Genomic DNA, 121,896 nt, shown 5'->3' with positions numbered 1-121,896 from the left:
CCCACCCCATAAAGAATAAAACAATGTTGTGACTCCCAAAGAAGCGAACCTTTTATTTGACTTCTTTGAACGTTTTTTTTCTACATTAATCAACACAATTACTGTTCGATCAACAAGCTTGCGAAAAAGTATAAAATTCCACAGACTTCATGTCCAATAACAACCCCTTTCATCCATTAATATTACATGAAGATAAACAATACTGAGATGGATGAGTGAGTCAGCAAGCAAGTGGTCTGTACTAGAATCAATGAGGAAACACTTTTGATTAACATTTCTCTGTAGACCACAAATTAAGCACAATTAACTTTCATTTCTTACTCCTTCTGGTTTCATTTTTTCTCATGTGAATGCAATGACAACAAATTGCATCCTTTCTTTTCACATAAAACAAGCAGCCTCATATTCCTGTTTGTATGCATATAGGCCTATCTTTGTGTTATGCATGTGTGACTATAGGATACATAAACATCAAAGAAAATCTCTGGATGTATTTATTTAGAGTAGATTATATTCTGTTATCTGCATATTTCTGTTTGCAATGAGTCTTTGTTGACAAAGTATCTTTCTCATATCTATGGATGTGTGAATAAGATGTTTTAAAAAAGCTTGCTTGCCTTAGTATTCAAACGGTTGAGTAACATTCTTCTGTAATGAAACCCTTCTATCCCTGTTTTTCTATTCACCTCATTCTCTCGCTCTCTCATCACTTCCAAACTGCAGTATTATTAAAAAGTAAAGTTAGGCCCTTATTTATGTCCTCTGCATTTGCTTGGCTCTTCTTTCTGCTTTTCCTCATCCCAACAGTTTACACCTTTATCTAACATTCATCCTGAAACACTAAGTTTCCTAGGTCTTTTGTTGCTCTGTATTCACATTTTGCACCTTCAGCATTCTTGATATTTTTTAAAGAGAATAATCAGAGTAATCTGGCATTCAGTTGTTTAATCCTCTTAGAACCATACTTTCATCTGCAGCAACAGCTCAGTTTGTATGGGCTTTTTCTAGTCTTCTGACTCCTTAATATGCTTTTTCACTACATGTCCCATCAACTCATTCACAAACTGGCTAGTGTTTGTCTACAAAGGCTACAATTGTACAGCTCCAGTATTAATCTTTCATTCCAATCTTTGTCACAGGGCCCCTAAAATACAGAAAAATTGGTTCTCATCACACTTGTACCCTGGTTTATTCTCCTCAAATAGTCTTTAAACTTGAAAAATTAAGAAAAATCATGTGTTAACTACCTGGAAAAAGGAACCAGGAATAAAAAGTAATAAGATGGCTCGTGTCTTCTTATCTTCCTCGTCTTTGGGAAGAGAGGAGAGGCGGCAACCTCTACTTCTCTCATCTCTCCCCACTAATTATTAGAACTGGGTTAAAGTCGTATTGGGGTCCCAGGTCTGCTGGTATCACCGGGGGGGGGGCAGCAACCTCTACTTCTCTCTTCTCTCCCCACTAATTAAAGAGCAGTCTTGTTAGGGTCCCAGGTCTTCTGCCTGTTAAGTCATCTTTATCAAAGCTTTAAATGAACACCTTTATCTTGTGTGTGTTTTAATCTAAATGTATCTGGAAGGATTTATTAGGTCAACACATTTTATTAGACACGGTGGTATACAATGTGTCAACTCTGTGTGTGTGCACGTATACAACTAGTGGGGGCTCAAGCAGTGGGCCCTTTTGTCTAATCACTGCACACATTTCAAAGGAAAGATCGCCCAATTAAAATTGATTATGGCTGTATATGGGCTTTTGGACGGCTACAGCTTAGAGCAACACACCAGGCATGATCCCCAATCTCCTTGTTGGGTGAAAAGGTTTCTTGCCAGTGATCTGAGAGGAGAAAAATACATGGACTATACTAAGGACTATACCAGGAGAATGATCTGAGGTTTCATGGAGAGATGTTGTGTGTCTGCTGATATATGTTGGAGTTCTAAGGTCCTATAAACTCAACTTCTATTTGTACATTTAAAAGCTTCACTCCTTAGATACCTGTTATAGGGAATAAAAAGCTAGTGGAAAAAATATAGGATGAGTCAACTCAATATTTCAAGCAACTTTCAGCCAACTGTCATTAAGAATACATATCATACAACCATTTTACATACAAGTACGCACAACACATGGTCCGGACAAAAGATATGGTTTTGTATTTTCGGTCATCAGATTACTTGATTTATGTTCAGGACGTTTATTAAAAGATTGATTTTCCTGTCATGTGTTATACTTGCTTTAGTTGTAATGGTTGGTGAGGCATGAATAGTGAAAAAGGTCAGAATATCCAAGATAAGATTATCAGGGAAAGATTTGAGGGCTGTGCATTTGCCAAGAAAGTTTAAAAAAAAAAAAAAGTTGTTAGTTTGCTCTATATCTGATAATTCTCCACCACCACCTTGAATACTGTCCAAAAAGCTCTTATTTCGAAACCACAGAGAGAGGAGCAAGAAGGGATGTCTGAGGAGTGATTTTCAAAATACTGAAGAATACAATTACAGAAAAAAGCTGGAAATACATCTGTCCATCTTTATTAAATCAATATGGGACCACAATTTGAGAAGGAATTTCTTGTAGTTAATGGAATGATTGCAAAAATATCCAAAAGCATTGTTCTTCCTGCTGGTGACCTTATATAGAGGCATCACGGAGTGCATCTTGACACAGTGCATCTCGGGGGAGTGGGGGTGGGTCTGAAATAATCAGGCCTTGTCCTTCCACAGATCGGACTCTGGCTGGACCCAATCTTCTCCCATGATGTTTTGAAGGTGAAAATTTTGGAAATACTCCAAACGGTGGCTTTGAGAGACACAATATTATGAGAGATAGGCAAAATACAGACACGCAAAAAACATGGCTTTATAAAATACATAAATACACTTAATTAATCCCTGTGTACATGAATTAATGGAAGGATATGAGGGTGTGGAGGCGCCCCCTGAGCTGGTGGGGGTTTGGTGTTTTTACTTGAGGGCACCTCAGCAATGTTTGAGAGGTGGTCTGGAATCCCTCCAGCTACAATACCAACTTCCATTTTTTTGTCAGTATCAGGACTTGAACCTGCAACCCTCCAGTTCCCAACCCAAGTCCCTATGGACTGAGCAACTACCGCCCCAATATGTCACGAAAGATCAAGGTTGGATAGTACTCTGTCGTTCAAGTGTGATTTTCAACATTGAGATAAATGTTTGTTGTTCTGGTAGCAAAGAGGAAGGGGAAATCCATCAACCAGAACCTGTTTATTCAACACTGTAAGTCCAAATTAGTGAATAAATACATTCTCAGCTTTTCTCGTCATAGCATGTCTGGAGCATATAAAATAAATTCCAAGAAAATGCTCTTTATGAAATCATTAAAAGGATTATACATTTACTGGGACTTGATAATTGAAATCTGAGAGTGGAAAATTGGATTTGATGTGGAAATTTGGGGGGGGGGGGGGTCACACAAAGAACAAGGTTCTTGTTTTAACAGTCTGATCTTTTTCCATATCTGACAAAAAGGCAAACACGGGTTGTTTTTGAATTTTTGTATTTGGGTGAAAACACAAAACAAGGGCAACACAAAAACATATTTTTTTTACACCTTAGTAGAAATCAGATCCAGCCATTTTGATATTCTAAATCTAAAAATCCAGGCTTGGCCTTCAGTACCCTTTGCTTCTGTGCTATATTAATTGTGTCAATTCTTTTAAATAGTGGTTCTACTCTAGCTTTGCACTGTGACCTAACAGCACACGAGCAATAGATATCTGTCACATTGTGCAGCTTTGGATACTTTGGCCACACTTCATCCATTAAATATTTACTTCTTTGCTTTGTGACTTTCAGCTTCCCCTTGCAAACAGTGTGACATGGTGCTTTTGAACAAACGAAAGTGTGCTGCTTTGAATTGACAAGCTTTATCTCCAATCACCACCTTCAAAGGCTTCTCAATGATCCACTCACAGTGAGCTGAGTTTTTCTCCGGTGTTGACATATAAATGGATATTATAAATGCACCACTATCTCTACTTTGTAAAACAATCGAGCAAACTCTATTGAGTGAGAAAAGAAAATCAAATTCATGTTTTGTGTTCATGACCTCCATCAATTGTAGCCAAAGGAGTTTGAATACTCACAAGTTTGGTTTTTGTCCGTCCACTATTTCCTCTTCGGGGATAGGATAAAGAGCCTCATATGTACGCTTCTCTCCTGAGCCATGGATGGAGTAAGAGTTCATCTTATTCACATTAGGAGGAAAGTATGACCAGGGTACAAGAGCCTCACCCATCCACCTGTTGTCTGTTATTGTGGTTTTAAACACCATGGGCAGTTGTTGCTGTAAAAAAAAAAAAAAAAAAAAAAAAATCAAGACAATGAGTAACATCTTACTCAAGTACCACTTCCACCTTTTATTAAAGTGAAGTATGCCTACCATGAATACTTGGCGAACTCCAGACAGCAACAGAATCAGGTGCTGTCCATGACTAAGATGAAAACACATTTAACATGTGCAGTGTTATCAAGACATTAAACAAATGACCAGAGACTAGACATTACAAAAGCTTGGCACTAAACTCACGGACAAAGCTCCACTTCTAGGTAGTTTCCTGTTGAGCTATCAAGGAAAAAAGACTCCACAACTGAGGACATGTAGAAGAAAAACAATTACATCAAGAAAAGAACATTCATTTTATAAATTTGTTTTAAAAAATCCTATATTCCCCCTGCTACGTCAGCAGTGTGGTAATGTGTATGATTAGTGAACTGCTTCTGCCATCTAGGGTATAAAAGAGTAAGTGTGACTTACAATGTAAAAAAGCCTTCATGGTAGTCAGAAGACTAGAAAAGAGAATCAACCATAAAACTTAAACTACATATTTTAGATTCTTATCTGGACTATGAAGAGAAATATATAACTTAGTGCATGCCTTAAATAATCTTTGTATTTGAGATTGGTCAAACAATCTACTTAAACACACTTTTTGCAGACAATAATCACGGAGTCGCCAATAAACCTACAAGCTCTTGTTATACACATAAGGCATATACAGTAAGAAAATGTAGACTGCAGTGTTTAAAGAGCTAAAGCATTACCTGAGCTGCTATCTCGGTACCTACCTTCATAATCCCACAGTCCAGGGAAGGGTTGACCCGGGGGACCTGCCGGACCTGCTGGGTCATTGAAGAAGGGACCAAACGCTTCCATTTTCATTCCCTCCAGTCCAGGAGAGAAAACGATCCTGATAGGGTCATGACTCACAGGGCTGCTGTCCCAGGTGTGCTCGATCAAATACTGCATTTCCTTACGGGGACTGAGAGAATGAAATGATAAGAAAGAGTACGTGCTATGAGACCTTAATAAAACAATGCAGGAGAAAATGTATGCGTGGTAAACTGCTGTGTCCGAGCGGCATACAAAGCATACTCCCGTTAAAGCCAAAGTTTATGTCAAAGCACTTACAGTTCACCGCTTAGTGAGATAGTTAAATTGACTTCCTCATGAGGTATAGAACGCTATTGTGTGATTGCGAACTTACTTGGTTTCCATGTTTTTAAGTGTTGAATTTAATCGCACATTTTGGAAAACAACCCTTTTCTTAAGACATAAACATTCAGTACCACTTGCATGAAACTCCCTATTTTAATTGCGAATTAGGACCGACGGCTAAAACAAGTAAATTGTAATAACTGAGTCACAATCACGAATGAGACAGGTTCGTCTGGTAAATACTCTCTCTTTTCAGAAGAAAACGTCAAACAGTTTTATACTCAAAGAAAACTTCAATGTGATCAAGCTCTTCTTCACAATAAATCTGGCTGTAGACTCTCGACAAAGCGGAACTACTTCACGTCAACCTGATCTACCCGGACGGCTTTCACAGTGCACAGCTTCATTTCTATTGGTGATTTCAATTAGCTTCAATCTTCAAACCCAATATTTACAGCCTGTGTTCAAACCGGACGGCGGAACTGAAGTAGGCAAAAGCTTTACTTTGGTGTTTGTGTGCGTGTCAGGCAAAGCATTCATGTAATACTTACACTGTATCTTTGTGTGAGCGGGTTGAGTTCAGATGAGTCACCTTTTAACGAGCTCAGAGGATGCTGTGTAGCTAGCAATGCTCGAGTGAGACTGATTAGCTTCTTAGCTATCACAACACAGCTGCCGGCTAACTCAGGTCACCTGACTTTATGACAGTTTCTTACTTCGATGTTTACCGTGCGCTTTGAGACACCATTTATCTCCAGCAGTGAGCAACAAAAATTAAACCAACAAAAATATAAACGGAAGGCAAACCACTAAAGAGACCTTGATGTTGACAATAAGTTTGGATTTCCCCCCTTGATAACGCCAACTGTTTTGCTTTTATCTAGAAAGATCGCATCATGGAGGAAGAGGTGGAGTTCCTACGCGATCAAGGTAAGGAGGAGCATTTTGTAGGAGGCTGTTTATTTTAGTTTTTTCCTTAGGCAGATATATCTTAGAGTATTTCTGACAATATAATGTACAAAAACACACATCTGTTGTAACTGTTAGCGTCAGCTTTAAATCTTCTTTATATTGCAAATAGAGCTACTTTGATTTAATGCCAGATTAACAGTGATCGATAACAATACTGCTTCAACATGATAAACAGACTCTACCAGTCACATGAGAACTGGTCTGACATTGAAGTATGAAAAAAGCAGGGGCAACATTCATGACTTTAGAGTGAGTGTAGACATGAGTGCATAAAGTGCACAGTTTATTTCACTATTAGGACTGCACATTTACATGGAGTATGGTAATGCTTTATCAACATTGTCTTGCTTTCATATATTGTGATAGTGATTATTTTTCCTCGGACAACAATCCTCTTAGGTCTAACGTGTGCATCCACTCTTACTTCTGAACTGTTCATGCTTTCGAGAGCATATATTGTTGGCTATTATAATATATAAATAAACCACAAGTGTTCTGGCAATAAGGGGTGTCATGCAATACAAACATTCTACAGGGGCTTAGATGCCTTTTTGTGTATTTTGAAACTTGCATTATCAGAGGCATCAAGGGTATCTTAAAATGTGATCTCTCGATCAGTCTGAAACTTCATCTACATGATGCCAAATTCCTCAAATCCTACACAGCAAAAAGTCCAGTTCTTAAAAACTCCCACAGTTGATTTTAAAACTTTTTCAGGTTTTATATAGCTCGTCACTTTTTAGAGTCAAATTAACACTTTCAAAGTAGTTAAACATTTAATGCTGTGAGAGAGTTCCCTTTTCAACTCCCTAAACAGAAAACAACACTTCAGGATTAGACGAGTAACTCTGCTATGATGCTTTTTTAACTCCCTCGCTAGTGTTACTTTCACTCTCCTAAGTGTAAGGCTATCTACGCTACAAAGTGTTAAAACATAATTATATGAATGAATTATAATAAACAGCAGCATATTTTTCAAAGAACGACATTTATTTTTGTCGTTTCTCAGTAAATTAAAAAAATTGTAAATGAAGATACAATATATGTGTGGCGTTCAGATGTGGTGTTCAAATGTTTCTCTGACGAGGAACAGCAAGAGGAACAACCTGGCCCAAAGTAGATACATGCAGAAAATAAAACAACAAAATATCAGTGAAGCCATTTAGCTGATACAATGCTTTTAAACCTCAACATAGTTGTCTGTACAGATAAAATAACCTCATATTTAAGAAATGGTTACTTTGCTTGCTTCTATTTCGCTAAATATATAGATTTGATAACACCCCCCTGTAGTAACATTCATATGATTCACTGATACTCACTCTATCTTGTGTCCTGAAGACTGGGGATATGTTCAGCTCATTCATTAACTTTGTGACTTCAGGCCTAATCTAAAGAAGGAGGAAATGATAGACACAAAACAGGTTACAAGTCGGTTCACAACTGTAACAAGATAAAATCAGTGTTTCACATAAGGGATTTATTAAATAGCAGGCAATCACTATTTACTTATATGCAAACAATAAACTTGAAAAGCTCTTTAAGCACTTTAAATGCCTCTTAAAGCCTCAGAATGATGCACTTGCCTTGGATCACTGTCAGTTTAGAATGTATTCTCCCATGGTCTCACCACTTTATCTGTTGATAAACTTTAAACTGTGTTTCACTGGCTTTATGAAGGACAGAACCGGTCTCCAACAGTGACCTCAGTAGTTCCTGTTTCCGAGTCCAAGTATTTTCTGAGATACGAAAAAGACGCACAAAGCCAAATTACAACATAAATGAAGGTCGATAAATGCATCACACATGTTTGTAGCCAAAAGTGAGGGGACAAAGACAACAGCCATAATGCTTTGATCAGTGCATTAAAAAAACATAGCAACATTTGCTTCAACCTCAACATGTTAACATAACACATACTTTCTTTGCTAAAAGCTTTAAAAGTTGTAAAAGTTATTTGTAATCATTATATAGCTTCATGATTTTAATGGTTAGCTATCTGCAAGATACAGCTAGCTAACATTAGCTTATCAATGTGACATGCAACTGCAGCCATGACATTAATCAAGGCCTTTTAGAGTACAAATTCTCCACAAATATTTTATTTTACAGTAGTTCATAGAATTAATTCACTTAATTTCATTAAATTAGACTCTATTTTACTTACCATGTAGAACTTAACAGGAACAAAACTTCGGTCTCTCCAACCAACATATAAGTAAAAAGTGTGGGAGACCTGGGAGCTATAATTACTTGACTCTCTTCAGAGTGAGACTAACACCAACGGATCAACACTGAAATAACTCCCAACACTAAACACCATTTCACTCAACTAACTAAAATCAACTGAAATGTTTAAACCTGAGATTTCAACTCTCCAGTTTTTGCTGTGTAATTAAATATTACACAGTGATAACTGAATAAAAACAACTTCTATTATTAGTATTTATCACCTTTAACATAAACATCATCATGAGGCTCTCTTACCTGACTCCCAGATCAGTAGCATGAGTATATAAAGTGGATTTTTGATTTTGCTGTTCGGTGCAAGCCATTTTTTTTTTTTTACAAACCCACTATATTAAACTGTAGTTAAAGTGAGTTACAGTAACACTAATGCATCTGTCTTTAATTATCTCACGCAAAAAAGGAAACTTTAGCTGGAAAGGGAACACATTAGTCTGTGTTTCAATCCGAATATCTGGTTTTGTGTCAAATCAGAAAAGTCAGACGAGTTGATTTAGTTATATTTTTGCTTTCAGTTCACAGGTTAAATTCTGCCCTCAGCCGCTATCAGTTTGGAAGCCATTCTCAGTCCACGTCACCGCAGGTAAACTTTGTTTAACTGACAATTGTAGATCTTGTTATTTTGTGACTGCAGTTACTTCTTTTGTTTGTGTTCTACTTTCTTTATTCATCTGTACCAGGGTTCCAATATACTCAATATACCAGGGGTCCGCCTGTTTGTGGCCCCGAACTGTTATTCCTTCTCTATTTGTTTTGGTTGGGTGAAAACAATTGGCACGTGTATACCGGACTGGTCTCCATGACAACAACTATGACAACAACTATATGCAGATAGCCTGTTACTGGGTCACTCACTGCTGCAAGCGCAAATTGAACTTTCACTTTCGTTTTTGGAGCACTTCACATATTGATATTTTACTAACTGTAAGGGACTGATTTACTTAGATCCCAATTAAAGAGTAGCCTATTAAATTGTGTGTTCAGTCCAAAAGATTTCACATTTGGTTGCTGGACATTTTATGGGTGATCTACTAACAACATTTGCGTGAATAATGATGGCATGGACGCTCAGGTGAGCCATTCGGGCCATTGTTGTGCACCATCAGCTGGCCAGCGCTGTGAGTAGCAGTACGGGGCTGTGGATGGAGGAGACGAGCGTGATAGGTAGAGGAGCGCACTGGAAGAGGACGAGATGGGGGAGCATGGAGACATGCGACACGAGAAATAGGAAATGCCTCACCAGTTCATCTGAACACATCAGCCCTATTCTCATTGAACGTCATTGGCTCCCTGTACAATATTGCATGGACTTCAAAAACCCCACTTACCTCTGTGACCTCCTCCATCACTACAGCCCCTCACGCACGCTCCGCTCAACCTCTGCTGGATTGCTAACCATCCCTACACCACGCCTCAGTACTATGGCCTTCAGCCGCTCGACACCCAGTCTTTGGAACTCCCTCCAACCCCACATAAGACAGTCAGAGTCCATCTCAACCTTCAAATCTCAACTCAAAACCCACCTGTTTAAACTGGCATACTCACTGTAACTGCTCACTGAACACTACACCTGTCTTTCGTTTTTTTTTTTTTTTATGCCAATGTTTGGTTTTAACATTCTGTGTTGCTTTTATCCTCTGTAAGGTGACCTTGGGTGGCTTGAAAGGCGCCATCAACTAAAATGTATTACTATTATTATTGTGTCTCCTCCTAACTGCAGCCTGTTGTGCGTAACACTGGGCTCCTGGGTTAGCACGTTCCTTTCAAAGGTGTTCAATTCAGACACTGACAAAATCCCCGCCCATGGCACAACTTTCACAGCGAGAGCAAAATCCTGACACGAGAGCAAAAAACTGAATCGATAGCAAAGACTTTGGTTTTGAGAGCAATCAATCACCACAGTTTTTGCCAGGCTTGGTAAATCACAATGCATGTATTCACTTAACTTCTTTGGATTTTCTCCTCCAAGTATTTTTCGAGCTGTGGCAGAAATGCTCCATATTACATACTCGTTAAGACAAACGTACTAAAAGGACAATATGTGTGGTTTTGTTCATATGAAAGACGCTTTTCTCACTGGATGCTGTTTGTAGATCAGATGGAACAGATCAGGCCCATTTGACACAACAACACAAATGGAAATCACATTTTATTTCAGTTTGTGTTTTTGTTTTCGTTATAATTGAAAGGACATTTTGTTTAGAATATTAAAGTATTATTGGATGTGGTCTGACTGAATTCAATAAATGGCCCTTGGGGAGGGGGGGGTCTAGAGAGACCACTTTGATTAGGATAGAATTGTTTATCAGATTGAAGTAATCACCAAAAACAAATATTATATTGTGTAACCATCCTCACATCACGTTCAGGAAGTGAAGACAATAAATGATTATAAGACTTTCAGCAGTGTATTATTAGTGCACAGTATGTGTGATACTGACATGCAGTATAAAGCAGTTTAAGTTGCTAGAATACTAGAAAAGTGCTTTAAGAATGTGATCTATGAACCATTTTAACATGACTGCGATGCATTAAGTGATAAAGAACGTCCCCTTCTTCTAAGGAGAAAAAAAACCTAACTTTAACCAGAAACACAAGCTTAGAGCCAGTTTGTATCCCCACACTCCTATTAATGCACATTACGTTTTGTGATCAGTAAGTGTTATTTGAACACTTTGAATGTATTCTATTATGTTTATAAGAAAACAGGATTTAAAATGAACCACTACCCCGTATTGCTAAACCCTCGGTCCCTGGATCTTTTTCTGCTCAGCAGGTTGAGGAGGATAGATGGTCCGAGTCACCTGCACCCTGGATCTTAGACAGAAGGTGAGAAACATTTGCATCTTAAATTCAGCCTTGTAGATTGTTTAATAAAAACAAACTTATTTTAGCCGACTGGTCAGCATGTACTTAATTGAATGAGTGACATCATAACTGATATGTGTTTCAGTGTAACCGCTCCTCTAATCGCTGAGTATGATCGGCACATGGATGAGATGACTGAACAGCTGCAGAGATACCAGGTAAAAAACAATGACATTTTCAGTCAAGTAAGTGAAAGATTGTTGGAGCATAGGAATGACTTATTCACACAAAATTCCTACGAGATTGAAACATGTAGTAAAGTAATGGGATGACAAAATTCTAATTTAGCTAAACGTAGTCAAAGAAAGCTCTGATCTGGGATCCGTTAGTAACCTATAAAGGATACTTGGGCTGCAGCTAGCCACTATTTGGAAAACCGATTTATAGGTTGATAATTTTTTTTGATGAATGAGATGAAACATGCCATTTCAATCTCTTGATTTATTTTTGCGTTGTCACTAAAATGACCTTCATTAGTTTAACATAGCAAACCCAGACCATGTCTTTTCAATGGATAATATCAGATACAGCGACAACAAAAAATCCAGTCAGACTTTCATAAAAAACAATATTTACAAAAACACCAGAGGTTTTCTTTTTGTGGCTGAAAAGAGATGAAGAAATTATTAACTAATAAAGCCCACAGCCTCACACTCATACACATTTCAAGTAGGCCTAACCACAAGAAATCTGATGTAGAAGTTAAGTGTCTTTATAGTGTCACCTTTTTACTCTGCATCTGTCAAAGCAAGAATACGTGTTGGACACAGTCTTTATCAAATTATCTAAATTAACTCAAATTTGTTCCCAATGATAAATAAGTAAGAGTTATCTTCTGAATGTGTTTTTTTGTGTGATACAACATTGTTATTGAGTGCTGCAAAATACTGATCATTTGTAAGTCAGGTTTTAGTCAAATTAAATGTAAAAGCTTGACTAATTGATGTGCTTGTTGCACCTTATTTTAATCAACAGTCGCTGATGACGGATGTCAAAGCAAAGTTGGAGAGGGTCGTGAAGGAGAACGAAAGGTAGACACATTTACCCGGTATCAACAAATGGTAGTTTGACAAAAGCAGTCAGTTAACACAAACCAAGCTTCCCTGTAGTGAAGTAAGTAACGTTTATTCATGGAGCATCTTTCAACAATAGGCGTCACAAAGTGCTTCACAATAAAGAATTGAACAAAGGTAATACAATCAGATGATCAAACATACAGATCAAACAAAGGCAAATCTGAACACATACTTTTACCCAAAAAGTATCCAGTCTAAACTTTAGGTGCCACAACCTCAAAGGCACAGTCTCCTTTGTTTTTTAGCCTTGTGAGATGAACAACCAGTAGATCCTGGCCAGAGGACCTCAGGGACATGCTGGTGTTATAAGGTCTCAGCAACTCCATGAAGTTAAAATGTTTGAGAATATAAGATATTTATTGGTTTTCAACCAACGTGATTTCATAATGGAGTGTGACCACGATTCTATGTGTTCAGTAAAGGTGACGGATAATAGTTAAAAGAATGTTAATAGTAGTTTGTTGGCCAATCCACTTTTCAACAAATACATCATCTGGAGTGGATGATTTTAAAAGGTCCCATATTATGCCCTTTTAGAGCTGCCGCTCCATGCAGGCTCTCTCAATTGCCTGTGTTTCTAACTCTCAGAAGTACCCACGAGCAGGGTCCAAGTCTGATCTGATTGGTTGGCCGATCTGTTCTCTTCATAGTTGGTCAGTTATTCGACATTGCTCTCCAAAAAGTCTCTTTTTGCACATAGATGTGCCTAAACATGCAAAAGACACCTGGCAAATACACTAAAGAGCATATAAAACCAAAAAAAAGATAAAATGGGTTCTTTACTGACGAATACTTTTTTTTCATTTACAAATGAATACAAAACTAACCCATTTAATTCCTTTCCTTTGGCAGGCTGCATGCAGAGCTGAAGGACTCTGTTGAGAAGCAGCTTGATGCCCTGCCAGCTGCCTTGGGTGTGGAGGGAAGTACACTGGAGGATGAAGCAATTCTCAGAAACCTCCAAGATCAGGTCCAGCTCTCTGAACAGGTCTGCATAAGTGATGTCCACCCCTTTTATTGAATCAGTCAGCCTTTTATGTACAGACCGGGAAGGGAAACAGTGTAGTATTGTGAAGTGAAGTTTGATATAAACTGATAGATTTTCATGTTACATAATCAGCCATAACACTATGACCCTCTAAATAGCATTGAGTATGGCCCCCTTTCATCAGGTCAAGACTAAAACAGACCTGGCCTGACCAGACATGAACTCCACTGGACCTCACTAGAACTCTGTGTTGTGGTATCTGGCACCAAGACATTAACAGCAGATCCTTTTAGTTTTGAGGTGAGATCTGGGGAATCTTCAGCACCTTAATTAATCCCAGGTGGAAATTTTGCTCAAAAACTTTACACTGTGACATTAAATAAAATAGAATAGAGGTATTAAATTAGCAATAAGTACCTGGTAGGACTTGAATAATAATCTACAGTCATGGATAAAAGTAATTGGCCGCCCTGGAGTTTTTCCAGAAAATACACAATTTCTCCCAGAAATGGTGGCAATTACAAAATGTTTTTGGTATACGTGCTTATTTCCTTAATGTGCATTAGAAAAACCAACAAAAAAAACCCAGAAGAAATAAACCAAAATTGACACAATTTTACACAAAATGCAAAGAAATGGGCAGGACAAAATTGTTGGCACCCTCAACTCAATATTTGGTTGCACACCCTTTGGAAGAAATAACTAAAACCAATAACTTCCTATAACCATCAACAAGCTTCTTACACCTCTCCGATGGATTTTTGGACCACTCGTCTTTTACAAAACTGTTCCAGGTCTCTTAGATTCGAAGGGTGCCTTCTTGCAACAGCAATTTTGAGATCTCTCCATAGGTGTTCAATGGTATTTAGGAGACTCATTGATGGCAACTCAGAACTCTCCAGCGCTTTGTCTCCAACCATTTGTTGGTGCTATTTGAGGTATGTTTTGGGTCAGTGTCTTGCTGGAACACCCATGTCGGGTTCACCTCTCATGGTTTCCTGCCATAAAGCTTCTTCTCATTGAGACAACGACGTATGGTCCGAGCTTACACTTCTGCACCCAGAGTCTGCAGGACAGCTTGAACAATGAGGATGTTTATCCACCATTGAAACTATCCTGCGTTGCATTCTTCGATATTTACATCACTCAGTCAAAAAAAATGTCATTGTCAAGAAAAGTGTCAATGTCTATGAAGATCAAAAGGTCAGCATTGTGTTATGGCTCCTCTGCTTCCAGGAGAAGGCAAACCTTGGTAACAGGCCAGTCAAGGCAACTGGTCTTGGTCTTGGTCTTGATCCTCAATGGACGTACGATCGAGGAAGGCGTAAGTAATCAGTGCCTGATCCCCCTTTTTAGACTTGACACAAACTGGTACAATGGATAGTGTACAGTTCTCTCAGTGATTTAGGCAGAAATGGGAAAACGGGATGCAATTTTTTTGAGTGTCACTCACGGCGGCGCGGAGGTTATGTGCTCCCTAACACACTGGTTTTGAAGAAAACTGAATAAGTCTCTAAATGGTGCATTCTGTTCAATCATTTTAGTTTTCCCAAGCTTGATAATGTTGATTTACTGTACAGCCCCTGCCCGGACACACCCCTTCATCATTTGACTGCAACTCACTTGGTTCATGTTGTCTAACTACTTTGTAGCTGGCCCACTGCTTCTATCTGCACTTTCCTAAAAATACAAACAAACAAATAAACTTATATTACATGTATCATCCAGTAATCCCTCGACCTTGATAAGTCAATCAGCTGTCAGCATGTTCAAATGGTGCCTACTCCTCCGTACATATTAAGTACATATCACAGCCACCATGTTTTTGTAGATTCAAAAAACAAATTGCTTAATAGCAAACGAAGCATATATCTAATCTAATACATATACTGTAGGCTAGTGTACATTTTTTTCAACTTTTTTTCAGTTCCACCTGTGTGGTTGTTCCATATAAATGGCCAGTGCCTCCTCAAAGGGAAATTGCTCAAGTGGAATGCACCCATACGCAATGTGCATCAATTGATCCAACTGCTCAATTGAGAGGCGGCACCTTGAGCTGGACTTTACACGGTTCTGAACAGAGAAGCTCCGTTCTGCTTCACCGTTTGATGGCATTGTCAGCAGGGCCAGCATCAGTTTGTATGTTTGTAAGGATTTCAGAAATCAGAATATCACACAACTTTGTTGTGTAATTAATTATTTACTAATTAAGTTGTATAATGTATTAATTAATGTATTATGTGGGTTTTGATGGCTAGGCAGAGCCAGCTCGAGTGCGCCTCTTGTCAGCCCCGTTTCCACCGAGCGGTCCGGCTCGGTTCATCTCGGTACAGCGCGCATTTTGCGGCGTTTCCATAGACTAATCCCGGGAAAGATTCCCAAATAACCGATCCGTACCGTCCCACTTTTTGGGACCTTCCGTTGGGGTGCCAAGAATGTTGAGTCGACCCGAAAAGGGGGAGCTAAACACTGCAGTCCAATCGTCACTTCCCGTGTTACGTCGGCAAACAAAACTCTGCCGTGTTTAAACCATTGACTGTAACACAGTTGATTGTTTACGTGTGTATTTGTCCTCACAGCACACATCCTTCTCTGAAACAAAGCTTGATTGAGTTCTTGTAGTAAAGAGTCACATGCCAATGACAAAGTGGATGAACTGCTGGATGTCTTCCAGCGTTGGTTTTGTTTGTGTAGCGTTTTTCTCCTTTGTTGAATTCATTTGTTAGCGGTTTGCTGCTATCATATGACGCTATTTACATAGCGGCTATTGTCATCTGGCTTACACGCCGCCTACCAAATAGGGCACGGGTGGCTGTGGAGTTCGGGCTTAAGCGTGTTGGTACCGGTATTTGGCAAAAATATTCTTTGCTACAATTAGAATGTAGCCTTATCAGATATTTAGCGCACTGTTGAGAAACCCGTGTATATAGTAAGCACGTCTATTAAATGTAGATATTTGCACGGCCTAGGTCAAGCCGTGCAATCATTTCAAGGCCGTGTTTTTTTTTTAAATAGGCCGTGCAAAAATCGGTTTCGCGGCAGGCTACCTAGTTCTATGAGCTCTCTACACCGGCCCCAGTAAGATAACTAGACTGGACAGGGATCAGCTCCATGCCTTGTTTTGTCCCATTTTCTGTTGTTGCTTGCATTAAGTCACTGCTTTTTACCTTTTGGTGAATATGAAGTATACTTGGATGTTTCAGACTGCATACTTTGCATGTCAAACGCTTCCTGCAGTCTTTGCTCATGTGCCCAAAACACAAACAGCCAAAACACACTCCATGTTCCTTTTAAGAAATCAATTTTCTCACTGTGCACCTTTCTTTCCAATTGAGGCACAGATCCAATGTGTGTTCCCCCCCACAAAACAGACAACATTTTGCACTGTTTATGGTTTTTTGCTTCTTTTTGGGTACAGCATCAACCTTCCTCTCCAATGTTGTGGTTGTGGTTGCAAAGCTACTCCCCTTTGCCCTTGAACGAAGCTGAAGTTGTTTCCTATTATCTTTATAAAATACTGTTGTGAAGGTGTCCTGTATGTCTCCAAACGAAGGAATACTTGAAATATTCACCTGTCTCTCAATGAAGTTCACAACATCAATAAATGTAGCTCTTCGGCTATGCCTTTCTTGCAATTCACAGGCTAATATTCTCCATCTACCTCTGTGTTTGTAAGGTACGTTTTTGATAATAGCCAGCATATTGGCAGGGATGTTTAATTCATCCATGTATTCCACCTCCTCCATTGCTTGTGTTCCTGCAGAGCTTTCACATCCTCTAATTTAATTGAATTCCCTGAGAGTGCCTTTTCCATATAGGCATAGGTTATCTTCTGTGCATTACCAAAATATTCTTGGAGCAAAGCTTTAGCTTTGGCGTCACCTCTGTCATTAGACATATGCTGACAGCTTCTGACAAGTTCCCTAGACTGCCCCCTGGTATATTCCTCAAGGAAGTATAAACAATCTTTAGAGTTGTCGGTTTTCTCCTCATGCTGGCCTCAAAAGCTCTTCTGAAAGTGTGGTATTGCAATGGGTCACCATCAAAAATCTGAATGTCTCTTCTCGGTAAAAATGAAAGAGACTATTGCTTGACCAAGAGGGCAGTTATTTCATTCTGTTTCTCCAAAATACTTATTATTTCACTCTGATCATTACTGCTTGGTGCCTGTGCTGTTGGCTGACTCCTTTGGTCTTGAAACTGTGGTTGTCATTGACCCTCCGAGTGTCTTGACCGTGCGTATTGAGGTTCTGAATCCGGAACAACAATTTTGGTCTTGGACTATGTGCCCTTATTTTATTGATGTAAATCAAGATTTGTGGCAGGCCTAAAGGCTTCTGCATCAGCCTTGAGTTCTGGAATTTTACTTTGTTCTCTTTCAAGGTAAAAATTCATACCTTTGGAATCCTATGATGCTTGACTTGTGACTTTTGACCCTTCAGAGCCTCTTAACACATTTACTTTAGTCATTGATTCGGCTATTTCTACTTCCAGTTAGCTGCTCCTCTTGTTTTTCCAATTCATGCTATGTTTTTAATTACCTTTGTCTTGCAAAAAGAGCAGCCATATCTGCCTCAGCTTTGATCCAGCAGAGCTCTGTTTAGAACCTTTGGTTCCTGCATTTGACACACTGTCTCAGGGATTAATTTCATCATTTGTCGCCAAATGCTCGTTATTTGTCACTTTTCTTCCACTTTCAGAAATCCATTATTTTGTATCCTCGATAAAACCACTGTTGTATTTGAGTATACTTGAGAAACATTCCTTTTGTTTTTCCTGTTCCTCTGTTGAAAGTAATGGAATCACAGATTCGTGTAACAGGGGTGTGTTCTCCATCAGTTTCTCCGGATCCTGTAGCTGTGAGTGCAGTCCTTTGGCATTGTCATCCTTTTGCATGACTTCTTTGATCGTTTTTATTACACCTTTAAATTTCTGAATTTTTGTTTGACTTCTGTTTGGCTTTTCAACCTTATGTGCCAAAGCCTTTGCAGTGGGTTTGATTTCTCTTTTTTGTTCATCCATTTTGAGCCATTCACAAATGCACTTGACAATCCTTGTGCTGCGCAGCAGACGCAGTAAAGCATGAAATCCACACGGCACAGTTCCACAATTAATCCAGCCACTTCTGTCTCAGAAACGCCCAACAACAACCAGCAACACACGGAAGCAACAACAAGTCCCCAGTTGGGCCTGATGAACATTCCTCCAAAAACAGCTGATTTCTGCGTCCTCAAAGCGATCCAAAGGCTCAGCAGAGATCCACTGCCGAAAATCGGCTCCATTGCTTTAAAACAGCGATCTTTCTGTTGACTAATATTGTGGCTATATCGGCCTTTGCAGGTCGTCACAAAAAATAGTGCCGCGAGGGACTAAACACGGGAGAAAAGGCTGTGATGCGCTGTCATTATGAATGACTTTCCATAAATATGCTTTTTAGTAATTTATTCTCCTTTTCAAAACAGACAATTTGACTGCGTAAAACCAACTTGTGCAGTGTATGGCGGTTAACAGAAATTTCTCGCTCCCATACTCACCCCCTCTGTCCATCTAAGAAAAACAACCAGGTGAACAGGTGAGTGCAGCCCTTATATTCCCGGCAATCACCACAATGACACCCACCACCAGAAACAATAAGATTGCAAGCAATAAATAAGTAAACAAACCATGAAACCAACTTACAGTTATTGCTCTGAAGATCTCTGAAGATGGTCTTGTAACCTTCAGATTGTTCATATTTTCCACAATGTTGCTTCTTAAGTCCTCAGACAATTCAGCTCTTCTTTTTCTTCTCCGTCCGTACTGTGACGCTCATAGGCGCACAACACAAAGGTTGAGTCAACTTTTATACATTCTAACTCGCTTCATCTGAGATTTCTATATTGCCGGCACCTGTTATTTGCCACAGCCGAGTTTAAACAAGCATCACCTGCTTGTAATAAAATGTTTTACCCACACTTTGAAAAGGGTGCCAACAATTTTGTCCGGTCCATTTTTTGAGTTTTGTTTAAAATTAAAATTTGGCTTTTCCCTTCTGCTTTTTGTGTTCTTTCTTCAATGCACATCAAGGAACACATTTGTACCAAAAACATTTCTGATTGCATCAATGTCTGGGGTAAATTGTGTATTTTCTGGAAAGAGTCCAGGAGTGCCAATACTTTCGTCCATGACTGTATGTACAAGTGTAAAAAACTATTATATAAAGAGTTACCAGTATATACAATTAATTCAATAGTTCTCTATCTAAGTATCTGACACTCAAAGGGAGGAGTTATAGAGTTTGATGGAATTACCTTCTGTAGCGCTCTGTTGTGTCAGTCTAGCACTGAATGTGCTCTTGTGCCTGACCAGGACGTCATGAAGTGGGTGTGAGACATTGTCCAAGTTGCCTCACAACTTCAACAGCATCCTTTTCTCCAACACTGTTGTCAAGAGAGTCCAGTTCCACCCAAACCACGTCAGTGGCCTTGCAAATAAGTCTGTTTAGTCCGTTGGAGTCTGCTGCCCCGGCACACCACAGCAAACAGGATAGCACCAGCCACCACAGACTTAAAAAACAAAGTCCTGCAGATGTTAAAGGACCTCAGCCTCCTCAGGAGGTAAAGGCGGCTCTGGCTCTTCTTGTAGATGGCTGTGGTATTTTTGGGACCAGTCCATTTTATGGTCAAAATATACTCCCAGGTATTTGTAATCCTCAATCCTTGGATGGAAACGGGGGTCACTGGTGCCTTCCTTCTCCTTAGATCTACCACCTTTGTCTTTACCACATTGAGCTGGAGATGGTTCTGCTCACACCATGCGACAAAATCACCCACCACAGCCCTGTACTCGGCCTCCTCACCCTCACTGATCCATCCAATCACAGCAGAGTCGTCAGAAAACTTCTGAAGGTGGCAGGACTCGGTGTTTTAATTGAAGGCTGTGGTGTAGAGGGTGAAGAGAAACAGGGTCGTCCACTGTGGGACCCCAGTGATGCTGACTAATCTGTCTGACACAAAGTGTGTAAAACAGGCACATTCTGTCACCTTTCTATTAGAAACAGCCCATTTTGGTTCCTTTGGCCACTTCTAGAAGGAACTGACCATTGAAGAGCAGGAACACCCCACAAAAGCCGCCTAGTTTGGAGGTGCTCTGATCTAGTTGTCTAAAGGCTGGTTCACACGCAAGGATTTTAAAATTGTTGGCCGATTTCCCAAACCTTACCGACCACAGGCGATAAATAATCGAAAGTTTTACAGTTTTGGTTGTACGTGTGCGGCCACACAGCAGCATCAACACACCACACGAACCGATTTCACTCGCGAACATCTCCCGATCAGACGGGAAATCTCGCGATACCTCTCGATCAAGCGTGATTCCTGTCATTAATCGGACGAAGAGGATGTAATAGGGATTGTTTGTGCTGTTTTTATCTGAAAAAACACGTTTTAAAAAGAGGTGTTGATCAAAGGAGTGGAGACTACGGGAGCATGAACTATAATTGCTACATGATGATATGGAGGTGAGTAGTTGTTGGTTTGCTCCAGGTGTTTCCTTACGATTATGTCACCTCGCTTTCTGATTGGCTACGCGTCCCAGTCAACAGGCTCATGCAGGTTTTCCCCTCGGGGAACACCACGCGAAGAGAAAATCGGGCCAAAACAATCCAAAATGTTGAATATCCCCGATTTCAGATCGGAGCGGTCCTGACGTCCTTCCGATAAGATGAGAGCAGTCTGAACACACCACACATGGCAGGATTATTTTATGAGGATCAGGGCGTCTATAAGATTATCGGAAAGGGAGAATCGGGGCCAAAATCGGCCTGATAATCCTGCTGTGTGATCCAGCCTTAACCGTCACAATGTTCCCTTGTCAAAGTTGCTCATATCCTGACACCAGTCCATTTTCCTACTTCCAACACTTCAACTTCGAGGACAAAAGTTCACTTGCTGTCAAACCTGTGAAACCCACTGACAGGTGCCATAGTAACAGCATGATTATTGTTATTCGCTTCCCTTGTCAATGGTCATGATGTGATGGCTGACAGGTGGTTATTGTCTCTTATAACAGCAAAGCAGTGAATAATAGAGATAAGACGTAATGTAAGCTCTAAAGAAGAAATAAACTGGCCCCCACTTCCACACAGCTCAAAGGAAGAAGGTAGAATTTGTTGAAATCAGCCAAAGCAATGCTTCATCCTGACCCCACTGTGGCTTTCAGCTCTGCCCCCATCACAACTGCAGCGCTTATACAACAACAACACTCCAGACAGTTGTCTTCAACAAATCAACAAATAAATAAAGATTTTGTCAGACACTCTTTGCCTTTCCTCATAAAGATGCTTAAGTGTTATGTTTGTCAGTTCTAGACAGACAGAAAGCATTAGAGAAAGATGTCACCTTTTCAACGTATAAGTTCCCAAGCTTGATTAATAGCAAACATCCAAAACACAGTAAAATAATGCACACAAAAAAAGTTCAATAAACAAATGGAATAGACAAAGAGCAGGCTCTTGGAAAATATGTACACTACCAATTGATCTTACAGTATGTGACATTTGAGAGGAAATATTTTCACCCAAGTCTGCTTTTTTTTTTTTTCATAATTCCTGTTCATTTGATATTTTTCTGTGCCAGTTTTGAAATTAAATACAAGCCATGTGTTTTTAATTTGAGTTGCCCAGGAGTTTATTTTTATATAGCTGTCGTACTTAGAGTTGTTTATTTCTCACTGCTATGTTGAGGTCCATAATTGAAAGAAAACATGGTTTTAAGGCTCACTCACACCATGACCATCTTTCAAATTGTGCAGCTAAATGTGCCGTGCCTGTATACTGAATCCATGGTGATTTATATTGTTTGTGGTTATTTAGGTTAAGAAACAACATTGAGTATGAACCTTTTTTTGTGTATTTGTTTAGGAACGGTTAAAGGCCATGGAGCTATGGCAGGCAACAGCCCAGCAGCTGGACGGCCTTCAGCAGGTCTACCAGAAGGCCATCTCTGATGGACAGAGTCACAGTGCTCAGAGACAGCAGCTCAAGGTTCCAAAAGATCAACAAATTAACATTCAGAACACGTCTACTTTTTCTCCAATCAGTGTTTGCATTTCGCCACTAGATGGAGCCATTATAATAGAAATAAAATCAATTACAGCAGTTGGGCTTTTGTTTATGCTTGCTTGTCATGTAATTGCAAGCAGTTAACTTCTATGAATGGGTCATTTCTCTGTCTCAGGACCAGCTTGTTCAGTTCCAGCAGCACACACACAAACTTCATGTGGCCAATCAGAGACTGGAAACAGTAAGTGATGGTTCATTTTAATGGCGTTAAATTGTCCCAGGGATTGAAAGGCTATGTGCTAGTGTGAAATTTAATTATTTTAACTAATGAAAGTAAACTGCTTTGGGAGCTAGAACTGTCTTGGTTGTATTAAGAAATGTAAGCTTGTTTCGAAATTCTTTTTTGCACTAAGCTTCTCTCTCTCTCTCTCTCTCTCTCTCTCTCTCTCTCTCTCTCTCTCTCTCTCTCTCTCTCTCTCTCTCTCTCTCTCTCTCTCTCTCTCTCTCTCTCTCTCTCTCTCTCTCTCTCTCTCTCTCTCTCTCTCTCTCTCTCTCTCTCTCTCTCTCTCTGAAGTATCGAGTTATGCTTTTTTTCTTTCATTATATGTTACACATACAAACTCATGATCTCACAAGTAGACATTGTGTAACTATGGACACATTACAGTGTGTTTGTGACGGAGAGTAATACCATATCAGTTAAATGAATTTTTAATGATTGGGCCAGCCTCGTGCTCTCCGCTTACTGACATCAGTCACTAGAGAGGGACTTTGCAGCCATGAATATTTGAAAGAGTCTTTTCAAGGATTGTTACAATAGAACAACGGTTCTTCATTTTTGTTGGGACTTCAAAGTCACTATGCTACATTCGCTGCAGTTATGTCTATCTTGCCACACACAGACTAACCAGCAGTTCCTCAAGACAGTAACGGAGCAGAACAAGGAGATGGAGGACCTAAACCATCAGCTCAGGTAACTGAATATCAAGCTAATGACAATATCTGTTGTCTGTTGAGGGTGGCAGTAGCTCAGTCAGTAGGGACTTGGAATGGGAACCGGAGGGTTGCCGGTCCAAGTTCCGGTGCAGGCCAAATCGCAAGGCATCAAATCCCCATTCCCACTAAATTCAGCATTTCGGGCTTGTCACTCTGATGTCTCTCCATCACTGCATGTCCATTGCATGTAAACGCCTAATTTCAATACAGTTAAATTCATTTCAAGCAACTTGCTAACAAACAAATGATTGTATGAGTAATAATAATAATGTCAAAGCACTTTTTAAAACAAATGGTACAAAGTGTTTTAAAGAACAGACATCTCGACAGTAATATACACAACAAATAAAACCAGTGCAATAAGTGGGGCTAGATCAATTTCCCCCTCTAACACTGGTTAATGTTGGTTTTTAAATTGTTGTTTTCTGTTTACTACTGGTGTAGGCAATCCAAGTCTGAGTTGAGAATGGCTACAAACAAAGTGGATGAGATGACCAAATTACTACAGAATGTCCAGGAGCAGATGAAGAGATGGGTGAGGTGTTTATTGCTTTTGGATGTCACTTTGGGCTTTTCCTAAATCTTATAAACCCCTTTGATTGTGTTAATACACTCAGGAGGAAGATGTGGCAGAGGCTCAAGGTCGCGAGGGCACAGCAGAAAGAAGGCTCCAACAGCTTCAGTCTGCTTTGAACCAGATGGAGGCAAAGTAAGGTCATTTACAACATATTTCTTTACTTGCATTCCATTTTTCTTTATTTTCTGACCTTTTAAAACATTATTTCAAATGACTGTAAAATCATGCAACTAGAAGATGAAATTCTCTGAGTTGTCTAAAATGTTCAATATTTCTAAGTCTTTTTGGAAAAAAAAAGAACATTCAGTTTTAAAAATGGATTTGTAGAATACAGTCTTATATAAACAGTGGGTTCCTAAAGACTGACAACTCTTTACAGCGTTGTTAAATTTAAAAAAAGAGAAAATATTCTTTCTAATTTTGGCTAATTTTTTTTTAGGACAGCATTTAAGAAAATGTCAGCATTGATCTGCCTAATTGTGTATTTTTAGGTCTTTGCCTTTAATGGATAGAACAGCTAAAGAGAGACTGGAAACATGGGCAAGAGAGCGTGGGGATAACATGCAACTAACGGTCACAGGTTGTAATTAAACCAACAACTGTTGTGTTTCAAGAGTTTTGGTGCTGTACATAGTGTGCTTACTCAACCGACTAAACTAAACCAGAAGCCTTATTAAAGCCTACTTTTGATTTGGTGCATTTGAGGAGAGAAAATGATGTCATTTATTTTGCACAACTGCTTTTCAGATATCAAGAATAGTTTTAACTTAAAAAAAATCCATATAGAAAAGACTCTTCCTTGGCATATTCCACTCAACTTAATGAAAGCAATACCTGGGTAATATCATTCAAAACGTATTGTCTTCCAAATAGAATGAGAGGTTCAGTTAGCTTTGTATAGAAAGTCAGTAGAAATGTCCTCTAGAGGGTGTAATTACACTTTTATTAAAATGCTTGTTTAAGTGTCTGTAGCTCTACTGGATTAAACAATCTGCACTTTTCAAACCTCTGTTTGCTTCTGAATCACAATCATGAACTCCAAATCAGACCATGTCATCAAAAGCTATTTATAACCACTTTTATTGCTAAGACCACTGCACTCATACATGTTTCATGAGAACCCAAGACTCTGTTTGCAAAAGAAGATTTGATAGGGCTTTTGTGGTTTGTTCATCTTTGTGGAAGTGGTTTGGAAAGTACTCTTTACAAAACCACTTCTTGTGAAGGAGACACGAGGCTAAAAGATTGGGACAGTCACAGGATTACCAGTTTTAAAGATACAAATACTCAACCTTTCAGTGAAGTTTAAAGCAGGTATTATTCTTTAATTAGAAAAACAGAGTAGGACATTTAAAATAGGTGGATATTAGAAGTATCTTAAGAGATTGGCACAGCTTTTTGGACCTCTACTGAATTACAACACCTAGTAGTAGTTGCCCCAACAGTATAATTACCCCTTTTTCTACAATGAAAGGTTGAAAGCTGCATCTCAGGAGGCAGAGGCAGTCAGCAGAGAGCAAACTGTGTGGGAGAGAAAAGTAGGGGAACTCCAAGGACGCTGCACAACCCTTGAAGAGGAGAAGTATGAGGCGCTGGCAAAAGTCAGGGAGATTGTTCAGATTGCTGAGGAGGCTGCATTGCAGAAGGACCAGGTGACTCCGAACCTTTTTTCTCTTCCTTTTCCCTCCTTTCAATGTTTAACTTCTGTTTCACTAGGCAGAGAATTACTCTTATTAATTCTGAGGATATGCGTACAAAACTGGCACTGTGAATTGTGTATGTCTTGACCCTAAACCCTCCAGGCACTCTTAAGAGAGAAACAGAAGGCGGAGGAGCTGGAGAAGACAAAGGAGGGCATCAAACTGTTAATCCAGGATGTTGTAGTCCGCACTAGAAAAGAGGTAAAGTTGCCAAATGGCTTCCTAAATGTCTAATATCTCAATGAGACTCCATTATCGAATGACTAAATCAACACATTATTTCAGACTTTCATATAATTCTTTAACATTACTTATATCATTAAATTCCGCCTTTGAGGCCATCGAATGTAAAACACTACTGCATTGAAGAAGTGGGTGGTGTCAAGCTATTGGATTTATCTGTATATTGAAATCTTTACACTTAAATGAAAGGTTTGTCACTTTTCACTTGTATTGCTTATGTTTTGTTTGCCCATATCTATAACTAATAAAGAAGTTACTTCCCACTTTTGAACTATGTTTACGATCTCTAGGTAGAAATCGTGCGAAAGCAGTGCAACTCTCAAATCCACCGTATGGCTGAAGAGCTGTCTGCACTGCAGTTGGTAAGAATCCTCCATTTTTGGGCACAATTCCTTTCACCAATGTTTTTAATCCTTGTTATCCTTGTTTTAGTCTCTACCTGTGTACTGTACTGTCATTTCTATCCTAACTTTTTGTGCCCCCAATCCCACTCTTCTAAAGGAGGCTGCAGATAAAGAGTCTCAGCTTGAAAGGTCCCTTCGAGAGAGAAAAGCTGTAGAGGAGGAGCTGGAGAAGGTATGGGATGGGCTGGAGAGCAAACAAAGGCATCTTATTTAGCCATCTCGAGTGTTGATAGTTTTTATTAACTCGGATAGCTTAAATACTACCTGTAGTGTTTTTGCTTTAGGTGTATAAAGAAGGTGGGGCAGAGCCAGAGTTCAGGAAAATCGATGCCCTTCACCAGAGGTGTCTGGATGCAGAAAGGATCAAGGAAGACTTGAACCTCGCTTTGCAAAGCACCCAGAACAAACTAAGAAAGGCGGAGTTGGAGTAAGTGTGATGAAGCACTGAGCTAATCCTAAGAATTCTGTGAATAAGGTTAACCTCAGCCAATGCATTCACATGCTTTATCAATGTCTCTATATAATTTATTTAAACTATATGCATGTGTGTGTGTATACAGGTGTGTGAGAGAGAGAGAGATATTAATCTATTGATGTATGTGTATGTATATGTAGCCACACTGAAGAGCTGTCGCAGTGTCAGGAGGAAGTGCGGCAGCTGCAGGGCTCTCTTGCTAATGCCAGAGACAACTGTATCTGTGTCAGTGAGGAAAGGCTCCAGCTGCAGCAGGAGAACTTGCAGCTTCGCAAGGAAATGGATGAGTTGCGCAAGGCCTCCTTGCTGGTCCAAAAAAAGGCAAAACAACAGGTAACTAAGTGATAATCACACAAAATATGGGAATTGACATTTCAGAGTTAAGGTTTAAAAGTGTAGTTTCAGGAGGGAAGACTTTATAAGAAAACACATTTTAAAATGGAATTGATAGATGCCAAAGAGGAAGGGGAAAGTCATACCCTGCAAAAGATTAATCATCATAATAACCACATTGTTGGCCTGTAACAATTCCACTTAAGTGGGTGGAATTTATCATCTGATTGCCCTTCTGATGTGTTCAACATTGTCTGCCCTGGAAGTTCTAACATTTTTCAAAACTCCACAGCTTGATTTTGTAACCTTATCTCTCTATTTTTTAATTAACTCAGCTCACTCAGCCTAACTTTTATAAGCCTGAAGACTTTGTCCGGATGATTTTCAAAAAATCATTCAACTTTTTAGAAGAGCCCTGTTGACATCACCAGTGCTGCTTTCAACCAGACAATCATAAAGTAGATTGGTTGGGTTCTTGTTTAGTGTCTTGTTTAATGCTTATAATTTAGGAAAAAAATGATCTGAAATATTAAAGAAAGTAGTATATTTATATACAGTTGCCATATTTGATTTTTTTCAGCGACGGTTGTCATAGAGCATGCATGCAACATGTTGCGCTTTCATTCTTAGCACACAAGCACTTAATCCAAGCACTTCAGAGTGCACAGCCAGCCTCAACCAAAAAGAAAAACAGCAGGTGGACACAGGGCCGGATGTCCAAAGAATTCAAAATAAATAAATATTATGAAGGTTTGCAAAATGAAGACTGAAATGAAGTCTTTTTAAATTAATTTTGGAGCAAAAACATTCCCTCTTCTGCCTTTACTGCAGATATCACAGACTGAGCAGGAGTACAGCCTGAAGGAAAAGGGACTTGAGGCAAGGATGCAGGAACTGGAGGACTGCAGCCGAAACTCTAGTGCTGATATGAAACGCCTTCTTGCAGCCCAGCTGAAAAGTACCCAGCACTGGAAGGAAGAGGCCAAGAACATGGTTCAGGCATTTGAGATGAAAATCACCGGCCTCAAGTAAGAATTTGAAGTTAAATTAATCTTGATAGAGTAAAGAACTGTAAATAATTTTTATAAATATATTAACACAGAACCAAAAGAAAGACAGTTTAAATCCTTGTTCAACAAACACCCATCAGTTTGATTTGATTTGTGGTATTTGTTTAATGTGGAATCAGTGTGATGCTCAATAAGAGTAAGTAGGCTGATGAAACCTGTTCAGCACTGTTAGAGCAACAAGGTTTTTGTTGAGCAATCAAAATAATCTGAATTACATAAATCCAAAATAATGACAATACTCTCCTCAAGGCAAAGTCCTTTTCTTTATTGAAAATGATTCTTCCTTCCTAAGTGTACCAGTTTTAACCCTGTGACGCCTGAATTTGTTAGTATTAAACTTTCTTCTTTTTTTTTTTTTACTTGATAGTGTTTCTGCTTTCAAGTATATGCTAAATTAAGTTGACAAAGTTAATTTGACAATGGCACATAAAATAGATATTACGTACATAAAAACAGCACATAAGTAACACATAAAACGGATGTTGTTCCCTCTCTGACTGGTCCTATGAGGCAAGGCAATTTCATTTAAAGAGCACATTTCAACAGCAAGGCAATTCAAAGTGCTTTACACAATACATCAAAAGCATCATGACAGAGGAAAGAAAAGATGCATTAAAAAATCCAGTATTGCTTATTCAGAACCATGTATAGGTTCTGAAAATTGTGTTGGGTCTGTTTATAACTAACGATTACCATAGGGAATCACCTCAGAGTGCACACAAATCTTATTGCTAAAAATAACACTAAAAAGGCTCACATTTCCTGAAATTGTTTTTCCATTGAAGACAAAACTACACTGAGATGTGCTTGATTATTAAACATGTTCAACACTTCAAAGTAAAGATGTGGGTTTACTTTTGTGTATTTCAGGGCAGAGCTAAATCGTCAGAAGCAGCATTCACACGAGCTAGCAATGGAGCTTGAAACTGACCATGATACTGTTGCTGAGGTTTGTGGAACCTGTGCACTCACACAACACTGTGGTTTGATAAGTAATACAATATAACTGAGAGTGGAAAGGATAATAGGCAGTTAGCCATTCTTGGAAAAGAATGGTTACTCAAAGGAACATCTAAATTTGATGTTAAAATGTCGGAGCTCTTTCTTTTAACCCTAAACAAGTAGAACCTAAAATTGCATTGCATTGCAAAGGAGGACTTATTAAAAACAAATTTAGAAGATTTATCAACACTATCTGAATATTAACAAATGTCTAGCAGTAGCTGGAATAACTTTACTGTTTCATGGCACCTGAGAGGTGAAATTAATGTTTAAATGAGCTATAACTTATGTTATTACTACGTGTGTGTGTGTGTGTGTGTGTGTGTGTGTGTGTGTGTGTGTGTGTGTGTGTGTGTGTGTGTGTGTGTGTGTGTGTGTGTGTGTGTGTGTGTGTGTGTGTGTGTGTGTGTGTGTGTGTGTGTGTGTGTGTGTGTGTGTGTGTGTGTGTGTGTGTGTGTGTGTATGTGCAGTATGAGAGGCAGCTAGCACAGTATCAAGAGAAGATAAGTCGTCTTCAGAGTCGTCTGACACAGACTGAAAAAAGGGCAACTGCAGCAACACAACAGGTATACGAGGTTAACGAGGTGAAATTCTAAACAATGGCATAGTTTGTCTTAACATGGAGAGTATTTTTGTTTTATTTTTCTCAGGTGGTTTTCTTTTCTTCTTTTAACTGAGTTATTTGTTATTTGTCTATAATTATTATAATCTTTGTTCTTTTTTGTTAACAGCTGAGTATTCTGGCAAGTCAACGAAGGAAAACAAACATGGGTGATGAAGATACTGTGTAACGATGCTGTGCTACAGTCAGAATAATTTAGCCATATACTGTATGTTTAGATGATGTCCTTCATAAATTATTCTCATTTTGGCCAAAGGCAAGGCATAGGTATCGTAATGGTGACAAAGTGGAAACATGATGGGTTTTTTTGTTAAATAAATAAATAATATTTTGTTTATATAGAAAAATATAGAAAAATATGTGATGTATTTGTTTGTTTGTTTGTTTTTTAAAGTGCTTTCTTACAACTCAAATAAACACCTTTAAAATACACCTTGGTTCTCAGTGTACTCAAAGAGATTGGGGTTTAATAGGAATTCTATTCCATGAAATTGATGCCTTTTCACCCTTATACTTTAAAAATTAAATACATCGTTGATCATTTAAAATATGACAATGTCACAATTTTTTATGTTAATTAAATTGTTGACCACTCTCACTAACACAAAACTATACTGTTCAATCATGCACTTATTTGTTATCATTGATGTGGGACCTTTAAAGGGACATTATCTGCAGTAGCACCGTTGAGAACTGGTAGAACAATATTGCAAGCTCTTAAACAGTGGATATGGTTTTGGACTTTAGGAAAAACACAGCACCATCACCATCCGCGACTCCCCTGTGCCTACTGAAGTCTTTCTGCTTTCTGGGGATACTGTTATTATTTATGTTTTGAATGTCTGCTACACTTTCCCTCAACACCCAGCAGAGCCAGCTGATGATGAATCACCTTGTTGGTCAGGATGTGGGCCTGGCTAAGTGCCCATAACCTTCAAGATGATGTGGCTACAATTATTCTGAAGTTTTCAAATCCGTCACCTTTAATATTGTTGAAGTGAGTGCTTTACAGAACATTTTGTTAGGGCAAGGTGTTTTCCTATTACCCTACCTATCTCAGTTTCAAACGTGTAGTCTTGTCTTTGTGTTAGGCTATGTGTGGTTTCAATGTTTTGATAATTATCATTTTTTTCACCATCATCATAAATGTCACACGGATAGGAGCAAATAGTGGCGACTCATATCTTCGGCTGCTTACATAAACTACACAATAGACATCAACTATTATGATAGTAACACCATAAAACACAAAACCAGCAACGGTCTCGCTCAGTTGCGTTGCATGCTGGGAGAAAGTGTGTTGCTATGAGACCGCAAACTTAAATTCCAGCTACTGCATTGGTACGTGTTTACAGCTATGAAGCAGAATACGTGAAAAACTTTTCGGAGCCAACTATTTGACACGGTATGTATATTTAAACTTCCTCTCGTAGTCAAACCTAATGTTTCCGCTTGACATAAAGATATAGTGCCAAATTAAAAGCGATTCTCTCCTGTGGCAGATGTAGTTTTAAGTAAGCAATTGTAGACGTTTGTTGCCATGCGTGTGAAATGTTTTAATTTTTAATAATTGGGCTCGTGAAATTGGACTCTTGTACTTTTAGAAGTGAACGTTAATTTTAGTTACTACGTATTTTTCCTAATTGTTAGTCAGATTTTTTTTTTATAAAACACCTTCTAGCACACGTTAAATTACAAGCTTGTATTTTGGTTGCTCTTGTGTCCTATCATTAGATCCTCAGCCATGGCCTCTGCCTCTCAAAGGGCTTCTCTGCGGAACTGCATCAGCCAGAGCAGGGAAACTGAATCCAGAGGTAATGTTGATACCTGCTTTTAATGCTCTTATAATGACGATGTATTTACATAAAGTACACCAACATGCTTTACAATAAACAAACAACTTTACTGTACATTTATCCAGATCAGCTGCACAAGCTGCCTGAACTACAAAGGTCCACTATCCCACCAAGGCCCCCAGTCCATGTCATTGACCCACAGGTGAGTCTTGGTAAAGTCATAAAGAAACAGTGTTTGCCCGAGTATCATTTGCACCATATAAAAAAAGTGCACATTTGAGTTTCTTCCTTTTATCGTAGGCTGTGCTGAAGAGGCACGTAAAAAGGAAACAACCAAGTCTCCACCACTTGAAAGCTCGTGAGCAGTTGTTTTTCCCAGGCCTGTACACTCAAAAACCTCCCTGTGGACAAACAGAGAAGCCACGAAGGCGATATGAACAATTATCTGTCCACCTACCTTCTCTGCCATCCACCACTGAGGTTAGTGAAGAATAAGATTTGGAAGGAAAAAAAAAAGTGCAAGTGCATGAAGGAAAGAACACTCAAAGAATCCCAATTAGGGGAGCAGTTCATACATCTTCATAAAAGGCAAGATTAAACCCAAAGCTATCAGTTAGACTGGCAATAGTACCACCCTTTAAGGTTTTCCATTCACTTCCATGTAGAAATGAATTGCATTTTTTGTCTCAAATCTTAAATAAGTTAACTGCTTCAAATGTGTAACTTTTAGGACGATAATCATTTCTGCTTGTCTCTTCCCATCATTCCTTAACTGTCCCAGGATGTCGCATCAACCCCTCATCTCCCCAGACGACCTTTTTCCGTTAAGGGGTGTGAACAACTTGACAATCCCTCCAAATTTCAAATCTATAACTACAGAAAGGATGACTGTTTGTTTATCAACGATGCAGGCGTGCTAAAAGTATGTGAAGATGAGTTTGACTTTATAACCCGTGAGCGCTGGGAGGAAGAGAACAGCTCCTACCGCAAGCTGATGAGCATCCCTTTCTTTGCCCACTTCAAAAAATGGAAACCTTTCTACCTCTGGCGTACCCAAGTTCGAGCCAGGAAGATCCATTTGGCGAGGGAGTCCCTCCAAAAAAATTTGTTTATTGTCTGTAAGGTATGTGTCTGTTTTAGTTCTGGATTTGTTCCCCTTTCTTATGTAATTTTCCTGAATATGGAAGAAAATAATGCCCATGTAATGTGGAAATTAACAATTGTATGTATCATACAGCCTCTTAGTCTGGCACTGATAGAGATCAGGAAAATGTGCTGCCAAATCAGTGACGCAGGCTTGTTTCACATGGAGAAAAACCCCACCTACTCACTGTCCGACTTCCAAGGCACCCAGTTCAAACAACTGCAAGAGGTGCAATTTCACATTCATACCTTAATACGTTCAAATGTTCAGAACTTGTACATGTTATATGCCTCTGTGTGCCTCTCCACAAACATGCTTCTCATTTGATTATTGTTTTCAGGTACTGAGTGACATAAAGAAGTTTGAAGACCTCATCAAAGAGGTGACGATTTGTGCCTGTCACAACTACTTGTCAGATCATCTATCCAAGCCTGATGACCCAAGTGCGTACAGACTGGCCATACCAAGACACTGAACTTTTTTTTGGAAAAACAACAATGTTTGAAGTTTGATGGTGCTTTATTTGTGTCGCAGGTGATCAAAAGACAACTATCATGCATATCAATAAGACTTTTCACTCCAGCCGCCTCATCTGGTAAGAAATGTTTTTCCATTCATTTTCTTGTAATTATTTTGTCAGTGTGTCCTTCATTTTGCCAAAACACATACTTTATTCTTTTTTTTTTTAAGATTAGAGAAGACATTGTCAGGTGTTACAGTGAGGACCAAGAAAAAAAAAATCAAATATGGAACATCAACACAGTACTTTTGTGTCTCTCACCTATCTAGCTTCATCCACCTTGTTGACTATTTGGTCTTTAACACATTGCACAACTTAATGGTGAATGCAGTGACCAAGCTGTTGTCTGTGGTGCATGAGAAGGTACGTCAAACCCCGAGCCATGCCAGAATTCAGAGCTGGAGCCAGAAATATGTGGCAAAAACTGAAAGTGAAGAAGAGATAGATAAGAAGGTAGGGTGTTTCTTCATGTTTTATACAATAACATGAATATTAACCCGCCAAATCAAGTTTCAAAAAGACAAACAAAGCAGTGTTTATATTCATTGCATGTTTTGTGTTTAAGTGCTTCAAGTCAGAAACTCCTGGGGCCAAACCCATGTTCGTAACTCAGCTAATGCTGGATACAAATGCTTTGACCTACAAACCCTCTGAAGAAAACTTCCAGGTTTGTTTATTATAAATTCTTTATTTTTCATTTAGTAATCAACTGACTTTTTCATATTCACCTAACACCCTTGTCTATTCCTATAGAAGGCCCTTGCAGAGGTCATTGGGCTGTTTGAGTCAACAGTGACATCAGTCAATACACTTTTTACTGATCCGGATTTTCATGAGTGGACAAATTTGGACGAGGTAGTGAAAACATTGAACTGAGAAGACCTGATTTGTACGTTGAGGAGAATATAATTGTCCTTTATGGAAATGTTTTTATAATGGAAAAGTATTAATGTACGATTAGATTTGACTTCTTAATCAGTCTTTTATATCATCTGAGTAACTACTTTCATTTCTTTCATAACTTGTAGGAAGAGACAGATAAACATGATCAGAGCCTTTGTTTAAAATCCTTCATTGATGGTGATGGCACTCTCCAATGTGTCATTCAAAATATCAAGGTTAGTTGGATGTTTTCCACGAGTCTCTGAGACTGGATTAGTTTCTATGTGCAGTGCTGAGTATCTATGAACCTGAATTTGTTTGCCCTTAGGAATCCCTGCAGTTTGCCTTTGATGCAGCAAAAGTCTACTCACACACGCTGGAACATTTCTGGCTGTTCTATAAAGAGAATGAGAGTCTGGATCTGCATGCTATTCAGCAACAGGAGCATGGTGATGTACTTTATCAACATCCTTTTGGTATTGTGTGTGTATATATATATATACACAGTATGTGTATCAGCGTTTCCACTACCATTACGGTATACTAGGTAGCGCCCCGCTACCCCTTGAAGGTCAAGGTAATGTAAATGAAAAAGGGTTTTGTTTTGCCTTTTGTGCCTTTATTGTAGAGATAGGCTAGTGGGTAACGTCGGAAATCAGGGAGTCAAGAGAGTAGGGAGTGGTGTGCAGGAAAGGAACCACAGGTCAGATTTTGAACGCAGGCCGCCCACTTGGAGGACTACATGGGGCGCGCACACTAACCACTGCACCCCAAGTTAATTTAATTACGGTACATTTTCTTATGTAGCGCCAGATCACAAAAGCAGTCCTTTAAGGAAGCCTTTCCAATAGAACACGGTAGCTGTCATTAAAAGAAACACATAACAAACTAACATACAAACGTTTTTGTAAGGATATAATCATGATAATAAGGCATGATCAATAAAGTTGTTACTTGTCTCGACTGATTGATGTCTACTGCTCTGTTTCAGATTTGTCCTTTTTCGAAAAAGCACTGAAGTTATACCACAGCGAGCATAAGGAGGCCTTAGCCATCCAACAGGAGAAACATCTCGGCTTACTGCTTGTGGACAAAACACAGCTCAAACAGAAGTTGGTATCTTCCCCTCTACGCTGTCTGGAGGTATTACTTTAAGAACATTCTTTAGTAGAGGGAATTCTAGAACATGCTTTTCATAAATATGGCATAACCTGCTAACTTCTCACCTATATTGAATATTGAATCATTACAGCAAAAATGTTGAATGCTTCTCTGAATCATTGCATTGCTCATATCTCTCCTCCAGGTCATCAAAGAAATGCTTGTCAGACTTTTTAAGAGGAAACTCGATGCCATCATAGCTGAGGCTTGTGAGGCTCAGTTTAAACTCGAGTTCAAGGCCTCCACAACAGATGAGTTAGCCAGCTACCTCACATTCTTGGACGAAATACAAGAGAGGGTAAAACACACATTTTACTAGGGTAGCAGTTTATCCATCGATCATTGATCATTTTTCTAACAAAAACTAAAGTTGTTTTTGTTATTATTATTGTCGTCATTATGTCATTGTGCCTGTGTTACAGTGTGTGTGTTACATGATTTCACTTTGGGGATCAATAAAGTAAATATTCTTCTTCATTAAGACAGTGTCCTCTTCACTTCTGTCTCCTTTCCTCGCTTTCGAACCTCTCTACCCTTCTATTGTGACTGTGTCTCCCTCTTGCCAGATGAAAGTGATGAAGGACGAGCAGGAGACAGTATCTCAGATTAACAATCTGATAAACATGTACAATGTTCCTATACCACCTGAGGATCTTGGTGTTTTTGCCACCTTACAACCGTCCATGAGTTCATTGCACAGTACCATAAAGGAGGCAGCGGATAAGAGAGGCTCGAGCATGGACACGTTTTGCAACACTCTGCAGCAAGACATAAAGCGGCTGACGGATGAGGTCGTGAGCACCCAACACAAGTCACAGGTATGTGAAGACGGTCTATTCATTTCTCTTTTTTTTTTTTATCCTTGTCACTCAAGTTTTTTTCTAAGCTTTTTTCTGCCTGTTTTTGTGTTGTTTACTTCATGCTTAACTGTTTTGCTTTTTTGTATGGCAATGACAATAAAGAAGTACTCTATGCTATTTATAGGATCCACAGATCCTAGATATCAAAGCAGATCCCTCCAAAGTCTATCTGCTGTTAGGGGAAATCCAAATTGTGATTGATGAGCTGCAAGAACAGGCCTCCACCTACACCTCCTACCAGAAGAGATTCAAGGTGCTGTCCCTCTTTACATTCTTCCAGTTATTTAAAAAAGGCTTTTTGCTGAAAAAAAAAAAAAGTAACAGGCTCAGTGGTATAGTCAATGGTCGTTTCTCAACTGGAACCAAAGTTACAAAAGTAGTTGCCTCTTCTACCTTCTTATAAATAAAGACTGATGTGACCAAGATTGACGGCCTGGAGGAGTTGATTTCTGGGTTTAAGCTGAAACAATTGCTTTGGAAGTCTTTAGAGGAATGGGACTCTCTACAAGATGGCTGGAGACAGGTAAGGTGCACAAAATGCATGTTGTATCTTGGAGGCCTTAAGCACGCATAAAGAATCACGTGAAGACATTTGTAAACTGAGCTCACTGTCTTCTAAAGTTGAATGTGTCAATTCCCGTTAAACCATCCCCAGAGCACACTTGAGAAACTGGACCTGGAGCACTTCAGCTCCCAGGTCAACAAATACAGCAAATATGTCAACCAGCTGGAAAAAGGCCTGCCTCATAACAATGTTGTGACGAGTCTGAAGAATAAGGTGGAACTCACAAAACAGAGGGTGAGTGCATCAATGTGTTCTCCTGTGACATTTATGTATACAGTGTGGGAATAAGATTAGTGTTAATATTGTTTTAATCAATTCCAAATTACTATATGAATCGCAGTAGATGCTAGAGATTTATCGAGATGGTTCTTATCGGACGTTTTTTGACTTTCTAGAATCCTAATTTTTTTGCGTCGTTTTTCCCCTCAGCTGCCTGTGATAACCGACCTACGTAACCCATGTATTAAACCAGAGCACTGGAAAACTCTGGAGTCTGTTGTAGGGACCTCCTTGAATGCGGAGAAGCTCACTCTGGCTGCTATGGATGAGATGGATATCTACTCTTATGGCATGAAGATACAAGAGGTAACACATTCTACATTATGAGCCCTCCTACACTTGATTACTACTGGATTTAGAAAAACAAATCTGTACATTTAAAAAAATGCAGAAAAGCTGGACTATTAGTCGTTTTTGAATCCAAATCAGGATATGGACATGAACATAAACAAAACACCTAACACCTTTTGAAATACAACGAATACGAGAAGGACATGCATGTACTGATGCCATGAAAACCTACAAAGCATTCAAACACTGTTAAAACAGGTTGTCAAAACATTTGGTAAATAAAAGGAAGCTCTAGTTAGACCTCAGCTACCCCCACATTCATTGGCTTCAGCTTGTGATTGTAAGGTTAGCTTGTGAGATGTCTGAGGAATGGAGGAGGAACAGGGGAAATGTGCTGACAGGGCAGGTTCACCTCCTGCATGAAAATGATTGTGCTGCCAAAGGATGTTTTGTCTCAAAGGCAGGTATCTTGTAAGGATGACAAACAACAGAAATACTTTGGTTATGTTGTAGTAGTTTCATGTATAATTTCAAGGCAGCAAATGCTTCAGCAAAGTTTAAAAAAAACCCATCACTCTCACTTAATCTAACACATTACCTAGCCCCTCTCTAAAACATGCGTTATGTTTTATGATCTCAAAGGGAGAACAGAAGTTCATAATGTGGTCATAATGATAAGTCTGAGTTTAATAAACAGGGCTAACACAACCATTGACTTTTTAGGTGGCTGGACAGGCTTCAGGAGAGGCATCAGTGGCGATCGTTGTTGATAAGGTGTGTTAAAGAAACTATGTGAATGTTCCAGATAGCAGTACACATTTACTCTGCCTTTCTTTTAAATTCCATTTTGAACCTAATAGGCTGAATTGATTATTCATAATACACATTCATAATACTGTCTTTAAATACAGTGACATGTGATAGTGTGACTGTCGTTCTAAATGCTGAATATCTATCTTTTGGCCAAATCACAAAATTGAAATAGTTTTGTTCGTACTTTCTTACTTTTAGTAGCTGTTAAAGTGCAGATGGTTTAAACATGTCCTTTATTTACTGCATTATAAGTGTAAGTAGTGTCGTGCCTAAATTATAACCATATTAGAAAGTTACAAACAAGATAAAAGTGTTAATAGTGAGCCTAAATGCTTTGCTAGTTGTTTCTCTTCGATTGAACCTTATACAACTTACCAAACTAAGAAGCAAAAGATTTCGTTTTTGTTTTCAAAAGCAACACTGCACTAACAGAGACTGACTTAATGGATCAATGCAGGTTGAGGAATTGTGGAAGAACACAGAGTTCACTGTGCTATCTCACGATGAGTCCAGAGACGTCTTCATATTAGGAGGCACGGAGGAAATTCAGGTGGAGACGCGCATCGCAAATTGACACTGACACACACTTTGTTAAAACACACTGTGAGTGTTTCAGTACACCTTAATATGCACGTTGATGTTTGTAAATGTTTGTTTGAAGGTACTCCTGGATGACAGCATTATCAATGTGGGCACGGTGGCATCCTCACGTTACGTAGCACCTATAAAGCCAAGAGTGGAGAAATTGCACAGACAGCTGTCCCTCTTCAACCAAACACTGGTAAAAAGGCTTACACAAGACAATCATTGAGAGATCTTTCTATGTGCTGTATATTTGAATTCTCTACTTATGTATTCTCAGTGTTGAAAATAGCTTTGAATCAGAATGGGATTAGTTACTGATGGGCCCTTTACACAGCTTCTTCTGCCATGAGTGTAGAAATGGGCGGATGTGACATGTACAGTAGTGTAGAAGTACTTTGAGCGGACAGCAAACTAGCAAGGGGCTATATATAAGTACAGCCTATTTACAATGCATGATCCTTTCTTTCTCTAAATGGATACGTCACCCATTTGCATTAAGCTTGGTATCATTAGAAACATGGTAGTAGAGTTGAATGGTCATGAATCCAGCCCTCATTTTGCCCTGAATATGTTTTTCTTTGCCTGAAAGTTTTCTTTATGTGACGCAAAAATTGTCATATTGCGTTACGCAAAGAATTTTAGGCTGGCAGGGAAGAACTACATGTCTAGTTTCTCATGTTTTCATCCACTGAAGCAACAGAAATATAATCTTACCTTGGGTGTCGGTGTATCCACCCGCAGCCAATGTAAACATTGCATCGTGTCTAAATGTCTTTTCTGCAAGTGGTGAAAACTCACTTCTTGTCCTTGTTCAGAGTAAACAATCCGGTACAAAACGATAATTCACCATATAGAAAGAAAAACAAACAAAGTATGTTCAGAAGTCTTACTGGATCTGCTAATAAGTTAGCTTATAGCTTGTAGCCTGAAGGCATGCTCTGATGTTCAGTGGGATCAGTTAGAGCGGCCTGCGACACTGTGCATTCTGGGAGTTGGAGTATTTCATTCAAATTAGTTTAAAATAGATTCTCTGATTTTCTCGGTCAAGAAGGCACCAAATTAAAAAAGTATTTCACATTTCTACTACATATATGACCCAATGTCACTACAGATTCATGTTTCAATGGGTGAAGTATGCTTTAATTCATCTCTCATTTAATTTCCTCATTCTGCCCTCTGTCCATCTATTCCCCTTTCTACCCTCGTTTGCAGGATGAATGGCTATTGTGCCAAAGGAATTGGCTATACCTAGAAAGCATCTTCTTGGCCCCAGACATTAAGAGGCAACTGCCCGCTGAGTCTCAGATGTTTCATAAGGTGGACAAGTCCTGGAAAGAGATCATGGCAAAGGTTAATAAGATGCCCAATGCACTTAAAGCAGCCACACAACCAGGTAAGTAGCTCCATAGAATTTTGTGAAGCACATAGGCGAGGAAGTATACAAAACATTTAAACATATTGTTTTACCCTTCGCAGAGCTATTGGAAACATTTCAGCACAACAATGCTCTTTTGGATGAGATACAGAAATGCCTAGAGGAATACCTTGAGTCAAAAAGGGTCATCTTCCCCAGGTATACACATGCTTGGTTTGTTACATTTTAGAACAACATCATAATGTACTTTGTTTTTTGTCATCGTGATTTCTCTGCTTTATCACTATTTTTGACTATTGGTTAGTCAAAGTACCTAGTGTAAAATTACAGTTAAGATAATATGATATTTTCTATGTGTCTCTTTTTTTTCAATTAAACACACTGATATTTTCTCTTCTAGGTTCTACTTCTTGTCTAATGATGAGCTGCTAAAAATTTTGGCCCAGACCAGAAACCCCCAGGCTGTGCAGCCTCACCTCAGGAAGTGTTTTGATGCCATTACACGGCTTGAGTTTGCTCTGATGCCTAAAGAGGCTTCTGGTACTAAAGAGACGTTGCCGGAAGCCGGTGAAGAGCAGACAGTCTTTAGTAAAGACATCCTAAACATGATTTCCCCTGAGGGGGAGAAGGTCAGGTTTGCATGACTATTGGCTATTACATTCCTTTATGTGTTTTAACCTTTCAGTTTTATCTTGTTCTCTCTTCTGCTCTTCATTTATACTTTATTTGCTAAAGCAGTTTACCTTGATAGGCTTCTTGAATCACACCACTGTTCTCTCTTTTTTTTACAAACACAATCCAATTGGACAACTGATGAAACTGAATGAGCCTACTGGCTGTATTAGATGCATTGTGTGGCTGCTAATTCTTTACTGATATTTACCTAGTATAGGATCCATAGTTCCCAAGTAGAATAATCAGGACATTTTGTAAGATACAAAACAGCAAAATTGTATTTGGTTTCTCTAATTCTGCATCTAAGATGATAAACAATGTTTAAGAGAATTGGATTCTTTGTTTGTATTTCTCAATCACTCACTGCATCACAAATTGGCCTTGCTAATAATGACCACAGGTTTTTGTTTACTTTTACATTTTTTAGTCACACATGGAGAATATGCAGAAAACAATCATAACACGAACTTAAGTAGGCTTTAATATGTCATTCTGTGTGTAAGTGCAGGTTGGTTTGACCAAAGGCCTGAAGGCCACGGGCAATGTAGAAGACTGGCTTTGCAAGGTGGAGGAGGAAATGTACTCCTCTCTGCGGCGCCTCAGCAAGGCTGCCATTGCAGACTACCAGGTGAAGTCCAGAGAGGAATGGGTAGTGGCTGGGCATCCATCACAGGTATAAACATAGAGACACACAAATCATGTTACTTTATATAACGTATATTAAAGGGCAGGGTTGGATTTTCTCCAGATGCTTGTTTTAAGATTGTGGTTGAAATTGTCTTAATGTACTGACAAATGAATAATTCATCTGCTCTGAATAAGAATCTAAAAAAATCTGTCAACTGCAGTTGTAAATATGCAAAAACTTTGACCGCACTCGGTGCACGTTTTATAAACCAGTCAAGCCTCTCTTCTTCCCACCCGCTCTCCACCCGATGCATGCACAAGCCCACACTCAAAGCATTAGCTGAAATCTGCTTCTCGACCAATGGCGCTTGTGCATGTAAGTGAGGGGCGGAGCTTTTGAGGGAGAACAGATGGAAGGGTGGGTGAAGATGGCGAGAATGCTACTTTCAAAATCATGGGGGCCCCGGTGGCACTGCGCGCGTCTCCATGTATCGAGGCAACGGTCCTCATACGGACGACCAGGGTTTGCGTCCGGTCCGTGGCAACCTTACCGCATATCTCACCCCATTCTCTCTCTCCCATTCTGATCTGTCCTCTGTCCTATACAATAAAAAAAATATATATATATACTTTCAAAATCATGCTAGTTTTTGAAAATTACCAACCCTGCCTTTAAGAACTAAGTAACAGGCTTGTGTACTATTGTTTGATAATATTTCACACTAATTAGATAAAAGTATTTACTAGTAGTATTTTACTGGAATATGTTCTTTCATTTGTCTTTGTTTTCAACAGGTGGTGCTTACCATCTCCCAGATGATGTGGTGCAAGGATATGGATTCCTGCCTGGAGGGAGACCATGACCACTTTGCTGCCCTGCAGAAATTTGAACTTGCTAACTTTGAAGTAAACACTATATTTCTGTCCTCTATAAGTTAACCGCTTGCCTTTTTCTTCATTGACTTGTGAGAAAAGCAGACAGTTAACTTTTGTTCCCCCGAGAATTACTGCTTTTCTAGCCTGAACTTTACCACCCATTCTTTGTGTGTGGCTGTGGGTCTGACTACTGTATGCATGTTTTTATATGCATGTGCAATTGTTTGTTTGTATTCAGAGGCTGAATGCCCTGGCAGGACTGGTTCGAGGAGAGCTTCCTGCTTTGCATCGCAGTATCATAACTGCCCTCATCACCATTGACGTCCATGCCAGAGACATTGTCACAGATTTAGTTTTCCAGAAGGTAACTGCAATGTAGGAAACACATATTTACACCAAGGAGCGTCCTTTACTTGAAATTTTAGGCTCATTTATTTACAGGTATCAAAAATACTCGTTTCAACTCAAATTCTTAGAGTAACTTCAGCCTTCTTTTTCAGGTGGACACAAGGTCAAATTTTGAATGGCAGAGACAACTGCGCTACTACTGGGACATGGACCTGGACAGCTGTATAGCCACCATGGCTTTGTCTACTTACATTTATGGCAATGAATACCTGGGTGCCTGTCCTAGACTGGTTATCACACCCCTTACGGTAACCACACAGACATGTATAGAAAAAGCTACTAAATCTCTTTAGGGAATTTATGGTGCACCATGAACTGTGTGTCATGTAAAGGCACAAACTGAAAATGTGGCATATTTTGGGCTGATCCCAATGGCTCAAAGTGTCCCATATCTTTTACCTTTACTGATATGCAGGATCGTTGCTATTTATGTCTGATGGGAGCTCTCCAGTTAGACCTGGGAGGAGCTCCAGCTGGGCCAGCTGGAACAGGAAAAACAGAGACTACCAAGGACCTTGCTAAAGCCCTGGCAATACAGTGTGTGGTCTTCAACTGCTCTGATGGACTTGACTACAAGGTTAGAAAGAATAAGCTGTAATTGTTACTAAACCGAACCTGATAGATCATGTCCTCTTCAATGACACAATTATTCTCAGGCTGTACCACATGTCAGTACCTACTAAAGCCTAGTTTATGCTTCCACGTTGCATCGACGGCGTAGACCCGACGCCGTGGTTGAGCATTCGTAGGTCTACATCGAGGGAACACTGCGTTGCTCTGCAATTCACCGCCAAGCTGCTAGGGGAGTGTGGCTGTGTCTTTGTGTGGTTCTTCAACCTCTTTATACATCTGGCGACCTCCCGCCCCTTGTTTTTTGATACTTCCCCCGAGGAATTATTCGCCATTTGGCAGTCATTATAGTGTTTTGATGATGAGTTGTGAAGATGGTTGTATTTTTTGACCTCTTCGATTAGTCATGTTGTTGTGTTGTGACCGGAAACCAACTGCCAGAAATGACGTTCGAAGCGGATCAAGCTCAGTCCTTGCAGTTTGCGTCGACACGACACGTAGCCAGGATTTTTTGGAGGTGCGCGTCGCCGTCGATGTGATGCAGAAACATAAACTAACCTTTAGATGGCAGGATTGCTGAACTGTACAATGTGCCAGTACACAAAGGACAGTGCTGAACAGTTAAAAATACTGTTAAGAAATATAAACACCAGTCAACTTCTAACTGACTCCAGATGTAATCCATTCCTTTCTTTTACAAGCCTACCCTCTCACTAGCTGCCTGAAGAGCATAAATCAAGGACGTCACAGTAGGCAGGGAGTCTGCAGTTATAGCTACACAGTGGCTAAAAGGTCATAATAGTGTCAGGAAAACAAAAGGAGTTAGCAGTTAACGGCTTTTGGATTTGTAATGTTAGTTAATAAAGCAAGAGGACGAAGCACATGGCCTCATACTGTAGGCATCATATTAGACAGACATTGAGTGAGTGATGAATATAATCTGAACCTTCTTCCTTTGTTCAATTTAAGGTTTTTACCTGTTTGACCTGTTTGTTTTGTGAAGAGCTTACATTTCAGCAGATCAGTGATGAAGTAAAAGAAGGCTTCGAACTCTGCACTTAAAGACAATAGATTATGGTTTCGTATATGGACATCAAATCCTGCAAAGGCCGATTAAAACAGCTGGATTTACAAATATAACAGTTTATTATTCAAAAGATATTTAATGATCAGTAAATTAAGTTCTTGTTTTTGTTTCTAAATTAATATTAATGGCTACAGTATATTTCAATGTCCACTGTGTCTTTAGTAAATACAGGAAGCTCTTCCAAACCCAAAGGCTCATGCCTCAGAATGTTTTGATATTCAGTCCGACTGTGGACCAGTGGAACATTTCTCGAAATAGACAAACTAATCTACCAGTCCAAAGGATCTGAATGAAATCAAAAGAATGCCTCGTTAGCATTCTCCAAAGAGAAGAGAACAATAAGTAATAATTTAATGTTTAGACAGTGTTATGTGGTACTGGATTTCAGTTTGTATTAGGAGTAGCTGGTCCAATCTTAATCTAATTTTAACTTCCGATAGATAAATGACTGTCAGCAGAGAACAATGAGTTCTCCATCCTATTGATCTTAAAAGTAGTATTTGCAATTTTTGTGAGGTTTGAAAATCTGTTGGCTGTTCTCACTACATAGTCTCCTCAGTATATATATCTCTCTTCTAAAACTAAGGCGGGTTACAGTAAAAGTTTCAGATTCTCAATACGCCCACTTTGTTAAACACTGCTGAGACCCCAGAACCTGTTTATGTTTTTATAACTATGTTCAGGTTTTGACTTTATAATTGAGTATTTATGTTATTTATTTCATCAGAATTAACTGTTCTTTCTAGATGATGGGGCGCTTCTTCAGTGGGCTCGCTCAGTCAGGTGCTTGGTGTTGTTTTGATGAATTTAACAGAATCGACATTGAAGTGCTGTCCGTCATCGCTCAGCAGCTCATAACCATAAGAAACGCCAAAGCTGCTAAGGTACACACACACACACACACACACACACACACACACACGCACACACACACGCACACATGAACACTCCTGTTCAATAAAGACATGTCACGGTATATTTTTATACAATGTTAGCAGGAAACGTAAAAGTCAAATAAGACAGGTGTTACCATTACACCAGTATGACAACATCAATCTGCTCTCAAGAACTTTCTCTGTGCATTAAAAGTTTGCTCATATCTACAAAAATGTATATGTATTTTTTAAATCTTTTCAAGACCTTTTTTTTTCTCCGTGAGCTTTGACTCGGTTGAACATTTAAATTAAACACATCTTCCTTTTAGCTTATGTGTGTCTCTCTGCACTTGCTATGTGAGTATGACAAACAACAAACGGGGAGTTTGGGCATATACATCTACTTATCTTCAGTTTTTGGACATGGTTCAGTGTAACAAAGTTTAAAGCAGCATTTGATATAACCATACCCACAATAATATATAAATGTACATATACATACTGTATGTCAAAAAGGATCAGTAGAAATTACATTTATATATTTTACACCATACTGATATATTTTCCATCGATTCCGGATCACATGCAGACCGATCCATGGAGGTTGATCCAAAAGGAACATGGATCAACTGTGATTCGTTTCACCAACGCAGCAGTCTCTTTCTGGCACATGCATTAATTTAATTGTAGTGTAGGTGTGAAGTCTTAGGTCTTAGCATATGTGTATAATATTTATTGTGATTTGATGTGAATTTATACATTTCACTGTATTGTATGTGCTGCATTCTATGTCTGCAGATGGAAATTAGCACACTGCTATAATCTGGTACAAATCATCTTCTCTCTGTGAGATTAATCTTATTTGGTCCCTGATAACTAAACTAATAAACGACCAAACAAACATATACCGGTAGTTGAATTGCAGCTAGTAATCTACTGCAGCATACCGGTAACTAATTTAAAGCATTACCATATTTTCTATGATGTACAGATAGGGCTGTCAGTTTAGGAGGCATTACAAAAGGGCCACTGCCAAAGATATATTAAACTAGTTAACCGCAGTGAATAAAGGTAAAAAATGAATGTATCATTTTTTTAAATTGTGATTACCGGTAATCACATGCATTTATTTCCCCGTTAGGTACACAGTGGATAAGCCTCAGCAGTGTCTCCCAGTAATCACAGTGATGAAAAAAATACAACAACTCTGCTGCATCTTTCTCATTTGACTTAAGAAAGAAAAACTCCTGCACAGCTCAGTTGATTAAGGAACAAGAAATAACTTATGACATCATCTATTTAATCTATCTAATTTTTTTTAATGTAGTTATTGATCTGAGTTTCTTTTTCCATGATTAATTTTCATATATTTTAGTAACTTTTAATTTACCAAATTAAAAGTTAATTTGCTTTTTTTTTTTTCTTTTTTTTTTACATACCACTAATGAACAAGCTCATCTTAGTCTAAGTGTGTGCTCTGCAGATGACAAGGTTTCGATTTGAGGGCCAGGAGATCAAGTTGGTGATGACCTGTGCTGCGTTCATTACCATGAACCCTGGCTATGCTGGAAGAACAGAGCTACCTGACAACCTCAAAGCTCTCTTTAGACCTGTAGCCATGATGGTGCCAAACTATGCACTCATTGCCGAGGTAACAGGCTCTTTGTGCATGTATTTTTGTGATTTTCTTTTCTACACAATAGGGTGTAATCCTTTGTTCCTTCTCTCTCCTCAGGTGATTTTGTACTCAGAAGGGTTTGAGTCCAGTAGAACTCTAGCAAGGAAAATGACCCAGATGTATAAGCTTTGCTCTGAGCAGCTGTCCCAACAGGACCACTATGACTTTGGAATGAGAGCTGTCAAGTCTGTCCTAGTCATGGCAGGGTCAGAGAACTCTCGTACATCTACTGACACGCATGCATTTAGTGTAAACGTCCAATATGTGAGATATTTACTGAGATCAATCATAACATTTCTTTACCACTATCATCACATTAAGGAAACATGCTATGTTGTGATGGCTTCTCCATCAAAAATGCATCAGCCAGTATATCCTCCTCATGAGTTATTTATCTAGTTACTTTTTTACCAGAACACTGCCACTTGGCCGTTTTAAGTGGTGAGGGGTTTGCAGCAAATTGGTTCAGATATAACTGGTTCTTCCTGACCCAAATAGCCTCCACGTTTTTTTCTCCACGAAACCTGGTTAAAACTGGGATAAATATTAAATATGCTTTTGAAAAATGGAGAGAGGTTAGAAAGCAGAAAGGTTTCTAAACCAAAGCAGAGCTATTTAAACACAGAAATTTGCACGTCTGTGACATGGCAATCTTGAGCTCTCGGGTCGAGGGCGTGTAACTATTTCCAATGTTTTGAATTTGGACTGCAGAATCTATTTTAATCTCTGCATGTCTGACTTACATATTGGTCCTTTTAAAGTAGCCAGGTGAACCATTGTGACTGACACACACTCACACTACACAAATACATGTCCATGCCTATAGTTCATATCCAATTTGTGCTGCAAACATGAATAGGAAAGGCTTTGATTAATTGGAAAATTTGATTTATATACAGTATATTTAAATTTAGCACACACTTCTCATTGTAACAAATGGAATAGTAGACAAGTGATTAAATAGACAAGGCGGGTAAACTGTTGAAAAACACCAAATCTTCCTGTGATCATGACTGACAATTTGAATGAAGAAGTACTTCTTCATTCAAACCTCAGAATTCCATTTGTTTGAAATGCTTAATTTATACAGTACAATACATATTTATTATATAAATATAGAATAATTGTTATAATATAGAATATAATATATGTATTATATATAATAGATATTATATCTTAAATGAGTTTAAAGTTGTAATGAAAGTCATATTTATCTTATGGTTATTAGGTGAATCTCAGGTAACTATTGAATTTGGCAAGTGATATTTTGGCTTCCTTTGCCGAGATGTTACTCTTCTGAGTAAGATATTGTTCTTCTGTTATCTCAGGTCTTTGAAGAGAGAAAACCCCCATCTTGATGAGACCGTTGTTCTTATCAGGGCATTAAGGGATTCAAACCTGCCAAAGTTCCTTGTTAATGACGCTGTGCTCTTTAGGTAAGTTAGATTAGAAAGTGCATCCTTAATTCTGGTGATACAAATGCAAACCAAATGTGAACTATATATATGTATGAACCCCTCTAGTGGAATACTATCAGACCTCTTTCCCGGTGTGTCTATCCCTGAACATGATTATGGTATACTACATTCAACCATCCTGGAGTCTCTGGTTAAGCGTAACCTGCAGCCACTGCCTTGCATGATCAAAAAGGTACAAGGGGGAAAGAGTATTTTATTAAGTATAAAAATATGTACATTTTAAGATATATATATTTTTTTTTTCCTCCATTAAACCTCCCAATGAATGTATTTGTCAATTTCTCTGTCATTTTAATTTTGCCAGTCCTTTCCTTGTTCTCTTTCTACGACTACACAACCAGGTGATACAATTTTATGAGACCATGATAGTGCGTCATGGTGTAATGTTGGTGGGACCAACTGGTGGAGGTAAGACCACTGTCTACACCATCTTGGCTGACACTCTGGAAATACTCTACCGTGAAGGATACAGTGATAGCAATCCCTTCTATCAGCCTGTCAAGACGTATGTCCTCAACCCAAAATCTGTTACCATGGGAGAGCTCTATGGAGAGGTATTGCGGTCAGGGAAAACATGTTACATAACTGCCTCTTCCCTTTCCTCTATATTTTAAACTCATGTTTCATCTCAACACATCAGGTTAATACATTAACACTGGAGTGGCGGGATGGTCTGATCGCAATAAGTGTCCGTGATGCATGCAACGACACCAGCAACGACCACAAGTGGGTGATCTGCGACGGGCCAGTTGACGCCTTGTGGATTGAGAACATGAACACCGTGCTGGATGACAACAAGATGCTCTGTCTGGCAAACAGCGAGCGCATCAAACTTACTCCATCCATACATATGGTGTTTGAGGTGAAAGCTTAAAGGAGCACTATGCAAGATATCTGCTAAATCAAATCATTACATCATCTGACTATATCGTCTGACATACCATGTTGAAGTGCTGAATTCAGTGCAGCAGCCAGTATGTTTTCCCTCTAAGTTTCGATTCCAGTCCAGAATGCTCTGTACTTGTTTTGACCAGAGAAGGTAGGCTTTTTTAGGGCATCCCCACATAGCGGTTTTGGATGCCCCTCAGTTCGGTTTGACAGGCAAGTAGCAAACTGAACTAGGATAGAAAATTATGCTTTTGAAAAATGGAGAGCTAGCTAAACATATGCACAGGGAGGAGGGGGTATTGAGAGACAATTCTCTCAAATGATTTGCATCCATTTTAAACTAAAAGCGATCAAGTTACATATTGTTTTTTCATTAAAGTGCAAGTGGAATTTTACATGTCACTGTCCAAATTCAATTTAACGGTGCTGAGCATTCGTCAAGGTCTTCAACTTGATATCCTATTCTCTACTTTAATGAATACTTTCACAGTTTTTAAGCATCGTGTGCTCTCATACCATCATATAATCCTGTGTTTTTCAGGTCCAGGATTTAGCTGTTGCATCTCCAGCCACAGTCAGTCGCTGTGGGATGGTTTATATTGATCCAGATGAGCTCAAGTGGATGCCATTCGTCCAGACATGGTTCAGTGGTCTTGGATCAAAGGTCTTAATCTCTGTTGTTCCCAGATTTTAAGTGTCATGTTTAAAATAACAGAGAGGCTATAAGCATTTCCATTATTTTAAAATGTGCCCTCTGAAGCATGTTTGCTAAACTGGTTCTCTTCTGTAATACATGCAGTACAGCATATATCTCCACAAATCTTTCTCTCCCTTTAAATTGGTAAGTAAGGAGCAGTAGGCACCATTTCAACATCACGTGCTCGGACCTATCTTTTATATGTAATTAGCATCTAATATAAGAATAAGGAAACATAAGCCCTACATATAATTTTATATCTTTATGAAAGCATATTAAAGTTTATAGCCTGCATCATCAGACCCGAGTTATTACAAGTTACTGAGAACTGCAGTGAGAATGGCTTTTATGTTGTTAGATATTGATTTATATAATCTATAAATTCAAAAATAGTTTTCTTTATGGAAAAAAAAATCAGATTTTATACCTTTTATTTTCTTCATTTATTTTCCTTGTTTGAGTTTTGGATTCAGTTTATCTGTTTTATGACACTTACAAAACTGAGTTGTGGGATTTACTCTTAGCAACATTGACTGAAACAGTCGGTCAGTGTAACTCTATGGGGCAAGGTAAGCCTTCTGTTTTTAACGCTAAATAGCTTAAAGGGATACTTCACCCATTTGCATGAAGCTTTGTATCATTAGAAACATGGTAGTAGTGTTGAATGGTCGTGAATCCAGCACTCATTTTGCCCTGAGACGAGAAAAATATGTTTTTCTTTGCTTGGAAGTTTTCTTCATGTGATGCAATATGACGCTTTTTGCATCACATGAAGAAAACTTTCAAGCAAAGAAAAACATATTTTACTCGTCTCAGGGCAAAATGAGGGCTGGATTCACGACCATTCAACACTACTACCATGTTTCTAATCATAAACAGCTTCACGTAAATGGGTGAAGTATCCCTTTAATTTATCTATTTATCTAGTCTAAATTTTCCCCATATACATGGGCTTTATGCTAAGCAAAGCTGGCTGCAGCAGACATATGCTAGAGTTGTGCCAATTAACTTTGCTCTTAGCATGAAAATGATTAATCCTCGGTTTTTCCAGTGTGAAAATATGCCAGTCTCTCACTCTTGGCCTGGTGTGAGGTAAACATAGTCCAGGGCCTGCTTTAAACTAAAGGACACCCTGAACATTTGAACAGACTTATTAACTCTGTCTGTCACGGTCTCAGTAACGTAAAGGAAAAGTAACTACATTGTGTTTTTGGTTATACAACTGAATTTCTTTTCTCCCTCTTCTGCCTGAACCCTTTCACTATGACTGTCCCTGTCCCTACTCTCAAGCTCCCAGATGCAGTTCGAAAATACCTACTGGAGCTGTTTGAGCAGTATGTGGAGAAGGGTCTTCAGTTTGTCCTAAAGCATTGTACCCAGGCGATTCGCCAGGTGGACATCAGTAAAGTCACCACCCTGTGCTCCCTGCTAGAGGCACTGCTGCTGGGAAAAGCAGGGCCAGATCTCAACATGGTACATTAAACAGAAGATCTGAATGTTACTTGAGTATCAGGACATTTTGACAAAGAAGCTCCAATGTTTAAGCCACAGAAGACATCAATACCATATGGATGATAAGACCCTACGACATAAACTGACAATAGCATTGTTTGGGTTAGTGTATACTAATCATTTCTGTCTGTGTGTTGGTTTTAGGATCCCAAACAACTCAATAATGTATTATGCCAGACTTTCATATTTTGCTACCTGTGGGCAATAGGCGGCAACCTGACCTGTTGTCACTGGGATACTTTTGACACCTTTGTCAGGGAGCAGTTTGAAGATAACAAAAATGCCAAGGTATGTACACCTGTATACACACACACACACACACACACACACACACCCACACTAATACCTCATGGGGAAAATTGAATAACCTAAAAGTTTTTGCATTATGCTGACATTTGTATACTGCTGGTGTTTTTGACAACTTTGTCGTCAGACTGTGCTTTGCCTCGAGGTTTGTTTAATGCCTAATTTCTAATAGGCTTAGAAAAATACATTTCTGTTATTAAAATAAAATATATTTGACAAAGCCTGAAAATGACCTCATATATAGTAGTAATATAATCTAAGTACAAATGTGAATTACTGGACGACATTTATTCTGAAAAATTGTTATAATATATACTACTTTTTTAAAAACTTCTCGAGATGACATTGGTTATTTGTTAAATTTATTGTTATTTAATTTACTTTATTAATCACAGAGGGGGAAATTCTGGTTCACACTCTGTTATTTTAGAGACATGTATAACAGTACAAAAAGCCTCTTTCATTAGTGCGTGCATGGTTGTGAAATCGTAGGTGTGATTTGTAGTGTTGTACGTGTTTGCTAAATTATTATTTACTGCGTGTTTTTAGTTTATTAGTTTATACTCTTCTAAGCGGCATTGGCTACTTTCGTTTTTGGAACTTTTTTTCGCTGTTACTTTCAACACTCTTTGTAACGGAGAGCAACGCACAGCAAAGTGAGGGCATTGTTTACACACGGGATCCGCTGATGGCGCTCTCCAGGGTGCTACTGCCCGGAGCAAGGTCTGAAATCCTGACACCATAGTATATCCTCTTGATTCAAAGGCAGCGTTTGACCACAAGGACTGTTAGGAGGGGTCACAGGATGGTAAGGTGGTACTGCAGGACTGCTTTGACTCCACAGACTGGGATGTACTCTGTGAGCCACATAGTGAGGACATCAACAGCATGACTGACTGCATCACAGAATACATCAAATTCTGTGAAAACACTGCTTTACCAGCCCGGACTGTACACGCTGTTTTCCAAATAACAAACCCTGGAAGTGAACTGCTCCATGTCCCGCCTGACTCTAACAACTGGCCAGGTAAAGAGACAGCTGGAGAAACGCAACACGAGCAAGGCTCCAGGCCCTGATGGCATCAGCCAAGGGGTTCTTAAGACCTGCGCCTCTTCAACCTGAGTCTGAGTCAGTAGAGGATACTGGTGCTATGGAGGACATTTTGCTTTGTCCCGGTCCTGAAGAAGACAACGCCATCTGACCTCAAAGATTATCGACCAGTTGCTCTTACATCTCGTGACGAAGGTGCTTGAGAGGCTTTTCTTGACCAACCTCAGGCCACAGGTGAAACTGTCCCTTGACCCTCTACAATTTGCCTACCAGCCAGACTTGGGAGTCGAGATCATCTACCTGCTGCAGCGTGCTCACTCACATCTGGAGGGAAACGGCTGCACTCTGAGAATCATCTTCTTTGATTTCTCCAGTGCATTCAACACCATCCAGCCACAACTGCTGGAGGAGAAGCTGCAGGCGATGGTGGCGAACTTGCCCTTTGCCTCCTGGATTACCAACTACATGACAGACAGACCACAGTTTGTCTGACTGGGCTGTGTTCAGTCTGGAATGGTAGAGAGCAGTACAGGAGCGCCACAGTGGACTGTGTTGTCTCCTTTGCTTATTATCTTGTACACCTCTCACTTCCAGTACAACTCCAGGTCATGCCATTTGTAGAAATGTTCTGATGATTCTGCAGTGGTGGGGTGTATAAGTGATGGGAAAGAGGAAGAGTACAGGGTGCTGGTGGATGTCTTTGTGGAGTGGGATCACCTGATTCTGAACGTGGACAAGACCAAAGAGATGGTGATCGACTTCAGAAGGAAGAGGACAGAACCACAACCTCTGTGTATCCTGAGAGAGGATGTGACTGTGGTGGAGGAGTACAAGTACCTGGGCGTCAAGATAGACAACAGGCTGAACTGGAAGGCCAACACTCAGACTGTGTACAAAATGGGATGAGCAGCCTCTTCTTTCTGAGGAAGCTGAGATACTTTAACGTGTGCAGCAAGATGTTGGAGATCTTCTATCAGTCTGTTGTAGCCAGTGTGGAGCAGCGCTGGAGCTGGCAACATTAAGAGACTGGACAAGCTCATTAAGAAGGCCTGCTCTGTGACGGGCTACAAGCTGGACTCTTTGTAGTGGTGGCAGAGAGGAGGAATCTGAACAAACTGATATCCATTATGTATAATCCTGATCACCCTCTGCACCACCTACTGGACAGTCAGCGGAGCATCTTCTCCAATAGGCTGGTCCAACTCCGCTGCCAGAAGGACAGATACAGGAAATCTTTCCTACCGAAAGCCATAACACTGTACAACAGCTCACCTCTTGCAAGCAGAGAAATGTTATCATGATCATATATCCATCCATCCATCCATCCATCCTTCCTTCCTTCCTTCCTTCCTACAAAGTGCTTTGAGTAGTGAGAGGACTAAAAATGTGCTATACAAGTTCAAGCCATTTGCATGAATCCTAGAAGCTATGTTAGCAAATCAAACATCAATCATTTATGTAAATTATTGAAACTATGTTTTTTGAATTTTTTTCATGCATCTATTTGGATTAATTGTTTTCATTCATATGTGTGCTGTCTAGCTGCCTAAGAGTGGTACCTTGTGGGGTGTGTACCTGAACTTTGAACACAAGCAGCTAGAGTCATGGGAGACGGTCATCCCTTCATTTAATTACATCAAGGAGCAGCCCTTTTTTGAGATGCTGGTTCCGACCACAGACACTGTCCGCTACGGCTACCTGATGGAGAAACTGTTATCTGTGCAACGTTCTGTACTCTTTACAGGGGAAACTGGAGTGGGGAAGGTGAGAGTCTTTGATTTCAAACTTTTCCAACACATATGTAGTACTTATAACATTGTGTCTTTTACCATTTTTATGAGACCAAAAATGTAGCAAGTAAAACCCAGGTGGTAGACTGTTCTGAATTTTATTTGCCCACTTATGTACTCAAGAATAAAAAAAAGCGCTGAATAGACAAAGACCAATCTCTGGGTCAAATTTGGAGAAATGATGAAATTAATCTTACGAATTGACAAAATACACTAAATCTATGATCTCTCAAAGTGTGGATTTATTTTGCTAAACCAAAGGTCCTTTAAGTTTGGTAAGTGGATAAATAAGTGAATATTTTAAAAACAATGATATTTCAATCTACAAAAGTATTTTTGAAATGTTTATGCGCCTGTCCCTTACAGTCTGTATTGGCTCGAGGTCTTCTAAATAATATCCAGGAAAATGCGGGGTACCTTCCAGTCTTCATCAACTTCTCTGCTCAGACCTCCTCTGCTCGAACACAGGAGATGATTGAGTCCAAGCTGGAAAAAAAGAGGAAAAACATAATGGGTAATGTTTGAAAGTGTCATTACAACAGTCATTTATTAATTGCAATAGAGAAAAAAACAGAAAAGATGTGACCAAAAGTCCATTAAATCTCTATTGTTGCACATTTCCATAGCTGGTCTTTACTTTATTCCTTTATCATTCTGAAATGCATACATTATTATCGTTTAATGTTATTTGTCAATCAATTCAACTGTTGACCCATTCTCCTTCTGTTTTTATCCTTTTACTTTTCTTTAGGCGCTCCTGCAAACAAAAAGCTAATCGTCTTTGTTGATGATCTTAATATGCCTAAGCTAGACAGTTATGGATCTCAGCCACCTATAGAACTCCTCCGTCAGTTCCAGGACTTTTCTGGCTTCTATGACAGAAAACACTTCTTCTGGAAAAAGATCCAGGTATAACTGGGTAGCATCTTGGAGCTATGTAAAGCATACTAAAATGGAGATATAGTCTCAGCTTGTTATCTTTGCTGGCACCTATTGTAATCAGCATTCGTAGTTCAAACCTTTTTTCTAGCAGAGATGGTACTATTTTTAGTCTCAAAATCAAATCAAATTCATCTTTAATGTTAAGTTTTTTTTTATATTTTCATCCTAGTTACTCTTTCGGATGAATGACCCACAGCTACAGCTAGGTGATGAGTGATGCTCCTGGGAAAGTTGTTGCTGCACCCAGTTTTTTATGCATTGGTTGGCCTTAGGCTTAAACACCAAAGTGTAGACCTACACTTGACAACAACAACAACAAAAGTGAATGAAAAAAAGAGCAAATCATGTTTATCTATTTCATTGAAATATGATGTTAAAAGTAAGATATCTCTTCTAAATCTGAATTAGTTTATAATCTCATATCAGATCATATAAATATTTCATTTCTCTAACTAAAACCTTGAGGCAACAATTGAGGTAGTAGAGGCAACTTTTCTTTAATATAGCCATTTAATTAAATCAAAACCCCAAACTTAAATATATGAACATGTGTTCTCTCTGAAAGTGGCAGTAAGCAACATAAACATTCCAATGGAATAATGTAAAAAAAGAAGATGATGCTAATTCTCTACATGTTAAGAGAGTTAAGCTTTCTTTGCTGAAAAACACTGATAATAAATGAGTTTATCATTGAAAGTAGAACTCTGGAGCACTTTGACATTTTATACCAAAACCTCTGAAGTGTGTTAAAAAGAAACTGTACTACTATTATTATTATTATTATTATTATTATTATTATTATTATTATTATTATTATTATTATTATTATTATTATTATTATTATTATTATTATTATTATTATTATTATTGGGGGCGGCAGTAGCTCAGTCTGTAGGGACTTGGGTTGGGAACCGGAGGGTCGCCGGTTCAAGTCCCGGCACGGACCAAGTCCGGAAACTGGTCTGGTAACTGGAGAGGTGCCAGTCCATTTCCTGAGCACTGCCGAGGTGCCCCTGAGCAAGGCACCGAACCCCAAAACTGCTCTGGAGCGCTCGCTGTGGGCAGCCCCCTCACTCTGAGACCTCTCCATTAATGCATGTCACTAGAACCCTGTTTGTGCATGAGTGTGTATCTCGGCCTATGTGTGTGTTAGACAGAGTGTAAAAACTGAATTTCCCCTCGTGGGATTAATAAAGTGTAAATTATTATTATTGTTATTGTTATTGTTATTGTTATGTGTTTTCATTTATTTATCCACTCCTGATATGGAATTGTGCTGATTTTAAATAAGTTATGTTACTGTCAAAAGAATGTCTTTGGGTTAAGACTGTTAGAAAAACAATGACTTTCAGCTGCAACATTTTCCATCTTTGGATTTACGCAGCCTTTTTTTTCTGAACTACAGGAAATGATCATTGCTGCAGCATGTGCTCCTCCAGGAGGGGGACGTAATCCAGTGACTGCACGATTTGTTCGACATTTTAGCATGCTGTGTCTTCCAACTCCTTCTGACCACAGCCTGAAACAGATCTTCAAAGTGAGAATACAACCATGCACAGACAAGCTCATGACAATACAGCAAAGATTGTTGCCCTCATTGACTGTTCTTCTTCAGTTACAGATTTAAACAAATGATTATATTGAGAATGTTAGACACATAGTTAGGTATTTACTAGTACTTATTCTGAGATTGCATATCTGATTTAATAATACTGCTTTAAAACCTTTCTTCAATATTACAAATGAACTGAAAAACTTTACACATAACAAATGATCTTGAATCTTGTTCCTGCTCTCTTGCTTCTTTATTGTTTCTTCATTTCACCAATTCCCTACTTTTCTTTACATTTTATTCCTTTTTTCCCCACACCTGTTATGATATTTTCCAACCCGCTCAAGGCCATCTTGAATGGATTTCTTAGTGAGTTTTCCCAGGAGGTGAAAGACTGTGCTGGTCAGATTGTAAATGCAGCTGTTGAGATATACAACCGTTTGAGCGTAGACCTGTTGCCCACTCCAGCTAAGTCACACTATGTCTTCAATCTCCGTGATTTATCCAAATGTGTCCAAGGTAAGACATGTGCAAATACAAATGCATACACACACACTTTCAGAACTCCTCCTAACACCTCTGCAATGATAATTTGTGGCTCAGAGATTAGATTGGCAGACTACATGTAGTCATTGGCAAGACACTGAACCTCAGTCAGTATTTGAATGTGTTGGTAATGGCCTCCTAATGTGTAATAATATGAATTCCAGTAGACTGCTTTAGGGTGTCTTACCCTATACCAGTTCCTTAGGGATGATTGCACACATAATTAATAAGTCTCTGTCAGCATGCTTTATCTCCTGGTCTAACAAAGTAACAGTAATTTCACTTTTTGTAGTGCCTTGCCTTAATTTAGGCACCTTATCTAACATGCACGGTATCCAGCGTTCCATTTCCTACTTCCCCCATCCAATTGCAAACAATGGAACCCGAATTTTCTCCTTAAAGAGCATATTGCAGGTTAAAGACAAAACGTAACTAATCATAGGAAAATACGTTAACAATACTGTTTTTAAAGAAATTCTGAAATTAATAACCCACAGGGTCTCCTGGAGACGTTTTAGTACGTGTTCGCACGTCTTTGCTTTTTACTTCCGCATTCGGCTGTGACGTAGCATAAGGGAGTCCCGCTGAATCCCCGTCTGTTTAACATAGAAAAGCATGGATCCGAGTGTCACTCCCGTCAATAAATAGGAAGAAAATATGTATTTCTTTACATATAATGGTGTGCTGGCTTATTATTCTGAACCTGTTAGATGTGCTAGAGAGCAGAAACAGGCAGGATTAGAGGAATAACGGCCTCAGGAGAGAAGCTGTGGTGTGAGGAGAGACCCGGAGCAGGCGTCCTGCTGAGTGACAGGTGTCAGCTCGCCATATATGGGCTCGTGCTTTGTTCACATCAGCATATATAAAGTTTGTAATCACATTCAATCAATTCAAAAACAATTTGTAGAAGGTGCAAGTGACGATCATTCACCTTTACATTGTATGGGAGCTGCTTGTAAAAACTGCAAATCTGTACAACGTATTACGGTGCCGCGCTGTGCGCGCGCGCGCGCGAGAGAGAGAGCGAGAGAGAGACAGACAGACAGACAGACAGACAGACAGACATAGAACCCGATTACATGGCCTGTGCAAATGCAGCACCATGTCTTTATTGTTTATTCCTCATGCAGCCCAGTGCTCACGTTGTTATAGAAAATACAGTGTATGGTGCAGGATCACGGCGCACGTAATCCACACAAAACATGCACAACAGCGCACACACTCCACAGTTTAATACGTGCACATATATTAGGCTACTACAAAAAGTTTAAAGTTTTAATGGGATAGAGGACCGACGTAAAGCTTGTGTTTCTGTTTGTTTCCAAACCGCGCGTTCCGTCTTTTCCCACTGCGCACACACAAACACACACACACTCCACAGTTTAATGCGTGCACATATATTAGGCTACTACAAAAAGTTTAAAGTTTTAATGGGATAAAGGACCGACAGAAGTAAAGGTTGTGTTTCGTTTCGTTTCCAAACTGCGCGTTCCGTCTTTCCCCACTGCGCACACACACACACACACACGCACACATACACGCGCTCTCTTGTAACAGAGTTGGATTTATAATAAATCGTATGACTACATATATTAAAACAGACTGTCCGGTGTCTATTACGCTCACACTAGAGAATATAACAGAGGATTCCAGCAGATCAAATCATTAAATGTTTGTCTGCGTATATAATATTTTATGTTAAACAGCCAGAGATTTAAATCATTAATAAGGAAACGTTTTTGTGTCTGATGCCGAAATATTCAACGTGTCTGTTCGATCGTTTCTGAGGTTGTGAGAATAATTCACCAAAACACACTATGAATAATCAAGCCACTTACACTATGCACCCGAATGTGCGCCGCTCAAGTTACAAACTATTGCAGGGAGGCATCATGTCTGTTCCCACGTGTCATTACACCTCTTTAATCATGTTTTATCCTGTTTTTTGTGCTTTAATTCTTTTGTGCTGCCTTCTAAATGTTTGTTTGTAAAGTGTTTGATGCTCTCGGTGCAAGACAAGTTCCCCCAGGGGCAATAAAGGCTTCATTCATTCATTCATACACGGACGCATAAAGCCGATCAAAGCAGAGTCAGAGAACGGGACTCCCTCATGTTACGTCATATGACGCGTTGTTGAAAAAAAAAGCACGTTCTAAACGGCTATGCTAAAACAGCCACTTTCTCCTCTAAATTAGAGCACTTATGTGTTGTAGAACATATTAAAAAAATAACCTACTTATTTTACAGCCATTAACAGACTATATAAAATATTAATTAAAAAAATTTTTTAACCTGCAATATGCTCTTTAATGCCATGCTATTGACATATGAATATTATTATTGTGAAGCACTCTTGGTGGTTGGAGGAGAAGTAAATTAATCAATTACCGGTAATCTTTATTTGTCTACCGCCAATCCGAAACAAAGACTTTTTTTCTGAAGTCACTTTACAAAATGTCTAGACCATACTCTACTATATTATTTATAAAAAGCCAACATTAATTCACCATGAGCACACTACGAAGTAACATTTAGCAAAGTTAAAGTGGCAAGGAAAAAGTGTGTTGTGTTGGGGTTGAGAGGGAACAAAGGAAGATGCAGAAAGAGAGAGATGTATAACAATATGAATACAAAATAAAAAAGATTCATAGCTACATTGTCATAATGTAAAGTGTAGTATTAGCAGCAGCAGTTAAGTATGATAACAGACTGATTTCTCGATTAACATTAGCATGAAAGTTGTAAGGGCTAATTATGTTGAATATCACAGTTAAATTTGAGCAGCTCTACTATGCACTAAATAACTTGGGTCCTTTTATAACTCACCATTTTCAAACTGAACACATCAGGGACTTGGCAAAATGAGATCACATCGTACATTTTCTGTATCCAACAGCAGATTGCCAAACCACTTCCTGTGTAGTATTTTGCTTCCAGATGTCTGTTTTTTCTACTTTGAGCCCTTAAAGTAATTTTAAATTGCCTACAGAAACATGACATGATCAAAGCTGTAATATTTGGGTGGCACGTATTTCTTTAATAGAAAAGAAATGGAAAATGAATATGAAACTTTGAAATGTTGCCCTATTGGTTGCACTGGCATACTGCATGTCAAACTGAGGTTTACCCAAATGCATAAGCTAGATTGAAATCCTGCTTGTCACATTACCCATGTTACTGAATGGCTTTGTTGTCTTGCATTCATGATACAGTTAATTAAAAAAGAATAAATCCTCTCCTGATCTATAGGTTTACTGCAGTGTGAGCCCAATCAAGTTAGAGACAAGAACCAGATCTTCCGTCTCTTCTGCCATGAGTGTCAGCGGGTTTTCCACGATCGACTCATCAACAATCAAGATAAGATGTATTTTAACAACATCCTCTGTGAAATGTCTGGTAAGTACCCAGTCACAGAGACTGTCTCTGTGGCTTATTCTTCTAAACGCACAAACTTCTATATCTGGTGCATATTTTGGGCTGAAGTACTTTTGTTGAATTTGACTTGTTTAAGAGCTGTCAGTTTTTTTTATCCTTTCCTCTTTTTCTTCTAGGCAAATATTTCACCATTAACTTGGAGCCCTCATTTTTTGTGACTGAGCCTATTATATTTGGGGACTTTATCAAGGTCAGATTCTGTGTTTTTTTCCCAATAAATTTGCTAATAGTTTAACAAAACTTTAGATTTTATGTTTAAAGTTATAAAATAATTCTCATTGCTCTTCACAACTAATATCTGTAGTTCGGTGCTGAAAAAGAAGATCGCCTCTACGAGGATCTGACTGACATTGATAAGATTAAGACTGTGCTCCAGGACTATCTTGATGATTATAACATCACCTTCTCCAAGGAAACCAAGCTGGTTTTCTTTCAGGATGCCATTGAGCACGTCTCCAGGTACATGCATGCAAACGTGCAACACCAAATTGGTAGAAACTCCATTAGATATCTTAACTGAAGGTGGCTAATGCTTTTTAGGTGGTAAATACTGTTTGAAAAAAGTTTACCTAGATAAGGAATTTGTCATTTCAAAATGTAATGTAAAGAAATACTATTACATGCTGAAGGATTGTTTGTTTTGTTAGGGCCCATGTGGACCAATTACAGTTTAGTCTTTAATAGCATAACTCTTAATATAAAGAGGAATTCTAAATAATGATTTGTTGCTGCCAATATGATGTGAAACCCTTTTATCTTGAAACAATGCATTGTATTTACTCAAACGTATTCTTTAGTAAAAAAAAAAAAAAAGAGTATGGGTTTGAAACGGCAAAAAGGTTTTGCTAAAATACTTTTTCTCCGAGAACATACACAACACGTGTTTGTGAAACTTGTGAGCTATATCTTGTGTCCCGCTCAAAGGCCATGGCAAATAAAGGGAGAGACAGCCAAAAACACTCAACTAACTAATTTATTTACAAAAAATATGAATAAACTTACAAAAGGAATGAAGAATGGATGTCAGTAGTATTAAATGTGTAAGTGAGTTGGTGTGTGAGAGTGTATCCTATGCATGTGTTGGACGAAAAAGAAAGTATCAAACCAGGTAGCATAGACTGAGGCGAAAGCTTTTATAATAACTGTGAGCACAGCCCAGCCGCCTAGGTGCTCCCAGTCAGACTGATGACGGCCACCATTAAAATGTATATTTTTATTTATTAAAGGATCGCACGGATGATTCGCCAGGAGCGAGGCAATGCCCTTCTTGTTGGGGTAGGAGGTACGGGCAAGCAGTCGCTCACTCGTTTGTCAGCCCATATGTGCGGGTACTGTTGCTTTGAGATTGAACTGAGCCGAGGCTATAACTATGACAGCTTCCATGAAGACTTAAGGAGGCTGTACAAGATGGCTGGTGTGGATGGCAAGGATATGGTGTTCCTATTTACAGATAATCAGGTATGATATCATGACTTTGCTCTTTTGGAATATTAAATAGACTTACAATGGTAAATTGAATTGAGCAGCTCACTTTAACCCATTCACACCACAATTACACAATGATTGCAGAAAATTCAATTTTATGTGTCCAAGTAATTAATCCCATCCATACACATTTGCATTCCACTGGTGTAGCAATTTGGGGTTCAGTGTCTTGCTCAAGGGCAATTTCACGTTACTGAAGATGCTTGGAATCAAATCCCCAACTTTCACTTTAGGGATGACTGATTCCACGATGGATTTACAGTCAAATAAACATTTGTATTTATGTACATTATTTTTAGTTTTGTTTGTAGTTCATGATGAGTCCACAGTGTATACAGACGGTTCCAATCTCTCTCTTTCCTGCAATAGATTGTAGTGGAAGAGTTTTTGGAGGACATTAACAACATTCTGAACTCTGGTGAAGTGCCTAATCTTTTTGAGAAAGATGAGCTGGAACAAGTACTTGCTGTGACCCGCCCTAAAGCCAAAGAGGCTGGAATCAGTGAAGAGAACAGAGATGAGGTAAACACAGCCATAAACACTTTGGACAAAAAACCCATGCAAATTCTGTATGTATTCATTTGTTGATTTAATTGAATAGGCTACAGTATAACATTAAGTCTTCAGTTTGAAATGGAAAAAAAAGCTTTTTCAAAAGTGAAAAGTCCACACTAGTATGATGATCAGTTTAACCAAACTTACAGTATGTGGTAAGGTTTTTAGAATACAATAAATCTTTATTGTCCACCAGTGTTAGAAATTTGCATTGGGCTCCCCATATACATAAAAACTTCAACTTTACTGATAAAGTTCCCAAAAGATGAGTCTACAGAAAAGCAGCATCGGATCTTCGTAATCTTTATTTTTGGGTCTAATTTGAACTTGGGGTTTTGGACAGTTATGTTTAGCCTCGAGTGAATGTGTAACTTAATTACATTTGCCAATTTGATGCAGCATTAGGCTTATGTGTACATGGTGAATAACTAATTATTTTCTGTTGTGCAATTAGTTTCTGTCAAAGTTGTTTGCATTTGATACCTTAACCCTTGTCTAACAGATCTGTAGAAAGTTTGTTTGAGCAGTGTTACCCAGTTTCTTCCTTCAGGGCTTTTTTCATGATTAAACATTCTTACCTTAAAACCACTTCACCCTTGCCGAGCTTGTAGCAGGACATGGTCTGTGTACAAGATGTGCAAGGTCCCACTGTTGTAGGATAAAAGTCTTCACGCTTACTTACAAATTGATTAGATAACTCAGGCCACCCATTTACAAGTACAACCCAGTCTTCATATGTAAAAAGAAACAGGAACAAACATATCCAAAAATTTGAAACAACTCTCCTGTCTGAAAACTTGGTCATCCTTGTCATGAGGTTATCGTCATTATGAGGTTGGCAGCATTATGTGCTTGTAATTTAAGCACATGCCTCCACATAGACTCCATCAATGTATCCTAAAGGATGCCATGGGCATTTCTCCAATTTGGTTGTCAAAGAGAACAGGCCACACACAAACTCTCAATATGCACCCCATTGTCCTAGTCTGGTACATAGACTATACAGTAAGTATAAATGGATAAAGCTTGAGTGACGTTAACCATTTGTTACAGTGTAACTTTCAGTTAACCTAATGAAAGGGTGAGGGCTGTCAATCATGTCCGCTACGCACCTCCCCACATTTGGGGAGAGGGTCTGTGCTCAGTACTCCTGACATTTCTGTGTAGAGATAGCCATTGGGTCAGGGCAAAATGAGTTATTTCGAGTCAGTTTCCAAGAGGGTGCCATCAATTTTATCCGTGTCTACTCTAAACTCCTATAAATTACTAATCTGTATGTGTGTTTTTGTGGTTTTAAGGTGTTCCAGTATTTCATCTCACGTGTGCGGAAAAACTTGCACATTGTGCTGTGTATGAGTCCTGTGGGTGATGCTTTCAGGTCCCGCTGTCGAATGTTTCCTTCACTTGTCAACTGCTGCACGATTGACTGGTTTGTGCAGGTATGGATCTTGTTTTTCTGATCATATCTACTTAAATTGAATTGTTCCCTTTTGAGGTGATGTAATTAAATCTTTTTGTTCATTGTTTTCTTTTCCTTTGTGTGCAATGAAAGAAAATCTGAATTAGAAACCACAAAATCTTGTATGCAGTAAAAACTGTATGTTGCTTTCTCTCTGATTTTCAGTGGCCTCGTGAGGCACTGCTCTCAGTTTCTCAAGCGTTTTTTCAGAATGTGGAGTTTGGCAGTGATGAGCTAAAACAGAGGTTCTCAGCTATGTGTGTGGAAATACACACTAGTGCCACCGACATGGCTGAGCGCTTCTACTCAGAACTGAGAAGAAGATACTATACTACGCCTACCTCTTACCTGGAGCTCATCAACCTCTACCTATCTATGCTAGAAGGGAAAAGAAATAATTTAGTGCTCGTAAGTCTTTTCAATTCAGATGTGTATTGCATGTTATTGTATCAGTTAAAAGTTGCTAATTGTATATTGATAAAATTGGCCTGACATTAATGACTCACCATTGCTTAAGATGAAGCAGAAGATAGTTGCTATGGCTGCAGGTTATTGTGACTGTGAGCTTTTTTCTCATTTAATATCTTCTTTGGGGATATGGCAGAAATGTTCATGATATATTCTGAGTGTGGGTTTATTTACTTGCAGGCCAGGGATCGTGTTAAGAATGGTCTTACAAAACTCCTCGAGACCAACGAGCTTGTGGACAAAATGAAAGTGGACTTGTCTGCTCTGGAGCCCGTCCTTAAACAAAAATCTATTGATGTTGATGCCCTCATGGAGAAATTGTCTATAGACCAGGAGAGCGCTGACGAGGTGTGTGTGTGTGTGTGTGTACATGTGTGTGAGAGTGATAATGAATTATTATAACAGAATATTTGAAAAAACATTGCTACGGTCTTCTCTAATGTAAAGAAAAGGCTCGATAGAGTTTTCTAAATCTTAAATTTGTATCTCGCCATCAATACAATTTTCACAGGTGCGTAAAGTAGTGAAAGAAGATGAGGCTTTGGCAATGGTCAAGGCTGAAGACACTCAAGCCATAGCTGATGACGCTCAGAGAGATCTAGATGAGGCTCTGCCAGCCCTCGAGGGTGCCAATCAGGCTCTGAATTCCCTTGACAAGGCAGACATCTCTGAGATCAAGGTGTTTACCAAGCCGCCAGACCTTGTCATGACCGTCATGGAGGCTGTGTGCATCCTGCTAAACAGCAAGTCAGTGTTTTTTCTACTATTGTAAGCAGATGTTTTCATAAATCATGTAGACCGTATAAATGTTAAAGTTTCACAAGCTCAGGTTATGGGTGGTATGTAGGGCCCAAAGCACAGACAAGTGCGAAGGACCCTTTTGGAACCCAAATGTATCTTTTTCTTTTTTTTTCTTTGTTTTTGGGTACGCCTCTTTGCAGCCATTCAATTAAAGCGCACGCATAGATAGTTTTTTTGTCCCACATGCATGAAATCATTTATGCACATTAAGCAAGTCAGGACCTACACTTACTTCTTACGCCCATAGTCAAAACATTTCAGGAAGTCTATCATGTTTTTTTGAATGCAAGAAAATTGTCTCAAATTCGCATTACACAGGTTACATATTCAAACGAACTTGTACGAGGGGGTTCATCCGATCATTGCAAACTCAGCATCAGCATCTAGTGTGTTCTAGACATGTTGAAGATCTCAGCTTCTGCTCTGCATGTTATTTTGTTGAAGGGATTGGCCTCGGTTTACCGTCAAACTTTGATGTCCCGGCGCACCTCTTTTCCAAAATGTCTCCCCATAGAGGTTTTTTTTTTCTCAGACATGCCTGACAATTTTTTGGTATGTTAATGTCAGGACCTACAAAAAATCCTCTGGCACCCAAAGTCAAAACATTACAGGAAGTCTGCCATCATTTTTTGAATGTAGAAATAATGACCCATTTCAGGCTCCCTATTTGAACATACATCTTTGAGACCCTGTTCTTGCAATCATTGCTAACCCAGTGTCAGTTTATCAAATAAATCGGATCTGTGGATCAGATATTACCTCATTAGTAGTAAACTACATCTTTTTATGGATTTATATTGCTGTTCCTTTCACCTTCCAATTAAAATATGGATGACAAGTGTGTTCCACCCACATCTTTTTACGTTTTGTTTGATCTGTTGTAATTCTTGTAGGAATCCAATTTCTGTTTTCAATTTTTTAGGGTGATCAAAAATGTTACCCCGTTTCACCGGTCCCTTTTAGACCTTTAATATCCCAGCTTATAAAATAGACTGTAAAATAATACAGTAAAATGATAATATAACATCATGACTTCAATGATAATGTCAATGCCAAGATGTATCACACTTTAACTAAACTAAAATTTGGATTGGATCTGAGCCAAATCACAGCAGTTTCGTCATGTAGCCTCAGCCTGTCATTAGCATTTACAATCAAACAACTTAAAAGCTGAAAAAGAAAACAAAGCGGAAAGTTTCTGAAGAGGGAGATGGGGGTGTGGGGGAAGAAGAGGTGGCTGTTTGTATCTCATCCGTTGTACTTATATCCCTTTATCCTTACAGACCGGACTGGCAAGGTGCCAAGCAAGTGCTGGGAGACGCAAATTTCCTAAGGCGTCTGACAGACTATAACAAGGACAATATCAGACCACAAATCCTTCTAAAGCTGCAAAAATACATCAGTAACCCTGATTTCATTCCTGAAAAGGTCTGTTGAGTAACACGCAATACAGTATGTATGACCCATACGTTACCTATAGTAAATGTTGAGATTCTCGGTTTGTAATGTTACAAAGTAAAAAAAAAAAAAAAAAAAAGAAGAAGAAGAAAGAAGCAGTCATTCATGTTTGAGTAGAAAAATTCTGTTGTATGTGATGGTAAAATCCATTTACGAGGGCTGATTTAAGCTCTTTTAGACTTACTCAAACAAATCCAGTCGATATTATTTCAACCAGTTATATTTCCTGAAATACTAATTATGTTTGCTAATCTCTATTAAAGGATACAACGGTTAAAGGTGTTCAACCGGAGATGTGATCAGTTGTGTCAATTGTGCTGTAATGTTATTTGAAGTAATTACTTATGTTCTTGCTGCTGTTAGGTGGAGAAGGTATCCAAAGCCTGCAAATCTATGTGTATGTGGGTCAGAGCCATGGATCTTTACTCGAAAGTCCTCAAAGAAGTGGGCCCAAAGAGAGAAAAACTTGCCATGGCACAGGTCGGTAATTACTTTTACAACATTTTAGAGGCACAAGGGCAGGGTTTTGTTGCAAGCAAACAGTATCATGGCATTTGTTCATAACAACGTAAACATTTGGTTATACTCTAAAAATCAAACACTCCATAGCTGCTAAATTTGCATGAATAAACAAACATGACAGAAATATAGCTTTGCTGTTGCCAGCAGGCATGTCAAAATCATATAATATGTTGCATGTAAACGACACACCATACAGCCATATTATGGTACATCCATTTAGGTAATGCAGTGTATCAAATAAAAAACAGCTAAAAGTGTTTTAGTATTGCTGAAATAATAGAGAGTGTAAAAATCCATTTTACAGTCATCAAAAAGGCCATGATGTGCAAACCATTGCTCAGACAGTGTACTAACATTGTCTGTGTTTCTATGTTTTTGTTTTTTCATTTGAAGGTTGTGTTTGCTTTTGATTTGATTAGTATTGTTTTTGGCTTAGGCAGAGATAATGGCCGATGTTCTGTCCTTCGTCATTACGAGCTTTAAATTTGTTTTCACGCATTCTCCAACGTAGTGTAAGACACATGACACATGTTTTTCCTTCGTCTCATTTCATTCCATTATTTCTGGTCATGTAGGAAATAACTAATGAATGGATAGCTTCATGGTTACATAAGAATTCACTGGCCAAATTGTGGGCATGTGGTAACTGCTGTAGCTGCAGGTGTATCTCAGCATCTGCTAGTGCCTGCTGAAAATGACAGCAGCACAGATAGTTGGATAAAAATGATCAGACAGCTGTTGATGAAGGTGCTTTTATGTTATATTGGTTTAGATTTTAATGATAAGAGATCAGTTATGACAACAAGTCGTAGAAAAATAAAATATACAAACCGTTGTGTATTTGTGATGAAGCGATGTCATTCCACCAACTAATAAGCTTTATCAAATAACTGTTAAAATTAATCACAAAAGATAAGTTGCATCATGAAATATGTTTAAAAAAATATATTTATTATTATTATTATTTTATTATATTTCTTTGTAATGCAACTGGTCTGTAATACAGGAAGCTCTTGCTATACCTGATTACTATACTCGTTGAGGCACGTTTTGTACCACACCATCTTATTAATCGACTGATTATGATCAATTAAAAACCATGTCAATTTTTATTCTGCATGGCCATAGATATATTTTACAATGTTTATGCAAAGTTACTATCAGAAGTAACTAATCCCATTCATACACATTCATACTATGAAGCAGAAGGAGCACCTTGGGGTTAACTGTCTTGCTCGAGGACATGTGGCTTCAGAACCTGGGGACTAAACCCCTGACCTTCCTGTTGAGACGACTGACTCTACCAACTGAGGCACAGCCGGCCACAAACACCACAAGGATTCCTTACAAAATGGTTAAATGACAAACATTTGATAATATGATCTCTCAGTGCTTATCACTGATCCGAAGAGTAATCAAGTGTTTACTTTACAATATTAAATCGCCCCAAAAAAATATTTTAGATGGACTGCTTAAGTCTTTTTCCAGAGAACCCCCAACTTGTTGCTTTTGAGATTTTCAGGGGGGCTTAAGTGTCAATCAGGGGGTTTTAGATCAATTTCTTAGCTGTAACCATCCCTGCATTGAGAGCCTGTTTTTGGTTGTCGGTAAATGGCCTTGTCAAGTCAAAGCTGCCAGAAATTGCCAATATGAAGTCTGTCTGAGTGTTTTTTTAGTATTGTTTGGAAAACCAATTACATACAGTATGTCACTCCAGAAACTACTTAGTACTTGGACAAAGCCAGAACAGGTGTTATAATGAAAATTCTGCAGTACTGCACCTATCACACCGGGGGGGAGACTGATTAAAAAAAATACTGAGTTTAGTTTTAGAATAAAGCAATCCATGGATAACTTTGAATTGAATTAACCTACATGTAGAGTTTACAGAACAGCTATTTATACTAGACAATCCCTTCTCACACAGTTAGTCCTATATAATCTTTTAATGGTATTTTTTTAAACACAACTTTTCTGAATAAGGAGAATCAATTTATCATGCTGAATCAGTTACTTTTGATCCAGTAAACAGAATGGCCGGCATATGTTGAAACAAAAACTGATAATAAAGAAATTAAACATTATTATATAACATTATAATTAACTCATTGATTTACCCACTGTCCTTTTCCCTGTCTTACAACACACGCAGGAAGAACTGGATATGACTATGGCTACCCTGAAAGAGAAGCAACAAAAGCTTCAAGAGGTAGAGAGCCAGATCAAGGACTTACAGGACCAGTTTGACAGCAGTATAATGGAGAAGGAGGATTTAAGTAAGGGGCATTTTTTTGATATGGTAACACTTCCGAGTTGTACCTGTGTTTGAAATCCAATAAACTACTTTATATGAATTCTTGTAAATTTGTAAAGATGGAGCACTTTTTACCAGAAAGTTTCATCTGATCTCTTTCAGTAATTATTAAAAGTCTGCCATCATCACCTGACTAATGTTGTTTTTTTTTGTGTTCTTCTACCCATTCTCTTTCCTCAAGTTAACACTATGGCTTTGACAGAGGTTCGATTGACCAGGGCAGGAAAGCTTACTTCTTCTCTAGGGGATGAACAAGTACGCTGGAAGGAGAGTGTTGCCTTGTTCGAGCAAGAGATTATTAACGTTGTGGGGAATGTCTTCATTGCAGCTGCTTGTGTGGCCTACTATGGAGCGTTCACTTCCCATTATCGACAGCTGGTAGGTACATTCTGCAATAGAGGTAATGTTATAGAAATAACAGAGGTCAAGTATGAATGTACTTTAGATTTGCACATAGGTGCTATATGGTGCAAAATTCGCCATTATCTTACGTTATCGATATATAACATAAGATAGAACAAGAAAGTGAAAAATATAACATTCATTGGACAGAAAGACGAGAGATTTAAAATGACATCTTAAACAAAACGTCTTTCAAACTAAATGTGAAAAAACAAAGAAGATCTGTACTTATTTAAGTGTTTTTGCCACATTTTCCCAGCTTGTTGACCACTGGATTAAACAGTGTGAGACACTGAACATCCCCATCAGTGCCAGCTTCAACCTGATCAACATTCTGGGTGACCAATATATAATCCGGGAGTGGAACACAGAGGGTCTGCCGCGTGACACTGTGTCTATTGAGAATGGGATCTTGGTGACTGAGGGACACCGCTGGCCTCTCATGATCGACCCACAGGATCAGGTGAAGGAACAACTAATATTTAGGCAGCAATCCAAGCTATAATTAATAGTTAATTATTGAAGGACTGTCAATTTCTGTTTATCCATTTAACCCTTTGCTTCACACATTTTGTCATGTGGACTCAGGAGTCAGGCCTCTCCTTATACTCCTTCACACAATCAGTCATTTTGGTCTTGGTAGTATGAATGTTCTTTCTAATCTATGTCTATGATTTGATATGTTTATAATTATAACACAGTAAGGGTGAATAGCAGAAGGTAGAAATTACATCAACAATGCAGTCTAGCTGACCTGTACAAAACAAATGCCTCCGAACTCAAGGGCAGAAAGTCGTGGCTGCCGTTGAACACACCCTGGCTGTAGCGCAGACCTTATAATAAATGGCATATATTTAAATCACCTACCTGACAACTACAGAAAAACTGTACGGTACTTGTGACCCTTAAAACAGCACACAGGGAACTTTTTCAATCATTAGACGACAGCAAACTTAATTCATGCAAAGACCAGCCAACTCAGCCAACCCAAGTTCTGACATGAAATGGTCTGTTTTCTCTTTTGTCAAAACCAATCTGCCCTCTGTGTTGCGTATTTCGGGTGTAGATTCAAACAAAGTCCAATGTTAGGCTAATAAAGGCAACTTTTCCATTTATTTTTAACCAATTTTATATTGTGACTCTGAAACCTGTTTTTAAAGGTTTTTTTCCTTCCATAGTTCTACATTTAAGTCTCCTTTTTTTGCTATCATTTTGGGGTTTTTTAGTTTTGTTTTCTTATTTGGTTATTGCATCTTTTTAAGTTTCATGAATGTGGTATTGTTGGCAATGGGTAGAGTTTTGTTTTTTATAAATGAGTTAAAACCCTTGACAGTTGAAAGGGTGAGGGATTGTAAAATAAAAAACTTAAACTTGTGTGTTGCAAAGTACAAGTCAACATAATCTTAGATTCTCTGTTTTACTGAATAATGGAGTTAAAGACTCACTGAGAAGGATGGCTATGATCTGAATTTTGTCTAGAAAATCCAATGATGCACATCCCTTTGGCATTACCCTTTTCATTACTAGCAAATCATTTACACAAATGCCAGTACACCCTAACACAACTCTTAGAAACAGGATTTCTCAAAGTCTTTCTCTTCTCTCTACCATCGCCAGAGTCAGCCTTTATTGCATCAAGATCTAACAGTAATTCCCTTTCTCGTATACAAGATATAAAAAATAATCCAGATCGTTATCAAATGTCCATGACCTACAGGCAAACCGATGGATCCGTTCCAGAGAGGCCAAGCATGGTCTCAAGGTGATCAAGCTGACGGACCAAAACTTTCTCCGAACACTAGAGAATGCCATAAGAATGGGCATACCTGTACTGTTAGAGGAGGTAGGAACACAATGAAAAAAGGTTTTGACACAAAAAAAGAGTTTTTTTTAGTACTAATCGTACTATACACGCTTTATTTTGCAGGCTTGTGTAGTCCTATTTGTGTGTTCACATTTCTGCATTCTCGCACCATGTGTGTATAGTTAAAGGAGACTTTAGATCCAGTTCTGGAGCCCATCCTGCTGAAGCAGACATTCGTAGCTGGTGGACGAACTCTGATAAGACTAGGAGATTCAGATATTGACTATGACAAAAACTTCAGGTTCTACATGACCACTAAGATGGCGAACCCGCACTACTTACCAGAGGTAAGAACAGTACACACACTTTTTAGAAATGTGTTTTTTGGGGGGGTTTTGTCATTTGAGTAAGACAAACACAAACACTCCTCTTTACACCTCCAATCTGAGATAAAAGTTACAGTCTAGGAAAAGCAAATTCATAAAGAGCTGTTGTGGTTGTCTGCCATGGCAGCAAATGTACTGCTTGGATCTTTTTAATGACATCAAGTGTGGCATGTTATCAAACAATATCTAGAGATGTAGTCACTTGCAAAGCTTGCTGACTTTGTACGAGCAAAGGTGAACAAGGAGGCGAAAGTGGAGAAGAGTGGGCAGGAGGGAGTGTAGATCTGGATGATAGAATGTAGGTAAGGAGGAGCTGTTTTTGTTGTTTTGTAAGCGAGCAGAAGGGTTTAGATTTAATGCGAGCAATAACCATGAACCAGTGGATGCAGATGAACAATGGAGTGACGTGCTCTTTTAAAGACCAGTCATCCTGCTGGATTTGGGATCATCTGCAGGAGTTTGAGTGCATGTAGAAGGACTCGTAGTGAGTTGCAATAGTCAATACAATATATCACAAGAGGCTGTACAAGGAGCTCAGTAAAATGCTCTGACAGATAAGGTTTGGTCTTCTGATGTTGAACAGGGCAAATTGAGATGGCTGGGCAATCAAGGCCTCTTGAATCCTAAATGTTAGCTGGTCATCAATCATGACACTTAGGTTCCAGGCAGACTTTTTGGGAATGAATTGGTTTTTACCAATCCAGCTATTGATCTGTGGTTACATAGCGGGACTGGCTGGGATGTCAAGAAACTCAGTCTTGAGAGTTTGAGTTAAAGTTGGCTACTAATCAATTAGTTAAGCATGTCAAAATTCTCGCTGAGACTGTAACGTCATCTGGCCGGAGTGACAGGAAGAGCTGTTTATCATCAGCAAAGCAATGGTGTGAAACGCCAATAGAGTGGATTATTGCAACAAGTGAGGTGGTGTATGTGGACAAGAGAAGGGAAATAAGCACTAACCTTCGATCCAACCCTGTGGATAAATTGTGCACTTTGGACACTTCTCCCTTCAAAGACACTCTGAAAGATCTCTGTGAGAGTTAGGACAGCAGGACATACAGAGGGCAGATCCTGAGAAGCCAAGTTCAAAGACAAGAGATAGGCGGATTATACGGTGTGTCAAAGGCAGCAGACAGGTTGAGCAGCTATAGAACTGTGGACTTGACCCACAGCTCAAACCCAATGTAGCAGTGGTCTATAAAGCCTATTTATCAGCCATTTTAAAAATGCATCAAAATTTAAATAACACTGCAGTAATAATGTTACATTCAAATAACAGTTTAGTTCACCTATAGCAGTCAATGAATGTTGAAGGGACTACATTAACACTGTTAATCTGTATGTGTGTGCACATGTACACGTTGTTTCTCTCTGCATTTCTGTTTTCCACTTCAGGTGTGTATCAAAGTTACAATTATTAACTTCACTGTGACCAAATCTGGCTTAGAGGACCAACTTCTGAGGTAAATACATGCACTGTGACACAAATATGAATATATTACAGTACCGTGACTGCTACTGAGATTTGTTTTTTATTTATTTTATGTTCCTAACCCTCTTTAAAAACATAATCTTCCTGTAAACCCTCGTCATCTCTTCAGTGATGTGGTGCGCCTGGAGAGTCCACATCTAGAGGAACAGAGGAATGAGCTTGTTGTGAGCATAAATGCTGACCGAAATCAGCTCAAAGATATTGAAGACCGCATCCTTAAGCTTCTCTTCAATTCTGAGGGAAATATTCTTGACAATGAGGAGCTGGTTCAGACCCTACAGGAGTCAAAGGTAAATCCAAGATAAGGCAGCTTATACTGTTTATAATGCTTATTATTGTTCTGCTCCATTTGGATGGTGAATTAGACATCATATGTTTTCGACATGGATCATGAAAACCTGTGTTTGGAATTGTCCTTCTTCTTTACCTCTATCGGTTTGTTTGTTTTTTGTTGTTGTTTGTTTGTTTTTTCTCTGCAACATATTCTGTTTTTTGATTTATTGATCTGATGTAATTATCATTTTATATCTGTTTCAAACATTGCAGTTGACGTCAGAGACCATAAAAAATCGCCTTGAGAAAGCAGAGGCCACTGAGCTAATGATCAACACTGCTAGGGAACGCTACCGACCTGTGGCAACCCGAGGATCAGTCTTGTATTTTGTCATCGCCAGTCTTTCTGAGATCGATCCAATGTACCAATTCTCCCTTAAATACTTTAAACAGGTGAGGTTTTGGAACCTGATATATTTTAAACAATATATCAGACAATTTATAATATATAAAATCTCCAATTAAATCAATTAATGAAACTGTCCCCATTGTTTATTTTTTTCCCTCCTACTCAATATTATTTTGTGAATAACTTTCTGTCATTTTATCTCTTCACGCTCAGCTCTTCAACTCTACCATTGAAACGTCTGAGAAGAGCGATATATTAGAGGAGCGCCTCATAATCCTGCTGGATCAGATCTTGCTTAATTCATACATCAATGTGTCCCGTGGCCTCTTTGAAAAGCACAAGCTTATCTACAGCTTTATGTTGTGTATAGAGGTCATGAGGCAGCGTGGCGAGATCTCTGATGCTGAATGGCAGCACTTCCTGAGAGGAGCTCCATCCTTTGAAAAGGTAAGCATGGAATTTAAAGCAAAAGCTTGTAATATTTCCCAGTCGAGATAAAGGAGCAGTACCATTTTCCTCTTGCAATCAAAATGCATATTTTAAATAAATTGATATAAAAGAGTTACAGTGTGTATTCAGAATATAAAAGTGGAATTGAAGCCATGTCTTCTGGAGAGTGACTCCTTTTATAAATACCAGGTCTTTAAAGACTTAAATAATATTACTCTAACAGAGATGCGATAATGGAATAAAGTAGGTCGGTATGTAGGCTTTATTTGTCAAATATGCTCCATGTTAAACATACAGCACAGATGAAATTTCAATCCCTTCAACCCACAGTGCAAACCTGCAGTGCATTAAAAAAACAAAAAAAGCACTGGGCTTAATAAACATGACAGTTAAATAAAAAACAGCAATAAAAAAATAGAATATAAAAAAACAAACAAATTCTTAGCAGCAAAACTTAACTGAAGACATTCGAGACAAACAAATAACGAACGACAGACAATCAACAGACAAGGGCACTTGTGAATATTGCACCAGGGAAGCAGTATGTAGATAAATTAAAGATGAACAGTATAAACAGAATACAGATTAAGTTAAAGTGAGGTAGTTCAATCACAAATTTTAGGTGCTTTCAGAATTTTTTGTTCAAGTAATCTGTTGTTCTTCTGACCAAGCTGTGACTTAAGAAGTCATGGTGTACACCAGAAAACGGCTGCCCGTACACCACTGTTTAATTCGATCCCTGCTGTAATGTACAAAATCTTTCCTCAAAAAAAATGTAAACAGTCAAATGATAATACAAATGCCAGTATTTGTAATGTTATATAAAACGTAAAAACAAATAAGAGATTTCAATAACATGTGTTTAGTTATTAGACAAATCAGTAGTTTAAATCTTTTTTTGTAATGTCAAATATTTATGTTTTGGTGAATCTGATATTGAAAGGCTTATAGAGGGACTACAATTTGCATTTTTCATTGTTGTTTTTTTTGACTGAACTGAACTGCAACATAAATGTGCCCTGTGATGTGACATTCAAAGAACAACCATCTCACGGAGGATCCCTACTCTCTCTACATCGCATATGCAACTTTGCTTCGCGATGAAAGTCTGTGGAAGCAGTCCTGATGGGTGGAATAACATAAATGTCCCTAAAGCTGAATCTATCAACAGACTGGATAATACTAACGCAGCATATCACGGCCGTGGTTCTAATCTAACAGACAACACTGCGACTCTGTGCAGGCTGAAAGATAGACAATTTAATGTTCAGTGTGGAGCCATTATTTACAGTACAACAGGTGTCATAAATTCCTTCCCACTTTAGATATTTCTATACATGGTCTGGAGAATCACATTACCTTTACTCTTTGAATGTCAAACCTCTATTTGAAAAAAAAAAACCTCATTCTACTGTCAACTGAGGCCATACATTATGCACAGAAATTTGTACTATCAAGTCCTGAATCCCGTTCCACTGGTCTCTTAAGATCCTTCAATTCTTTTTTACATTCCTCTCTACTGAGGTCTACCTGTCAACATATTCCAATCTCCTCCTCTTCTGTAATCATTTCCTTCTTTTCTTTCTCTTATCCTCCCAGGTTTATGCTGAACAGCCAGATGTGCCATGGCTGAGTGATTTTCAATGGAAGACTTGTTGTGAGCTGGAAGACTCATTGCCCTGCTTCAAAGACATCTCCAAGGAAATCACCAGAGCCAACCTCCAGATAGAGCTAGGTATCACAACATCATTGTTATACTGAATAGCAAGAATCAGCATATTTAGGGAATAACAGCTTTTTATGAATACTTTGATGAAACACCTTTTTACAACACATATTTTTAACTGTCAGTGTAATTTAGTATAACCATTATCCTCTCTCCAAAGGCACAAGTCACATATACACTACAAAGTAGTAGTATTTGAACATGTTTGTGTTATCAACTCTTCTTTACTGTAGGACGGTTTCAAGCATCTATTAACCCGAAGAACTGGGATGGCTATGTGTCAGATTTGCTTCCTCTTGGGGAGTCCAAAGGTGGGCAGCAAGATACCAGGGGCTACTTGAATCAGAGACTGGGGTCGTTTCAGAAGCTTGTCCTCATTAAGAGCTTCATGGAAGAGAAGGTAAGCCCCAATGAAGGCAATTGAAAAAGACTCTTTACATCCTTTTGCATTTGTCACTTTTCTGAAGCGCCTTTTACAAAACCCCTGAACTGTTGATGATGTCAGGCAGACCTGACACAGTTCAGCTTTGTCTAGAGTGTCAACAGCTCTTCCTGGTATCAACAAGGATGTTTGGGAGAACTTGTTGTTCACTCCAAGCTCCTAGATGTCACACATGATTCTAGGTGTGTCAATGTGGCACGACCCTGACAATGATCATCTCTTTCTGAATATATGCGGAGCCTTTGGAAATGTCTGGCAGTTGTGTTTGAGCATGACACTGAATCACAGGTGTGATGTTGAATCATGTCTCGATGAGTTGGCCTTCTCATCTTACGTATCCACTTTCGTCACCATAAGCCATCTGTGTCTAAGGAGTCTTATCGTGTGGAGTCAAATCTTGATCATTTCCATGGCAGTCTGGACATTGCTTGCTGTGTGTGAAAATACAAGCACCAGGGTCCACAGTGTTGAAAAAGCTTTTGCATCACCTGAACTCCTCTTCTTTTTTCTTTTTTTTTTGTCTAGGTGGTGTTTGCAGCAACAGAGTTCGTGATTGTCAGCTTGGGGAAACAGTTTGTGGAAAACCCTCCAGTTGACCTGGCAAGCCTCTACAATGATATGTCCCCTTCCAGACCACTGGTTTTCATTCTTAGCACAGGCTCAGATCCAATGGGTGCCTTCCAGCGCTTTGCTAAAGATAGAGGTTATCTTGACAGGTAAAACAAAGACCAATATGACAGATACGCTTTCTAACAGTTGTTTACACATGATCACTTGGGTATTTTCATCTATCCTTGTCTCTCAGGGTGGATTCCATCTCATTGGGTCAAGGCCAGGGGCCAATAGCAAAGAAGATGGTCCTTGAAGCCCTTAATAGTGGAAACTGGGTCTTTCTGCAGAACTGTCATCTGGCTGTCTCCTGGATGTTAGACATGGAGGAGCTCATCAAGACCTTCACTGAGCCTGGTACTAAAACAGCATAGAAACAGTGCAGTTCTAAATTGTTTAATAAGGGCAGAGCCTTTTGACTCCTTTGGCTCTTTTTGATATTGGGCTGTCGAGATATTTAGGACTCAAAGCTGTTGTTCACAGAAATAAGACTATGGCTGTAAAAACTGTCCTTAACTCCCTGCCCATCCTGTCCTTTACATGTGTGTACAGTACTTTTTAACATTAAATCTTTACCGTCTTCCCTTTCAACTGACATACATTATATATCTTCAGTTACAATACATACATCCGTAAATCAATTGCACAAGGCCATTTTACATCATCGTAAAATCTCCAAAATAATAAAACGGTAAGTACGGTTACCCAGCTAAGCTTGAGGAGAGGAGGAGAAGGAATTTGTATTGAAGATGGAGAACATCTGATTTGTTTGTCTGCCTGAGAATGGTTGAAGAATATTCTGTGGCTGGGATGTTGATTGAGTCCCTGGCTGTCAGTATGAGCCTGTTTATTTTTTGCCTTTGATTGAGCATTCACATGACTAAACCAAGCAGATATACAATATCTCTACTACTACATGATAAAAATAGAAAAAGCAGGACAAAGAAGTTCTATCATTTGGGTCATTTGTTTAACACGTTTCTTCTTACAGTCTTTTAATCTGCAACTTGATAAAGGGAAAACCTGATCTAACAGACAACATGACTTGATTACTCTTCAAAGGACACAAATGAACAAAAACAATGTTTTGTTCATTATTTTTTACTCAGTAATTTGTATCTGTGAAAAACTCCTTAAATCAAAGTTCTCTTGTATATTTTGCCTCTCGGGAGGCTTTGATTAATGTTCCTCTTTGTTCTACTATAGACACATCAATCCATGGGGATTTCCGTTTGTTTCTTAGTTCCATGCCTACAAAAGTTTTTCCAGTAACAGTGCTTCAAAACTCTGTCAAGGTAAGGACATGTGCACACAAACACAGATAAAGTTATAGTTGTTAAAGATCTGATATAGCTTCTAGACTGTGGTGGTTTTCAAAGCCTTAAATGCCCTGAGTGAATGCACTCTTTGAATGTGGTGATGTTTTTGGTCAGTGGTGAACTGAAAGAAGCAATTTGCAGCTCCTGAAGGAGAATGTGAGCATAGCTTACTCTGAAGAAATAGCACAGCTTCTAACCACCTGAGTGTTGCTAAACACTGTACAGAAGTATATTTTACTCTGCACTCAGCATGCATCTAACATGACATGCATCCAGTAATTTTTCCAAGTAAAAGCCTGAACTGTCTTATCTTTGGTGAGACATAAACACTGTGCCCTATCAGTCAGGTCAGCCACGTATCTAATAATACATAACTCTTGTCTTTCATAACATCTATACCCCCATACAGTGTGTGCTGATACTGACATGATCTATTAAAAGACATTTACACTTTTAATCAGGCCGTTAACATTTCTGCTGTAAAAAAAAAAGGCATTTTTGAACGGTTGTGTATGTGACTTCTGTGACTTCTGCAGCCATCCTCAAGATCTCAAAAGATTATGTTAGCAAATGTTTAATTTTCTGTGTGCCAAAAAGTTTTTTTGCCAAGCTCTAGCTGCTTGAAAATGTTAACACATGTTTTGATTAGCTGACCTGCAGATGAATCCTACAGATCTCAATGAAGTATTCAAAAGGTTCCATGTAAGAGAATTGCTGTAATGCTGACTGTCGTAAATGAACTTGAGCTTGTACTGTATACAGTAGTGCACTTTCATACGCCACCACTACCGTCAAAACATCAGTCGCAACTTGGGGTTAAATGTCTTGCCTAGGGACACATTGGACATGGGGTTGCAGGAAGTAGCTCTACACATTCCGAGTTGGCCAACTCTACCTCTGATCCCCAAGGGTAGAGTTGGTCGACCGACTTTATTACTGAGCAACAGCCGCCTCATAAGGGTAATTGTAAATTAAGTCACCTGGTTGCTGATGTTGCTCTGGTAAATATTTCAAATGATAATAAGACCACTAATACAGCTCAGATAAAGCACTTTTAAAACTGGTGTTAAAAATAAGTCATCATTTTAACTGACTGCCTTAATGTGTAGCAGGACCATGACCACAAGGCTATCCAAGGAATTTGGTAGCCAAAGCCAAACTCATATCGTCTAACGATCAGCCATCGTGTTATGTGTGCCTCTGTGTTGTTGCTTCCGCCAGGTGACTAATGAGCCCCCTAAAGGCCTTCGTGCCAATTTGAGACGCGCCTTCACTGAGATCTCCAGCAGCTTCTTTGAAGACCACATCCTGGGAAGCCAGTGGAGGAAGATCGTCTTTGGAATCTGCTTTTTTCATGCAATAATCCAGGTTAAATATTGTGTTTAAAACCTTTAAAAAAGACTAATCATTACTGCTTTGATGCCTGAACATGTTTGCTCTCTTGCGTTCGTTGTGCTTTTGTTTCAGTTTGCTTTGCTTAAAAGGGCACGCATGTGAATGTTATTCTATGCTTTTTCTAATATATATATTTGACTTGCATGTGTATAAGGAGCGGAAAAAGTTTGGCCCTCTTGGTTGGAACATCGGCTACGAGTTTACTGACAGTGACAGGGAGTGTGCTTTGCTTAACCTCAACCTCTACTGCAAAGACGGCACCATCCCTTGGGACGCTCTCATCTTCATAACTGGTAGGAAAGTTTCCACACAAAGATAAGTGTTTATGTTTGCATGAAGGTTTATCTAAATGGTTATACTTGTAAATGCAGGGCTTCATACCTGGGTATGGAATACATGACCACAAGGTCAAAAAATGGTTTCTAATGTTAACCAACTTACTGACCAGTCCTCAACAAGACCCTAAAAACCATAATATCGTGGCTCTTACATACAGTAACCAGAACAAAAATGATATACAACAGAAAACGTTTCTCCTCAATACACCAAGCAGAACTTACATAAACAGATTAAAGACCTATTGCATGGAGTAAGTAAAGCACATGCTGCATTTTTTATGGTTATTTAATACATTTAGTCAATGCATTTGTAAATTCTTATTAATTCTTATAACATTTTTATTCTTGTTTATGAAACATATTCATTAATTTATTTTACTGAATGTATATTTTAATTAGTTTAAAGAGTTACTTTACGTTCACATTTTTGTAGTCATACTGACCAAAACAAAATCGTGACACATGTTTAAGCAATCCATGAATTACTTTACATGATTTGTAGTTAAAAAAAAAAAAGTATGTTTCTTTCTAGGAAGACTTTAAACATGTCTCAAACAATAGAACGACAAACACACAGATTCTGTTTTACAGACTGTATAATGTACTGTAGCAACATGGGCGATCTTTTTTAGATTAGACTAAACAGATCAAGAAGGGCACAGGAATTAGTTTTGAATACCTGCGGGTGTCTTTGCCAAGAAAATCTGTCTGTTTCAGGACCCTGTCATTTCTCTTTGCAGAAACAGAATATAAAATGTCCAACTTTATTGTTAAAATATCCTGAAAGAGTTTAGAAATAGAGGGAGAGGGTCATTTGGTCTGTGATTGGCAGAGATTCCTGATGAAAAAACTAAGCTAGTTAGACGGCTAAACAGCTAGTGGTCCTGCAAGCATTCTCTAGGTACTCAGGACAGGGAACCATCACGGACTGCTCATGGGAAACTGTGCCAACTGACAGAAATTGGGAAAGACATCCAGTTGCAGCTCATTTAGCAACCTATCACCTCGTTGTGAAATTGTGTGTCCATCCTAGAACCAGGTCTTAACAGGGAACTCAGACTGGAACAAGCCAACAGTAAAAAGAGTGGCTGAAGTGAGAATATCTGGTTCACAAGATGTTTACATTTACTGTATCTTGTAGGAATAGCATTTGAATAAATACAGTAATAAAGTAAGTAATGTTTACCATAGTTGTTCAAAATGTAGGTAATGTTTTTCTTCAATCATCACTTTGCCTCTTTATATTATATTTTATGTTTTTCCTCAATGTTTTTTGAAAAACATTTCACAGCTAAAATAATAAATAAGTATAGTGTGCAAGTTTGGTTTTGAGCCTTTTTATCTCTGCATTTCTGAAATGTCTGACTTTGGCATTTTACTGATGGTTTCTGTCTTTTTTGAAGGCTCACTTTATCTTGACATTAAGTTATCATTGTTGACCTCTTGGCAAGGAAAAGGAGAAAAATACAAACAAGAAACTAGACTGTTTGTAACCTCAAGTGAAATACTACTGTACTTAAAGTAACTTTCAGTGCTGAAAATGAAGTGTTTCACTCTCATTTAAAGCTGTTTTCCAATCTGTCCTGAACTCAAACTGCTTTCCCCTGGATCTCCTTAACCTTTAGTGGTTTGTGTCTCTTCCAGCTGAGATTACATATGGAGGCCGAGTGACAGATGCTTGGGACCAGCGCTGTCTCAAGACAATCCTTAAAGACTTCTTCTCACCTCAAACACTTAAGCCTGACTATACCTTCTCCCCCTCAGGTATTTTATTGCACTCACACTATACAAAGTGGTACTATACAGTGCTTAAACAGGATTGCCCCTCTGGCCTGCTCTCACACTGCTCCAAGACTAACCAGGCCTGAGCAAAGTTTCCAATTGTATATAACATTATAATATATCAAATGCATGGCTTTACATAAGTACAAAGTGTTCTCAGTTTACAAGACAAGCAGACTCGAGAAAAAAAGTGACACACGGTTGAGTCGTCATCAGCACATTGGAGAAAAATACTAAGGAAATGGCATCTACTTTACTGCCTCTGTGGCTTATTTTAGTCAATTAAGTCAGATAAACCCATAACACTCCGAGATGCATCGATAATGAAGGCTGTCCACGTTGTGTACAAATGCTTGTTTTGTACACAAACTGTACCAAGCCGAGGCACACCTCCAACGCTCTGGACTTCAGGGATAGAAAGTTTGCTTAGGCACGATATGGATAGTGTGAGTGCGGCCTACTCCCCTTCTTCCTTTCCAACTTTTTTTTTAAAGGGTGCAGACAAAATAACAGAAACTTGTACGAATATTATGGGATATATAATGTTTTGTTTACAGAAGTGTGTTTGTCTGCATGTTCATGGAATTATTGTTTTTTAGAGTTTATCGACTTGTGTGTTTAAGGTTTCTACTACAACCCAGAGACAGATAAACTTGAAGAATATAAGACATATATTGAAAGTCTTCCTATCATAGATGACCCTGAAGTTTTTGGCATGCATGAGAATGCCAACTTGGCCTTCCAGGTAAGAACCACAAATATAATTTTACAAAGTGTCAAGTCTTTGGATTTGTTTTTTATCCAATGTTTTGTTGACTTGATAAGGCCTGGAAGATCACAGAGGACGCTTTACAACTGAAATTCCTTTCCTTGAATATATTTTTCACGACATTTATTCTTACATATTACTGAACAATCCATCAGGAGTCTTTAAGAAAATAAAACATGCTAAATGGTCTATCTCAAATTTCAAATAATTAAACATACATGAGCATCCTTCATTTTATTATTTCCATTTAAACAACAAATTAAAACAACAAATTGGGTTAATATAACAATTAAATTAATCTGAATTATAGACATTTTTCAGTCCTTTACATTTTATAGTTTAAACAAAATCAGAGTTACTTTCTTTAATTAGTTGTCATTTGAACTTCTGCATTAATTGTTCCATGTCAACAGTAAATATGATCAAATGAGATTTCAGTTACTTTAATGAACCCCAAATTGGGCGTTAATTGCCCCAATTGAAATACCGTGAAAGACGTAAAATAGTTTTAAACAACCAAGACAAATAAACAGCTACTCTGATAAATGAATCACAATCTTAATAAATAACACAATGTAACTTTACTCCAACCAATATAATGTGCAAGAATCAATAAAGAGAACCTGCCAGCTAACCTGACTTATCCATTAACTACACAGCCTGCTTCATTGTAAATGAAGTATTAAGTTATAAGACCATGCATCCCTCTGTGAAATAAACAGGGTACATTTAGCACAGGTAATCCAACAAAGAATGCAAATAATACAAAACACTTACTAATGGCATCTGAACCAGTAAATACACTTAACCAGTAAATATATTTTAAATTCTATTGCCATTCTTTCTGCCTATCTTTCTGTAAGTCTGTGAATTGCCACAATTAAATTTATTTTTTTTTAAAAACAGAAAAATTAAAGTGGAACTCTGAAATCATGAAATCTAAATCTGCGCTTTTCTAGCATAGTTTGGGTCCACTATTGTTCTTAAGGGCAACATTACTCATGGATTTTTCATCAAATTAACAAAAAATACATTCTGCTATTCATGGGCTTCTTCATGATAAATCTGGAGCTGCTCATTCATTGTTGCTTGTGTTTTATCTGTTTGCCTTAACAGCGCCAGGAAACTGTGACTCTAATTAACACCATACTGGATGTCAATCCTCGCTCATCAGCCTGTCATGGAGCAAAAAGTAATGATGACATTGTCTGTGAGCTTGCTGAATCCATCCTAGCTAAGCTACCTGGTACGTACATAGTTATACATAAATACTCCCCAATAGGGTGTAATCAATAAAGAATCAGGAAATTCCATTTTGAGTATTTGTTATGAAATATTTTGGCTTTATGTTGTGTTTAGAAGTAGAAAACATATTCTCTATTTATATGGCTGTGGGGTGGGGATTATTAAGAAGGGGGTAAGGAGGAAACTTAATATTACAAAACTTGAGTTTTTGAGTGTGCAATGAGCACAGACAAGGGCCCATAAGATTCTGGGGGGGTTCACCGTTTAAACAAAGCTGCTCGTCGTTCTTCAATAATCTGTTCATTAGTAAAGGTGAAAAGACTTTTTTTTATAGAATACTTGTCCTACAGAAAGGGATTTGTGAAGTTAATGATGTATAGAGACTGCTAATTCAGAATTTTTTAATTCCCCATCGCATTTGATTTTATGGAATGTGAAGATAAATATGGATTAAGGACCTTAATAGTGATATTAGAGAAGACTTTTGGCAGGAAATGTTTTCATGATCCAGGTCTCCACTCCCTCATGCCCATTAGACTCTGCCAATGATCCTACCTTCACAACAGGGTTCTCCATTCGCTCTGCAGAGTCTCTTTGCAGTTTTAAGAAAAACTAAAGTCCCAGTTCTTTCAAGAATACCTACGACCTTAATAAGGATGATCTCGATTGATGATGATGATGATGATGATGCTAATGACAATGATTTGTTTGATAATGTCAACTTTTAAGATAGTTTCTGCATACTCTATACATGCTCCAACTAGGTTATTATTAACATAATGTTTGGTAGCAGCCAGGATTATTCTTAGGAATTTTCTTCATGTTCTTCATAATTGGAAGAGCCACCATAAACTGCTGCCTTTAAATGGAATTCTAAAACTGAAAATATGTAGGAACTATTTTGTAAAATGAATTGTCTTATGCTATGTTTTCTCTGTCCATGTTTGCAGAGCGTCTGGACATGGACGAGGCCCTGGAAACTCTGTTTGTCCGAGACGAAAAAGGCTGCCTTAACTCACTGACAACTGTTTTGAGCCAGGAGACAGATCGATTCAACAACCTGCTGAGAGTGCTTAGGGTGACATACATAACTGTGACCCTCTAACATTCACTTTTCATACATATAATTGAAGTTGTGTAACTAACCAATAGCTTTGGAATTCATTTTTTAAGTCTAATTTCATTTGCAAATACTGCAAGTTAAATCATACTTTTTAAAACAAAGAAATGACCTGCGGAAGTCAATAAATGCACAATAAACAAATGAACATACGATACTCCTATATATTAAGTTACCATGTTTTTATATAGTGTGTGTGTTGCATATATCCAATAGACTCAACATTTTTATAAAGCTTCATTGCCCCTTTTGCAACCTTATTGTGATGCATAACTTTTTTTGTGTGTGCCCAGATATCTCTTATCACGTTGCAAAAGGCAATAGCAGGTCTGGTTGTGATGTCAGAGGAGATGGACCGCATATACACAAGCTTCCTTAACAACCAGGTTCCCACCTACTGGGCAAACTCTGCCTATCCTTCTCTCAAACCCCTATCCTCTTGGGTCAGAGACCTAGCCCTCAGGACTGTTTTTATCCAGGTTTGTATGACAAATAAATGCACATATATAAGTTCCCCTTTTCAGTATAGATAACAGAAAAGTAAACACACTAGAGATCTCTGAAAACATGGAAAAAATGAAAGGTTAACATCATTCATAGACTGAACATTTATTATACTAAATACAAAAATTTACACACACACACACACACACACACACACGCCAACAAACAGGACAGAGAGCTTCATTAGTTTATAAGGTGATCGGTATCCTTGTTTTTGTTCTTGGTTAAGCAACAGCTTAATTCAACGTTCAGACAAAACGTCAAGACATTAATAGTCTGATATAGCCCTTACAATTTACACATCAAAATTCCTCAATTCGGATTGAGGAGCTTTGATAGAGTATTTAATTATTCTTGGAAATTTCAATTGTTAATGTAGAATATGTGGCTCTATGATGACAATGCTATAGTCTGTTTCAAGTCACATAAGGTAACACTATGCCTTTAAGATGAATGCCATTTCTTAACAAAAATACTTGAATTATATCTCTCCCTCTTTCACTCTCTCTCTTTTCTAGACTTGGATCACACAGGGTCAACCAAAATCTTTCTGGATCTCCGGATTCTTCTTTCCTCAGGGCTTTCTTACTGGTAACTCCCTGCAGCAAAAAATAGCTTGGTTTTCTAAGAATACAAAAACATTACGAATTTTACAATTTAGTTTGAAACGATTTTATGATGACCGATGTTTTTAATATTCACTTGTGTCTCCTGGCCTGTAGGGGTGCTTCAGAATCATGCCAGGCACTATAATTTCCCCATTGATGAGCTCAACTTCCGCTTCAACATGATTTCAGTGTACAGAGATCAGGTAGCAGTTTGTGAGGCTCTTAGCACTCTGTCTCACAACGCTGAACTGGAAATGGATGAGAAGGTAGTTGAAGGAGCTGTGTGCCTGTTGTTAGATGTTTTAGGATTCTGGTAAATGTAGTAAGTGCTTTAAAACAAGAAATGACTCTTTAAAAAAACTCATTTTTTTACATTTGAAATAAAAGTTATATACTGTAAGTGCTAAATTAAAAAAAATATTGGTAGTCCTCTTTAGTGCTTTTACAATAAAAGTCACATTCATTGATTCTTATTCACAATCAAAATCTGATGCGCCAAGGCTGAGGTTAAAAGCATATCTGGTTGGGCCTGGATTCATTTTGATGACAATGGAAGCACTAAGTGTTAACCTTGATTTGAAGGTCCCACATTATGCACTTTATGGGGTTCATATATTTAATTATGTAGGACCTTGTGCTACATCGAGCCAATGGGTCTTGATCAGTGACGTCTTTGTCTTGTGATGTCACACCACATATGTTCAACGAGGATGGCTAGGGACTGAGCTTTTCTAGTAGCTATTGCTCCTGCTAACAGGAGGAGGTAGGAGAAGCTGCATTTCCGTGAAATTTTGCAAATAGATACTGAGCCATTTAGCCACGCCCACTCATTATACCCACATGATAAGTTTTACTTTCCGACTGGAATCATGTGTGTGACGTTTGGTGAGTCTATGACAATATTAAGCCCCTCAAAAAAAACCACTTCCTGTTTGCGAGGCAAGGCGTTGTTTGCGGCAAGCAACGCGTCTGTATGGGGAAAGCGTTTGAGCCATTTTGCGACCATTTTTTACAAAAATATAAAATTTTTCACCATACCCGATGACCTTAAACATTTAGGTGAATTTTTGTTCACATTCAGGCACTCAAATAATGGTGGCAAAGTCGCGGAAGAAAAAATAAATAAACTCCACCTAAAAATACTCCTTACTCCTTTGCACTGTCAGTGCTTTGGGCCATAACTATGATAGGTGCATATTCTGCTACATAGCGCGGAGTCAAATTGACCCCAAAAAACACAACTATGCAAACAAATTTTTATAAGGGACACTGAGAAAATATAATGATCATTTATTTTACAATTTTTTTTCCCCTGATTAAATAAGAAAAATCCCCATATATGAAGCAACTCACAAACACTTTTGCACATATCAACCAAGTCACTTGAGATACGATGTTAACTAATTTACAATACTGGAATAATCTCAAAACACAATCATCCAAACTGCAGACTTTTTTGTATTGAAGAGGATAAGAAACTGAGTTTTTGTCCTTTTTCCGACTCAGAATTCTGACTTTAAAGTCATAGTTCTGACTATCAGAAAATTTCAATTTCAATTCAGGCGGTCAACATTTGAGAAAAGGATAAGAACTTTTAAAAAAAACACCTCTGCACTTTTGCAACTAATAAAAATTGAATCCAAAGGAAATTGCAACAAACACAAACACAAAATATTGTGTTTTGTAGTTAATGCTTGCAGGACACTGGCTGTCAGACAATGGCAAATGAGAAAGTGTACTGTCTATATCGCTAAGTATATTAACTCAGGAGAGAGAAATTAAAAAGGATATTAACATATTGTTGACGTGTATCTCTCATTGATCATTCCTTTATCTCATTTGTGGAAACTACAGTTACCAGAGCCTGAGAATGGTGTGCTAGTGCATGGAATGTTCATGGATTCTAGTCGCTGGGATGATGACAACATGGTGATTGAGGACGCATTACCAAGAGTGATGAACTCAATGCTGCCAGTGGTGCACTTTGAGCCACAGCAAAACTATGTGCCGGAACCTGACCTTTATCACTCTCCTCTTTACAAAACCTCTGTCAGAGCAGGGACCCTGTCAACTACAGGTACTACAAGATCCCTACACCCGCCTCTATAAATACCCTTCTTATTTTTGTATATAAAGGCAAGATGTGTCATTCTTTATACTGAAGGTTTAGGTACAGTTTTAGGCTTAAGAACATTGTGTTGTAAGTTTATGTAAATTTACCTCGACCATCCGTAGTTCTTGTCTTTCATTTCCAAAACAATAATTTTACAAAAAAGCACTGTGACTTTTATTAGTTAGTCTACTCTTAACACCATTCATTTATATCTCATTTCAGGTCACTCGACTAATTATGTTGTGACAGTTATGCTTCCATCCACGAGACCCAGTGACTATTGGATTTCCAAAGGCTCTGCTCTCCTGTGCCAGTTGGATGACTAAATCTGTAATAAGGAAAAAGTGGAATGCTGAATGCAACTAAAACATATGCCTCTATGTGATACCTTGAATTAATTTGAAGCTTTCATGGAATTATTTATACAGCTTTACACCAACATTATTTAAGCTGAAAACACACTTACTGGTACTTTAAATTCCTTGTGCAAACCCTTATGAGCTTTTAATACCAGTTTTAGCAACAAACAAAAAGTCATTTGTTGAGCACATTTAATAAAAATGATGATATAAAAGTGCTCCAACCAACCAGTTGAGAAAGCCATGATGACTTGGACTGGGGAATTTTAATGTACAATTAGGCTAAGGTAGAAAAAAAATGTTGTGTCCAATTTGTGTCACTGAGTGATGATGTCTTATTAAATATAGCTCTTAAAAAGTCATGGCTGACTTCTGAGTTAGCAGTTGTCATGGCGACAGCTTAATCTTGTGGCTCTCCCAACAAAGTTTCTAATTGATTCCTCCTCGGCCAGAAAATGAGAATTAATGATAAGAGAAGAAAGCTAAGTGAAAAATATGACAAGAACTAAGAGAAGAGGGGCCACACAGACTCAAGGACAAACTCAACACCAAGACGAAATGACCAAAGATTGCTCAGCTAGCATAGCTAGCCACTCCAGCTACTCAGACTCTGAAATGTGTCCTGAAACAACAGAGGCAGCTGACGATGCCACTAGCGCTGGCACTATAAACCATACTCAGAGAGCTTCTCGCCAAGACAATGAAAACAACTTTCAAGAATTGAAAGAGGAGATGAAAAACATCACTGGAAGAGTGACTGACATTGAAAACCGCGTTATGGAAGTGGATGACGGAACACGGCGAGTGGAGGACGCAACCGTTGAGCTGATAAAAGAGCAAGAGAAACTCGCAGCAAAACTCACCGAACTGGAAGGCAGATCCAGACGAGATAACCTCCACTTTCATGGTATAGTGAAAGGTTCAGAAGAAGATTCAACATCAATCTCAGCCTTCATAGAAGGGATGTATGAATGCAGGAGCTGGGAGGGCATGAGAGCAGCAGGAGTCGTCTGAACAATGTGGTAAAACTGGTCTTAATTGAAAAAAATAAATAAGGATAAACTTTATTGATCACCCAATGGGGGAAATTTGGATGTAACAGCAGCTCAAAAAACAGGAAATATAAACAGGTGATGTTCAGAGCCCTCCCAGTGTCATGGGTGAGAGGGGTAGTCCATGATGGATGTCAGCTTCACTAACATCGTCCTCTCACCCACCTCCTCTACAGAGTCCAGAGGACATTCCAAGACAGGACCGGCCCTCCTGACCAGTCTGTACAGTCTCCTCTGTCTCTCTGTGCTCACTGATCAATATTGAAGTAAATCGACATTGAATCATCTCGTGACCCAAAAAATGTAAATCAAATTTAATTGTGGGCTGTGGATAATACCCAGCTCTTTAAAAAACTACAATAAGCCTTTTAACGGTAGATACATCCTATCCCGTTTCTACTCACACAACTAACGAGTAAGGGCTTTTCATATGGCCCCGCGAAGCACATCTATCCTACACAGATGCACTAAAACGAGTTGACTCTGGTTAACCATAATATCTTTTATGAAAAGTTATTATATATGGTGACTTTTAAAGGAAGCAAAACAATGCAAGTAACTTATTGCACTCATTTAACAGATAAATAAATATGTCATTGCTTAAGATGGGGATGTGGCCAAATACATTTCCTCATTTGGGGATCGACTAGCATTGATACATTTCTGCAGAAATCAAACACCACTTCAAAAACAAAAGATGGGCCTTTTTTGAAAAGCTCCAGTCAAAGCAACACACAAGAAAGGAAGCTGATGCAAATTAAACGAGTTCAAGTGTAAACTATAAATAATATCCAACCCCAGGTGTTGGGAAAGGAAAAACGTTTGTACATTTCTTTGTTTAAGGTCAAGATTTTGCTTGTTAAGTTTTGAAGCTCAAAATGCCTCTGCTTTTTTAAGCCAGAGGAGTAACTCGAGCATCTGTAGGGTGACAGCTGGCTTAAAAAAAGAAGTGGAGACAAGAAGTGGCAGTGTTTGATGCTTTTATGCTTCTCACCCAAACCGAATGTCCTTTTTGTGGAGTATTCAAACAAGCACTGTCATTTTGCTATATTCAATTGTCTTATAACCATTGACACTCTTTTTTCCCAAAGCCCAGTGCCTGATGGGAGGGTGGTAAACAAAGTGTCCAGGATGTGATGCGTCCCTTCTCATGTTTGAGGCTCAGAGTCAAAATAATTAAGTTGATCAGAACTTTGTATCATATTTTCCTGTTTTTTCTCTTTTTATACTGTTATAAAAAGAGGGGGGGGGGGGGGGGGGGGGGGGGGGAGGAGGTCTAAGGATCTCATCTTGGTACCTAATGGCAGTCAGGCTTCCTCTAGCGAATTTGCCAATCTTGGTCAAACATCTTGCTCTGTGTTGGGCTGTAAGCACAACCGCCACCTGTGGACGTCGGGCCCTCATACCCCCCTCATGGAGTCCGTCTCTTACCGTTTGAGCAGATACATTTGTGGCCTGCTGGAGGTCATTCTGCAGGGCTCTGGCTGTGCTCCTCCTGTTCCTCCTTGCACAAAGGCAGAGGTAGAGGCCTGCTGCTGGATTGTTGCCCTCCTACAGCCTCCTCCACGTCTCTTGATGTATTTGCCTGTCTCCTGGTAGCACCTCCATGCTCAACCTTCCTGCCACAACTCGCATTGATGTGCCATCCTGGATGAGCTGTACTACCTGAGCCACCTGTGTCGGTTGTAGACTCCGTCTCATGCTACCACGAGAGTGAAAGCACCGCCAGCATTCAAAAGTGACCAAAACATCAGCCTGAAAGCATCAGAACTGAGAAGTGGTCTCGGGTCACCACCTGCAGAACCACTCCTTTATCGGGGGTGTCTTGCTAATTGCCTATAATTTCCACCTGTTGTCTCTTCTATTTGCACAACAGCATGTGAAATTGATTGTCAATCAGTGTTGCTTCCTAAGTGGACAGTTAGTAAATTGCTGAATCGACAATTTCACAGAGGTGTGATTGACTTGGAATTACATTATAAAGTGTTCCCTTTATTTTTGAGCAGTGTAGGTAAAAGCATGAGTGAGTTAATTCTTTAACAATTACGCAGCAGCAAAGGAAAAAATGCTGCATCATTAATTTACTGGTTTGTGTTTATTGTTGTTAATTCTTGCTTTACGAGGAAGAAATAATCTGCAATTGCCTTTTATGTTCCGTTAGAATCCATGCAAAGTTAAATTGACTCCATGACTGCAGATGTAAATTAGCCTAAGGCTAACTGTGGCGTAAAGCATCAAATCAAGTTACATTTATGTTTTAATTAAACATGGTCCCTTACAAATAAAGTTAAATTGAATTGAATATGACAATGTTAATTATTAAAGTTTGTTATGTCTATAATAACAAGTAGCATCTAGCTGCAGCCCAGGAGCAGAACCACCTGATCTGACCGAAGTGGCTTATATTACAAAAAGAAATGTCTTGAAAACTTGTTTTTTTGGAAACAAACCTGATTCCAGTTCTTAAATTGTCTATGACATGACATATAAAGTCAGTCGCTAAATAGGGTTGTATTGCTCACTAGAACGTGTTAAGTTTTGCTTAGTTGTATGAAGTGTGATCTGTAACAAAAAATAAACTTCTTCTTCCAAATACAATGAATCATTGTATAGTAAAATCAACATAAACGGCAAGAGCATGATCTTAAACACATAACATTACATTAAACAGTTCAATAAAATGTATGGACATTGTTAACTGGTGACTTTAAGCCAAATGTGTCAATGCCTTTATTTATATTTAAAACAGTTCTATAATATTTATAGAAAACACAAGATACAATTATTTGCAATTATTTAAAAATAAAGGAGCAAAAAATAAGATCGACTAGTATGCTGTGCACAAACACATTCAGTAAACAAATTAACTCTAATCTTGAACATATTTATATTAGCCTATTAAAAAAAGTCACTAGACTTAAAACATAATAATGGATATTCTTAACTTTAATTTTACCCGACTCTTTTTAATGTTTGCAAAATAAAACCTAAAACCCAATGAAGTTTAATTAGCAGAACTTAAGTAGCAGCTTGGACATTAATGTACTATTAATGTCCTACTACTTTTAATGTAAATAATGGATCTTGAAGATATAGCTACAATTAGCATTACATTGTGGGCATAAAACATCTAGTGAGTTTTACCTCTGCTTTATAAAAAGGTGTTCAGATGAGCTTTGAAGCACTTTCATCCTGTGACAGGACATGGCCATGAAATATTCTGATTTCATGTTGTTTCATTTTTACATTTACAGCAGGTTATAATTTAGCATCTATTGGCTATTTGTTGCATCTGTAGGCTCATTCACTATTTTTGTCATTCTCTGAACTTACCTTTCCTCCTCTTTGCCTGATCATGCTCTGCCTGTTTTGCTGCAACAAATGATAACTTGGATTGATGCAGCCTCTTACCACTACATTGCATTTTTGCTCCGATTCATTTAATTGCCATTCTAAAAATAGACCTTGGTGTCCTCAATGGTGGCTACAGCTCTGCTTGTGATGTTAAGTTGTCATGGCAATGTTCCAACTCCTCAATCCGCCTCTAATACAATTAGCTACGTCTGTTAGCTTGATCAAACTCTCGCCAGAATCTTCCTCGCCAGGTCCCTTTTCGTATTACTAGCCTTTTCCTAGTTTTGTCAGTTTGCATAAAGTGCAACTAATTAACACAAATGCGTACAAATATAATTGAAATGTCAAAAATGAAGAGTCTTGCAAAGTTCAGGTGGAGCTCCTCTAAAACATTTCTACTCCATGTCAAAGCAAACCAAAAGCCCCTCTCTGGATTTTTAAAACAATTAACTTTGTTACTTCTAATTAATTCATTTATAACAAAGACACCAGGGGGCTCTGCTCCAAGTCTACAGCTGGATAATAGTGGTGATGACAGCAGAACTTGAATTCCAAGTTTAGCCCATAAGAAAATAAAATCCATGCAGAAAAAAAGGTTAGCTTTAATTTATTCTTGTTCAATGTCCGTGACAGTTGTTACTGGATGTGTTAATGGGGCTCTTTCCATAATTTCCAACCAGCAAAGATATTCATTTCGCAGTGATCATCCCCATATCACAAAAGTCTAGAAGTCTCCATACCTATGTCAAGAAAAAAAGTAAATTGAAACAAATGTTAATGACCTCTGAATGTGTTAAGTTAGTTTTAAGAAAAATAGTGTGTGCCATTAGGCTTATTTTGTTTTCCAGATTATATATCTATATATTGCACTTACTCTATGTCATCAGCAAGGGGGGTGTTGTAGCTTTGAAAAAGAGGCTGCAAGAAGAGCCCCAGAGTTCCCACCACACACACCAGAATGAAGATCCACAGGAAAAGACGGTCAATCACCATGGCAACATACTTCCAGTCTTCAATTACCTGAAATCACACCAAACCAAGTTTAAATGAGGACCACGTCTACTGTAAAGGTAAGCATCCATATTACTAACTCCATAAATGTGTGTGGTCATTGGTTAATAAACCTTAACATTACCACTAACATCAAGTACGTACTAGGTTCTTCCACCTGAGATAGCATGCTCTCACGTTGTTGGACTGTGACGTCTTTTGCTCACCCCCCTCACTTTAACTATTGTATGCATCTACTCTATCCACAGCCAGTTATGGCCGCTCTACTTGTCCTTCATTTAAAGGTGCCATATAATGTCCTTTTAGGGGTTCATATATCTAATTCATGTGCTGACTAAAGTATGTTCACAATCCTTTCTAAAGTTTGTTTTTCATGTTCAGCTTTGATCCCACTCCGCTGCAGAGCAAAAGGAGTGGGAGGAGACGTACCTATATAGGAGCATAGATGTATAGAATAAACGCATAAGCCTGGTTCTACATTCTTTCTGTTTCGACAGATCACCAACACGTTCAAATCTTTCAAGATCTAAGCTCATTATATTGTACACCACTATTTTAAAGGTTTTTGGAAGGAATCTTGTGACCCCCCAGGAGGTCCAAACTCCCGCTTTGGGATCCAGTGATCTAACGTGTCAGATATTTGCTTACAAAACAAAGGTCCTTCTTGCTTGTAAGACTCACAACTAAACTACGGGTGTGACGTCAGTTTTGAGGTACTTGGACCCCTGCTACCCCCCTCAACAATTTAAATCAATTTTCCATTGTAAGCCTAACAAAGCTCAATTGCATTAATCTTCCATGCTTTCATATTTTACCTGAACAAAAGGCACATTTGTAATTCTGCAACTTACACTACTGCACCATTTCTCACATTACAATCTCTTCAGTTCCATCGTTCCTCAACCAAAATCTGACCCTGACCGATCCTGTATTCATGTGTGTAGTTAATGCCTTTTAAGGGTTACGGTCTGTCTGGTTTACTGCGGAGGGAACAACATTGGGCAGGATGATTGAACTGAGCGAATGTTGTTTACGTAAGGGTGGCTGTGTCTCAGTTGGTAGAGTCGTCTCTCAACCGGAAGGTTGAAGGTTCGATCCCCCTGCAAGCAACATGTCTGATGTGTCCTTGGGCAAGACACTTTACCCCGAATTGCACCCCCTGTGGCGTCAGGGGTGTATGAATGTGATTAGTTACCTCTGATGGTCAACATCGAAGCAACTACAGCCATCAGTCTGTGAATGGGTGGGAATGGGTAGGTGTGACATGTGGTGTAAAAGCGCTTTGAGTAGTCAGAAGACACTATACAAGCTCAAGTCCACTGAACTATTTCAAGTCATTTACATTTTTAAGTCTCTGATTTTATACTATTAAGTAAATAATTGCTGAATCGCTGGATTGGTCAAACATTTAAACTTAAGCCAGAAATCTGATTGGCTCCTCAGTCAGACAGACAATCAGCCTTTACTTTACCTGACTACTTGAAATGCAACAAAAGCGATCGAACAGACCTTAATTTCATAAAAATGTTCACCTATTGATGACACATCTGGTTAAGCTTGACTTTTTTGACAAATCTGCATCTTAATCAACATCATGATTTTGTTGTTTCCCCTAATGCTGGCTTTATGTATTTCAACTTTTCAAGCAAATTCAAAGTCACAGACACATTTTTTTCATCTGGAATTAGGGCACACTCCTGTAATCAAGATCCTTTCGAGTGATTCTTAAAACTTGACTCGAGCTGTTTTGGCAGTCCATTTCTTTTCTTGGCATTACGATAAAATCAAACATGCTTGATATTATCACAGGTCTTTAGTCTTATCTTAGGCAAATTGTGTTGTTCAATAACAATAATTACACATTTAATACAAAACATGATAACTTGTGAAACAAATACAGTTTCAGGCTGAGCAAATGAAGGCATGTATTGCCCCCCAGGGAAAAATAACGTTTTTTGAATTGAATTGAATATACTATAGATAATAAATGTACTTAGATATTGTCTTTTAAAGGGTATTGAAAAATAGATAACTCTAACTCTTGAAGATATAAATTATATGGTAACTTACAAATTACATTTGTCCAAAAATACTTAGAAATGATCACTTTATTGCTTTAAAATTCTGTCCTGTAATACAAAACCAATCTGATAGTAATGTTTTGTACTTCGGGAGCACTAAGACATTTCCCAGTGGTCTATGGGTCTATTTGGCCTGCCATATATACTGTAGTAAATGTAAACAGCAGAAATAAGAGGATTAGACCTCGAATTGCTGTAGTGTACTGATTGCTGTCTACAAAAATCAAATCATTGCATCCCATGCAACGCTTAAAGCAACCCTCTAATTGTTGCTTCTCAACTGACACTGACGTCATAATGGCCAGATGAAACGGACAGTTACAGGAAAAGGAAAGGTGGAGCAATAAGGGAAAGAATAATGAAGAGAAAGACCATTGCCACAGACACAGCAAAATATTTCAAAATAAGTACAGTTTACAACTAAGAAACCCGGTTAGTTTACACATTCCATAGGTTCTCTTTGAAATAATTAAAACATGGTTAAGCTGACTGCAATAGAAAAATCATATGCATATTGATGGCAGGGTGTTTGACTAAAAAGCACAAGATAATAAAATTGTACTCATACTGTAAAATTGCTATCATCTCACCCCATCATTATTATCTTCTGTCTTCATGTGTTCAGCAATGTATCTGACACCATCCACTGCCTCCTCCAGATCTGCATCCCACTTAAGTGCCAAATCCCTCTGGAAGTCTGGATACCCACCGTCACCATCGTGGGTGTCACCGACCTTCCAGCAAAACATGTTTGCCAAGTCGTCAGAAACATTGAAAGAGTCAGAGTCTGTTGGTATCCCACATAGTCTGATGTTGGAGTACTGCTTCCTCACTGTTCCACTCTGGGAAATGTTTTTCTTCACCAACCTTTGAATGAGTTTACCATGGACATTGGAAGAGCCTGGACGCCTCATTAGGAGGATTGTGGGCAGGCTAACTAAGAAGAGGTGTTTGACCCAGTCAGGCATGTGGTGGGTGGATGGGGAGCGATGGTACACATTGAGGACACAGACGGTGGTTACAATTGAGAAAGTAACCAGCACCATGGCAAACATCAAGTATTTACCTTAGAGAATAAAAGAAAGAGAAATAAGACCAAATGTGCCATTCTATTTCTATTCACTATGCAATGCTTACAGTTCTTCTACTCTGGCACACTTCTAAATAAGCTACTATCAATAACACCAACAAATTCTTCACTTGCACATTTAAATCCTGCTAATCTATGTTCAATGTTTAGAGAAAAATAGATAAAGATACACACATTTAGCACAATAAAGTCTATCTTGTTTGTACAAGTTAAATGATGTAAGATACTAACTGATCTTGTCCTGTAGGATAACTTATCTTGTGAAATATTAACTTGTGCGTACAAGATATTTTTTTGTAAAATTAAAGGAAGCTGTGATTGTTGATTTCAATATCTCAAATACTAGTTAAAAGAATACTGCTCTTCATTGTTAAATCTCTCAGAGGTCCAGGTCTGAGTCTTCTCTAGACGCTACATCAGTGGTTGCCAAAGTGGTCATCGCAACCCCCTGAGATACTGAGAGGGGGGGTCATGAGATGCCTTGAGACATCACATCATTAGGTATCACCTGTCTGTAAGTTTATTAAAATGTTGTAGGTTCACTCACGCCTACAGTTTAGACGTGGAGCACAGTTATTTTGAGGGTCCTGAGCAGAAATGTTTGGGAACTTTTTGTACACACACACACATGTACACACAAAATGTATTTGGTAATGTGTGGAGGGCCAAAAGACATTTTTATGTTCCAGGGGGTCCGGCAAAAAAAAGTGGAACCACTACCACCCTCGCCGGCCCACTTTGGGAACCACTGCATTAACGACTTCCACATGCTGAGATACGCTCAACACATTCTTCTTGCAACTGCAGTGCCAACTGCTGTAATCTCTATTACAATAAGAGCTTCTGATCCAGAGTGGGTCCTCAGGAAGCATTGAGTCTTGTGTTAGAGCGGGCTTACAACAATGAACTCTTACCTCCTGTCTCTGAGGTCCAATGCATGCTCTACAAAAGCATCCAGCCCCAGGTTTTGATATAAACCTGGACAGAATGCTTTGCAGATGAAACTTTATAGTAGTTATACAGTGGGTACGGAAAGTATTCAGACCCCTGTAAATGTTTCACTCTTTCATTGCAGCCATTTGCTCAAATCAAAAAAGTTAATTTTATTTATCATTAATGTACACTCAGCACCCCACCTTGACAGAAAAAATATAGAAATGTCGAATTTTTTGCAAAGTTATTAAAAGAGAAAAACTGAAATATCACATGGTCATAAGTCTTCAGACCATTTGCTGTGACACTCATGTTTAACTCCCATGCTGTCCATTTCTACTGATCCTCCTTGAGATGGTTCTGCTCCTTCATTAGAGTCCAGCTTTTAATTAAACTGATTGGACTTGATTAGGAAAGGCACACACCTGTCTATATGAGACTTTACAGCTTACAGTGCATGTCAGAGCAAATGAGAATCATGAGGTCGAAGGAACTTTCCAATGAGCTCAGAGACAGAATTGTGGAAAGGCACAGCTCTGACCAAGGTTACAAAAGAATTTCTGCAGCACTCAAGGTTCCTCAGAGCACAGTGGCCTCCATAATCCTTAAATGGAAGAAGTTTGGGATGACCACAACTCTTCCGAGACCTGGCCGTCCAGCCAAACTGAGCAATCGTGGGAGAAGAACCTTGGTGAGAGAGGTAAAGAAGAACCCAAAGGTCATTCTACAAAGGGAGAAAGTTCCACAAAGTCAAATATCACTGCAGCCCTCCACCAGTCGGGGCTTTATGGCAAAGTGACCAACGGAAGCCTCTCCTTAGTGCAGGACATGAAAGCCCTAATAGAATTTGCCGAAAAAAACACATGAAGGACTCCCAGACTAAGACAAGAAAGATTCTCTGGTCTGATGATTGAACTTTTTGGCGTTAATTCTAAGCTGTATGTGTGGAGAAAACCAGGCACTGCTCATCACCTGCCCAATACAATCCCAACAGTGAAACATGGTGGTGGCAGCATCATGCTATGGGGTTGTTTTTCAGCTGCAGGAACAGGACTACTGCTTACAATGAATGTGGCCAAGTACAGAGATACCCTGGAAGAAAACCTCGTCCAGAGTCCTCAGGATCTCAGACTGGGCCGAAGGTTCACCTTCCAACAGGACAATGACCTGAAGCACACAGTGAAAATAACAAAGCAGTGTCTTTGGAATAACTCTGTGACCATTCTTGACTGGCCCAGCCAGAGCCCTGACCTCAACCCAATTTAGCATCTCTGGAGGGACCTGAAAATGGCTGTCCACCAACGTTCACCATCCAACCTGACAGAACTGGAGAGGATCTGCAAGGAAGAATGGCAGAGGACCCCCAAATCCAGGTGTGAAAAACTTGTATAATTCCCAAGAAGACTCATGGCTGTACTAGCTCAAAAGGGTGCTTCTACTCAATACTGAGAAAATGGTCTGAATACTTTAGACCATGTGATATTTATTTTTTAATAGGTTTGCAAACATTTCTACATTTCTGTTTTTTTTTTCTTTCAAGATGTGGTGCTGAGTGTATTAAATAAAAATAAAAATAATTTTTTTGATTTTAGCAAATGGCTACAATGAAAGAAAGAGTGAACAATTTAAAGGGATCTTTCCGTACCCACTGTATGTTCACATTCAAATGTCATTTTAAAATCTTAGTTTTTCATTTTTTCATTGTTTTTCAATTAACTTTTCAAAACAACTCTTTTAATTTAAAATATGACTCAAGGAACAAAACACTTTTTGGATAATATATGAACCTTTTTTCCTGAAATTAGCTGAGATTTAATCATATTAGAAATATGATTGAGAGAATGGCCTTCCATATTTTCATACGTCTCCACAAAGTGTTACACTGAGAGACATAAGTATATGACTTACCTATAAGTGGCACTGCAAAAGATGTGGGTGGCACTATCTTCGATATCAGCAGCAAAAACACAGTTAGTGCAAGCAGCACTGAGATACACAATGTCATCTTCTCCCTGCAATCTGATGGCAGGTAGAACCCAAGAATAGCCAGAGAAGTGATGAGCATACATGGGATGATCATGTTAAGGGTGTAGAATAGTGGCTTCCTCTGGATCACAAAATCATAGGTAATATCTAAGTAGGTGATGTCATTGGGATCCTCATTTTTACGTGCTGGGAGTGAGACAATGTCCCATTCTCCACTTGGCGTGAAGTCATCACGGCTTGCAAACTCACTTGAGAGGATTAGATCCACTTCTGTGTGATCATAGGTCCACGAGCGGAATTTGAGAGTACAATTCTGTTTGTCAAAGGGGAAGTTCTCCACCTCAATGGCACATGCTGACTTGTAGATGGCTGGAGGAAGCCAGAAAATGTCTCCTGTGTTGGATACCACAGCATTGCAATAGAAGGACACCTCATATACGCCATCAGCACTGCAAATGTTTGTTTGAAAAGATGTAAGATTAGTGAGTTGTAGTCAGAGTCTACCATTACAATTATAGCTAACAATTAAACAAGACATTCTCAGCTCATTTAAAATATGTCTCTAAAGAATAAATGTGATGATTAACTGAAGCTCTTCCTCTGCTATTAACAAAGTTGCACTAATTACTGCTGAATTCCACTGGATGCATGTTATCAAGCCCAAGATCGGCTGTCCAGTGTCCATTGGGCGCACAGTAGAGCAGTGGTTCCCAACCTTTTTTGATGTGTACCCCGTTAGCTGGTCGCCATGTTGAAAGTCGCCCCTCGCTCATGTGTGGTTATTCGCCTTAATTTGTACTTATATCTAACCCTTTGTCTTTATATCTAATCCATCTGCTCATTAAATAAAAGCATAAACAATTATTGTTAGTGAAAAAACAAACATGTTACTCAGTCACCGGACTTTTTAATGAGAAGGCCATAAAATCTATTTGAGGCCTGATAGAGGGTTCACCTACACATTTCCTCCCCAGTGATTGTAACACTACAATGCACATCATAAACAAAGAATGAAAGTAGCAGCATCACACATCTGTAGCTCAGTGCTTAGTTTGTGCTTTTAAAAAAGTTTCACATTTTGTATGTGACCAGTCAATCAAGAACATTGATAATGGTTGTTTTGTTTTGGTTATCAGGGACCCCACAAACCATTTTTGTTGTATAATTTATTCTTTAAGCAGTTTATGTTAAAATGTATAAATTAGATGCTCTGCATAAGTTTGGCAACTAGGTGGTGTATGTGGGAAAAGGAGCATTATGCAGGCCAAACAGCTAACAGCCAAACATCAGCAGTACAACGAGAAATACATTTTGTATTTTACTTGCACATCGTCTGATCCAGTGATCTGGTGCTCTAGTGCTGCAGCAGATGTGCTGGTTTCAGTGAATTGTTTGACAGGACATCGCTGCAAAAAAAAACCATTGAGACTGCAGTGTTTACTCCTGTTTTACTGCCAGTGACAAAAGCTAGACGTTTATATTCCTGCCTAACTTTTTTTAGAAGCGCAAACTTGAACTATGACTCTGCCTCTTGTCAGTCTTTGCGTATGACGTGCATTGTAGTGTTACAATCACTGGGGAAGAAATGTTAATTGCAGGAGCACAAATATATTTATGGCCTCATTGAAATTCCTACTAAAACCATTTAAAAAAAATCTGGATACTTTAGGTTAATTTCAAATCTCTCTGCATACCCCCTGCAATACCCTTTAGTACCCCTTGGGGTCCGCGTACCCCCGTTTGCATTAAAGAATGTGTATTCAAGCTCATTGGAAAAAATGTGTTTGTTTCTTTAATTTTCTTGCTTCTGTGACATATTCTTTTACCGACTGAAGCTAAAACTGCACAATTTTTTAGTAATTAAGTCTGATTGGTCAATAAGCAACGCTAATTTGGGTGGCGAGGAGTTGGTGGTGGTTACTAAGGGGGTGTTTTTGACCATTCGCTTTGAATTATGAAAATCTGGTCCAAAACCTTTTTTTAAACCCTCCCCGCACGCGCACAAAAACCTACATCTAAGTTATATAAACACAGGTTAGTGGAATAAAATATAAGCACTTACTTGTTGTAAAGCACTATATCAGGAAGCCAGATGTTTTTGGATGGTATTCTTAGTTTCTTGATTCCGCCGTACTTGTCTGGGTCCCATCTCAACCGGTAGTCATTCCACTCCTGCAGAGTGAGCTATTATTATTATTATTATTATTATTATTATTATTATTATTATTATTATTATTATTATTATTGCTATTTCCTTACACACAAACACTGTGTACATACTGTATATCAAATTGCTGTAAAGATTTAGCTTACCTGACAAAGCCACAAGTTGGTAGTCATTATCTGTTCTCTCTCATTCTGCAGAAAACAATAATAAAAACAGTTTTTGTGACCTCTGCTACATCTCAATAGAGTTATCCATTCAAATGCCGAGCCTGTTATTTCGCACTACCTCCCTTCTTCACCTTTTTTGAGTAACATTCTCTTAAATTCCTGTTCACTTATCCCTCCTATCTGAGTCGTGCATTTGGGTCCAGATCAAGACTATCCATCACAGAAATGCTTAAGACTTTGCATAATTTCACATTCTTTCAAATTATGAGAAATAAAATGAAGGTTTAACTCGTCTCGGGTTGACTTAAAAACGATCAAACAACTTGGTGACCCTGACGTGATCTAGAGTTGGGATTGAGAGGGCCTCAGCGGAGCTTGGGGGTTTGCCCTTCAGACAAACTACATGGTGCACCAACTAAACGGGTGAGCAGTAAACCTTTTGTTCTCTAACAGAATTACTGCAATTGGACAAGAACAATTTGTTTGTCTCAACTTGTGGATTTCACCAGCTCAATTTGACCCTGAGTGTTTTCTCTTCCTTCTCTGAGAAAAACCAACACGCACGAGGTGACTTAAAAACAACAGAACACTACACATCTGTTACAGTACATTTAATCGAGAAAGCATTATGTTCTGTTGAATTCAATCATAGATTCAATCATTTTATCAGATCAGGAAATTAAGAAACTTTAAATATATTATATTGTATTATATTATATGATATGATATTATATTATATTATATTATATTATATTATATATATCCCCCCCAACTGCATTAGCATTGCAGATCCATCAGAGAATAATAAATTATTCCACAAAAGTTCTCTCTTGATTTAGCTTTGAAAGCATTAGACATTTAATATGATCAGCCTGTTTATTATTAGAAGTGTGCGTATCTCTGTCTGCTCCTGCTGCACGTACATTCAGCGCTCACAGACGGAGATTACAGAGACTGTGAGAGAACTTTGCTATTGTTATGTTAGCTGCAACCACGGCCAACCGTTTGACCGGATCACGTGTTCCCGTCTCGGTCGTGTGGATCACGGATCAACTGTGTGCTGACTAAAAGTTAAAAGGGGCCCGCTGCGCTTGTGTGTGCATGTGTGAGTATGTGTGTGTGTTAGCGCTGTAGTGTCTGTCTGCCAGACTCAGCGTGCAGCAGAGAGAGGAGCAGCTACATTCAACGTGTTTTATACTCATAGCATAGTTTTGATGACGCCGAATTCCTCGATTAATTTTTGTAATCGAATTATTCGAGGAATCGTTTCAGCTCTAGTGAGGTTAAACAACAGCTGATAGGACATGAATTGGGCACAGGATAGATACGTGATTGGAAACAAAATTGGAATATTGATTTTTGTCTCTGTCTGTATTTCATTAAGTTTGGGTCCAGACCAGAGTCCACCAATTGAGGCACCCTGCTTTATACCATCAGCAAAAAAAATTCTATCTGATCTCCTAACACGCCTTTCATATGGGCAAAACAAAGTGTATTGTCCGTCTATTATGTTTGCCTTAATTGAATATTCAATATGGAGCGTTTCAGCCCCAGCAAGAAAAATACTGAAAGGAGAAAATGCAAAGAAGTTAAGTTAGTAAACACATTGCAATTTACCAAGCCTGGCACAAATGGCTGTGATTTTGATGGTATGAATTTAACACCTTTGAAAGGAATGTGCTAATCCAGGAGCCCAGTGTTACGCATAACAGGCTGCTGTTATTGTAGTTAGAGGGAGGCATAGAGACATAGGCTCATTAAAAGAAGATATAAAGATCACTCCCCCCACTCGTCTTTACATTGGCTGCCAGTCTGTCAGAGAATATATTTTAAAATCCTGCTGCTGGTTTATAAAGTGCTTAATGATGTAATGCCAAAATACTTTACATGAGTGACCTCCTAATTAACTACGAACCGTCCAGACCGCTCAGGTCATCTGGAACAGGTCTGCTGTCTGTCCCCAAAGTCAGAACCAAACATGGGGAAGCAGCATTCAGTTTCTATGCTCCTTATATCTGGGACAAACCCCTAGAAAAATGCAGGTCTACTTAAACTCTCACCTCTTTTATATCCAAACCTGTTTACAGCTGCCTTTAACTAAACAATTTTAATAAAGATGTTAACCTTGCCCTGTAACTTTGAATTGTTTTTATATTCTTACTTCAATGATTTTAATGTATCTTTTATTTCCTCTGTCATGATGCTTTTTTTGTCTTGTGTGAAGCACTTTGAATTGCCTTGTTGTTGAAATGTGCTATATAAATAAACGTGCATTGCCTTACATGACTAAATACAATATCGTCTACTTTAAATCTATAATAATAATTTATGTAAATATCCACCATTTCTATGTGTCATATATAGATATACAGTATCAATATGTATTGATAAATACATATATAATACATATATTTCTGTCTGCATTGTTCAAACTTAAGTGTTGGTTTTGCAACCAGTTTGTTTATTATAGTTGTTTTCATTAATCTACACTGGACTATTGTTTTTGCTCTTTTGTGAAATTTTGGTTAATAAATCAATAAACTTATTTTTGCAACTATTCCTCCACAATGCCTCCTCAGCAATTCATCTGCAAGAACATCTTTTTACTCACCATCAGTGCCAAACAGCAACACAAATCCCAATTTTCACGTAGACTTACAGCCAGTAATGCAAAATTAGACAATACATTTTTTACACAATGCTACACAGATATGTTAATACTAAAATTTCTTAAGTGTTTCTTATTATTCTGCTAAATATATATAGTACTTTTTCAAAAGGGTAATAAACATGCCATTAAAACTTTTATCACAATAATTTCTTTCAGCATTTGTGTTTGAGCACCAAAGATTTTCCGATACATATTAATCTGTATTTGTTACTGTGCCCAAAAGTATTTACCATACTTACCACACTGATCAGCTGAGAAAGAGACACCTGTATGGAAATGGTGACCTGTTGGCTTTTATTGACTGCTGGTCTGATCAATTTGTTGTAGCGCTCTGGACCCAATAGGTAGTTCACCAGCCGCTCCTCTGCATTCTCTGCTCTGCTGCCTACAGACAATTCACAAAAGAGGAAGTGAAATATGTAAATTCTGTTAAACTCAGTATGCATCTCCATTACAAACATGAAATGCATATACACTATCATGTGTACTTATCTTAAAGCAACAATATAAAGGAATGTGTAGGAATTACAAGTTTCATTTTTAGCCGGCAACTGTTATTACATCTGTAAGAAATTCATTACATTTGCAATTAATTTACTAATTTAAGATGCATGCTTCTCCCAAGAGGACATTTGAGCTGTTATAACACCAGGCCTAAATTAAGTCTATATGAGATTGTTGATAATGGAAGAATACTTTAACCATTTTAAATTCTAGTCACTGGCAAAAGAGAGCTACTGTCAACATGTTGGTTTAAGGACTGTGGAGAAACATCCAAACAACAGAAAATGTTCAAAAAAACAAAGTTTGGACAACCACTTAAGGAACTATGTGGGAAATGTCTCTCATCTATGATGGTGAATTTCCCGCTAGAGGCAAACAATACAGATTGTGGTAAACAAAATAATTTTACATGGTATTGCCGTTCAAAATTTAAGATGGTAATACTCGACGATCACAAAACAAAGCAAACGAAAACCCATATCCACACCGTAACAACTAGGTGAGAAACAATAGAACAACTCTTCCAGCAGCGATGATGCACACGTTTTGTAGTTGATGCTGACAAGAGCCTAAAGCTAGGGTCATAATACCCTAATATAATACCCTTCACCAGTATAAATCTCCCGCCTGGATCACGCTTTATTTTTCAATGATATGAAATGAAATGAAATGAATTAAAATGATAGTGACAACTGCTCTGCTCCAAAATAAGGTTGTCATAAAACAATTAATTGCTGTAACGCTGTACAACCTTATACCCGAATAGATTATCTTATTATCTTACTATATGTACAACAATGGTACACAGAATGAGTAGCTGTGAATACTAATACTTACCCCTTCTCTATAACATTGCTTAAAAAGACAACACCAGGATATTCTATAGATGGAGGATAAATCCTGCTCTATTACACAACCCAGAATTTGATTAATATATAACATCCCACACTCAATTATTTTTAAAGACCATCTCAGAGACTGCTTCATCATCCTCCATCCTCTGGGAATCTTTGAAGGCTTACCTAAGGGGCCAAATAGTATCTTTCTTTAGTCACATGAAAAAATAATCCAGAAAAAATGTGAAACTGTTTGAGGCAGAGAACTTAGAAATTGAACATTTCAAAACAAGATCAGAGGGATCGTATATCTCAGAAGCAGCTTTATTGGCCAGGCATGTTTAACACATGGAGTTTAACTTGGGTAGACTGTTCTCTCAAATGTAGATATTAGATATGAACAATCAACAATAAATATAAAATAGTGATTGGAGATTAATATTTACTATACAAGACTAAATAAGATAATAGTGCAGTGGTGATGGTGAGTAGTGCAAATGGATGATGAAGTAAACATGAAGTCGTAATCTTTTACAGTATTTACATAATAGAGTGTGCGTAGATGATCATTTAAATTAAATAATATATGTACTTCTAAAGGAAACACAACCAATACAATATATCAAACAGATATAGCATTACACAGACTAGACAAAGATATTTTGAATTAGGGGACAAGGGAAAAAATTACTAAATTGGCAGCTGAACAAAGAAAAGTTAAAAGTAAAAAGATAGCTTACTCAATGATTCATAAAGTAAAACAAAAACTGACAGTACTACCACATGTAACCTGATGGAGATTGTTTTCAAAAGTTTTACAATAATCTATATTCATCTGAATGGAAAAACACTTTTTTTGAGGACGGACATTTTTTTACACCCCCCTACTCCTGTCAGAAACTTCTCTATAAACTAAAAGTTCCGCATGCCTGTCCTGACACCTCGCCCCACTATTTAAGAAGGACTGAACTAGATACAGATGCAGCCATTGTCCAGAAATTAGATTTTAAAAGCTCTGATGTCTCCTAAATCAGGAAAAGCCTGTGGGTCAGATGGATTCACTGAATTTTATTTTTTTTAAAAGTCCATCAACTCCGTCTAAGCCATTTAATAAACATGTACTGTCACACAGTTGACAACACAGCCCCATTTCCACCGGCACACATTTTGTGACGTTTCCACAGACTAATCCCAGGAAAGATTCCCAAATAACCGATCCGCACCGTCCTACTTTTTGGGACCCTTCCATTGGGGTGCCAAGAATATCGAGCTGACCCTAAAAGGTGGAGCTAAACACTGCAGTCCATTGATTGGTCAAAAGAATCATCACTTCCTCTGTGACAACGGTAAACACAACTGTTGTGTTTCGCACTCTGTTATTTTTAGAGACATGCTTCTCACACACACAGGCCTGAATCACACACATGAACAAGCAGGACCTGCAGAACTCTAGCTAACTATAGACCTATATCTAACCTTCATTTTATCTCGAATTTTCTGGAGAAAGTGGTTGCAAATCAGTGATGTGGCTTTCTCTATGACATCAATTTATCAGGACACTGAGACTGCACTGTTTAAAGTTGTGAATGACCTTCTATTAGCCTTGGAGTCACAGGGACAGCTTTAAGTTGGTTTATATCCCATTAATCAGATGGATCTCAGTGTGTGCATGTTAATGATGAGTCCTTCATGCACACCAAAGTCCGACGATGCAGAAAAACTAGTTCAGGCATTTGTTACCTCCAGCCACGGAGTGCCTCAAGGATCAGTGCTTGGACCGATTGTCTTTACACTATATATGCTTGCTCCAGGTAATATTATGAGGAAACACTCAATAAATGGTCACTGTTATGCAGACGATACTCAGCTTTATGTATTAATGAAGCCAGAAGACACCAATCAATTACGCAAATTAGAAGCCTGCCTCAAGGACATCAGGACGTGGATAACCAGAAACTTTTTGTTGCTTAACTCAGACAAGACTGAAGTTCTTGTGATTGGACCTAAGAACCTCAGAGAGACTTTTTCTTATGATATAACAACCCTTAGTGGCATCAGCCTGGCATATAGTACCACTGTTAGGAATCTATTTGATTCAGATATGGCCTTTAATTCTCACATAAAACAAATTTCAAGGACAGCTTATTTTCACCTTCGTAATATATCTAAGATCAGGTAGATCCTGTCACATAACGATGCAGAAAAACTAGGTCATGCATTTGTTACCTTCAGGTTGGATTACTGTAATTCTCTTTTATCAGGGTGGAAAATCTAGGAAATCTTTAAAGACCCTTCAGCTCGTCCAAAATGCTGCAGCTCGTATACTGACTAGAACTAGGGAAAAAAAGACTCCTGTGTTAGCTTGTTTAAACTGGCTTTCTGAAAAAATCTGAAACAGAATTTAGAATCCTTCTTCTCAGTTACAAAGCTCTAAATGGTCAGGCACCAAGCTTTCTCAAAGAGTTAATTGTGCCGTACTACCCGTTAAGAACATTGCGCTCCCATAATGCAGGCCTGCTCGTGGTACCTACAGTTTCTAAATGTACGATGAGAGATAGAGTCTTCAGTTATCAGGCGCCGCTCCTCTGGAATTGTCTACCAGTCGGGGTCCAGGAGGCAGACACACTATGTATTTTCAAGAATAGAGCTTTTCTTTTTTATATCAACCTGGTATCAAAAGTTGGTTTGATTGATACCAACTTTAATCTTTTGTAGTACACTTAAGGTGTAGAACTTTGTATATCCTATGGATACTTTTTCTTCTTTTCGGGAAAATAGCAGGATTGCATGTTTATTCAAGGGATAAGCTGCTCTCACTTCGAACAATGGTGCAAAGTGCAGTTTGATGTGCCTCACAGAAGCCTGCCTGACACAAAACACCCCAGACACTAACGTAGCTCTATCCGGCTTCACAACAGTGAGAGCGGACAGAGACGCCAAACGCAGAGGAAAATGGAAATGAGGAGGATGTATTACAGTGGACACGTCATCCACTCTAATATCACAAGATTATATCAATCTTTATTTGTATATCAATCAATCAATCTTTATTTGTATAGCGTCAATTTATAACAGGCGTTATCTCGAGACACTTTACAAAAGCAGGTAAAGGACCTTACTGTTTGTCTGTTAACATTAACAAAAGAGCAGGTAACAAGACCATGCCCATTGTTATGTTTACAAAAAGCAGGTAAAGGACCTTACTTATGGCTATATTACAAGAGCCCAGCTTAATCCGTCATAGCGTGGCAAGAAAAAACTTCCTTTTAACAGGCAGAAATCTTCAGCAGACCCGGGCTCATGACGGAACAGCCATCTGCTAAACTGTGCCGGGCTTGAAAATGTGATGGGGGAGATGGGACAAGATGCAGAAAGAATAGGATAAGATAGGTTTGGGGGGGGGGGGTTGTTTGGGCAGGCCATCCTCACCAACAGTCCCAAGGAACCTAAGAGAGCTCAGGAGCTCCCACTATTTGTCTATATCTGCTGTCTATATCACTGTTTGTAAACTATCCCACCAGGAAAAACAGTACAATAGATCTCCTATACGCAAACTTGAAGGACTCTTATACTGCCACCCCCCTACCCCCTCTATGGAAGTCTGATCACAACCTGGTCCTTTTTAAGCTGCAGTACAAGCCAAAGATCCAAAGAGAACCAGATACCACACGCACAGGAAGATAGATAGATAGATACTTTATTGATCCCGAGAGAAATTCAAGAAGTGGTCTCCTGAGGCAGAGGAGGCTCTCAGAGACTGTTTTGAGCCACATGATGTCATATTGAGAGGGGTCACACAACTGACTACATGAACTTCTGTTTGGATGTGGTTCCCACAAAAACTGTGCGCTGCTTCCTGAACAACAAACTCTGGATTACCAGTAATGTCAAGGACATCCTAAACAAGCAGGAAGGGGGCATTCAAAGAGGGAGACCAGACAGAGCTGAAGCCCATACAGGGGGAACTCAAGATCTGAATCCCAGTGGCAAAGGGGGAGTACAGAAGAAAGGTAGAGAAGAAGCTGCAGCAACATGAGGGAGGTCTGGGAGGGCATGAAAACCATCACAGGCTGTAAGAAGATAAACAACAACACAGAGGATGAGAGAGCAAACCAGCTGAACTTTTTTTTAACAGGTTTGACTGCCCTGTCGCTGCACCCAGTGTCTGCCCTCCTAGCACCTCTCTACACACCCCCACCTTCGCCTCCACCAACACCAACATCAGGACAAACATAATACATTCACCCTTTCCGTCTCCACAGACAATTTAACCCCCCTCCCCCCACCATTACCAGGGACCAGGTGAGCAAAGATCTGAAAAGACTCCCCCCAAGGAAGGCAGCAGGCCTGGACAGGGTGTGTCTTTGGTTGTTGAAAGGCCTGCTCTGCTGAGCTGGGGGGGAAGATTCCTATGCAAAGACTTCATGCCTCACGCCAGTTCCTAAGAAGACAAACCCCAGTGAGCCAGGCAACTTCAGACCAATTGCGCTAACATTCCACATTATGAAGACCTTTGAACAGCTGCTGCTCCATAACCTCAGGAGGATCGTCGTGGAGGTGGTCAGCACCTACAGGTATCTGGGGCTGAAGTTGGATGACAAGCTGGACTGGTCACCAAACATTGACACTACCTGCAGGAAGGGACAGAGCCATAGTACTTCCTGAGAAGGCTGGGGTCCTTCAAAATCTGCAAAAAGCTGAAGCAGATGTTTTACCAGTCTGTGGTGGCCAGCGTCCTCTTCTACATCTTGTGCTCCTTTCATATCATATTACTGCACCTCACTATTTTTAAATTCCAGTTACTAACCACTCCTTTTTCTGGGAACTCCTGAGCTCTTTTAGGTTCCTCTGGACTGTGGATGAGGATGGCCTGCTCAAACAACCAATCCTCCTTTCCTATCCCCTGTGATCTAGGATCTGCTGAAGATTTCTGTCAGTTAAAAGGGAAGTTGTTTTCTTGCCACACTATGACAGATTAAGCTAGGCCTTGTAATATAGGGATAAGTGAGATCTTTTACCTGCTTTTTGTAATGTTAACAGATGGAGAATAAGGTCATTTACCTACTTTTTGTAAAGTGTCTTGAGATAACACTTGTTATGAATTGAGGTTATACAAATAAATACAGATTGAAGATCATTTTCCCCACATGTTAACATGTGTGGGGGGAAAATAAATGGCATGCATTTATTTTGCTTCGATAAAAGTTAACAAAGAGAAACGCCATGATTAAACTGATATAACTAAACATTCACAGCCTCTGCATTCTAAATAATTGAAACATTATGTCTTCCTATTTCAATATTACATTTTAAACTGAGGATTTAATTTTTCTTAGGGTTGCATCTCTACCTTGTGCTCCTCTCCCTATCGCACTCATCTCCTTCCGCTACAGCCTCCTGCTGCTACGCTGTAGGACGCTTAGATTGGGGGACATCACTGCTTGCACCCACATCTTCGATACCTCTTGTAAGGGCATTTATGTTCGCTCAGACACAGCGCTGACCAGCTGTCTGGTGCGCAACAATGGCCCGAGTGGCACGCCTGAGTGCCCGTGACACACAGGACACAGCTCGCACCTCCTGCTCAATGTATGACAATTCATTCAAAAGAGGGAGGGAAGAAAAGAGAGGCCCTGTTTAATGCCAATGTTTTCTTATAAGCCAAATTTCCCTTTTGTTATATTCAGATTTATCTGCTAGAACCAAAATAAAAGTGGACGTTCATTTGCCTCTCCCACTAATACCTAGTTTGCGCTTGCAGTCATCCTGCTTTCCGTCCAAACTCTCCGGGATGTATAACAGTAGAACACAGAAAAAGGCTTAAATACTTCCACCTCCAGAAGGTTTGCACCTGTTATCATTATTGAAAATATTCTTTGTAGATCACCTGCAAAACGCCCACAAAACAAATGTGCAATATTTTGAGTGAACATGCAATTAGTAATGTTTAATTGGGACCTTAGTAAATCAGGCCCATAATAATCTATTAAAGGTGCATATGTAGTTTTGGTAGAGAAATGTGAAAGCTGAAGAAATGTACAGATTATGTTGTTCATATTCATAACTTGATAGCCCATTCTGGAGCCAGAACATGAATCTAAGACTTTCTTCCTGCTTGTGTGTTTCACATCTTAGAAAAATCACACCCACGAAAACCTCCTTCTAATCAATCCAAAATTTACCTCACAAAAAAATGAAGCAGTCTCCTGCTTGTTTGACTCATGTGATTACTCATGTCATAATATTTATGTATGTATTTGAGTCCTTCCGCAGTGAAAGAGTGTCTTTTTGAAAATGAAATCACTTCTGTCAGCTCATCAAGGTTTAGAGTAGAGGAGCGCAGCCACAAAAATCACTTTATTCAAACTTTCTAAACTTACACACAAGAAATGTTTCTGTTGGTTTGATTCAAGCGCAGCGTGGACCCAGACAATGATGAGCTTTTACTCTGGAAAGGCGTGAGCCGTTTGTTTGTGTGTGTGTGTGTGTGTGTGTGTGTGTGTGTGTGTAAATTCGTAAACCTGTAATAAAAAAAATATATGAATAAGTAGGCAAATGTAGGTACAAGATGAGTTAAGAATGAAAAATCAACAACCTTCTACAATGGGTTGCTGTCATAATCACACTTTAATATGGGGTAAATTGATCTCAAACCTATAGAACCTATATAAAACCTATTCACATGCAATTTGAAAGGCAGAAAGCACACAGTGCACAGAGGAGCGATGGAACGAAGAGAGAATGAAGAGACACTCCATGGCCAAATGCAGAGGCAAAATACAGTTAGGATTACTTTTATGAGGGTGTTGATACCGTGGACTTTTTCTCACAGAGAGAGACCGAGGCGCGTTATCTTGACACATAGTAATACCCGCAGCTGTTTTCAGATGCAGTAATCACTTTAGCTTCCATAATCACTGCCCCTCCTGGTGGTTAGATCAATGGTTGCAACTTGGTTTTACAAGTGACGCTGAGGTGTGTTACAAGTACGCCTATGTCATTGACTATACGTCACCGTGGGGGATCTCAGCGACTGCACGGCCTTATGCAGGAAAGTGCATGGACCGTGGCAGGGAAAGTGGGGAATTTTTTTGGGCTCCATCTGTAGTGCACTTTTAATTTACAGACATTTTGCGGGCAATTTAGGTTGTACATTAACAATTCCAACATTCTACCTTCCCTTTTACTGTCTCTACCCTTTTCTCAATCCATCTCATTGTCAAACAGGCTTGCAACTTCATCATCCCGGTTTGTCAATTCAGAATCATTTATGGGCGTGTTAATAATCTGTTTGAATAGATTTTTTTCTGCTTAAGCAAAACTCAGTGAGGATTTCACTGTTTCAATAGCCTACCTGTTCAGCACTACGGACAGCGCACTGCTAAGTTAATGGCTGAGATCCAAGCAGGTTGAAAAGTCTCTCTTCTTGCGCTCTGAAGATGAAAATTTTTGAATTCGGGTAGGGTTGATGCTTCTGACAAACATTAAAAGCAAACATCAAAAGTCCAGTTTTCTGTGTTGTCATTTTCAGTCTGCCACAGGTTCCTTATTTCCTTTCAAAGTAAAAGCAGGTTTGGTTTTTAGAAAACATAAAGTACCCTGAGCTTAAGACAATATAAAAATACATAATGAAACATTTAAAAAAAAATGCAAATAATAGAATATTACAAATCTATGAAATTTGTAATAGTTATTAACAAATTAATAAATTGATAGCCCAAATATGTGTACATAAAAGTAAGCAACTTATTATAAATGCCATTACTCTTCAGTAAAACAACATTAACACATTAGAAGTGAACTTAGCACAGATCTCTTTTTAACAACTGTGAAGAAAGGTGGAACCAAGCTGCAACCTCCAGTGTTTAAAATGAGGATAATTTTGAAGTGTTCAACTTCAGTTTTTTCAAGTGTCCCTTTGAGGCTGACTCCAAGAGCCCTTAAGCCGTGGTTACGCCTACACATCCCATTCAAAGTAAAAAAAAAAAATACAAAAAAAAGGGATCGCCTATGGGTCTGATAAGTTCTTGTCCTCATGTGAAAACAATGTACAGGGGTGAATTTTCTGTTTAGTTTTGATTTAGAACAAACCGTTACAATGCAGCCTCCAGAGCACTGACGTCAGTCAGGGTTGATAGGTGACGTCGTACAGGTTTCGTCAATTTAATATTTTAATATTAAAATATATGAGTGAAAAACATTGCTGGCTACAGAGTGAATGTCGAATATCGATCCTATAAACAAATGTACTCTTACCTATAGACAGGCAGCTCAGAATGACTTATTCTAAGGCTATAACATCAAACTTTTGGAAACGCTTTGCAAACATCAGCCTAGTCATTATTTTTTAACATTACCTTCATGAAAAAGTAAAAGAATGAAGAACTCACTTGTAAAAGAGAGAGTGGAGAGAAGGAGGACAATGGCGGTAATCATCTTTCTTATGCTTTCCGTGGAGTAGCTTTCGTCCCTCCTTCAATTTTGTCCTCCACAAAATGAAGTGCATCGAATGTGAAATACAAGTTAATAAATCCCCCTGCTGTTTTCTTTTTTGGTTGTTGCTACATACCTACTCCGTCCTGTTGCTGGAATATTAAACACCGGGTTGGCAGCATTACATTTCAGAAGAAGGGTGGTCGAAATAACAGGTGACAGCTCGTATAATATGTTGAATTGGCTAAGACAATATCTTGATGATTGTATCGTGCGCTGCTTTGCTCAGCTGGAGTTCACTTTGCGCCTCCGCAACTGTGTCAAATCCGATGGTCAAACAAATCCTCCGCTGGTTTGATAAAGTCCAAAGTTCCTCCACCAGCAAAATGGCTATATGAGTTATGAAGCGCCAACAATTCCAGGTGCTCTGATCAAGTTCATCTGAGTCCGTTGTCCCCCCAAGAGAAAGCCAGGAATATGAGGATGAGGCCGAGCAGAGAGGTGCGCAGTGTGCGCCTCCTCCGCCCTGATCATAGACCAAAGATTCACGTCACGGCTTGGACTGAAGAAAGTTCTCCACCCTGTTGAAAAATATTTATGCTAACTTTATTAGATATTTGCAGACTTGAGTACACACAAATAATCTGTATACATCAACGGGGTAATGATTAGTGAAATTTAAGAATAACTCTTTTTTTATACCAATTGTATTTACTTTGTAATTAAATAGTAAGCTATTCAATTGATATGTTTTTGTCTGCTGAAGTGGAAAAACCTAGTGTATTTAGTCAAATTTAAGTACAAGTATCTTTACGTGTTTGCTTAGTGAGATTGTATGCTTTGATGGTCTTGTTGCTTGCACAGGTGATCACATGTCATAAAGAATGGGATATAAAGTACATACAATAAAGCCAGTCAGTGAAAAATTAGCTGCCTAAATGGGCACTACGGGAAGTAACATTAACACACCTGCAACAAGGCCAGGATTATTTTAGGTCAGTACTTCAATTATTAAGTGTACAGAAGCCGCCTGAAGTGCAGAGATGGGCTGAAGCCAGGGTGCAGGATAAGTGTGCAAGAAAAAAAGATAGATAGATAGATAGATAGATAGATAGATAGATAGATAGATAGATAGATAGATAGATAGATAGATAGATAGATAGAATATTGTCTTGCTGTATTTAAATCACATACGTTTTAATAAGCAAATCTCAAGACCAGACTTTGTTGGACTGTGTGCACTATTACTGTGCTTCCAGCAAAATGGTGTGACGAAGACAGAGAGATAGAAAGATATAGACTGACAGGATAAGAGAATTAGTTACCCAAATTAAAGAGGGCAAAAACAAGACTGGAATTGTTCATAAAGGTTAATGTCAGAGAGATTGTTTGAACCTGAGATGGGCGAAAGGTATTAGCATCATTGGGGTCTGCTCCAGGTTTCTTAAGTACAGGGGTTATTGCATCTGATTTAAAAGAAACAGGAACAATACCAGAGGTGAGGGAGTAATGCATGCTGACAGTTATTAGCAAGAGAGTCTCGTGGTTGCAGATGACAGAGTCCTAAATCTCTCCTGTTGCAAAAAGCCGTCGTCTGGTACTTCTCTACAAGAAAACTGGATTTATTGTTCACAAATAAATTTACAATATTCTCCACTACAAGGACAGTCTTTCTATAACAAAATCTACTCATTACGCACTTATCAACTCAAGTGAAGTGAACATGCAGGCATGTCACATCAAAAGTCAGAGCATTAAAAAAGGAAAAAGAAAGGTAGCCTGCCCTATTCCTGCCTTCCACAACTTTCAGACTTGTTGCTACGTGACCTGCTCTTATCTTGCTAGCTTACTGTAAAATAGTTACTGATTTAGGATTTACATCCAACAATAATAAAACCCCTGCTGTCTCCGGGTTATCACGTCTTGTAGACACAGATTCAGCCGCCGCACACGTCCTCCTCCTTCCCCCATGGCCCCCGTCCCCGTCTCAGCACAACAAGGTGAGCCTGTGCCCTGAACTTCTTGTCACAAAGATTATAGCCTCTAAAAACGACATATCTACTGTGTTCTCCACATGATGATAACTTTACAAAACAAAAAGTAGTCCCCGCGCTTCAAACATTAGAAAAACAACAACTCTGTATGTGAAGTGACAGTGCTGCTGCTACAATGCTGTCATAAATTTAAATTAGCTATAATTAGTTTACAAAATAGATATTTCAATGTTATATTAAGAAAACTAAATAGGCTGATAAAATAAAATCACAATATCTGTCGGACTGCCCTCTTTTCAGTGGAAACACCAATTGACCAAAAATCTCGTCTATTGCGGGAAGCATTTCATTCCAAATGACAGAAAACCTCCTCAATGCCAGGGAATGAGTCAACTCTGTACTTTCTGAGTGGAAGATGCTTTTCGACAATTTGTGGGAAACCGTCATAAAAGAATTTCCATGCACTTTCAACATCAGAAATAGGACGCATTTTCTGACAGTCAAAATGAAACAGGTCATGAAAAAAATGTTCAGTATGATGTTTATATAGAGACATTGTGGGCTTCTCTTTTTGCATAACTTCTGTGAACTAAGTCACCTACGGCAACCCCAAAGGCACAAAATATATCAACACTTATGACCAGATTTCTGTCAATCTGACACTGTGTTTCTTCTTAATAAATACATCTAAAATCAATTCTTAACTTTAGTTTTTTTTTCTAATTTAGAGTTCTGGCATTTAAAGTTTTAACTGGTATGATGTAATTTCTTGTCATGTTTGTAAATGTTACTGTACATTGAGAACATTGCACAACCTTGATTTGAAGAAAATCATGATACAAATCGAAATCTCAATTTCTGCCAGAAAAATTGCAATTAGATCTTTTCCTAAAATCGTTCAGTCTTACCAAGGGGACATTAAAGTGTATTCTATTCTATTCTTCTAGATATGACACAATTTCAAAACGGATTTAAGTTTCAACTGATGAAGTATCCATTTAATATGTTGATTTGATTTTATGTCTCCACTGAAGACGTCATGTTAAATCCTTATCTGAAACATATCACTGAACTCCTATTTGATTTATTTTTCTTGAACAAATATGACAGGTCGTTAATTATTACTTGACCTTTAATACCTCTTACTTTAATTCTTAACTATTTCTAGACCATAACAGTCATACAGAGAACAAAGTAGTGTCCAGACATTACCCTGCACAGTATGAGAACCTATGCGTGCTGTGAGCCTGGTGCAGAACAGGACGGTGTTAAATGAATCAATTCTTGTGTGAAAATAATTGTTGAAAATTTATGTGAAACGCAAATGCACAGAAGACTGGCATAATATATGTAACATACAACAAACATCCATCAGCTCCAGAATGTGGAAAGAATTTAGTTGGAAACACAAAACTTGATTTTTAATTACACCACAGATCGAAACTAGGTTTTAGGTACTCGAAACACATGCTGGCAAAATAGATGCAAATCACACATACTTTATGGAAGTGTACAAAATGGTAGGATGAACGGGAGATTTAAAAAAACTATATTCATCTTTTTTGGCAGTGTAAATACATATCACGGTTTTGGTCCTGTATAGCAAAAGAGCTTTGTGGCATTTCAAAACTAAAGTAACCAAGGATCCTGGCCTCTCCCTACTTGGCCTTCTATCTAAGTTTGGGTCACTCCCCTCTCGTAAATTGAAATTGATGGATAAACTATTACTTTGGCAATAAAATGTATACTGTTGAGGTGGATCAAAGACAAACCTACCACTGTTACTATGTGGTACTAAAAGATGTGTTCTGTTCTTCCACAGGAGAGGATTAGTGCAGTGCTGAAGGCAATCGACAGTTGTTCTTGATCACTTGGCAACTACTCATCTACTATCTCTCCGCAGAGAGTCTAGATCGATGGTCAAAAGGATTCTCTTACCTAAATTGGAAGCCCTCTGGACTGAATGCAGGTAATAGTCATTCATATTCAGGCTGAGGCTGGATTTAAATTCAATGTACTCTGGCAGGTTGTAAAATCTTGAAGTAAACATGATGAGGAAATGGGGTGTGTTCTACTTTATTTGCCTTTTCTGGTTTTAGACTTATTGTCTGTTTTTGTAGAGGTTTATTTTAATTATTGTGTTTGTGTACATGTCACCTAACTCTTATATTGTTTGAAAAAGAACTATGTATACCCCACTGACATGATCTCTGAATGTTCATGTACTGTACCTGCACTTGTTTGTCTGTATGTATGTTCCATCGTGTACTATGCAAACTAATAAAACTTAAGTTTAAAAATGAAAAAAAATTCCACTTGCGTCAGGACGATATATCAATCACCCTGCCCATTGAAAATTTCTAGTGGCCCATGGTGACTTCTATAAAATCAGAGAGGATAAAAAAGAGCTATAAAGATTTCATTACTCAAGGTTCAAAATAAAAGCACTTTTCTCAGTGAGAGAAGATAGGGTGCAGATATTTGGTTATAAATAATTCAGTATCATATAAAAGTTCTAGCGTGGGAAAAACACATTTTATGTGGCAGCAGCGTGCATTGTACTGTATGGTTGAACTGGATTAGAGTGAGGATGTTTGTAGTATGTGAGCTGAAAGGAGCATTGTGGAAGAAAGCAAGATATACAGAAAAAGAAAGGTGTGTATAGAAGTAAAGAGAATCCTTTGAGTAAAACAAGAGGACTGTCATTAAAAAAATATGAAAAGGGGGGGCAGGATTGACGAAAAAAAGGTCTAAAAGGAAAATTGCAAGATAAAAGGGAGAAAAAAGCGTTGGCACTAATGGGTTTTGGACTAGTGCATCAAGTAAAACATGAATTAAACATTGCCAAGAGAAGAGCAGCAGGACGAATCATTCAGACAGAAACATTGATTCTCACCCGTTATCTCATCTAAACCACTTCACTAATAAGGATAGCATGACAAGCATGTCCTAATGCTACACTTGTTAGCTCAGCACTTGTCACATGGTGACACCAGCAACAAGAGAAACCCATTATCCTTATTTTTCTTTTATTTTTCTATACTTTTTAGTGCCCATCAACACAGATTTTATTCCATTTGGTCTGATAAAATGAGTTTAAAAGGAGAGAGAGAACTTAGTAACAGGGAATAAGAGGAGACCTGCAACATGTTCTGGTTTTAGGCACATATCAGCATCATAGATGTAACTGTGCATGGCACTTTGGGCCATAGAGAACAAACGTATACCTTTCTCACAATAAGTTAGGGATATTGTGAGGTCCTCAGTGGGTTTCATACATAAGGGGCCTGATTTACTAAATGTTTGAGAGCCTTAAAACGTGTGCAAATTAGATACCACCTGCAAAAAATGCGCTATTTGATCTACTAACAGCGTGCAGTGAGGATTGTGTCCTTCATATGAGCAAAACAACACGTATCGTCCATTTAGTATGTGTGCTATTGAATATGGGGCGTTTCTGCACTAGCGTACAAAATACTGGGAGGAGAAAAAGCAAAGAAGTTAAGTTAGTACACGCAATGCGATTTATCAAGCCCGGCAAAAATTGCGGTGATTTTGACGATGTCTGAATTTAACACCTTTGACAGGAACATGCTAATCCAAGAGCCCAGCGTTACGCACAACAGGCTGCAGTTAGGAGGAGACATAGCCAGAATAAAAGAAG

The 121,896-nt window shown here is 38.7% G+C and overlaps 4 protein-coding genes across 9 annotated transcripts; 2 read left to right on the top strand and 2 right to left on the bottom strand.

Annotated features, from left to right (window-relative positions):
• Positions 1 to 2,506: 2,506 nt before the first annotated feature.
• Positions 2,507 to 6,344, bottom strand: cUnh4orf33 (chromosome Un C4orf33 homolog). Of its 2 annotated transcripts, none has more exons than XM_079336853.1 (6): positions 6,021 to 6,344; positions 5,100 to 5,293; positions 4,561 to 4,621; positions 4,414 to 4,465; positions 4,118 to 4,317; positions 2,507 to 2,796 (listed from the first exon to the last, which is right to left on the bottom strand). In XM_079336853.1, the coding sequence occupies exons 2-6, from the start codon at positions 5,278 to 5,280 to the stop codon at positions 2,700 to 2,702; spliced, it is 591 nt and encodes a 196-aa protein (XP_079192979.1). In that variant the 5' UTR covers positions 5,281 to 5,293; positions 6,021 to 6,344; the 3' UTR covers positions 2,507 to 2,699. The 2 variants fall into 2 exon arrangements, with proteins under 2 accessions (XP_079192979.1, XP_079192978.1); XM_079336852.1 differs by lacking the exon at positions 6,021 to 6,344 and adding an exon at positions 5,519 to 5,568.
• On the top strand, positions 5,687 to 30,407 carry sclt1 (sodium channel and clathrin linker 1; the record flags this gene model as incomplete). 2 transcript variants are annotated; one of them, XM_079336850.1, is made up of 22 exons in its annotated part: positions 5,687 to 5,956; positions 6,354 to 6,399; positions 9,204 to 9,271; positions 11,465 to 11,517; positions 11,642 to 11,714; positions 12,532 to 12,587; positions 13,485 to 13,620; positions 22,520 to 22,642; positions 22,836 to 22,901; positions 23,563 to 23,633; positions 24,101 to 24,191; positions 24,274 to 24,365; positions 25,708 to 25,885; positions 26,036 to 26,134; positions 26,467 to 26,538; positions 26,678 to 26,752; positions 26,865 to 27,007; positions 27,196 to 27,388; positions 28,220 to 28,416; positions 29,329 to 29,407; positions 29,931 to 30,026; positions 30,192 to 30,407. In XM_079336850.1, the coding sequence occupies 22 exons, from the start codon at positions 5,687 to 5,689 to the stop codon at positions 30,249 to 30,251; spliced, it is 2,337 nt and encodes a 778-aa protein (XP_079192976.1). In that variant the 3' UTR covers positions 30,252 to 30,407. The 2 variants fall into 2 exon arrangements, with proteins under 2 accessions (XP_079192976.1, XP_079192975.1); XM_079336849.1 differs by having other exon boundaries at positions 11,462 to 11,517.
• A 974-nt stretch (positions 30,408 to 31,381) lies between these two features.
• On the top strand, positions 31,382 to 89,992 carry dnah6 (dynein, axonemal, heavy chain 6). Its single transcript, XM_079336848.1, has 82 exons — positions 31,382 to 31,487; positions 31,817 to 31,896; positions 32,004 to 32,080; positions 32,179 to 32,358; positions 32,660 to 33,001; positions 33,116 to 33,250; positions 33,363 to 33,465; positions 33,557 to 33,617; positions 33,812 to 33,995; positions 34,108 to 34,209; positions 34,296 to 34,397; positions 34,571 to 34,660; positions 34,753 to 34,873; positions 35,416 to 35,567; positions 35,731 to 35,883; positions 36,152 to 36,403; positions 36,570 to 36,698; positions 36,855 to 36,968; positions 37,101 to 37,244; positions 37,440 to 37,595; positions 38,304 to 38,354; positions 38,851 to 38,943; positions 39,055 to 39,174; positions 40,191 to 40,371; positions 40,455 to 40,551; positions 40,754 to 40,982; positions 41,537 to 41,701; positions 42,451 to 42,561; positions 42,770 to 42,895; positions 43,032 to 43,187; positions 43,355 to 43,516; positions 45,343 to 45,480; positions 46,955 to 47,122; positions 47,207 to 47,355; positions 48,478 to 48,585; positions 48,673 to 48,799; positions 48,969 to 49,181; positions 49,268 to 49,489; positions 50,057 to 50,179; positions 51,503 to 51,685; positions 51,869 to 52,012; positions 54,624 to 54,845; positions 55,238 to 55,385; positions 55,623 to 55,780; positions 57,219 to 57,350; positions 57,713 to 57,884; positions 61,161 to 61,307; positions 61,463 to 61,536; positions 61,651 to 61,805; positions 62,573 to 62,804; positions 63,201 to 63,353; positions 64,685 to 64,825; positions 65,011 to 65,253; positions 65,494 to 65,661; positions 65,825 to 66,060; positions 67,398 to 67,542; positions 67,936 to 68,052; positions 70,247 to 70,370; positions 70,590 to 70,786; positions 71,070 to 71,273; positions 72,528 to 72,653; positions 72,797 to 72,961; positions 74,396 to 74,463; positions 74,602 to 74,782; positions 75,039 to 75,218; positions 75,388 to 75,621; positions 77,224 to 77,359; positions 77,584 to 77,750; positions 78,318 to 78,508; positions 78,598 to 78,758; positions 79,608 to 79,696; positions 80,942 to 81,088; positions 81,270 to 81,408; positions 83,098 to 83,217; positions 83,859 to 83,980; positions 85,121 to 85,250; positions 86,200 to 86,327; positions 86,663 to 86,848; positions 87,392 to 87,464; positions 87,596 to 87,747; positions 89,336 to 89,558; positions 89,817 to 89,992. Exons 2-82 carry the CDS (start codon positions 31,827 to 31,829, stop codon positions 89,918 to 89,920), a joined length of 12,123 nt encoding a protein of 4,040 aa, XP_079192974.1. The 5' UTR covers positions 31,382 to 31,487; positions 31,817 to 31,826; the 3' UTR covers positions 89,921 to 89,992.
• A 4,289-nt stretch (positions 89,993 to 94,281) lies between these two features.
• LOC306817156 (neuronal acetylcholine receptor subunit beta-2-like) lies at positions 94,282 to 116,952 on the bottom strand. Of its 4 annotated transcripts, none has more exons than XM_079333816.1 (9): positions 116,196 to 116,952; positions 115,160 to 115,238; positions 106,705 to 106,850; positions 103,774 to 103,818; positions 103,523 to 103,632; positions 101,383 to 101,909; positions 98,042 to 98,517; positions 95,234 to 95,379; positions 94,282 to 95,099 (listed from the first exon to the last, which is right to left on the bottom strand). In XM_079333816.1, the coding sequence occupies exons 4-9, from the start codon at positions 103,798 to 103,800 to the stop codon at positions 95,084 to 95,086; spliced, it is 1,302 nt and encodes a 433-aa protein (XP_079189942.1). In that variant the 5' UTR covers positions 103,801 to 103,818; positions 106,705 to 106,850; positions 115,160 to 115,238; positions 116,196 to 116,952; the 3' UTR covers positions 94,282 to 95,083. The 4 variants fall into 4 exon arrangements, 3 of the variants coding, with proteins under 3 accessions (XP_079189942.1, XP_079189941.1, XP_079189943.1); XM_079333815.1 differs by lacking the exon at positions 115,160 to 115,238 and having other exon boundaries at positions 116,196 to 116,291; positions 116,375 to 116,951; XR_013777980.1 differs by lacking the exon at positions 115,160 to 115,238 and having other exon boundaries at positions 94,294 to 94,346; positions 94,536 to 95,099.
• Positions 116,953 to 121,896: the final 4,944 nt, after the last annotated feature.

The sequence above is a fragment of the Symphodus melops genome, assembly GCF_947650265.1.
Source record: "Symphodus melops genome assembly, chromosome: 2".
NCBI classification, from domain to species: domain Eukaryota; kingdom Metazoa; phylum Chordata; class Actinopteri; order Labriformes; family Labridae; genus Symphodus; species Symphodus melops.
The sequence above is the reverse complement of the archived record's forward strand: the minus strand, read 5'-3'. Positions and strand labels throughout refer to the sequence as shown.

What these genes read in the sequence shown, in the direction of transcription:
- cUnh4orf33 (XM_079336852.1), bottom strand. An exon ending in CTAGAAGTGGAGCTTTGTCC is followed by an intron (nt 4,466 to 4,560) that starts GTGAGTTTAGTG and finishes TTTTCATCTTAG; the next exon opens with TCATGGACAGCACCTGATTC. An exon ending in GACGGACAAAAACCAAACTT is followed by an intron (nt 2,797 to 4,117) that starts GTGAGTATTCAA and finishes TGTCTCTCAAAG; the next exon opens with CCACCGTTTGGAGTATTTCC.
- dnah6 (XM_079336848.1), top strand. Translation starts at nt 31,827, where the DNA reads ATGGCCTCTGCCTCTCAAAGGGCTTCTCTGCGGAACTGCATCAGCCAG. An exon ending in CAGATTTAGTTTTCCAGAAG is followed by an intron (nt 42,896 to 43,031) that starts GTAACTGCAATG and finishes CTTCTTTTTCAG; the next exon opens with GTGGACACAAGGTCAAATTT. An exon ending in AGACCCTACAGGAGTCAAAG is followed by an intron (nt 74,783 to 75,038) that starts GTAAATCCAAGA and finishes CAAACATTGCAG; the next exon opens with TTGACGTCAGAGACCATAAA.
- LOC306817156 (XM_079333815.1), bottom strand. Translation starts at nt 116,241, where the DNA reads ATGATTACCGCCATTGTCCTCCTTCTCTCCACTCTCTCTTTTACAA. An exon ending in TTTCTCAGCTGATCAGTGTG is followed by an intron (nt 103,819 to 106,704) that starts GTAAGTATGGTA and finishes TGTTTTCTGCAG; the next exon opens with AATGAGAGAGAACAGATAAT. An exon ending in CAGAAGATAATAATGATGGG is followed by an intron (nt 95,380 to 98,041) that starts GTGAGATGATAG and finishes GTGTGATTTCAG; the next exon opens with GTAATTGAAGACTGGAAGTA.